This window comes from Triticum aestivum, chromosome 6A, assembly GCF_018294505.1.
Source record: "Triticum aestivum cultivar Chinese Spring chromosome 6A, IWGSC CS RefSeq v2.1, whole genome shotgun sequence".
NCBI classification, from domain to species: Eukaryota; Viridiplantae; Streptophyta; class Magnoliopsida; order Poales; family Poaceae; genus Triticum; species Triticum aestivum.
This window is the reverse complement of record NC_057809.1, coordinates 400,174,888-400,319,066: the sequence shown is the minus strand read 5'-3', so window position 1 is coordinate 400,319,066 and position 144,179 is coordinate 400,174,888.

Below are 144,179 nucleotides of genomic sequence, written 5' to 3'. Positions count from 1 at the left end.
ACTATGGGTGTTAATCACATGGTGATGTGAACTATTGGTGTTAAATCACATGGCGATGTGAACTATATTATTGACTCTAGTGCAAGTGGGAGACAGAAGGAAATATGCCCTAGAGGCAATAATAAAGTTATTATTTGTTTCCTTATATCATGATAAATGTTTATTATTCATGCTAGAATTGTATTAACCGGAAACATAATACATGTGTGAGTACATAGACAAACATAGTGTCACTAGTATGCCTCTACTTGACTAGCTTGTTGATCAAAGATGGTTATGTTTCCTAGCCATAGACATGAGTTGTCATTTGATTAACGGGATCACATCATTAGGATAATGATGTGATTGACTTGACCCATTCCGTTAGCTTAGCACTTGATCGTTTAGTATGTTGCTATTGCTTTCTTCATGACTTATACATGTTCCTATGACTATGAGATTATGCAACTCCCGTTTACCGGAGGAACACTTTGTGTGCTACCAAATGTCACAACGTAACTGGGTGATTATAAAGGTGCTCTATAGGTGTCTCCGAAGGTACTTGTTGAGTTGGCGTATTTCGAGATTAGGATTTGTCAGTCCGATTGTCGGAGAGGTATCTCTGGGCCCACTTGGTAATGCACATCACTATAAGCCTTGCAAGCATTGTAACTAATAAGTTAGTTGCGGTATGATGTATTATGGAATGAGTAAAGAGACTTGCCGGTAACGAGATTGAACTAGGTATTGAGATACCGACGATCGAATCTCGGGCAAGTAACATACCAATGACAAAGGGAACAACGTATGTTGTTATGCGGTTTGACCGATAAAGATCTTCGTAGAATATATGGGAGCCAATATGAGCATCTAGGTTCCGCTATTGGTTATTGACCGGAGACGTGTCTCGGTCATGTCTACATAGTTCTCGAACCCGTAGGGTCCGCACGCTTAAAGTTCGGTGACGATCGGTATTATGAGTTTTTGTGTTTTGTTGTACTGAAGGTAGTACAGAGTCCTGGATATGATCACGGACATGACGAGGAGTCTCGAAATGGTTGAGACGTAAAGATTGATATATTGGACGACTATGTTCGGACACCGGAAATGTTCCGGAAGGTTTCAGGCATATACCGGAGTACCGGGGGGTTACCGGAACCCCCCAGGGGGCTTAATGGGCCTACATGGGCCTTAGTGGAAATAGAGGGAAGCAAGGGGAGTGTGGGGCGCGCCCCCCAAGTCCCAAACTGAATTGGTTTAGGGCAAGGGGGCCGGCCCCCTCTTTCCTTCTCCTCCTCTCCCTTTCCTTCCCCCTCTCCTACTCCTACTAGGAAAAGGAGGAGTCCTACTCCTATTGGGAGTAGGACTCCCCCTCTTGGCACGCCTCTCCCTGGCCGGCCACCTCCTCCCCTTGCTCCTTTATATACGGGGGCATGGGGGCACCCCATAGACACAACAATTGATCAGTGATCTCTTAGCCGTGTGCGGTGCCCCCCTCCACCATAATCCACCTCGATCATATCATAGCGGTGCTTAGGGGAAGCCTATGTCAGTAGCATCATCATCACCGTCACCATGCCGTCGTGCATACGAAACTCTCATGTGAAGCTTTTCTAGATCGGAGCTCGCGGGACGTCATCGAGTTGAACGTGTGCAGAACTCGGAGGTGTCGTGCGTTCGGTACTTGGATCGGCCAGATCGTGAAGACGTACGACTACATCAACCGCGTTGTGCTAACGCTTCCGCATTTGGTCTACGAGGGTATGTAGACACTCTCTCCCCTCTCGTTGCTATACATCACCATGATCCTATGTGTGTGTAGGATTTTTTTTGAAATTACTACGTTCCCCAGCAAGGGCCACACCGAGGAACGCGTCCTCGTTATCTTAAGATTAACATATTATCCCAGCAACAGGCCTTGCCGTCCTCCTACTCTATGGCCCAACTACACTCACGCTCTTGGCGGAGGTAGGGGCCGAGCAGGATTAGGCCTTTCGCTAGCCCTCTTTCCATCGCACTACAACCAAGTTCCGGTCCAAAGTAGAGTTTTTGGACACGGGACAGAGGGGGCAAGATGGTATGAGGGCGAGCGGAGCCTTATACGTTCAAGGTTCATATGGGCGCACGGAGTGGGGGAGAAAAACTTATCTCAGGTTGCAGCCCCCGGCAACCTTGGCTTGCCGCGGTTAGATCCTTGTGTCTGCAGCCCCCGGCAACCTTGGTTTGTCGGGGCCGAAGCGCCGGCTTGTTCTTTTTCTTCCCTATAGCTCAGCAGAAATGTCCATGTACCCTGCGAACCAAAGAGGACGGAAAGGAACAGAGTGACGCACACTCAACCTCTATGCTAGGGGTTAGCTGCCACTAAGCACTATCAACCCTAACTGAGGGAGAGACTCAACCTAGCATGCATGCTAAAACTAAGGGTGCCAGTGCTTCATTTATTTATGCTCAGGGTCTGCGCCTGGCTTTGTACAAAGGGTTACATGCCTTGCCGGCAAGGCTTGTACAAAAGGTGGTTTGCCGGGGGGCCCGACAACCGCGCCTTATGGATAAAACTTGTGAAGATGTTCGATGTTCCAGGAGTTACTCACTAGAATGCCATCTTCGGGCTCCAGGCGGACTGCGCCAGGCCTGGTGACTCGTATTACCCGATAAGGGTCTTCCCACTTCGGCGTCAACTTGTTGGAATTCTTGGCCGACTGAACGTGCCGAAGAACAAGGTCGCCTTCCTCAAAGCTTCGGGCATGAACCTTGCAGCTATGGTAGCGACGCAAGGCTTGCTAGTAGCGTGCTGCTCGTACAACCGCCCGAAGACGATCTTCCTCAAGGAGCGTTGCATCATCTTGCCGCAACTGCTCTTGCTCAAACTCATCATAAGCGAGCACTCGAGGTGACCCGTAGGTGAGTTCTGTGGGGAGAACTGCTTCTACCCCGTAAACGGGGGAGAAGGGTGTCTGACCGGTGGCTCGATTTGGCGTCGTTCTGATTACCAAAGAACCGTCAGCAATTCATCAATCCAGCATCGTCCGCACCTGCGTAGCCTGTCAAAAGTCCTTGTCTGGAGGCCTCGCAACACTTCGGCATTTTCCCTCTCAGCCTGGCCGTTGCTTCGTGGATGTGCAACAGAAGCAAAACAGACCTTGCTGCCGAGGTCCTCGATGTACTGCATGAAGACGTGGCTCGTGAACTGTGTGCCGTTGTCGGTGATGACTCTATTTGGCACATCAAAACGGCAGACTAGCCCCTTGAAGAATTTGACGGTTGATTGTGCTGTCACCTTTCTCACTGCCTCCACCTCCGGCCACTTTGTGAACTTGTCGATAGCAACGTACAAGTACTCAAAGCCCCCGACAGCACGGGGAAAGGGGCCCAGTATGTCGAGCCCCCAGACCGGGAATGGCCAGGAAAGAGGGATTGTCTGCAGCGCTTGAGCTAGTTGATGAAGCTTCTTCGAATGGAATTGACACGCTTCACACTTGGTCACTAGTGGCGTTGCATCCTGGAGGGCGGTGGGCTAGAAGAAACCTTGCCATAATGCCTTGCCGGCAAGGGCCCTCGACCCTATGTGGGAGCCACATATGCCCCCGTGTATCTCTGCCAACAGCTCCAGCCCTTCCTCCCGGGGAATGCACTTCAATTTCACACCGTTTGTTCTTTTTCTGTACAGGACGTCGTTGACGAACTGATACATGGCAGACCGACGGGCTACTTTCTCCGCTTCTTCCTGCTCCACAGGGAGTTCTCTTGTTTGGAGGAATCAGACAGTATGTTGTGCCCATGCCAGAGCCTGGGGATTGACGACAAGGACTAAAGGCACTTCCTCCGCCACGGGAGCAGCTGTCTCTACAGCCAGGACTTGTCGCCCCGCCGGAGTCGGTTGCCCCATGGCTGGCTCAGTGTCGACGGCAACATCCTTGCCGGCGGCTCCTGGGAAAGTACTTGCCGGGGCCTGATTTCCTTCACTTGTTCTGCTCTGTTGATGGTTCAATGGATGGTTGAGTTAGCCGAAGCACAAAAGTACCTGGTTCCACAGGTAGTTTGAAGGCGCCGCGTTTCGACAGGTAGTCGGCGAAGTTGTTCTCCACTCGAGGAACATGCTCTGCCTATATACCATCAAAGCGCTCCTCCAGCTTCCTCACCTCATCTACGTAGGCCTCCATCAATGAGCTTTGATAATCTTTGTTGACTTGCCTGACAACAAGCTGTGAATCACCCCGGACGATGAGCTTCTTGATCCCGAGGTCTGCCGTGATCTTGAGACCGGCAAGCAACCGCTCATATTTAGTAGTGTTGTTCGTGGACATCTCACTGGTAAAGTGCATCTGGATTACATACTTGAGGTGCTCTCTAGTGGGTGCAACGAGCAGCACACCAGCACCGGTGCCTTGCAGTGAGAAAGCCCCGTCAAAGTACATTATCCAATTGTGGCTTGCCTCTTTGCCGGGGAGGGTGGTCTCCTGGATCTCTTCGTCGGGCGTTGAGGTCCACTCGGCAATGAACTCTGCCAAGACTCTGCTCTGGATTGTCGAAGTACTTTCAAACTTCAAACCAAAGCTCGACAGTTACACAGCCCACTCCACAATCCTCCCTGTTGCGTCTGGGTTTTGCAATATCCATTGCAACGGGAGGCGAGTGACGACGGTGATTTCGTGTGCTTGGAAGTAATGACACAGCTTCTTCGAGGCCATAAGGAGGCCGAAGAGCAATTTCTGCACACCGGAGTACCTTGACCTAGCCCCCTGCAAGAGGGATGACAAAGTAAACCGGGTGCTGCATCATTTTCTTCTTCTGCAGCACCTAGTTTGGTTGTGGAGGCCCCGTCCCGCCAGTGTTAGACTCTGCCGGGGGCCATGCCTTGTCGGCATCAGGCCCTGTCGAGGGGAGCTCTGGCTTGCCATCCGCCAGTCCTGCCGTTGCCACTGCCTCTTCATCGACCTCCTTCTGCGCCACTAGTGCGGCATTGACCACTTAATTTGTTGCCGCCAGATACAGCAGCAACGGCTCATGTGGTTTGGGTGCAACCAATATCGGTGTAGAGGAGAGGTATTTCTTCAAATCCTGTAGTGCTGCTTCGGCCTTTGGGGTCCATTCCATTGGGCCCGTCTTTTTCAAGATTTTGAAAAAGGGAAGGGCATGCTCAGCAGATCTGGAGATGAATCTGCTCATGGTGGCAACACAGCCAGTGAGCCGACGCACATCCTTGATCCGCTTATGCGCCTCAATCTGCTCAATAGCCTCGATCTTGTCTGGATTCACCTCGATCCCACGTTGTGACACAAAGAACCCGAGAAGTTTATCGGATGGAATGCCGAAGACACACTTCTCAGGGTTCAACTTGAGGTTGATCTTGCGCAGATTCGTAAACGTCTCCTCCAAATCTTGTACAAGCGTTGCTCTGTCCTTGGATTTGACCACTATGTCATCCATATAAGCTTCCATATATCTATGTAGCTGGGGCCCAAAACCAATTTGGACTGCCCTTGCAAACATTGAGCCAGCACTCTTCAACCTGAAAGGCATCCGTAAAAAGCAATACTTACCACATGGGGTGATGAACGCTGTCTTTTCTTCGTCTTCTCTCGTCATGAAGATCTGGTGGTATCCTGAGTAGGCGTCAAGGAATGATAACAGATCACACCCGGCCATGGAGTCAACAATCTGATCAATGCGCAGCAACAGGAAAGGGTCCTTAGGACAAGCCTTATTTATATCTGTGTAGTCAATACACTGCCTCCAGTTCCCATTTGCCTTGCGCACCACCACCGGATTGGCCAACCACGTCGGATGGAGTACTCCTCTCACCAAGCCTGTAACGCCCCGAGACCGATGTGCCAGGTGTCGTGCAGTTATTCGCTGTTGTTGCCTTGTCATTGCTTGCGTGTCATGCATTGCATATCATGTCATCATGTGCATTTCATTTTCATTCGTGTTCGTTTCATGCATCCGAGCATTTTTCCCGTTGTCCGTTTTGCAATCCGGCGCTCCGTTCTCCTCCGGTGGTCATTTATACCTTTCTTTCATGTGTGGGGATTAAACATTTCCGGATTGGGCCGAGATTTTCCAAGCGGCCTTGGTTTACTACCGGTAGATCGCCTGTCAAGTTTCATACCATTTGAACTTCGTTTGATGCTCCAACGGTTAACCGAGGGACCGAAAAGGCCTCGTGCGTGTTGCAGCCCAACACCCTTCCAATTTGGCCCAAAACCCACCTAAACCTCTTCCATCATCTTGGTCGTTCGATCACGATCGCGTGGCCGAAAACCGCACCTCATTTGGACTCTCCTAGCTCCCTCTACCTATAAATATGTGTCCCTTCCGGAATTTTCGCGCAGATGAACCCTAACCTCCTCCTCCGCGCGCCGCCGGACAATTTCCCACCGCGCCCGGACATGTCCGCTTCCCCTCCACCTCACCCCGCCCAATGGGCAGCCGCCACATCAGCCGTGCCACCGCTCCGGGCCAACCGCGGCGCGCCACCTCAGCTCAGCCTCTCCCTCTCTCTCCTCAGCCCCGCCGCCGGCCGCGCGGCCCGGATCGGGCCCGCGGGGCCCATCTCCTTGCGCCGCCGCCCGATCGGATCCGCCACCGCATGTCGGTCGCCGCCGCCGCCCGGGGCTCGCCTCCCCGCTCCTGCTTGCCCGAGCCGCCGCCCGTGCCGTGCGCCGCCTTCACCGCGGGCCACCATCGCCGGCGCCGCCTTGCGCCGTCCCGACAGCCGCCAGACCCGAGCTCCCTCGCCGCCGTTGCTCCGGCACCCCGCCGCCCGTTGACCTCCTCACGATCCGGCGACCCGAGCGCCCATCTCCGTCAAGCCGCCGCCCTGCCTCTACCGAAGCCACGTCCCGGCGACCGCACGCCGACTCCGGCCACCCTCTGGCCATCTCCGTCGTCTCCGGCGAGGTCCGGTGGATCGGGACGAGATCCACCGGCCCTTCATCCAAACGCGCCCGCGCCTGACCCGGATCTGCTCGTCCCGCACGTCTTCGTCCCGGTTTGACTTTTTACGGAGGCATATTTTCACTAAGTCCCCGAAATTCCAGATCCAAGTGCTCCTGTTTATAGCTTCGTAACTTTGCATCCGTAGCTCCGATTCATGCATATAGCATATCAAAATGTTCATCTCAGAGAGTACATCATTTCATTCCAGTGCATCATTTTCATTTGAGTTCATCTTCATGCCCAAAATGCTGTTAGAAGAGGGCTACTTGAGATAATTGTCAGATCTACTAATCTGTTTAGCTTTTTGTCATTTTTGCCATGATTATTGTGTGCATGATGTGCCCTGATGCTCTACATATATTTTGTTAAGGGTTTTGCCATCCTTCCAGAGGTGCAACCCATGTATTTTTGTGATGTGTGTGGTGACTAGCACAAGCTTGCAAAGTGGTGCACTTGGTAATTCTGATTTCAGGGACTTAACAATTCCACTAAGTCCTTGATTTGTTTATCTCATGATGCCATATGTTCATGTTGTTTCCTAGTGATCCGTGCCTCTTTTGAGGATGATCAGTAAGGATGTTTTGTTATTATTGTAGTGCTATATCCATCCATGTCTTTGTTTGCAATTATGGAGCACCCTAGATTGAGTCAATCGAGCTCTACTTTTGCTACTTTGTGAATCTGAGTAGATTGTTAACTTGTTTGCAATTTTGCCGATGATGTTATAGTTGCTCCGTGCATGCTATGCTATTGTTCTTTCCATGTATAGCTTGCATTTTGTGCCTTCTTGTTGGGTGTATGCTTGTCTTGCCATGACTTGCTCCGTAGAGAGTGCATTGAGCTCGTAAACATGCCTACATGAGTTATATTTCAGCATGCTCCAGTTTTCACAAAGTCTGTGATCTGATTATGTTTTTGCTATGTTCACATGCTTGCAATTGTATTTTCTGATCCCTTTTGGCTCAAGGTCACTAAGGGACTTTTGTTAAGCTCTTTGAGTAGCTCCATGCCATGTTTTACTTTACCATGTTCAGGTCCTGTAGCATATAGTTTTGTTGCTCCGAAGAGGGCTACCTGATCTGAAATCCCACACAAGTTTAATTTCACTAAGTCTGAGATCTGGTTGCCATATGCATTTTTGCCATGCTTGTTTGAACCTGTTAATGGATGTTTTGGCCGTAGCTCAGTGCTAGACTTTTGTTAAGCATCATGAATGCATCCCTGCCATGTATTTTGTTATCATGTTTGGGTGCTGTAGCATGTTCATCTCATTGCATTTAGATGGCTACTTGCTGTAAATCGCAGACCGGTGTCATATTTGAATCGCTTGCCATTTCCAAACCGTAACTCCGATTCCGGCGTTCTTTATATCGTTTTCAAGCGATTTCATCTCACCTTTCCAGTGGAACACTTGGTTTTCTAAGTTGAGGCCAGGTTCATGCATTTCCAGTCATATCTTGCATATGCATCGCATACCGCATCCCGCATATCATACCATGTTCATGTGTTGGTTGTTTACTATGTTGTGTGCTTCTTTCCGGTGTTTGCTTCTTCGGGTTGGCTCCGTTAACGATGTGTTGTGAGGATCTGTTCGACTTCGTCCGTTTGTCTTCTTCATGGACTCGTTCTTCTTCCTTGCGGGATTTCAGGCAAGATGATCATACCCTCGAAATCACTACTATCTTTGCTTTGCTTAGTTGCTCGCTCTTTTGCTATGCCTATGCTGCGATACCTACCACTTGCTTATCATGCCTACTATATGTGGAACCAAGCCTCTAACCTACGTTGTCCTAGCAAACCGTTGATTGGCTATGTTACCACTTTGCTCAGGCCCTCTTATAGCGTTGTTAGTTGCAGGTGAAGATTGAAGTTTGTTACTTGTTGGAACATGGAGATGTTGTTCCTTGTTGGAACATGCCTACTTGTTGGGATATCACAATATATCTTATCAAATTAATGCATCTATATACTTGGTAAAGGGTGGAAGGCTCGGCCTTATGCCTGGTGTTTTGTTCCACTCTTACCACCCTAGTTTCCGTCATATCGGTGTTATGTTCCCGGATTTTGCGTTCCTTACGCGGTTGGGCTGATAATGGGAACCCCTTGACAGTTCGCCTTAAGTAAAGCTTTTCCAGCAATGCCCAACATTGGTTTTACCATTCGCCACCTAGCCTCTTTTTTCCCTTGGGTTCGGCAGCCCGAGGGTCATCTTATTTTAACCCCCCCAGGCCAGTGCTCCTCTGAGTGTTGGTCCGACCGAGTAGACTACGGGGCCACCTCGGGGCAACTTGAGGGTTGGTTTTACTCGTAGGATGTCTCATCTGAGTGTGCCCTGAGAACGAGATATGTGCAGCTCCTATCGGGATTGTCGGCACATTCGGGCGGTGTTGCTGGTCTTAGTTTTACCTTGTCGAAATGTCTTGATTACCGAGATACCGAGTCTGATCGGAACGTCTCGGGAGGAGGTCTATTCCTTCGTTGACCGTGAGAGCTTGTGATGGGCTAAGTTGGGACACCCCTGCAGGGATTTGAACTTTCGAAAGTCGTTCCCGCAGTTATGGGCAGATGGGAATTTGTTAACGTCCGGTTGTAGAAAACCTAAAGTCGACCTTAATTAAAATGAGTCAACCGCGTGTGTAACCGTGATGGTCTCTTTCCGGTGGAGTCCGGGAAGTGAACACGGTTGTTGGAGTTATGCTTGACGTATGTTGTTTTAGGATCACTTCTTGATCATACTTTTAACAACCGTGCTTTGCCTTCTCTTCTCGCTCTCTTTTGCGTATGTTAGCCACCATATATGCCAGTCGCTTGCTGCAGCTCCACCTCACACCTTTTACCTTACCCAAAAGCTTAAATAGTCTTGATCGCGAGGGTGTGAGATTGCTGAGTCCCCGTGGCTCACAGATACTTCCAAAACCAGTTTGCAGGAGCCGATGAGTCTGTGTAGATGACGCAACCAATCTCAGGAGGAGCTCGTTGAAGATCTTGTCCTTTATGTGGTTCCGTTCTAGTTGATCAGTAGTGGAGCCCAGTTGGGGTCGATCGGGGACCTTTGTCGCTTTTGGGGTTCTTCTTTTATTTTGGCTCCGTAGTCGGGCCTTGATTGTATTTGGATGATGTAATGCTTTATTCATGTAATTGTGTGAAGTGGCGATTGTAAGCCAGATATGTATCTCTTTCCCTTATTATATTACATGGGTTGTGTGAAGATTGCCTCACTTGCGACATATGCCTTCAATGCGATTATGCCTCTTAGTCGTGCCTCGACACGTGGGAGATATAGTCGCATCGAGGGTGTTACAAGTTGGTATCAGAGCCTTCCCCGACCTTAGGAGCCCCTTTGCTTGATCGTTTTTAGCGGCCGAGTTGTGTCTAGAAAAATGTTTTGAGTCATTTAGGAATTATATATTGGAGAGTAGGACTTCTTTTTACTCCTCAGTCCCTTCATCGCTCTGGTAAGGCATCCTGACGTAGAGTTTTGACTCTTCTCTTCTCAAATTTCACTAAAAAAAAATTTCGGATCACGCGGGTATCCTGGAATCGTTCCGATGGTTTTATGACGAGAACATTGTCTTGGTGCCTCCTGTCAGGGGTTTTGTGGAAGTGTCCCGGGGAGTTGAGCTCCGAGGTGTTGTCGTCATAATTTTATCGTTGCAGTTCTGGAATACCTGAGTTTAGTACGCCGACATCGAAAATCTCTTTTATGAAGTTCGTTGGTGAGATAACCTCGACGCCACCCAATATTGGGGCGGGAATTCAGGAGTATCGCCATAACTTGTATAACGGATGCTTTTCGAAGGTTGAGGTAGATGATTTCCGAAGGTTTCTTGGTTATGTGTTGAAGGATGGATACAGATGGATGTAGGATTTGCTAGTTTGGGTGAGATATTATGCTTCCCCTGTATCCCCAACACCTGATTGCATAACCAGGAAAGTTTCGGAAGTTTCATAGGTGGGAATTCAAGTAGCTCTTAGGATATCTTTTCGACATATGTATGTTATGAAATTGGGGTTCGATGTCTAGTGGTCCGTCTATTCACGGTCGGTTTTACAGTGGTCTCGTTGTGTCTTAAAGAGTCCTTGGCTATGCCGACTCGGGGACGCTTCGTATGTCATGTGCACTGCCTTGTACATGATGGTGCTGTACGATCGAGCCCGTGTAGGCCCCACCACAAAAACTTCGGACGAAATCTCTATCATATGTTTGTTCTGGCTTATTCCGCAAGCCAATCCTTTGTTTTTGTTTTGAGTTGTGGTATACGAGTTGCTTCGAAGTCAAATGTTGATTCCATACTTTTCCCAAATGGTGTTCCCATACTCCGATGTGAATACCAATCCTTCATGATAATCGAGATTGTCATGTCAATCCTCTTCTCAACCGGTGTGCTTCTCCTCAAGTGGATCCGTTCATTTCAACATTCGCAAGATCTATTATCACTTCTTCTCAACGGTGTTTGTTTCATCCGTCTCCAAGTTGCCTTTGTTTTTCCCGCCCACCCATCCTTTTTTCTCTAGGACTAAGATTTCTTTATCAAGTATCCTTTTTATTCTTGCGAAGTCTCTCCATTATTTTCCGTCAATGTTCTTATCCGGTGATTCTCATGAAGATTTTAACGGAGCTTCTAGTTCATCATTCTTCGTTTCTATTATCTTCTCCGGTGGTTTCAAGTCAAGCTTTGTTGATCTTACCCTTGCCTCATTTCAATACCTTTCTCATACCGGTGCACCTCATAACCATTCATTTCACGCCATTCATTTGTTCCGGAGTGCTCAAGATATCCCGAAGATTCGTTTTTCCACTCTGCTTTCGTTCAAGCTCTTTCGAGGATGTTATCTCATTCAATCCATTTAATTCAACCGGTGCAACCTCTCTTTTAAATTGTTCAACGGTGCTTCTTTTGAGTGGGCCCTAACCCACAGGTCTTTTCCCAGGATCTTACCTGACTCTTCTTATTTTCCCGGAGCTATCCTAAATTCATTTCAAGTTTGACGTAAGAATGTTTTATCATCAGTCAAATGTCATTCTCCAAGATCTTCCAAATTCTTTTCACCGTTGTCTCAACCTTTCTATTCGTCATCCTGGAGTATCTCAACAAGTCTTGGTGGTGTTTCTCGTCGTCATTCTCGGATTTTGAGGACTGAAGAAGATTTTCCTCTCAATCTTGCTCCATTCTCTTCAAGATTCGTGATTCTAGCTTGTTGCCATTCTCTCATAATTGTTCGATTGTGAAAATTCTTTCCAACTATCCGGAGTAATTCAGAGCATTTTCAGTTTGTTTCTCCGGAGCCCATCATCTAAGATTTATTCATTCCAGCTTTTAGCTCTCGCACTCTAAATCATACCGGTGTCTAAATCAAGGATTCTCTAATCAGCTCGTAATCTCTTCGTTCTCTTGGATTTAATTCTCTCAAGCATCTTCGTTTAATTGCTAATCCTTCCTGGTGTTTATTCATGTTTTAATCGTTCTTTTTCAATTCTGACGGTGGTTCGCTTAAGATTCTTCTTCCTTCATTTATCTTATCAATTTATTGGTTGTTTCAATTCTACCGGTGGTTCGTTGAAAACCTTCTCAAGTTTGACGCTATATCTATCTTAATCCTTTCTACGAGAATAAGTAATATGTCGAATCCATTGATTATCATCAATTTAATTGGTGAAGGATAAGCATAACGTAATTCTTATTCTTGTTCATCCAAGTAATTAATTACTTATTCCGGAGGTGCATCAACTTCCTGATTCCAATTGTGTTCAGCTTTTTTCTTTTCCCGGAGTTTTAAGATCTCTCTTTTATCTCGTCACAAGCTTTATCTAATCATTGCAAGGTTTCAACCTTATTCTTCTCATCCTTCACTTCTTTGTGATCATTCTTTTAACCGGAGTTCTTCATGGAGATTCTACATGGTGGTTCATCAACATCCTTTTCTTAGGAGCTCAAGTTTCTAAGTTTCTTCATCTTGATATCCGGAGTGCATTTCTTTCTACCGTATCATTGGAGGTGGTTTTACATCATTCTTGATAATTTGAGTTCATGCTTCATGATTCACACATTGTTAAAAATGAGGTATTTTAAATCCATCATTTTCTTCATGGGAATTATCTTGGGTTATTTTCACCTAAAGCTTTCCCTAAGGATGGTTGCTATCTATGGTGCTTATAATTGACCCAAGTTCTTCATTTATCCTCCCGGTGAAATAAGTTTCTCGTATCCTCGTTCATATCGATCCAATTTTTTCCCGTGAGTGGCAGGTTGTCATCTCATAAATTGAGATGTACTCTATAAGACCATATCAAGCGTATTCTTTCATTATTGGATTTTCCAACAACTCCGTTCTAGCTTTGGCTGTAAGCGTGCTCCCTCGAGTTTTGTTTCCCTTCGTTCATCCCATTACATTGTTACTTTTGTTCCGGAGGCTTTGTGATGTTGCTTTTTTCAGCCCATCTTTTCGTTTTGCCAGGATCGTGTTCTTTTCTTGCTTTACCCATTTAACCAGAGTGATGTGCCCCTTTTGCTCAAGTTGATTCCGCCTTATCAAGCCTTTCATCTCTTTCCAACCGAAGTGCTACCCGAATCGGCTCTTTCTTTTCCTCTTTCTTAACGGAGTACTTTCAACTTGGTTCACCTTCGTTGTATTCTTTTCTCAAATTTGTTCAACCTCGCAAGGTTCTTTGGTTTCACTCGTTTGTCAAAGAAGCAACTTAGTTTTACCTCTCCTCTTTTCTCTTCCGTTTGTCCCTCCGGTGCCATTCTAGATCTCGGGACGAGATCCTCTCATAGTGGTGGAGTGTTGTAACGCCCCGAGACCGATGTGCCAGGTGTCGTGCAGTTATTCGCTGTTGTTGTCTTGTCATTGCTTGCATGTCATGCATTGCATATCATGTCATCATGTGCATTTCATTTGCATTCGTGTTCGTCTTATGCATCCGAGCATTTTTCCCGTTGTCCATTTTGCAATCCGGCGCTCCGTTCTCCTCCGGTGGTCATTTCTACCTTTCTTTCATGTGTGGGGATTAAACATTTCCGGATTGGGCCGAGATTTGCCAAGCGTCCTTGTTTTACTACCGGTAGACCGCCTGTCAAGTTTCGTACCATTTAGACTTCGTTTGATGCTCCAACGGTTAACCGAGGGACCGAAAAAGCCTCGTGCGTGTTGCAGCCCAACACCCTTCCAATTTGGCCCAAAACCCACCTAAACCTCTTCCATCATACTGGTCGTTCGATCACGATCACGTGGCCGAAAACCGCACCTCATTTGGACTCTCCTAGCTCCCTCTACCTATAAATATGTGTCCATCCCAGAATTTTCGCGCAGATGAACCCTAACCTCCTCCTCCGCGCGCCGCCGGACAATTTCCCACCACGCCCGGACATGTCCGCTCGCCCTCCACCTCACCCCGTCGAATGGGCAGCCGCCACATCAGCCGCGCCACCGCTCCGGGCCAACCGCGGCGCGCCACCTCAGCCCAGCCGCTCCCTCTCTCTCCTCAGCTCTGCCGCCGGCCCGCGCGGCCCGAATTGGGCCCGCGGGGCCCATCTCCTCGCGCCGCCGCCCGATCGGATCCGCCGCCGCCTGTCGGTCGCTGCCGCCGCCCGGGGCTCGCCTCCCCGCGCCTGCTTGCCCGAGCCGCCGCCCGTGCCGTGCTCCACCTTCGCCGCGGGCCACTATCGTTGGCGCCGCCTTGCGCCGTCCCGACAGCCACCGGAGCCGAGCTCCCTCGCCGCCGTTGCTCAGGCACCTGCCGCCCGTTGACCTCCTCACGATCCGGCGACCCGAGCACCCATCTCCGTCAAGCCGCCGCCCTGCCTCTACCGGAGCCACGTCCCGGCGACCGCACGCTGACTCCGGCCACCCTCCAGCCATCTCCGTCGTCTCCGACGAGGTCCGGTGGATCGGGACGAGATCCACCGGTCCCTTCATCCAAACGCGACCACGCCTGACCCGGATCTGCTCGTCCCGCACGTCTTCGTCCCGGTTTGACTTTTTACGGAGGCATATTTTCACTAAGTCCCCGAAATTCCAGATCCAAGTGCTCCTGTTCATAGCTTCGAAACTTTGCATCCATAGCTTCGATTCATGCATATAGCATATCAAAATGTTCATCTCAGAGAGTACATCATTTCATTACATTGCATCATTTTCATTTGAGTTCATCTTGATGCCCAAAATGCTGTTAGAAGAGGGCTACTTGAGATAATTGTCAGATCTACTAATCCGTTTAGCTTTTTGTCATTTTTGCCATGATTATTGTGTGCATGATGTGCCCTGATGCTCTACATATGTTTTGTTAAGGGTTTTGCCATCTTTCCAGAGGTGCAACACATGTATTTTTGTGATGTGTGTGGTGACTAGCACAAGCTTGCAAAGTGGTGCACTTGGTAATTCTGATTTCAGGGACTTAGCAATTCCACAAAGTCCTTGATCTGTTTATCTCATGATGCCATATGTTCATGTTGTTTCCTAGTGATCCGTGCCTCTGTTGAGGATGATTAGTAAGGATGTTTTGTTAATATTGTAGTGCTCTATCCATCCGTGTCTTTGTTTGCAATTATGGAGCACCCTAGCTTGAGTCAATCGAGCTCTACTTTTGCTACTTTGTGAATTTGGGAAGATTGTCAACTTGTTTGCAATTTTGCCGATGATGTTATAGTTGATCCGTGCATGCTATGCTATTGGTCTTGCCATGTCTAGCTTGCATTTTGTGCCTTCTTGTTGGGTGTATGCTTGTCTTGCCATGACTTGCTCCGTAGAGAGTGCATTGAGCTCGTAAACATGCCTACTTGAGTTATATTTCAGCATGCTCCAATTTTCACAAAGTCTGTGATCTGATTATGTTTTTGCTATGTTCACATGCTTGCAATTGTATTTTCTGATCCCTTTTGGCTCAAGGTCACTAAGGGACTTTTGTTAAGCTCTTTGAGTAGATCCATGCCATGCTTTACTTTACCATGTTCAGGTCCTGTAGCATGTAGTTTTGTTGCTCCGAAGAGGGCTACCTGATTTGAAATCCCAGACAAGTGTTATTTTCACTAAGTCTGAGATCTGGTTGCCATATGCATTTTTGCCATGCTTGTTTGAACCTGTTAATGGATGTTTTGGCCGTAGCTCAGTGCTAGACTTTTGGTAAGCATCATGAATGCATCCCTGCCATGTATTTTGTTGTCATGTTTGGGTGCTGTAGCATGTTCATCTCATTGCATTTAGATGGCTACTTGCTGTAAATCGCAGACCGGTGCCATATTTGAATCGCTTGCCATTTCCAAACTGTAACTCCGATTCCGGCGTTCTTTATATCGTTTTCAAGCGATTTCATCTCACCTTTCCAGTGGCACACTTGGTTTTCTAAGTTGAGGCCAGGTTCATGCATTTCCAGTCATATCTTGCATATACATCGCATCCCGCATCCCGCATATCATACCATGTTCATGTGTTGGTTGTTTACTATGTTGTGTGCTTCTTTCCGGTGTTTGCTTCTTCGGGTTGGCTCCGTTAACTACATGTTGTGAGGATCTGTTCGACTTCATCCGTTTGTCTTCTTCATGGACTCGTTCTTCTTCCTTGCGGGATTTCAGGCAAGATGATCATACCCTCGAAATCACTACTATCTTTGCTTTGCTTAGTTGCTCGCTCTTTTGCTATGCCTATGCTGTGATACCTACCACTTGCTTATCATGCCTCCTATATTATGGAACCAAGCCTCTAACCCACCTTGTCCTAGCAAACCATTGATTGGCTATGTTACCGCTTTGCTCAGCCCCTCTTATAGCGTTGTTAGTTGCAGGTGAAGATTGAAGTTTGTTCCTTGTTGGAACATGGAGATGTTGTTCCTTGTTGGAACATGATTACTTGTTGGGATATCACAATATATCTTATCAAATTAATGCATATATATACTTGGTAAAGGGTGGAAGGCTCGGCCTTATGCCTGGTGTTTTGTTCCACTCTTGCCTCCCTAGTTTCCATCATATCGGTGTTAGGTTCCGGGATTTTGCGTCCCTTACGCGGTTGGGCTATAATGGGAACCCCTTGACAGTTCGCCTTAAGTAAAGCTCTTCCAGCAATGCCTAACATTGGTTTTACCATTCGCCACCTAGCCTCTTTTTTTCCCTTGGGTTAGGCCAGCCCAAGGGTCATCTTATTTTAACCCCCCCCCCCCGGGCCAGTGCTTGTCTAAGAGTACACTGCGGGGCCACCTCGGGGAAATTTGAGGGCTGGTTTTACTCATAGGATGTCTCATCCGGTGTTGCCCTGAGAACGAGATATGTGCAGCTCCCATCAGGATGTCGGCGCATCGGGCAGTGCTGCTGGTTTAGTTTTACCCTGTCGAAATGTCTTGTTGTACTGGGATACCGAGTTTGATCGGAATGTCTCGGGAGGAGGTCTATTCCTTCGTTGATCGTGAGAGCTTGTGATGGGCTAAGTTGGGACACCCATACAGGGATTTGAACTTTCGAAAGCCGTGCCCGCGGTTATGGGCAGATGGGAATTTGTTAACGTCCGGTTGTAGAAAACCTAAAGTCGACCTTAATTAAAATGAATCAACCGCGTGTGTAACCGTGATGGTCTCTTTCCGGCGGAGTCCGGGAAGTGAACACGGTTGTTGGAGTTATGCTTGACGTAGGTTGTTTTAGGATCACTTCTTGATCATACTTTTAACGACCGTGCTTTGCCTTCTCTTCTCACTCTCTTTTGCGTATGTTAGCCACCATATATGCCAGTCGCTTGCTGCAGCTCCACCTCACACCTTTTACCTTACCCAAAATCTTAAATAGTCTTGATCGCGAGGGTGCGAGATTGCTGAGTCCCCGTGGCTCACAGATACTTCCAAAACCAGTTTGCAGGAGCCGATGAGTCCGTGCAGATGACACAACCAATCTCAGGAGGAGCTCGTTGAAGATCTTGTCTTTTGTGTGGTTCCGTTCTAGTTGATCAGTAGTGGAGCCCAGTTGAGGTCGATCGGGGACCTTTGTCGCTTTTGGGGTTCTTCTTTTATTTTGGCTCCATAGTCGGGCCTTGATTGTATTTGGATGATGTAATGCTTTATTCATGTAATTGTGTGAAGTGGTGATTGTAAGCCAGATATGTATCTCTTTCCCTTATTATATTACATGGGTTGTGTGAAGATTACCTCACTTGCGACATATGCCTTCAATGCGATTATGCCTCTAAGTCGTGCCTCGACACGTGGGAGATATAGTCGCATCGAGGGTGTTACAAAGCCTGCCCCTTCCAACTTCCTGATCTCCTCTATAATGAACTCATGTCGTTCCAAAGCTTGCTTCCTGACCTTCTGCTTGACGGGTCGCGCATGAGGGTAGACAGCAAGATGGTGCTCAATCACCTCCATGGGAACGCCGGGGATGTCGGATGCTTGCCATGCAAACATGTCGACATTCGCCCATAGGAAGGTGACGAGCGCGCCTTCCTATTTGCTGTCTAGGGTGGAGCTTATGGTGAAAGCCCCCCCCCCCCCCCCCCGTGCCATCCTCCTTGACAGGCACCTTCTTGGTCTCTGGCGGCACAGCTCTGGATTTCTTGTTCTTGCCGGTGGAGCTCTCTGGCACGTCCTCGACGGGAGGGCAACACTCTGAAGAGGTGCGCTTGCCAGAGTGGGTGCGAGTGGTCTCGCCAGTCTTCTTCCCTGCCGGGGCTGTAGTAGCAGGAGCAAATGCCTTGGCGGCTGTCGCTGCAACTGCTTCTCGGTAGACTTGGTCGGTGCAGATCAGTGCATCCTTCTTGTCAGAGGGGACGGTGATTGACGGTGTCCTGGACTAGGGGGTACTCACCACGTCATCTCCCGATCAGTTAGATTGGGCCGAGGACCCCCATGGCCGTATACTCATGGGCCAGTTCGGACAGCTGCCGCATACATGGAAGATTCCACAAGACTTGGTGATCAAGACAAGGACTCCTCCCCACCAGCGTATTCGGCTAGGACTCTTGTTATCCTAGGCCTCTCGTGCCTTATATAAACCGAGGCCAGGCTAGTCGATAGAACAATAACATACAATCATACCATAGGCTAGCTTCTAGGGTTTAGCCTCTCTGATCTCGTGGTAGATCTATTCTTGTATTACCTATATCATCAATATCAATCAAGCAGGACGTAGGGTTTTACCTCCATCGAGAGGGCCCGAACCTGTGTAAAACATCGTGTCCCCTGCCTCCTGTTACCATCCGGCCTAGACACACAGTTCGGGACCCCCTACCCGAGATCCACCGGTTTTGACACCGACATTGGTGCTTTCATTGAGAGTTCCGCTGTGTGATCGATAAAAGGATCGATGGCTCGCCCGCAGGTCAACTATGACTTCGGCATCTTCGTCACCAGCTTGACTGGTCACCTTGGTTCGACCAAGGACTGCGCCCTACCTTCGATCGTCATGTTCGGATGAGGGCCTTTACAAACATCAACTCCGATCTCTATCAAGATCATGGAGGAATCATCCAGGGAGCTCGGGGGCTGAACGTCAACATTGCCCTCGGTCGACCGTGCTATTATTCTGGACAGCAAACTTGTGTCCGCCACCACCGCCTCCTCAAGTGTATCTTTAACGATTGCTTCAGTGGAATTGAGAGGAATTGATTCTACAACAACCCTGGAAAATTTCGTCGAGTTACGATGGAGGAATCTCTGGCAATCCACGATATACCGGAGCCCTGTCAAAACTGGACGGGAATCTGGACGAGTTTGGGGCGTGTTGTCCAGCTTCTAGTTCGGACGTCCTTTTGAAAATCCAACCGTTGATCGGCTGTGGAATTCCTATATCTACAACCTCTCAAAATTTCAGCTCGATCTGACCGTCCAAACTCCGGGAACCTTCCGATTAGTGCATCACTTTTCGGATCTGTTTTCTGCGCGAAAACGAATCCGACCCGAGTTCGTCTTTTTTATGAACGGGATTTCGGACATCCCTTTTGAAGGAAGTTTTTGTATGGGGTATTGTGTTTTGTTCCCGAACACATCCCACCAACTTTAAGATCTTTTGAGCATGATCTTCAACATCATGCTGGTGTCAAACCAGTCCGCAATATTGCTCCACGGCTGCCGAGCTCAACTTCTTCGGATCATCATCTCGGCAAGCCGAACAAGAGTCTGGGATCGCGAAGGATAAATCATCACCAACATCGCTGCCCCACGGATTACACGGAGCGGGCATACCGGCATCGCCGCTTGGTCGCTTCATCAAGCCGGCATCGACCACGTCACGACCTGCATCGGCAGGGCTGCACTATTGCTTCTTCAAGCTAGTGTCCATCACGCCGACCTGCTTCGACTCATCAGCTGACATCGAGGCTTCGACATCTCGGCTGGACCGGGGGCTTCGCCATCTCTTCATCAACCTACTTCGGACACTTCGACGTCACTAGCCGACCAGCTCGTCAAGTTAGCTAGACCGAGGGCTTTGCCTCGGCGAGCCAACCTTTGCCAGCATTGCCATGTCGTTGTTTTATCGCCCATCAGGCAATGGGTGTGCGAATCGAGTCCCAATTTTGGGAATCACCTTCCTTCGGATTGCTACAACAAATAAACCAGGTGCTACTAATCCCAGTATTTTTTGCTTGTTTGGGTTCATTTTTCCCAAAGAATTATTACTCTCGCTTGTCCATCATATATACACAGGTCTATCAAATGGTGTCCGCATTAACGACGGTCGCATGGTGGTTCGGTCAGTCTCCGTACATAGTCCCACGAATGCCGCATCCGGAACTCGGGCCGACCCGTGAATTCAGGCTTTGCCACGCCTTTACCGCATCACGCCGACGCCCTGCATCGACATTGACTTTGGCGCCAGGCCATATTTCTTTTATTACTCACTTTGCATAAATTATTTATTATGCAACATTTTTTATTATCATTATTATTATTATCTCTGGTTTGCACTATTTTTTGTGCACAGGAAAATGATCCGGGTTGGGCAGTATCGTCAACTCGGCGTAATGACATACCACGCCACCTCGGCTAGACGGGGGGCTTCCTCAACACTTCATTACCCCATGCCGGGGACTTCGGCATCACTCTGCCGGCCTGCATTGACCGTGCTATGTCACCACTTCGGCGTGTCGAGCTCTCCGCTCTGCCACCTCGGGACCGGCTTGGGGGATGGAACCTTGTCCCGCATCAAGCTTGGACCGCGTCATCAATGTCGAACACATTAACCAGCTAAGTCGCTTTCATGCTCAAAGTTTTAATTTTTAACTTGTGTTCGGTTCGACCAAGCATTATAATTTTTTTTGGAAAAAAAGTTGCTTGTAAAAAATTTTCCTTGTCCAAACTTTGTTTGTGACACACATATTCAAATACCCCATTTATTTGGGGGCTTCCTTTATGAAGATTTTTCTCTTGCATATGATTATACTTGTACGGCTTCGTTCCTTATTCTTGTATTATGCCACAATATGCACCATATTGACTTAAGCGATTTGCAAGCTGGGTTTCCTGGCTCCTGTGCTTACCCCTACGTTCCCGATTGTTCGGCTAGGGAGTAAAGGGAGCACCTCTGCGATTTTCACGACCGGGTCCTCCGAGCTCTGACCTCAGACTGGGTGAAGCCGAAAGCTAGCACTCTTATTGTTTTTAATCATGGTTGGCACACAACGGAACTCATTAGTACAAAAAATCTATTACACAAGTCTCATAGTAATAATGAGCACCGAAGAAAGGTATCGGTGGGGGTACTATTTTCTTCGAAGATGCTTCTTACACTTCGTCTGTAATATAGCATAAGTTCCCTGAGCGCGCTTTGTCTGTTACAGCCTTATGGCCCGGTTGCCTTGTTATCGGAAACACTGTCGATATTCTCGACAGGTGGAGTACATAACACTTTTCGGTCCTTGACCGAAGAGGGAGAAGTCGACGGCCGGTTAAGACGCGTTTAAAGTTCGGTTGAACAGAGATATGATATAAGTACTTCGGTACATACAATCATTATACATAAAATTCTTTTACCCAAGTCACTTGGGGGCTCTTAAAATTTATATGAGCTATTTTATAGTAAATGTGTTTTCTTCTTGGTCATTGCAAAGTCTTTTTCTATCGCTCCTTTTTCGACTTGAGTGTGTGGTCAATAGCCAGATAACCCATTTTCTCTCTAGTGACCGCTCGAGTTTAGTTCGCTAAACTGGTCTAATGAGAAGCACTCCGCCTTCGGGATAGGAGGCTGCAGCTGTAGGGTGACCCACTTGAAGTCTTGAGATAGGATGTGTCATGTTAAAGCACGACAGAAGCACTTTTTTTTTCTAAAACTAATTTTTGGATTGGCACCAAACACTTGATCTTGTTCGGACGTCAAGTTTTTACTGACATTTTTTTGGTTTTCCAAGCATTATGGCACTTTCAAACTATTTGTGTGTTTTTAGCACAAGTCTCGCAGTGCAACGCCGGACACCTTTAGAGATTCGGCAAAAATGTTCTCGGATATTGCTATATATGCATCGGTTTCGAATTGTGTCTTCGGTCAATAGTTGGGTTGCCCGGCTCCTGCACTTGCTTCCTATGTTCCGCTTTGTTGGGCTAGGCATGCAAAGGGAGAACCACTGCGACTGTGCTTCCAGCTCACATGGTTAAGCACCTCAGTGGAGAAAGCCGAAAACTGACTGTCACAATAAGCGTAAACTGGTCAGCGATCCGATGACTGTGTTAAATTACGGGCCATTCATAACAATGGCCGAAGTGTTTACGGCTTGACCTCGACTGTCACCGAACACTACCGGGAGCTATTAACTGGCCTCCCAAACTAAATCCTCGATATTTTGCTCTTACATTAGAGCTGAGGTTTAATGATCATGCTTAGCATGACAACCCAAAGAAAGGAACCGATAGCGGGACTATTTCCTTTGGAAGACATTTCCTATGTTAAACAGTAATATAACATATCTCTCTGCATACCTTTGTTTATAAAACCGTATGGCCAGATTGCCTTGTTTGTCTTGCCCTCATAAAGGCTTTATAAAGTAGGACAAACACTCCTTGGCTACTGGCCGAGGAGGTGGAAGTCGATGGTCGGTCAACAAAGTTTTGTACAATGCAGATCCGAGCATTAATGACGTAAAGTACTTGGATACATAGAGTCATTACACATAATTTATTATTTTACTATGGATATCGATCCTTAATTCGGCCACCCATGCCTGCATTAAGGCTCGGGGGCTACTGGGCTTCGGGCTTATTATTTACAAATATTAAAGGGGCACATTGATCCCTTGATCTGGTGTTGCCACCCGACCAGTGTCTCGGGGGATACTGCATTGCCTGTTCAATGCATAAAATTTTAAGTGCAATGCAGTTTCCGATGAGATTTTGATCCTCAGGTTGGTCAGCCGCACCCAACCTGAGTCTCGAGGACTGAGCACGCCACTTTTTGTGTCCCAAAGTATTCTGTCGAGCTAGGACTTGATCCTTAGGCCGATTTTAGAAATCAACCTGAGTCTCAGCGGCTACTGGGATCAGCGGTCTTACGTCATCCTTCAGGTGCATCTCGGGTTTTAAACCGATACACACCTTGAGGACTACTGGCTATATATCTCGGTAGAGAATAAATTGCACCAATAAAAAATATTGACAAAAAATCAGCCCACAATCGGGGTGGTGCACCACCTCGGAAGTAGTCCAGCATAAAGCTCGGGCGCTAGTGGCTGGCTCCATTGAGGGCATTTCCAGCATTAAGCTCGGCTAAAACTCCTTCAACTTTTTTGGACCAAGATGATCTATGACATCTTGGACCTAGTCCGGCGTTGGAGCTTGGACACAGTCCGACATTGGAGCTTGGACATAGTCCGACGTTGGAGCTTGGACACAGTATGGCGTTGGAGCTTGGATACATTTCGGCGTTAGAGCTCAGAAGCAGTCCGGCATTGGTGCTCGGCTGCAAAAGATACCTTGAATACAGTCCGGCGTTAGAGCTCGGACGCAAGAGGGCACTGCCTCCCGAGAACAACTTCAAACCCGAGGTGTGGCATAAAAATAACAAGGCATTGATAAAGGCCAGAAACTTAAAGGGGCTCCTCAGATACTCGATGTGTAAACTCGTTGAATGCATTTCAGCGATCCTCAAGATCGAAGATGATAAGATTTGTTGAACCAGTTTTCAAGACCGACAACCGAAGATGAAGAACAGTTCGGATGAATCGAGGAGCGTCCCTAACTTGAAGACCGGTTCAGGGGGCTACTGACGGTGTCCTGGACTAGGGGTACTCACCACGTCGTCTCCCGATCAGTTAGATTGGGCTGAGGACCCCCATGGCTGTATACTCATGGGCCAGTTCGGACAGCTGCCGCATACATGGAAGATTCCACAAGACTTGGTGATCAAGACAAGGACTCCTCCCCACCGGCGTATTCGGCTAGGACTCTTGTTATCCTAGTCCTCTGGTGCATTATATAAACCGAGGCCAGGCTAGTCAATAGAACAATAACATACAATCATACCATAGGCTAGCTTCTAGGGTTTAGCCTCTCTGATCTCATGGTAGATCTACTCTTGTATTACCTATATCATCAATATCAATCAAGCAGGACATAGGGTTTTACCTCCATTGAGAGGGCCCGAACCTGGGTAAAACATCATGTCCCCTGCCTCCTGTTACCATCCGGCCTAGACGCATAGTTCGGGACCCCCTACCCTAGATCCGCCGGTTTTGACACCGACAGTGATGATGGTCATCGACCCAGGCATCTTCAGCGTGTTGTAGGCGTAATGTGACGCCGCCATGAACTTGGCTAGTGCCGGGCGGCCGAGGAATCCGTTGTAGGGCAAGGGGATCTCGGCTACATCAAAAACAATCCTCTCCTTCCTGTAGTTTAACTTGCCTCCAAACATCACGGGCAGCGTGACCTTACCCTTCAGCTGACTCCTCCCCGGGCCGACCCCTTGAAACGTGCCCGTCTCTTCGAGGTCTCCATCGGGAATCTCCAGCCTTTTCATCACAACGGGCGAGATCAAGTTCAGACCGGCCCCGCCGTCAACTAGCATCTTCGTCACCTTGAGGTTGCGTATTGTTGGCGAAACCAACAACGGCAAACACCGACCGCAATCGTGCGATCAGGGTGGTCCTCGGCGTCGAAAATGATAGGCATGCTGGACCACTTCGGTGGCCTCTGAGCGTCGAGTGATGGTTCCGCTACTGTGATCTCACGCGCCCACTGCTTGAGCTGGCGGTGAGAGGTGTGCAGCGAGGCGCTGCCGTCGACACACATGGCCTCCATAGCCCTCTGGAACTCATGCTCGCCGGACTCGTCGTCCTCGTCATGATCATCATCTCCTTGCTTCTTGTTGCGGCCCCGAGCAGGCCTCTATTGCTGGTTATCCTTTCCGCGGCGACCTCCTTGGCCGCCACGCTTCTTGCCATATCGCTCGGCACCATCTTGGCCCTTCTCCTTGTCCCGCCTCTCATACTCAGCTTTTTGCTTCTCATCAAGCACCTCGACTTATCTTCAGTTCTAGAGGTCGTGGCCCTTGGTATGGTGGATCTTGCAATATTGCTTGTCGGAGCCTCCTGGCTTGTTGGCAGCCGCCAAGGCCCGGCAAGCGGCGCACCCAGAAATTTCCTTGTCGGGGTCATCTACCTTGGCCTTCTTGGCAGCCCCGGCGTCCTCAGATCCCTCGACGACAAGCACGGTCTTGCCCTTGCGCTTCCTGTTGCGGCGCCGGCTCTTCTTTGTCGGGGTGACTGTGCCTTCGTCTGTGGAGTCGGTTTCCGCGCTGACGTCCTCACTGGGGTACTTCCTCCCCTCTTTAGCTCGAGCGCACCTATCAGCCAGAACATAAAGTTCGGCCACATCCTTGACCTTGTTCATCGCCAGCTCTTCATGCATCTTGCGGTTGCACACATTTTGATGAAATGCGCTGATCACGACGGCGGGATGAACATTTGGGATGTTATACTGCACCCGACTGAACCTGTGTATGTACTTGCATAGGGTTTCACCTTCCATCTAGGGGATGATATGCAAATCGCTTGCCTGGCCATGAACTTGGTGGCCTCCGGTGAAGGCGCCAATGAACTCATGGCACAAGTCCGACCAAGAAGAAATGGAATCCACCGGCAAGTGCATCAACCATGACATACCATTGGGTTTAAGTGCCAACGGGAAGTAATTGGCAAGCACCTTGTCGTCGAGGGCTCCAGCAGCTTGCATCGCGATGGTGTAGATGCCGAGGAACTCTGACGGGTGGGTCTTGTCGTTGTACTTCTTGCCAACGTCAGGCTTGAACGTGCGGTGGGAGGGCCACTGGAACTGCCGCAGCTCACGGGAAAAGGCTGGGCAACCAACCTCATAGGGTAGGTCGCTAGAGCTCCCCGGTGCTGGGTGGTCCATAGTGGGCCCCTCCCGCCTATCCGACTGGTGGCGCGCATCTCGCATGCGCTCGATGGTGGTTCGAGCGTCTTCACAGGCTCACTCCCGAAGAACTTGGCGCTGATCGTGGTGGGTCTGTGGGTCGGACAATGCTATGGAACTGTTATCACAAGCGTCGTCACGACGGATCGACACCTGCGGTGGCTGGCGTGGAGGAGGAGAGTGCACTGTGGCCGCAGCACCCCTGATCCTTCCACCACTGGCATGCGGCGGCTCGATGGAGCACCGGCCTGAGGGCCCCGCCGGTCGTGGCTCATTTTTGTTGGCAACACCGACGAGGCTCCGGATGGTGGCTCTCCACTCGTCGAGCTTTTCCGCACCAGCAGGAAAGTCGAGGAGCAACTACGCGCGTGCCAAAGCTTCTGCTAGCGTGGGTGGCGGCAAAAGCTGCGTGGACCATGACGCGCTCCGACTTCTAACCACGTTAGAAGGAGCTCTATCACGGCCTGGCGACTGTATGCCATTTTCGCCAGCGCCTCAGCGCGCGTGCTAGCCTTTTACGTCCCACGAATGATGCACATGACTCTTCCCATGGTGGTGCCCAGGGTCACCAACGCAGTGACGCTGCTCGTTGCGCACAACCTGGGAAGAGCGCGGCGTGGGCGCCTCATAAGTCGTCGCGCCGCCCGTGGGTAGTACGACACCGCCCCTCGAGGGCTCCGCTCCGCCTGCGGGGGGGGGGGGGCTTCGTCTTTGGATTTGGTGGCATGTGGCCCATCGTCTCGCGCACGAACGACGCCGCTCACCAGGCTTTGGCTGCCAGAGCGATGCGGGTGTTCGTGGGCCACGCCTTGGCTTCCGTCCGTGACCGCCCCACCACTCGCCCGCACTGGTACGGGCCGTTCGGCCCCCGACGAACCGATCGTTGTGATCATCTTCTTCTTGGGAGCCATGGCGATGAAGAACTGCTAGGCCGGATTTTCACAACTGCGCCGCCCCTACCTGGCGCGTCACAGATGTAAGTGGGAATGACACCTATGGAATCACTGGGATCCCTTCTACGGTTGGCGGGTGCGGGGTTGTGCAAAGAGCGGGTCTGGCGGTCAGCATGCCAATCGTTTACCTAGGTTCGGGCCACGAAGACGTGTAAAACCCTAGTCCTGCTTTGGTGTAAATTTGAGTGTTCTTGCATTCTTGAACTAGCTATGGTGTCTCTCTAGTCCAAAAGATCTGAATCCCCCCAGTACGCCTCGGGCCTCCTTTTATAGACAAAAGTGGCCGCCATAGTGGCACACACGAGGTGGAAAGGTATAAAGTGGTTGAGTCTATCCTCGGCATCGCCGAACAAACGCATTTAATGCGCTGCCGACGTGCCCCTCTTGCTTTATTGGGGACAGCAAAGAAGCTCATCCCAGTTGTCATCGCCTCGCCTGGCTCCGATGCGCGTCCAAGCTGACGAGGCACTGTAGCGCCATGTTGGCTGGCTACTGGGTGATACGTCTCCGTAGTATCTACTTTTCCAAACACTTTTGCTCTTGTTTTGGACTCTAACTTGCATGATTTGAATGGAACTAACCCGGACTATCAATGTTTTCAGCAGAATTGCCATGGTGTTATTTTTGTGTAGAAATAGAAGTTCTCGGAATGACCTGAAAATCAACGGAGAATTATTTTGGCATATATGAAAAATACTAGAAGAATAATCCACGTCAGGGGGGGCCCCACCTGTCCACGAGGATGGGGGGCGCGCCCCCAGCCTCGTGGGCCCCCTGGTGCTCCACCGACCTCAACTCCAACTCCATATATTCACTTTCGGCAAGAAAAAAATCAGGGAGAAAGATTCATCGCGTTTTATGATACGGAGCCGCCGCGAAGCCCTAAACTCTCTCGGTAGGCCTGATCTGGACTCCGTTCGGGGCTCCGGAGAGGGGAATCCGTCGCCATCATCATCATCAACCATCTTCCATCACCAATTTCATGATGCTCACCGCTGCGCGTGAGTAATTCCATCGTAGGCTTGCTGGACGGTGATGGGTTGGATGAGATTTATCATGTAATCGAGTTAGTTTTGTTAGGGTTTGATCCCTAGTATCCACTATGTCCTGAGATTGATGTTGCTATGACTTTGCTATGCTTAATGCTTGTCACTAGGGCCCGAGTGCCATGATTTCAGATCTGAACCTATTATGTTTTCATCAATATATGAGAGTTCTTGATCCTATCTTGCAAGTCTATAGTCACCTACTATGTGTTATGATCCGTTAACCCCGAAGTGACAATAGTCGGGACCACTCCCGGTGATGACCATAGTTTGAGGAGTTCATGTATTCACTATGTGTTAATGCTTTGGTCCGGTACTCTATTAAAAGGAGGCCTTAATATCCCTTAGTTTCCAATAGGACCCCGCTGCCACGAGAGGGTAGGACAAAAGATGTCATGCAAGTTCTTTTCCATAAGCACGTATGACTATATTCGGAATACATGCCTACATTACATTGATGAATTGGAGCTAGTTCCGTGTCACCCTAGGTTATGACTGTTACATGATGAACCACATCCGGCATAATTCTCTATCACCAATCCATTGCCTACGAGCTTTCCATATATTGTTATCCGCTTATTTACTTTTCTGTTGCTATTGTTACAATCACTACAAAACACCAAAAATATTACTTTTGCTATCGTTACCTTTTGCTACCGTTACCACTACTATCATATTACTTTGCTACTAAATACCTTGCTGTAGATATTAAGTTATCCTGGTGTGGTTGAATTGACAACTCAGCTGCTAATACTTGAGAATATTCTTTGGCTCCCCTTGTGTCGAATCAATAAATTTGGGTTGAATACTCTACCCTTGAAAACTGTTGCGATCCCCTATACTTGTGGGTTATCAGTATTGTAAAAGTCACACAACTTGGTATTTTCTTGAGACATCGCAACAAAGCAAGCAATCGAGCACATGAGCAAACGAAAAGACGAACGAAAGAAGGACGAATAAAATGGCAAATCTTTTTGTGCTTGTCTGAAATCGTTTTAGAAGTGGGGAAGAGGAAAATGAGAGGCAAATGGCAAATAATGTAATGCAAGAGATGAGAGTTTATGATGGGTACTTGGTAGGCTTGATGTAGAACCTCCCCGACAATGGCGCTAGAAATTCTTCCTGCTAGTTCTTGAGCTTGCGTTGGTTTTTTCCTTGAAGAGGAAATGGTGATGCAGCAAAGTAGAGATAAGTATTTCTCTCAATTTGAGAACCAAGGTATCAATCCAGTAGGAGCTACATGCAAGTCTCCAATCTATGCACCTGCACAAACAATCAAACACTTGCACCCAACGCGATAAATGGGTTGTCAATCCCTTCATGGTCACTTGCAAGGATGAGATCGATAGAGATAGATATAAAAGATAACTAAAATGTAAAACAAAGTAAAAACAAATAAATTGTAGCAAGGTATTTTTGGATTTTTTGGTTTATAGATCTGAAAATATATGATGAAAAATAGACCCGGGGGCCATAGGTTTCACTAGAGGCTTCTCTCTTGAAAGAACATAATATAGTGGGTGAACAAATTATTGTCGTGCAATTGATAAAAAACGTAAAGTTATGACGATATCCAAGGCAATGATTATGAATATAGGCATCATATCCGTGTCATGTAGACCGAAACGATTCTGCATCTACTACTATTACTCCACACATCGACCGCTATCCAACATGCATCTAGAGTATTAAGTTCGTAAGAGCGGAGTAACGCCTTAAGTAAGATGACATGATGTAGAGGGATAAACTTACGAAATATGATGAAAACCCCATCTTTTTACCCTTGATGGCTACAATACGTGCCTTGCTACCCCTACTTTGTCACTGGGTGAGGACACCACAAGATTGAACCCAAAACTAAGCACCTCTCCCAATGCAAGAAGAACCAATCTAGTTGGCCAAACCAAATCGATAATTCGAAAAGAAATACAAAGATATCAAATCATGCATATAAGAATTCAGAGAAGATTCAAATAATATTCATAGATAAATTGATCATAAATCCACAATTCATCGGATCTCGACAAACACACTGCAAAACAATATTACATCGGATAGATCTCCAAGAACATCGAGGAGAACATTGTATTGAGGATTAAAGAGAGAGAAGAAGCCATCTAGCTACTAGCTATGGACTCTTAGGTTCGTGGTAAACTACTCACGCTTCATTGGAAGGGCAATAAAGTTGATGTAGATGCCCTTCATGGTCGAATCCCTCTCCGTCAGGGTGTCGGAACAGCCCCCAGGATGGGATCTCATAGGAACATAAAGTTGCAAAGGCGGAAAAGTATTTTCGTGGATGCTTCTGATGTTGAGGAATATTTGGGAATTTATAGTGCGAAGATTAGGGTTGACGGAGTCCCGTGGGGCCCACAAGGCAGGGAGGCGCGCCCCCCAGGGCGTGGCCTCAGGGCTTCTGAAGTCCTTGGGACTCTTCTGGCCCCCTCTCCATGCTCCATGGATGTCTTCTGGTTCAAGAAAAATCATCGCGAAAGTTTTATTCCATTTGGACTCCGCTTGGTATTCCTTTTCTATAAAACTCAAAAATAAGGGAAAAAAACAAAAACTGACACTGGGTTCTAGGTTAATAAATTAGTTCTAAAAATAATATAAAATAGCATATTAATGCATATAAAACATTCAAAACTGATAATATAATAGCATGAAACAATAAAAAATTATAGATAGACGTATCACTAACCCATAAATAGATCAAATTCCAGCGCAAACTAGCAAATCTCAACGCACACTAAAAAAGCAAGATCTTAACGTTGAGAGCAACCAAGGGGCCCGCACATCGATGGAGCTGATGTTGGAAGGAGGTTTAGGACCTCACTGTCATGTGTCCCGTCATTGCCACACATCCTTTGATCCCATTGACGGGAGAGCAAGGGACGTTTGGACATAAGTTAATCTTCAAATATGGCGGTCGTTGCGGCCACCTCGAGGGTCCGTCGACCACGTCCCAGGGGTCGTTACCCCGGCATCCTCCACTATTAGGTATCCAAATATCAACTTAGTTTCTACCATCCGTAGCTCGCCTCTACTTTTTTTGCCCGGATAGCCTAATCTCAATTGACTGAAATTTAAACAAGTCTTAGTCAATGCAATATTCTTGAGATCTTATGATACATTTTTTTATTTTTATACGTCTCAGCCATTTGACTGAGATTTAATCAAGTCTTAGTCATTTGACTGAGATTTGATTAAGTCTCAGTTGACTAAGATTTAACCACACCTTTTCTTGTCGGAAGAAGCGGAAGACAGACGGTTGGACGGCCGGTGCGGGGTCGTCTGTAGCCGGCAGAGGCAGAGCTGCCTGGTCGGCAGGCCGACAACCCTTCATCATCATCCATGCACGCGTGGCGCAGCTTGTTGAGGAAGCAGGCGCGCGCCCCCTCCGTTGTACGCAGCAACAAAGGCCCGAACTATGCATTAGAGCATCTCCAACAACCGCGTCAAAAGGCGCGTGCACGCGATAAACCGAGATTTTAGCGCGGGCGGGACGTTTCGGCGCGCTCCAGCGGTGGCGGGAAAGTCACGCGCGGGGGAAAAGGCGGCAGGTCGCGCGTTATTTTTGGCGCACCGCTTTTGGCGCGCCTATAAAATGCGGCGCTCGCCGCACGCCTATCCCACACACTTCTCTTTCTCTTTCGCTGCCACGCGCGCCTCCACCACTTCATCGGTTGCTTCCGTTGCCATGCGCGCCACCGCTCCAGTGCCTCGCCACCGACGCGTCACCATGCTGCCGCGCCGCCGAGAAGCTTCGGGCTACCGCGGCGTCCGCCAGCGCCCCAACGGCGGGTTCTACTCCGAGATACGGTCCGGCCAACTCCGGCTCGGCCTCGGCACCTTTGAGACAGCGCACGAGGCCGCCCGCGCGTACGACGTGGCGGCGTGGCGCCTAGACAGGCCCCGCCAGTAGATGAACTTCCACGATGTCCACACGCTCCAGCAGGCGTTGGACGTCGCCCCGCCACCTCGTCTTCACACGGCACAAGACCATGTGGAGCATGCTGAGCGGCAGCGCCGCCTCCTCGTCGCCCATGAGGACGAGCGGGGTCATGGCGGAGTGGCTCCAGCGCCACCCGGAGGACATCACCTACGAGCAAGCCTACTAGGCAAGGCGCCGCGAGGAGGAGACGCAAAGGCGCCGCGATGAGCAGTTGGACAGGCATCGGCGAAAGGCCCTGGCACTATCATAGTGCGAAATCGTTGAGAATGGTGGTCAGACGATCTTTACGTCGGATGATGATCGTTGGGACGACATGTGGCTCAATACCTCGGACCAGACCAGCGAGGATGGCGACGATGACGAGGACGACGACGACTGGGAGTACGCTGTAGTTGCGTATGTAGTTGCACTATCTAGTAGTTTTTATCTATGTCCTTGCACTATCTAGTAGTTTTTATCTATCTATGCTATGGAACTATGTAAAATATCTATGTATCGTTTTTTCTATCTATGAATTTTATTTATCGTTTTATTAAAAAATGTACGCAATGTTTAGCGCGCGCTGCATTTTAGCGCGGCCACTGGAGCTACGCGCGTGCTCAATTTTGACGCGTCTGCTTGAGCTAGCGCTGCCGGCCGCGCCAAACCAGGCGAACGACGCACTGCAAATGTGTTTTTTGCGCGCGGTGTTGGGGATATGACTATTCGTGTAAGCCATCCAGGAGAGGCCGGGTTACACAAAAAGAGGTTCATCAGAAGCCCAAGACCAAGGCATGAAGATGGCGGTTCACTAAAAGGCTTAAAGGCCCACAGGCGACTCTGAGGCCCGTAAAGATAAACCGCCATGATGGTATAACTTGTACTGTAAGGTAGAAGTAACTAGTCGCCAAGCCGGACACTGTTTATGAGCCGGCCGGGACTCTGTAGGCCGCAGGGCATCAACCCGTGTATACAAGGGGACGAGCCGCCAGCGGCTTAGGAAGAAAAAACAACTGATCGAGAGCCAGGCATAGCGTATCTCGCTCCCTGGTTATCGAAACCTCAAGCAATTCCAACCCAACTAGACGTAGGCCTTCCTTCACCGTAAGGGGCTGAACTAGTATAAACCTCGCGTGTCCTTATCCCGACTAACCCCTTTAAGCTTCCTAGTTGCGATGGCTCCACGACTAAGTCCTTGCAAAAGGACATCTTCCGTGACAATTCCACGATAGTTGGCGCCCACCGTGGGGCCAGTGCACGGTGGATTTGAGTTCTTGAAGGGCAGCTTCGAAGGGCTCAAGGGATACGCAGTTAGCCGGATGACCAAGAGTCGTCGCGGCAAGATCTACATCGACGACGAAGGCTGGGGCCCCAACGCCGGCTCAATTGAGTACGGGTACCGGGTCCCCTTTGGCGGAATTCACGTCTTCATCGGCCGGATTGGTGAGCCGGGCCCTGAGCCAGACAGCTGCACCGACCTCGTCGAGACGGCTCAGCGTGCGAAACCCGACCGAGCTCAACCCGTCGTGAAGCGTGCCTTTGTGGGTTGCATCCATGGAGGTGAACTTTCTGAAGGATCTGAAGGTGATGGTGAGCCGGCCGTCCTCTCTGACGGTGATTCGTCCATCGGCTCAACAGATTCGCTGTATCAAGTTCAAGATGGTGTGCTTGGGGGTTGTTCCGATGGCAGCACTATTCCGGACCCCTCAGAGTCGCCAAACTGGGCAGGAGTCTTCATGGCTGGTACTCAACCTAGCCAAAATTCTACGGCCTCAGCGGCGATAACGTCCGGGTTAGGAGCAGCCGGGGCAGGAGGCCCTGTGCACTCACCGGCTCAGGTGCTGATGGATCTCATGGATAAACTTACGGCCTTGTTAACTGCTACGGTCGTCCCTGCGAACCAACCTGAGCATGAGGCAGAGGTGGCACAGGTTCGCGATGAGATCGCCCGGGCCAAGGAAACCTTAGCAGCTGAAGATACTAGATTAGCCACAGAGCGGGCGGCTTTGGACGTACGGGCGCAGCAACTTCAGGCAGATGCCTTTCAGCTCAAGTTGAGCTTGAACGCATCTAATGAGGTAATGAGGAGGAGACATCAGAAAACTCAGTCCCGTTTACCTTAGATTTATGATCCTCGGAATCTCTTTGCTACACCCGGGGCCGGCCCAAGTAACCCGCCAGGTACAAATCAGTTTATGACATCCGGAGCGGGAGGCCCAGTCCAGCCTCCGGTGACGGCGCCTCTTCACGGCAATATGGCACCGCCCCATTACGTACCAATACCACAGGGTCACTTCTCCAACCCCATGGAGAACTTAATCGCAGCATCAGCATGTTTGGCGGCTCTCCTAGTAGATGGTGATGATCCGACAGCGGTGGAAACCCAGAGGATCAGGGAACTTGTCCAAACAGCCCTGGCTCAGCAAGAGACCTACTCCTACAGCCGGAACAGGATTCACTCAACTCCTTCGCCCTGGTTAGCTCCGCCTCATCAAAACCGGAGCCCAAGTTACAGTAGACACATGGAGTCAGAGGCCTTGTCAAGTAGCGCTCAGCGCCGGAACCAGCCCAGCGGGTATAACCCGGTTCAGGATCGGATATGTCAGGAGGACGAGCGGGCGGCTCAGCTAGCAGCCCAGCAGGACTCACCGCCTTACCCGACGACTTCCGTTGAGGCAGGTGTTGCTACAAGAACCGGAGGAGTTCCTTGTCTGGTACCGGCTCTATGTAATGTACGTCTGCCCAAGGATTTCAAGGGACCTCGAAAGGTGCCGAATTATACGGCCGATTTACAGCCTGGGGCGTGGATTGAAAGTTACGAGATGGCCATGGAGCTGCTAGAGGTTAGTGATGAAGCGATGGCTAAATACTTCACCATGATGTTGGACGGAACGGCCTGTTCTTGGTTAAAGGGTTTGCCACCCAATTCCATTAGTTCATGGGCGGAGCTAAAGGCCCGTTTCATCCAGAACTTCAAGGATACTTGCAAGCAGTCTATGTCGATTGTGGACCTGACAAATTTTAAGTAGGAAGAAGGTGAATCTATGACTCATTGGGTGCGCCGGGTCAAAGATATAATACATTCGTCTGACAAGATGGATGCCGGCTCAGCAGTTCTCATGCTGGAGAAGAATTGCCGCTTTGAGCCTCTGAGACAGAAACTGGGGCGCCTTAAGTGTGATTGCAATGATATGGGGACGCTGATGGCGGCTTTAGTCAAGTATGCCAATTCTGATAGTACCAAGGATCCCGCGTCTGATGAGGAAAAGACACGGAAGGGAAAGAAGAACGGTAATGGAAAGGGTCAGCAGCATAACCCGGCGAGTCAAGGAGGCAATAAGCGTAAGGCGGACGGTAACCCGGAATTTGTGGCCAATGCACAGGGTAACAATCAGAAGCGCAAAGGAAAGCCACCCCCTCGGTTTGGCGGGTCAGGTCCGTCTCTTGAGCAACTACTCAATGAGCCTTGCACAAAACACGGCACCCGGGAACGACCAAGGACTCATTTATGGAAGGATTGTGCAATCATGAAGGCTTTCAAGAATTCTAATACGTTTGATGGCAATCAAGGCCCAGGCGGCGGCTCAGGAGCTGGCGGCTTTCATGGCCCGGGCGGCGGTTCAGGATCCGGTTTTCAGGGTAGCCAGGGTGGTTATAATCAACAGCAGTCTGGTCAAGGAGGTCAGCAGCAGCAGCGGTCGGGTTATCAGAGCCATCCAAAACAGCTAAACAGTGGGCAGTATCACATGTTCACCACAAGTTTATGTAAACGTGATCGGAAAGTTCATAGGAGGGCGGTGAATTCTGTTGAGCCGGCAGTCCCTCGTTACTTGAGGTGGTCGGAACAGCCTATTGTCTGGAGCAGGGAGGATCACCCTCCCCGGGTTGATAATCCGGGTCAACTGGCCCTGGTAGTGGCACCGCAGGTTGGTGGTTATAAATTTACTAAGGTGCTCATGGATGGAGGTAGCAGCATCAACATCCTCTATTACGAGACCTTTCGGCACATGGGCTTAACTGACAAGAATTTAAAGACTTCCAACACCGTCTTCCATGGAGTGGTGCCTGGTAAGTCGGCGTATCCTGTGGGTAAGATTGAGCTAGAGGTGGCCTTTGGAGACGAGCATGATTCTAGGGAGGAAAAGTTAACTTTTGAAGTGGTAAAAATCAAGAGTCCATATCATGCTTTGTTCGGGCGGCCGGCTTATGCCAAGTTCATGGAGCGGCCGTGTTATGTTTATTTACAACTCAAGATGGCCGGGTTACAAGGGTACCATCACTGTGCATGGAAGCCGAAAGGTGGCCCTGGAATGCGAAGAAGGCGGTGCAGCTTATGCCGAGTCTGTCTGTGCAGCAGAGGAGCTCAAATTTTATCAAGATAACGTTGACCCGGCGGATATGACCTCCCTCAAGAAGCCGACTACAGAGCATGACCTGGCCATGAAGTTTAAATCGGCTGCAGAGACTAAGCTTGTTGATTTTACTCCGGGCGATTCATCTAAGCAATTCAGCATCAGTGCCAACTTGGATCCTAAATAGGAAAGCGCGCTCATCGAGTTCATCCGTGAGAACCGGGACATCTTTGCATGGAAGCCTTCTCACATGCCGGGTGTACCGAGAGGACTCGCTGAGCACACTCTTAATATTGATCCGAAGTATAAGCCGGTCAGGCAGTTTCTGTGGCGATTCAATGAGGAACGACGAAAAGCTATAGGAGAAGAGGTCGCCCGGCTCTTGGCGGCTGGGTTCATTGTCGAAGTGTTTCACCCAGAGTGGTTGGCTAACCCGGTGCTCGTGCTCAAGAAAAACGGCACCTGGCGAATGTGTGTGGATTACACGGAATTAAATAAGGCTTGTCCGGCTGATCCTTTCACTCTCCCCCGTATTGATTAAATCATTGATGCTACGGCGGGTTGTGCGCGTTTGAGCTTTTTGGATGCTTACTCTGGTTATCATCAGATCAAGATGGCAGTTAAGGACCAGGAGAAGACGGCTTTCATCACCCCGTTTGGAGCCTTCTGCTATGTGTCTATGCCTTTTGGGCTCAAGAGTGCCCAGGCGACTTATCAACGGTGTGTACAGAATTGTCTCCACAGTCAGATTGAGCGCAATGTTCATGCTTATGTGGATGACATAGTGGTGAAATCCAGAGAGGCGGAAACCTTGATATCTGATCTCAGAGACAATCTCCGGGTTTACAAAATGATGCTTAACCCGGAGAAGTGTGTATTTGGTGTGCCTGCGGGCAAGCTTTTGGGATTCTTGGTCTCAAACAGGGGCATCGAGGCTAATCCGGAGAAGATTAAGGCAATCACTTCTTTGGCTAAACCGGCATGTATCAATGATGTTCAGTGACTGGCGGGTCGTGTCACCGCTTTAAGCCGGTTCATAAGCTGGTTAGGTGAGAAGGCCCTACCGCTGTACCAACTGATGAAGAAGGAAGACACCTTTGTCTGGAGTAATGCTGCTAATGCAGCTTTTGAGGATTTGAAGAGGCAGTTATTTGAGCCGCCAGTTCTTCCAGCTCCCATTGACAAAGAGCCTTTGCTGTTATATGTGGCTGCTAATTCATGAGTTGTCAGTGTGGCAATTGTGGTAGAGCGCAAGGAGGCTGGTAAGGAACATCCGGTTCAACGGCCGGTTTATTATGTCAGTGAGGTACTCATCGAGTCAAAACAAAGATATCCTCATTGGCAGAAACTTGTTTACGGGGTGTTCATGGCAAGCCGGAAGCTGAAGCAATACTTCCAAGGTCACCCTATCACTGTGGTAAGTTCTGCCCCCTTGGGAGGCATTATTCAGAACAGAGAGGCTACAGGACGAGTCGCCAAGTGGGCCATCGAGCTCGGGCCTCATGGTCTGAAGTACGTACCATGCACTGCCATTAAGTCTCAAGCTTTGGTGGATTTCATCAACGACTCGACAGAGCTACAGGCACCTGAGGAGAAGCCCGATAACACTTATTGGACTATTCACTTTGATGGGTCCAGACAGTTGGAAGGCTCGGGGGCTGGAGTCGTGTTAACTTCCCCTCGAGGTGACAAATTTTGTTATGTGCTCCGGCTTATGTTTCCTTGTACTAACAATGCAGCTGAGTACGAGGCCCTACTCCATGGTCTCCGGATGGCTAAAGAGATGAACTTGAGCTGGGTAAGATGCTTGGGAGACTCAGACCTTGTGGCTCAATAGGTGTCAGGCAAGTGGGACTCTAAAGATCCCCTTATGGCAGCTTACCGTCGTGAAGTCGATGCTGTGGCCGGACATTTCAAGGGTTATGTGGTGGAACACATTGATCGAAGGAAGAATGAGGCGGATGATGCCTTAAGCCGGCTGGGATCTCAGCGTAAGCCGGTGCCGCCTAACACCTTTCTTGATGTTTTGAATAATCCTTCTGTTAAGTTACCTACAGAGGAAGATCTGGCAATACCAGACCCGGAGGCACGGCTGGTGGCCGCTCTCCATGTTATCCCGGATTGGACAGTGCCTTATTTGGCTTACATGACCCGGGGAGAGTTGCCTGAAGATGAGACCTTGGCAAGACAAATCGCCCGGCGGTCCAAGTCCATGACAATTGTCAATGGCGAGTTACATCATTGCAGCGTCACTGGAGCATTTCAATGTTGCGTGTCACCTACAGAGGGTCAGGAGATCCTTCGTGAGATTCATGAAGGCGATTGTGGTCATCACGCCGGCTCAAAATCTCTTGTGGCCAAAGCTTTCCGTCATGGGTTTTATTGGCTGACGGCTCATGCTGATGCAGAAGACCTGGTCAGTAAATGTGACGGATGTCAGAAATTCTCACGACGAGCCCATGTGCCGGCTCAAGAATTGAGGATGATTCCAATTACTTGGCCGTTTGCAGTCTGGGGGCTTGATATGGTCGGGCCTTTCAAAAGGTCTAAGGATAAAAAGACGCACCTCTTCGTGGCGGTTGACAAGTTCACAAAGTGGGTGGAGGCGGAGCCATTCAGTAAGTGTGATGCAGCCACGCCGGTCCAGTTTATGAAAAAGGTGATTTTTTGCTTTGGTTTTCCACACAGCATCATAACTGATAATGGCACTAACCTCTCCAAAGGAGCTATGGAAGAGTTCTGTCAACGAGAGCATATCCGGCTTGACATTTCAGCTGTGGCTCACCCTCAATCCAATGGTCAAGCAGAACGAGCTAATCAAGAAATCTTGAGGGGTATCAAGCCCCGGCTCTTGGTCCCCTTGCAGCGGACGCCGGGTTGTTGGGTGGAGGAGTTACCTTCTGTACTTTGGAGGATCAATACTACACCTAACAGATCTACGAGTTACACGCCTTTCTTTATGGTGTATGGAGCAGAGGCGGTCCTGCCAAGTGACATCCGTCATGACTCACCCCGTGTGGCAGCTTATGTTGAGGAAGACAACGAAAAAGCTCGGCAAGACGCACTTGACCTGTTGGATGAAGAGCGAGACTTGGCAATAGCCCGCTCGGCGATTTACCAGCAAGACCTGCACCGCTACCACAGCCACCGGGTTAGGTCCAGAACCTTTCAGGAAGGCGACTTAGTGCTCCGACGACTCATCCAGGATCAATCTGACATGCACAAGCTATCCCCTCCTTGGGAAGGACCCTTTGTGGTCAGCAAGAATCTGAACAACGGATCATACTACCTTATCGACGTTCGGGAGCACAAAGACTCATGTAAGTCGGAGGAGGAGACCCGTCGGCCGTGGAATATCACTCATCTTCGGCCTATTATACTTGAGCCATCGGCTCTAATGTGTATATATTTATACTATGTATATTACATAAAGCAATAAAGCAGGACCTCTGTCCTTTTTTCCACTCCCAAAAAAGGTTTATGTGTTTTCTTTGTCAGGTGGTGGAGATAACTAAGGAGAAGCGGATCATATCTGAATCCGGCTTTCCTTTGGTCCGGCTTATGATCATATCTGAATCTAGCCGTGATCACTTGGGGGCTTCTTGTTCAAACATAGGTCGTATTCGAACCAAAGAGAACATAGCTGTCGATGCCCACTTGATCGGCATACTGCCAAACCCACTTGGGGGCTTCTTGATCATATTTGAATCATAGCTTAACCCCTTTGGGTCTGACGTGGATCGTATTTGAATCAGCATCATTAAACAACTCTTATGGTCACTTGGGGGCTTCCTGTTCAAACATAGGTCGTATTCGAACCAAAGAGAACATAGCTGTCGATACCCACTTGATCGGCATCGCCACAGCCACTGGGGGCTAACAGATCGTATCCGAATCTTAGCTCAACCCCTTTGGAACGGTTCACTGATCGTATTCGAATCAGAAACCCTTTTGTTCATCATATTTTACAAGTATCAACATTGGATATCTTGCAGCCCTCTTGAAAATACAATGGAGTACATTGCAATCCCGCAGGATTAAAATTGGTTACATCAGGTTGTTAAGTACCAGGTGAACTTTTATGTGCCAATTTTCAGGAGTTAAACTTACCCTCAGGGGTTGGCTTATATAAGCCGGAAAAGCAGCCGTAAGCATCACAGGGCAGTGCAAGACATTTCTGCAAAGGACATAACAGATTCATATAAACTACAAAGTGCATAGTGACGGCAGCTTATGCAAGTATTAAGGGCCATAAGCATGTGCAAAGGCATAGCAAGAAAAAATATTTTCTACTCTGTTACAAGACTCCCCGAGTCTGAATGATGCGGCATTGTTTTTCTACAACGACATAAGCAGGTGGCGCCTGGCAATCTACTCTTGGGGTTGACTTGAGGCCTCCGGGTTATCCTTCTCCGCCTCTCCGCCGGCTGCTTTGTCCTAGAAGGATGATGAGGCCCAGTCAATGCCACTCAAGGCCTCAAACTCAGCTTCATCATCTATTAAACCGGTTGGGTCGACTTCAGGGGCAAATGTGTGCTTACGGATTGGAGGGATCAAGCTGACATCGTCATAATGCGGCGTGGGGATTCTCCAATTCTCCTTGTCATAACCCAGCTGATACTTGGTGAGGTCAGTGTCGTTTCCAATTTGAGTGGCCACAGGGCGTATATCCCTCACGCAGGTGGTGAAATCCTTTTCATCAAATGGAGTGCCATCCTCCTTTAAACTTGGATACCCAAGAGCGATGTCGGCCGGGTCTAGCTCTGGTAACCAGGCTTTGGCCCGACTCAAAGCGGCTATTGCTCCGGCTCTTGCTTGGGCCCGTCTCAACTCTTGAATCCGCTGAGGAAGTACAGCAAGCCGTTGTAACACATCTTGCAAGAGGTGGGGCACATCATTTGATAAGGCTACAACGGCCAAGGCACGTTGTGACCCGATGTACAGTTGCTCTACTAGAGTATACACCGCCTTCAATTTGATCAGCATATTCTGCTTGAGGTTTGTGCTCCTGGGGCCTGTATTGGTAAGTATAAGGTAAACCTCGGGTAACAATTGAAGGAATATTTACAATATTTAATGCTTTCTTAAGATAACTTACCAAAGATCGCTGAGACCATCCGAGATATCTAGCGTTGTAAGCCGGTCAGTTCGGCTGTTGCATTTGCCAGCGACGCCTCTGCTGTCTCGGCCCGGGTCACCAGTCCGGCCTTTTCGTCAGTCCAAATTTTCTTCTCCAACTCAAATTTTTTCTTCAGCTTCTCTTGTTTAGAGACGCTGGATTCAAATTTGGGGTCAGCCTTTTGAATTTCAATCTCCTGGGCTGCCAAGCGGTTCTTCAGGTCAGTAATCTCCGATTCAAATTGACTTATGGTGGCCTGCATTGCACCGGATAGTAGTCAAGATTACGGTAAATAATATTAAGTCCCAAGCACTTTGCAAGCAAAGATACTTGACACTTGGGGGCTAATGTATACCGAAGCTTTCTAAATTATTAAGCCGGTCCTGGATATTAAGTCCCAAATACTTTGCAAGCAAAGATACTTGGCACTTGGGGGCTAATGTGTATCGCAAGTTAAAGGTATTGTGTTACATCCGGTTTAAATATTTTTCTTTAAGCCGGGCAAGCAGCTTTAACAATTTTTCTAAGTCTACATCATATTTATTCATAAGCAATAGACTTGGGGGCTGGTACAGTAAGTATGATTGAAAGTAAGGAAGCATAAGTCATACCTCAGATTTTTGCTGTATTTGCTTCACCATGTCAATTTCCAGGTCACGGCTGCTTTGCACCTGGTTGATATAGCCCGAGACGATTTCTCCAATACTCAAATGAGTATAGTCTGTGATATCCATCTTGGCCTTACGGCGTTCTAGCAACTCCTCTTTAGCCGAGCATTTGGCAAGGACGGTGGGCCTGGCCGGCTCAATGAATTGAGCCTTGAGAAATTCCACTTCTGGGTCAGCCGTTTTGACTGGGCTAGGTGCCTCCGGGTTAACAGAACCATCAAGAATATCTTCAGCAGGCGGGTCAGAAGTTGGTGCTGCAATGTCTTGAGCCGGCTCAGGCGGCGGTTGATGTGTGGAAGAGTCGGGAGCAGCTATACCCTGTTCCGGTTCAGTCACCACAGGGGTTTGGGCCGGTTTATCCTTCTTGGTTTTCTTCCTGGGCTTAACCTGCACGTTGTGGGCAAAGCAGAGAAATAAGTAAAGAAACATGAAGAAAGAAAAAACATAAGGTGAATAAATTGATATTACCTAGGGGCAGTCTTAAAAGCCGGCACGTTTGATTGCATGGACTCGCCGGATGAAGGAGAGGTATCCTGGTAATTGGAGTCAGAGGAATTGAGAGGTTGACGGATTAAACCTGCCAAAGGTAAAAAAGGGTATAAGTTGGAGATAACCTCAGTCCGACGCTTCCGGGTTGTGTCAGGCAAGCCGGAGGATAGCTCTGCATCCTTGCTGGTCCGGGTCTGCCTCCGGTTTTCAAATTGCTGTTGCTTCAAAAGAAAGTCAGGATCTTGGTAAGCCAAAGGGTGTGAAAATCTTACTTTCTGAGTTACTCTTCGAATTTTCTGACGCAGCCGAAGCTCAGAGTCGGAGGAGATTATAGTTACCTCTTCCTCGATGGGTTGGCTGTTACCCGTGTCTTCCTGAAAGAAGGTTAATATCAGTAAGGTAGTGATAAAGGAGAAAGGGAAATTAAAAAGTTACCTCTTCCTCATTATCATCAGAATCATCAAGCTGAAACAGCTCAGAAGTGCTTGGCTTCCTTTTCCTTGAAGTGGTGGGCTTGGCGGTTTTCCTTTCGGCTCTCTTGGCCGCCTTGGCTTTCTTGGCCGCCTCATGATCATATTGGATTTTCCAGAAGTTATCATTTGCCTGAAAGGTTATAAAGGGTTATGCGTAAGAATACAGTATAACATGATAAAAAATAACCCGGCGGCTGGAAACTTACTGCAGGGGCCAGGTTCTTCTTGCAAAAAGGTAGTAAGCCGAAAGCGTTACTATTCACTATGCCCTCTTTCAACAAAGACTGAGTTGTAGCTTCCACTACGTCATCTGGTAAGTCGTCAGGACTGTGACGCTGAGGGTCATCTTTCTCGCCTGAATAATTACACATTAAGCCGAGGCGGCGGCTTAACAGAATTATTCTCCAAGCAACCCAGACTCGGACCAGGTCAATGCCATCTAAGCCGCTCCCTAAAAGAGCTTTAATCTTCTTGATCTTGGGGGTGAGTGGCAGACGTTCAATAGCAGTTAACTTATCCGGCAGCGGGTGAGTAGGTTCAAGGCGCAATGCACGGAAGCCGGGCAGTGGGTTTTCACCAGCCGGAGAAGTATCTTGGCAGTAGAACCATGTCTGGTTCCAGTCCTTTGGATGACTCGGCAATTCAACATAAGGGAACAGGCAGTCTCTCCGCCTTTGAATCGATATGCCACCAAGCTCCAGACTGGGCCCGTTGGCCCGCTCATTCTGCCGGTTCAAATAGAACAATTCCCTGAACAAAAGTAGGCTGGGTTCTTCTCCAAGGTAGACCTCACAGAAAACTTGGAAGTTGCAGATATTTGACACGGAATTGGGCCCGCTGTCTTGAAGTCTTAAGTCAAAGAAGTGCAAAACGTCTCTAAAGAATTTTGAACCGGGAGGAGCAAATCCCCGGCTCATGTGATCGGTAAAAATGATCACCTCCCCTTCCTTGGGTTGAGGTTTCTCTTTAGACGGGTCAGGAGCACGATAAGACATGACATCCTTCTTGGGCAGATGGCCAGACTTTACAAACTCGGACAGTTTGCTCTCTGTAACAATGGATGGGACCCAGTTGTAGGTAACCGGAGGTTTAACAGCTTTGGGTGCCATTGGGTAAATTGAAGCCTACAACAAGATAAAGAAAATTTTACGGTTTAGTATAACCCATAGAATAAACATTATTGGGTTATTTAAGATGGCGGCTTAAGAAGGGTCCTAATGACATACAGGTAACTATGTGATAATGTTTAACAACTGCAGGTATTAAAGATAATTAAGGTTTTCTTAAGTCGCCAGAGGCAAGCGGTGCTGACAGCCGGTATTATCTTAAACCGGTTACACGGACTACTATGGCTGAAATAGAGTCAACATACACAGTTTTGGCTAAGTGTGGAGCAAACAGGTTTCACAAATTGCAATTATTATTTTGGATCAAATGATGCTCTGGAAAGGAAAATTTTCTAGACCTAAAACAGTACAGGGAAGTTCATATACTCAAGGAGGGCTTCCAAAACAAGGAAATGAGATCTGTTTTCATACAGAATAAGCACACAACATCCTCCACATCAGTTCTATGTGGTTTTTACGATCTGAACAAGGTATTAGAGGTAAGAACTAATGGAGGTTGCGTCGGGCGACGATGAACGTCGACGAACTCAAGACAGTACTAATGCAGATCTGAGAAAGGGGGGAAAGAGAACTCACCAATGTGGAAGAACTGCGGAGGGTTGCCGTTGTTCTCTGGTCAAAAAACAGGGTGATGCAGCGCCCTGAGTCGGTGAAGACGAGGTTTCCGACGGTGGCGGCGGCGGAGCTCGAGCGGCAGAAGAGGGAGTGCGAGGAAGAAGATGACCGAAGGAAATGAAAAAGACCTAGGTCGCGTCTATTTATAAGAAGGACCGACTGAGACGGCGCGAGAAACGAGGAGACCAAGACATCATTATCCAGCGGCCCCGACGCCTCGATTTTTGGGAGGGTCAGTAAAGGCAAAGATCCGTTGAAGATATGATGAATTAAAATATAAGTTTTATTGAAGATGACGTCACAATGATTTAACCCGGAGCCAGAGGATGACGTCACGGCGGGTTACAATTTTCACGCAAGACAGAAGACTAAAGGCCAGTTCATAAGGTTTTCAAAGATTGACATGAACCGGTTCAAATTAATCTGGGGCCTAATGTTGGGGATATGACTATTTGTGTAAGCCATTCAGGAGAGGCCGGGTTACGCAAATAGAGGTTCATCAGAAGGCCAAGACCAAGGCATGAAGATGGCGGTTCACTAAAAGGCTTAAAGGCCCACAGGCGACTCTGAGGCCCGTAAAGATAAACCGTCATGATGGTATAACTTGTACTGTAAAGTAGAAATAACTAGTCGCTGAGCCGGACACTGTTTATGAGCTGGCCGGGACTCTGTAGGCCGCAGGGCGTCAACCCATGTATATAAGGGGACGACCCGCCAGCGGCTTAGGGAGAAAAAACAAATGATCGAGAGCCAGGCATAGCGTATCTCGCTCCCTGGTCATCGAAACCTCAAGCAATTCCAACCCAACTAGACGTAGGCATTCCTTCACCGTAAGGGGCTGAACTAGTATAAACCTCGCGTGTCCTTGTCCCGACTAACCCCTTTAAGCTTCCTAGTTGCGATGGCTCCACGACTAAGTTCTTACAAAAGGACATCTGCCGTGACAATTTCACGACATGCGGCGCGTTGCGCGGCTGTTGGAGATGCTTTTAGCAACGGTTTTGTTATAGCAACGAGTTGCTGACCACCTGAATAGGTACTAACAAACTATACAACACTGGGCAACGAATACAACCTTGACCCGGCAGATTAGTTATCGTGATCATACTTGTCCATACTATCCGCAAAACATAGATCAAGCTACCAAAATACCAAAACATAGATCAAGAGGGAAGACTACCGAAACATAGATCAAGAGGGAAGACTACCAAAATACCAAAGCGACTAGAGGAGAAAAAAAAGAGACCGAACTTCTTCCAAATGCACGGATCAAGGAAAAACAACCGCCGCGCAAAGGGAGCTCTTGGCCTTGGTTTATCAGGGCAGGGCAGGGCAGCCTCGATGCTACTACTGATCTGCTGCCATATATCTAGCTAAGCTAGGTAGGTCGCTCTAGTGACCAGGGCCCCTGGGGCTTGGCCCCGCCGGTAGCTGCGCCGTCCACGCCATGACCGTTGACGCCGTCTTGGACCTCGTCCCTTCGTGCAGCGTCGTGTAGGCGGCGGCGGTGTCGTGGCTGTTCAGAAGGCCGCCGCCATCCGGGATCGGGACCTGTCTCGCGGCGTCGATGGCCACAGGGGCAGCGCAAAGGAGTGCCGCTATGATGAGCAGGGAGATGCACGCCGGAGTGGCTAACCGCCTGGACCTCATAGGTGAGTTGTTGGGATCAATGGTGAAAGTGGGACGTAGCCTAGCAGCATGCACAAGTAGCTCAGCGAGTGCGCTCGAGTGGTAGTTACAGGCTCAGCGGATTGCCGTTGCCGGCCGCGCGTGCCATATATATAAACCCAAGGCGCTGGACCGGGTTTCGCTGTTCCTGGACTAGAGAAAACCTCTAGCTAGCAGGCCGGACATGTTTGTCTCTAGTGTGTACAACGGTTCCTTGCGCGATCCATGCGAGCTTGCATGCATGCCTTTAATTGCAGTGAGAAAAACCAGGAGGCCAGTAGGCCACTAACTTGTACACGGTCCACGCTTGTCTTCTGCATGCATCTTGGACTTGATCGAGTAGTAGGGTCATATATATGGCACATGGTGACATGACATATTCAACATACTGTCATGTTACCGAGAAAACTGTCAGGCAGCACTCTGACTTCCAGCAAGCCAAGTCCGGTCTCTCCAGTTCAGCATCAACAGAGCTAATTAGGGCATGTACAATGGTGCTATCTTAGGAGTGCCACATAAGATAAATGATGAGGTGGAGGAGAGAGAACTCATAAGAAAAGACTTGTCTTCTCTTATTTAAGAGAAGGCAAGAGATGATCTCTTAGCACAATTTGTCTCACCATGTTTTTAGGAATAGCTAGTTTTTAAGATAAGACTAAGAGATGACCCATTGTAGACATTCTTTTTTTGTCATCTCTAAATTACATGCAAAATTTAAAATAAGACTATCTTATCAACCACTGTACATGCCCTTAAGCACCCTAAGCTACTGCGTAGACTGTAGAGTAACCGGGATTTCAACACCTACTTAGTACTATTACGTACAGATTAATCAGTCACATGCATGCATGCATGCATGTGAGCTACGGCACGGGGATCCAAGGTATGCCATGGAGGAGATGCGCTTGGATTTTGTCGCCAGTTTGCAACTGCTCTGTTCGTACCGCATCGCCGATCGAACATCGGAGCTTTGTGAGGGAGTCCATTTTCTGCCGGCGCAAATCACGCAGGTTGTGGCGCGACATGGTAATGCCGGAATTAATTAACTAACCTTGCTTTATTCATGTGTGGCTCTGCAGTCTGCACCAAGGGACAGTTCGCGGTTGACCCTGCACGCACCCGTGCACATGCTGGCCATAGAGCAGGAGGATGCCCAGCCCAGCCAAACCGCCCTACACCCCCACTGTAGCTTGCGCGAAGCCCAAAGTCGGTAGGCACGGGTCATGACCGGGTTAAATCCAACCAGAGTCCCCTGTGAATTGCTTTAGTAGATTCCCCGCTCTGTTTTAACGCGCGCTCTGTTTTAACCCAAAGTCGGTACGCACGGGTCATGACGCGCGGATTGTTAAACCTTCCCAATGTATTTTCGTGCTGTCGCCAACGGTGACGAAGGTGGAGGTATAGGCCTTCAAAAAAAAAGGTGGAGGTATAGAAAAAAAAATCGTGGTTCTAAATGTGTCACACGGATTGCTAAAGCCCATCCAAAGATTGGTTGGCTTCTTCCACTATGTCCTCTTTGTCATACGGATTGTTAAACCCACCCAAAGGTTGGTAGGCTTCTTCCACTCGTATCAAGGTCATCTCAATCTATGTCCTAGGGCGAACTTGATAGTGTTGGATACATCAAGGCCCATATACTCCAAGGCTGGCAAACAGCGTCTCAGTTAACCTTCCGTTTTTCCTTGATAGTCTTATCCAAACCATGCCAAAGGAAAACACAGTCAAGCTTGTTGGCATTTTGGGGAGTGCTCGGGGGCACGATGAAGGTGTGTGGGGGGGGGGGGGGGGGGGGGGGGGTGATGAAACACACTACTTGGTAGATGAGCACCGACTTGATGAGGGCGATGCGGCCAATGGCGGTGATGTTGCATCCCTCCGGCGGAACAAGCTTTGACATGATCTTATCTTCGAAGAATCTGAAGTGCGCCTTTTTGAGAGACCACGTCGAAAGCGAAAGCCCCAAGTACCTTATTGGGAAGAAATCACGACCCGCCAGTAAACTTCGGAGGATGGTTACCAAGTTGATATGATTGCAACAGGTTGGGAGCACCGAGCTCTTATGAAAGTTGGAAACAAGGCCCATGACCTCTCCAAAGCAATGAAGACTGCTAGAGAGGTTCTCTATGTCACTCTTGATTGGGGCCATAAACACGACGCATCATCCACATAAAGGTAAGTGTGCACTGAGGTGCCATGCCTTCTAACCTTGTGAAGGAGTTTAGTCCTCGTGGCCAAGTGAAGAATCCTTTGAAGGGGATCGATCGCAATGACGATTAGGAGTAGAGAGAGTGAGTCCCCTTACCTAAAGCCGCGACCATGCAAGATTGGGGGGGGGTGATGACCCACAAGTATAGGGGATCTATCATTGTCCTTTCGATAAGTAAGAGTGTCGAACCCAACGAGGAGCAGAAGGAAATGACAAGCGGTTTTCAGCAAGGTATTCTCTGCAAGCACGAAAATTATCGGTAACAGATAGTTGTGTGATAAGATAATTTGTAACGGCTAACAAGTAACAAAAGTAAATAAGGTGCGGCAAGGTGGCTCAATCCTTTTTGTAGCAAAGGACAAGCCTGGACAAACTCTTATATAAAGCAAAGCGCTCCCGAGGATACATGGGAATTATTGTCAAGTTAGTTTTCATCATGCTCATATGATTCGCGTTCGTTATTTTGATAATTTGATATGTGGGTAGACCGGTGCTTGGGTGCTGCCCTTCCTTGGAAAAGTTTCCCACTTATGATTAACCCCTCTCGCAAGCATCTGCAACTACGAAAGAAGAATAAAGGTAAACCTAACCATAGCATAAAACATATGGATCCAAATCAGCCACTTACGAAGCAACACATAAACTAGGGTTTAACCTTCTGTCACTCTAGCAACCCATCATCTACTTATTACTTCCCAATGCCTTCCCCTAGGCCCAAATAATGGTGAAGTGTCATGTAGTCGACGTTCACATAACACCACTAGAGAAAAGGCAATATACATCTCATCAAAATATCGAACGAATACCAAATTCACATGATTACTTATAACAAGACTTCTCTCATGTCCTCAGGAACAAACATAACTACTCACAAAACATATTCATAATCAAGATCAAAGGAGTATTAATTATCATTAAGGATATGAGAATATAATCCTCCACCAAATAAACCAACTAGCATCAACTACAAGGAGTAATTAACACTACTAGCAACCCACATGTACCAATCTGAGGTTTTGAGACAGAGATCGGATACAAGAAATGAACTAAGGTTTGAGAGGAGATGGTGCTGGTGAAGATGTTGATGGAGATTGACCCCCTCTCGATGAGAGGATCGTTGGTGATGACTATGGCTTCGATTTCCGCCTCCGGGAGGGATGTTTCCCCGGCAGAACAGCTCCGCTGGAGCCCTGGATTGGTTCTGCCCAGGTTCCGCCTCGAGACGGCGGCGCTTCGTCCCGAAAGGTTCCTTCTGATTTTTTTCCAGGTCAAAACACACCATATAGTAGAAGATGGGCGTCGGAGGCCTGCCAGGGGGCCCACAAGGACACTAGTAGGGAAAAGCCTAGCAGTAGCGCGGGTTTTTGGCCTACCAGACCGCGCTACTGGTACGACGTTACAGCTAAAGGTTAGCAATAGTGTGGGTTTACCCGCGCTACTGCTATATCCACTTAGTAGTAGCGCTTCCAGCAAAAGGCGCTACTGGTAATTAGTAGTAGCGCATCTCTCTACCCGCGCTACTACTATTATTCCATATTTTTATTTTTTATTTCGTATCATATTCATACACCTTTATACAAGTTTTCACAGTAGCAATTTAGAGATTGTTTTTACATCATAATGAGTTATTACATCACTGGGTGAAAGAATCGTGGACTAGTTTCAAGTGGATGGATCCTAAGTAACCAAGTCATGGATTATCAGGATAATCCATGACTTGATCCCTTAGGATCCATCCACTTGAAACTAAGTTGTAGTTCTTTCACCCAATGATATAATAACTCATCATCATCATCATCATATTAATATAATAACTCCTGCATCATATCATCACCAACAACACTAGCTAATAATCATCATAGTCATTACCACCAACACTATTTAATCATCATAGTCATAGTGTAGCTATCTAATCACCACCAACACTAGCTAATAATAATCATCATAGTCATTTTTTGAGGGAATCATCATAGTCATAGTGTAGCTATCTAATCATCATAGTTATTACCACCAACACTAGCTATTTAATCATCATAGTCATAACGTAGCACAACACCATCATCTTCAAACTCATTCTAGTTAGGTAATCACTCATGCTGCTCTCTCTCTCAGGTAAAATAGCATGGAACATATGTAGCACTCCCGATTCATCATATTGGAGCATGCAGATGAACCTGTCTCCTAATTGTGGGATGCGCTTCTGATTGCTGCTCCCTAGTACTTCTCTGCGATCCTTCATAATTTGCTCTAGTCTTTGACTATTAAGACTAGCTCGCTTTTAGAAATCCTGAATGCACTTATGTGCAATGTAGGATGTCTTGGCCGTAAGCTAACCATTTTCATGCAACCTTTAGCCTCGATCCAATGAGGCACAACTATCATCGGGAGTCCCTGTTGAAGAACATCGTAGTAACATAGTTAGCAATGAAGTTTAGCTTTAAAAATAATGTATGCAAAAGATGCACTGAGGATAAATAGTAAAAATCTTACCATCTTTCCTAAATAGATGTGACCGTAGTTCAATACGCATGCTAGTGGTCGCATGTTTTGAGTACTAAGATTTTGAAGTCCAGGGAAATAATTTGTCTTGAAAGTATCAAGATCCTCAAGCCATGAAACATAATGACTTATCTCCTCGTTGTTTAGTTCATCCCCGGGACAATAGTAGGTCATGTCTACCAAGCGCCGGACATGTTTGCTTGAATTAAATAAGCTGTCAATAGAAATTAGTTGTCAACTATTTTTGAGTAAACAATATCCAAGACATAAATATGGTTCAGAAACTCACATAATGGTAGAACTAGAGGCGTCTGCACATCGACCCAGATGTCGATATTACCTTCAATATCATCTTCCGGACGAACATCAAAGGTGATAAGCATATCAGGCTCAAATGCATAAGCCTTGCATAGTGATCTCCAATTTTTGCATTCAAGATAGGTGTATGTGTCTGCATTGTATAATTTTGCGGCAAAAGCATAACCATGCTCGGTCCTCAAGTGAACTCTCTTTACCTTCATAGTTTCCATAGGACTGAAACCAATCTTATCCAAGACATAAATTTTTGCATGGCAGGGGATACGCTGGTAGAATAGTAAAAAATTAAAAATATAAGTTGAAGCAAAAGAAGCAGAAGTCATGCTTAATTCTGAAAAAAGACTTGTTGTTGTGACTTACTGTATCCACTTCAAAGGTCTCATCCAGCTTGATGCTGAAGCGCCTACCACCAACTAAGAAATTTCTGTCGCACAGACCACACTCGTCTTCGTAGTATTCGCACATACCGAAATCCTTTTCATCGTCAGCCATTTCCTATGTTCATAGTTGAAACATTAATTGAAAATCAATCGAAGGCAACTACCAGGAAACTGAACACACAGATCACTATTACTCAATATGCAACGGGTTGACTTTAGGTTTGTCGAGTCTTCCTTCCTAAACTCTCATCTCACGTATATGGTGGGCACTCCCTCTCTGATATTGCGACCGTCGGTGATGGTCGCTACTCTTCCTTTCCCTAGTGCATTACAAATATCTAGCACAAGGAAAAGAAAGAGAAGCGACCCCCACGACAATAGTTGGCATTATTCTTCTCTCATATATGGTGGACACTCCCTCACCGATTTTTCGACCGTCGATGATGGTCGCTACTCCTTCTTCCCCTAGTGCATAACAAAGGTCTAGCACAAATAGAAGAAGGAGAAGCGACCCCCACGACAACAGTCGACATTCTTCTTCTCTCCTGTATGGTGGAGACTCTCCCTCACCGATATTTTGACTGTCATGTATGGAGCCCCGACAAACTTAAAGTCAACTCGAAATGTCATTTAATTCTCTTTCTAGCAAATCCAGGGCACTCGGTATTTCCTACATATTCTAGCACAAGTCATGCTTAAATTCATGGAAAAATCCAGCATGACCTTTGCTAAAATAGGACATATCGAGCGCCTGAAATTTGCCGGAACGGAAATGAATCAACACTCCGGCAAAACATAGGCCACTCGGATTTTCCCTTCTCTCATATATTCGAATCAATTATCATAAGCATTTGCACCAGAACATTTCAATATATCTTATAACCCAAACATTTCATTTGGTTAAGAAGCATAACTAAATACCCTAGTTCTACTCTATTCAACACCGAGGAGTAGAGAAGGAGGAGGTGGACTTTTAGCTCGCCGACTAGGGTGTAGAGGAGGTAGAGGTAGCTCGGATGACGATCACTTCAAGGAGACACGACTCTACAAAGCCTGCATATTCCACCGAGTAAAATTTTAATTAGATCATCAAATCTCATATAGCATTCTTTGATGACAAAGTGATAATGACATAAATTCAACTAGTTCTATTAATTCAACTAGTTTAACTAAGCACTTACTAAAAATAAACTAGTTCTATAGTAAAATTTTAATTAGATCATCAAATGCCTATTCACTAGTTTTCTATTACTAAAGTTTTAGTAAGATTCTGTGTACTAAAATTTTCTATTACCAAAACTTTTTTCTATTACTAAAATTACAAACTATTTATATACCTAATTATATTACTAAAATTCTCTATTACTAAAACTATCTATCACTAAAACTATTTCTATACCTAATTACAAACTTTTAGAGGAAGGGAGGAGGGAGGAAGGGAGGGAGGGAGGCACGAGGGAGGGAGGGAGGGAGGGGAGAGGGAGGAGGCCGAGATGGCGGCAGATGGAGGGGGAGGAAAGGAGGGAGGAGGGTGGCATATGGAGGTGGGGCAGTGACTGGAGGGGGAGGAGGAGGGAGGAGGAGGAGTGAGGAGGAGGGAGGGAGAAGGAGGTGGTGGGAGGAGGGAGGAGAGAGGGAGGAGGAGGAGGTGGTGGGAGGAGGGTCAACGGAGGGAGACCGGAGGGAGGAGGAGAGAGAGAGAGGATACCTTGGGGGTGACGACAATGCGGCGGCAAGGAAGGGCCGAGCATCCGCGGCGGCAAAACGCACATGAGAGAGACTGAGTGGAGAGGGGAGAGTGAGGGGCAGTCGGTTGGAGAAGATAGGATGGGCTTAGCAGCAACACGCTTTGGGATAAAGCGCTACCGCTAAACGCCATAGCAGTAGCACCTTTTACCAGAGAAGCGCTACTACTATCCCAGTAGCAACAGTGCCTTGTGGGAAAACGTGCTACTGATAAGGCTAAGCATACAAAAAAAATCAAAAATACATTGGTCATCAGTGATCTTTTCGTGTAGAATCTAAATTGTCAATAGGAATCTTCCCCGGTTTATTAAGGTGGTAAACACCCTGTCCGCGAAGCAAGGTGGGACTAAATTAGTTGCAAACGAGTGGACTAAACTTACCAGTAGCGAGGGTAGGCGAAAAGCGCTGCTACTAAGTTCAATAGTAGTAGCGCTGCGAGAGAACCGGTGCTACTACTAAACCTACTCCGGCGACAACTCGTGGCATTTGTAGTAGTAGCGCTGTTTTTGCTAACGCGCTACTGCTATGTGGGTAGTAGTAGCGCAGTTTTTTTACGCGCGCTACTGCTAAGTAGCAGCAGCGCCTTATTTTAAACCGCGCTGCTGGTAAGATTCTGTGTATAAGGTTTTCCCTAGTAGTGGGACGGGGGCGCGCCCAGGGGGTAGGGCATGCCCTCCACCCTTGTGGCTGGCTGGTGGCCCCCCTCTCGTTCTTTCTTCGCCCAGTAGTTTTTATATATTCCAAAAATATTCTTCGTGAAGTTTCAGGACTTTTGGAGTTGTGCATAATAGGTCTCTAATATTTGCTCTTTTTCCAGTCCAGAATTCCAGCTGCCGACATTCTCCCTCTTCATGTAAACCTTATAAAATAAGATAGAAAAACATAGGTATTATGATATAATGTGTTATAACAGCCCATAATGCAATAAATATTGATATAAAAGCATGATGCAAAATGGACGTATCAACTCTCCCAAGCTTAGACCTCGCTTGTCCTCAAGCGAAAGCCAAAATCGAAAAATATGTCCACATGTTTAGAGATAGAGGTGTCAATAAAATAAAATACAGACATGAGGGCATCATGATCATCTTTAGAACAACAACATATATTGTCATATAATTTCTTATAGTAAAGTAACAATTCATTCACAAGGTAAAGTATGAATCAGAAACTTTATTGAAAACTAACAAACTATGATCTCAGTCGTCGAAGCAATTGCAATTTATCATAACATTGGAAAGAGTCAATATAAGAGCTTTTCAGCAAGTCCACATACTCAACTATCATTTAATCTTTTACAATTGCTAACACTCACGCGATACTTATGGGTACAAAGTTTCAATCGGACATAGAGAAAGATAGGGGCTTATAGTTTCGCCTCCCAACCTTTCACCTCAAGGGTAATGTCAACAATAACACTTTATGATAACCTACATCCGAGTGGGTATATATATCCGGATCTCTCCAACACATAGTTCTTGCCAAAGGAAAAAGTGTAAAAAGGAAAGGTGAAGATCGCCATGTGAGGGAGTCCTGGATTAGGGGGTCTCCGGACAGCCGGACTATATCCTTTGGCCGGACTGTTGGACTATGAAGATACAAGATTGAAGACTTCGTCCCGTGTCCGGATGGGACTCTCCTTGGCGTGGAAGGCAAGCTAGGCAATACGGATATGTAAATCTCCTCCCTTGTAACCGACCTTGTGTAACCCTAGCCCTCTCCGGTGTCTATATAAATCGAAGGGTTTTAGTACGTAGGATAACAGACAATCATACCATAGGCTAGCTTCTAGGGTTAGCCTCTACGATCTTGTGGTAGATCAACTCTTGTAATACTCATATCATCAAGAACAATCAAGCAGGACGTAGGGTCTTACCTCCATCAAGAGGGCCCGAACCTGGGTAAACATCGTGTCCCCTGCCTCCTATTACCATCCGCCTTAGACGCACAGTTCGGGACCCCCTACCCGAGATCCGCCGGTTTTGACACCGACATTGGTGCTTTCGTTGAGAGTTACACTGTGTCGTCGCCATAAGGTTTGATGGCTCCTTCGATCATCGGTAATGATGCGGTCTAGGGTGAGGTTTTTCCATCCCGGACAGATCTTTGTATTCGGTGGCTTCGCACTGCGGGCCAATTCGCTTGGCCATCTGGAGCAGATCGAGAGCTATGCCCCTGGCTATCAGGTCAGATTCGGAAACTTGAACTACACGGCTGATATCCGCTGAGACTAGATCTTCGACGGATTCGAGCCCATGGCAGGCGTGCCACACAGTCACGACGAGCATGACATAACTCTGCCATCGGACAATATTCGGGAGATTGCATCTGCAACTACTCCGGCTGTCAATCCGGAGCTAATCACGCCATCCGAGAGCGGAGGAATAGACCCCGCCACGGAGGCCGCGCTCTCAGTGGCGATAGAGCCAGACGCTGACTTCACCTCTTACGAGAGTCGTGCTACCGAACCACTGGATTCACCCCCAGCCACGGACTCCGAGCCGCTTATATGCGTGCCCGTCGAACTCGACTGGGCGCCGGTCATGGAGTTCACCTCTGCGGATATCTTTCAGCACTCGCCTTTCGGCGATGTGCTAAATTCATTAAGGTCTCTCTCCCTGCCAGGAGAACCTTGGCCGAACTATGTTTGGCTAGAATGGTATGCGGACGACGAAGAAATTCGCTGCCCACCCACCACCCACTTGGTAGCCACTGTCGATGACTTAACCGACATGCTTAACTTTGACTCCAAAGACATCGACGACATGAACAAAGATGCAGGAGACAAACTGGAACCAGCGTCCACAGGGCGCCATACAACCTCTTCATCACATGACATATACATGGTGGATACACCCAAAGAGGGCAATGGCGAAGAGACATCAGAGGAGGCCCCCTCCAAGCAACCCAAGCGCCGACGTCAGCGGCGCCGCTCTAAGTCCCACCACATCAAAAACAGCGATAACAGCGCAAGAGGAAATAATAGTCCAGTCGACTCTAGAAGAAATGACGACTGCACCGCCCCGGTGGCAGAGCACGATCAAGATGCAAACGGCGAACATAGCGCGGATCCGGCATCCAGAAATGGCGACGCCAAGGATAAACCTCATCAAACCCCGTCCGGGGAGGAAAACAGTCCGGGCGAAGATGCACACATCATCCCGGATACGCACTTGCAGCAAGAGAACCTCCGCAGAAGGCTTATTGCCACAGCGAGGAGCCTGAAGAAGCAGAAGCAAAGGCTTAAGGCCGCACAAGATAAGCTCAACAGCAGGTGGAACAAATTGCTCGACAACGAAACAAAGTATGGTGGAAGTTACCACATAAATAGCTATCCAAAGCGCAAGCTATTACCTGAATTCGATGATGAGGCCTTAGAGCCCACACAACCGAAAAAGGATACGGCCAACCGGCCGGATCCACCACCTTGTGACCGTGATAGAGCGGCTAACAAAGTCGCACATAAGTCAACACACGATCTACATGAGAACTTGCGCCAAAAATCCGGCGCGACCGGATCCATCTATGGATCCAGGAAGTGCGCTTCGGCCCAAAATCAAAACCGAATACTACAACCATCCGAACACCATGGCATATCCCAATACAGGGGTGCCGCACACCCCCTATGTTTCACCGATGAGGCGCTGGATCATGAATTCCTAGAAGGATTCAAACCAGTGAACATAGAGGCGTACGACGGGAGCACAGACCCTGGAGTCTGGATCGAGGACTTTATCCTCCATATTCATATGGCTCGCGGAGACGATCTCCATGCCATTAAATACTTGCCCCTCAAGCTTAAAGGGCCAGCTCGGCACTGGCTGAAAAGCCTCCCCGAAAACTCAATTGGAAGTTGGGAGGAGCTCTGTAACGCCCTCTATGCGGCTATATCTCCCATGTGTCGAAGCACGACTTAGAGGCATAACCGCATTGAAAGCAATGTCGCAAGTGAGGTTATCTTCACACAACCCATGTAATAAAATAGGGGAAGAAGTTACATAGTTAGCTTACAATCGCCACTTCACAAAATTACATGAATAAAGCATTACATCATCCAAATACAATCGAGGTCCGACTATGGAACCAAAATAAAAGAAGAACCCCAAATGCGACAAGGTCCCCGATCGACCCCAACTAGGCTCCACTACGGATCAACTAGAACGAAACACCACAAAGGACAAGATCTTCAACGAGCTCCTCCTGAGCTTGGTTGCGTCAACTGCACAGTCTCATCGGCACCTGCAAGCTGGTTTTTGAAAGTATCTGTGAGCCACGGGGACTCAGCAATCTTGCACCCTCGCAATCAAGACTATTTAAGCTTATGGGTAAGGTAAAGGTATAAGGTGGAGCTGCAGCAAGTGACTAGCATATATGGTGGCTAACCTGTTCGCAAAAGAGAGCGAGAAGAGAAGGCAAAGCACGGTCGATAAAAGTATGATCAAGAAGTGATCCTAGAACAACCTACGTCAAGCATAACTCCAACACCGTGTTCACTTCCCAGACTCCACCGGAAAGAGACCATCACGGTTACACACGCGGTTGACTCATTTTAATTAAGTTAAGGTTCAAGTTATCTACAACCGGACGTTAACAAATTCCCATCTGCCCATAACCGCGGGCATGGCTTTCGAAAGTTCAAATCCCTGCAGGGGTGTCCCAACTTAGCCCATCACAAGCTCTCACGGTCAACGAAGGAATAGACCTCCTCCGGAGACATTCCGATCAGACTCGGTATCCCGGTACTCCAAGACATCCTCGACAATGGTAAAACAAGTCCAGCAAGACCACCCGATGCGCCGACATCCTGATAGGAGCTGCACATATCTCGTTCTCAGGGCAACACCGGATAAGCAATCCGTACAACTAAAACCAGCCCTCGAGTTTCCCCGAGGTGGCGCTGCAAGGGGCTCTACTTTGGACCAACACTTAGACAAGCACTGGCCCGGGGGGGTTAAAATAAAGATGACCCTTGGGCTGGCCTAACCCAAGGGAAAAAAGGCTTGGTGGCAAATGGTAAAACCAATGTTGGGCCTTGCTGGAGGAGTTTTATTCAAAGCGAACTGTCAAGGGGTTCCCATTATAACCCAACCGCGTAAGGAACGCAAAATCCGGGAACATAACACCGATATGACGGAAACTAGGGCGGCAAGAGTGGAACAAAACACTAGGCATAAGGCCGAGCCTTCCACCCTTTACCAAGTATATAGATGCATTAATTAAATAAGAGATATTGTGATATCCCAACAAGTAAACATGTTCCAACAAGGAACACCATCTCCATGTTCCAACAAGGAACAAGCTTCAATCTTTACCTGCAACTAACAACGCTATAAGAGGGGCTGAGCAAAGCGGTAACATAGCCCAACAACGGTTTGCTAGGACAAGGTGGGTTAGAGGCTTGGTTTAATAATATGGGAGTCATGATAAGCAAGTGGTCGGTATCGCAGCATAGGCATAGCAAAAGAGCGAGCAACTAGCAAGCAAAGATAGAAGTGATTTCGAGGGTACGGTCATCTTGCCTGAAATCCCGCAAGGAAGAAGAACGAGTCCATGAACAAGACAAATGGAACGTAGAAGAACGGGTCCTCACAACGCGACGTTAACGGAACCAACCCGAAGAAGCAAACACCGGAAAGAAGCACACAACATAGTAAACAACCCTCACATAATCATGGCATGATGCACAAACAAGTATGATGCATGTCCGGATTAAAGAGGCATGGCATGGCAAAGTGCACAAGCAATCCTACAAATTAAGTGGAGCTCAATATGCAACTCCGTTGCATATTGACAGAACACCACATCAATTATTTAGTTCACTCTCGGTTAGGTACTCCACAATATTAAATGTTGGTTAACATGGCAAGAGGTGTAGCATAACAAACTATACCATCTAAACAATTTAAATGGGGCCGGATATAATAAACAACAAAACCGGTATACCCCATATGCATTAGCAATTTAATGCAACAACAAATTTAACCAATCTTGAAGTTGTTAACATGATGCGGATGACATGATCAAATTTATGCATTTTTTAATAAAAGTTGACAAGAGAATTATGAAGCATTTGTCACCGTGGTGAAAAGAAAAGGGGTGCCACGGTGACGAATATGAAAATGATGCCACGGCAACATATCGGTTATCAGGTAGTCCACGGGGATACCGGTGCAAAAGGAAAAGTGACTGGAGCGTGCAAGAGATGGTGGGATGATCCCGGATTCCGGGTGTCCCACGGGTTAGTGGCATGGAAAACGAGTGATAATACGGACACGGTGCAGACAAAGGGTGCATCTCATCCAACATGCATTCATGCGTTCACGGGCGTCGACTCGGGGTTATACCTTTGAAGCGTGCGTTTTCGAAGTGTATCAAGTCGGCGTAGAGGAAGTAGTGGAAGTAGACGTTCTCAGACGTCGAGGGAAGTAGTGGTTCACGCGACGGTAGTAGAAGTAGTCGTCCTATCGTTCATCGGCGATCATCGGAGCGGTAGTGGAAGTAGAGGTACATGATGACGGTAGAGATACTCGCGACGGTAGTGGTACAAGGTCGTCGGGGTACTTGCCGGTCCGGTCTTGGTGTATTATGTACATGGCTAACATAGTGGTACTCGGTGTCTTGTCGAACCCAAGCGATGGTAGTCGTACACGGCGCGATGTGGAAGTAGTTGTACTCGCGGTCTTCGGCGATGGTAGTCGTACACGTATCGACGAGGTACTTCACGTTTCGGTCTGTAGCCGTTTGAGCGTCCGTGTGGTCTTGCCGGTGGGGTACTTGACGCTTGCAGTCCAACTCCGAGGTCATAGCCGTGTAGTCGAACTTGACGGAAAACGGGTCTCGCTGGGGACTTGGCGCATCCATCCAGAACTTGTGGTACTTGGAGAAAACGACTGGAGGCGGGCAGTGAACAACGACACGAAGTTCAGGTGTCGCGGTGGTCTTGGCGTCCAGCGACAGCAGCAGGCATCGCAGACACCGGGCGCGGTCGCCTGCAGACGGACGGAGACGCAACAGCAAAAGAAAAACAGAAGCAGCTCCCGAAACTTGACAGCGCGTGGCAGGAGGAGGTCGAGGACGCAGGCGGGGCAGCGGTGCTGGCGACGGTCGAGGACGACGCCTCCGGTCAGCGAAGCACGGGTGCAGGGGAGGCGGAGTTCCTGCTCGGGGAGGCGCAGGTGAGGGTCGCCGTGGTGCTCTGCTATAGGGTGCCATGGCGGGGAGGCGACGAAGAGGATGGAGCTCTGGGCGCAGGAGGATGGCCAGGGTGCACGGAGCGGCAACGGTCGCCGGAGCTTGAGGGCGCGGGGCCGCGACGTTCGCGATGGCGGCGGCAGGCCTGGTCGAGGGAGAGATGGGGGTCGAGGACGAGGGGGACTTGGGGCGCCGCCGGCGGCCTCGGGAAGGAGGAGGGACTTGGGCGCCAGCGGCGGCCTCGGGAAGGAGGAGGGACTTGGCGCGGCGGAGAGCAGGGAAAAGAGACGAGGGAGAGGACGAGGGTATCGAGCGAGGCAGCACGCTCGCTGTCTCCTGGCGGCGTGAGGGAGACCGAGAGGAGGGGGTGCACGAGGGGCTCGGGCTAGGTTTAGGTTAGGTTAGGTGGGCTGGGGGGAAAGGATGGGCCGTCCTGCGGGATGGGATGGCCTTAGGTGGGCCGGAGCGGAAGTTGGCCTAGGGAGGCCCAGGAAAGCCTTTTTCTTTTATCATTTACTTCCTGTTTATTTAGATAAATAGTAACAATAAAAGAAAAAGGACAGGGGGCTAGAAGAGGAGTTTTTCAGATATAAAAATATCCTCAATCTCCTGGATTACTCTATTTGATAAAATTGTCTTGGATATTTTTAGAGGTAGAAAAAATAAAACAAGTTTAAATATGATTCAAACTTGAGGCGTTTTTGAACCTAACCAAAACAACTCCAAAGGATCTGAAATTTGACTGAGAGGTTGCAGGCATGGTTGAGAATTTATCGGAAAAGAATGAACATTAATAGAGAAGGGGAAAATGGCACTTGTAAAAGAAAGGAAATAGAAGGAAAAGAGAAGGAGATGATGCATGGGACAAAGGCATGGGGAATTAATTTGCAAGTGTGTTTTGATGATTCCAAATTAATGGGATATTTAATATAGCTCCCTAAAATATTGGGAGGATATGTTATAAAGAGAATTCACCATGTGAATTCCCTCGGTTTAAATGGATCAAAGATCCATGCAATTTATTTAGTTGAGTTAAGAAAAATAAATGGCATGATGGCACGATGACAATGCACATGATGCAATGATGAATGCAAAGAACCAAACAAATCACACGACGAAACCTAGAAACCCTGGAAGGCAACTGAAGCTCGGGTTTTGGGGCGTTACAACACTCCACCACTACGAGAGGATCTCGTCCCGAGATCTAGGATGGCACCGGAGGGAAAAGGAAGAGGAAGAGAAGAGGTAAAACTAAGTTGCTTCTTTGACAAACGAGTGAAACCAAAGAACCTTGAAAAGGTTAAGACATTTCAAGAAAAGAATACAACAGAGATGAACGGAGTTGAAAACACTCCGTTAGAAAAAGAGACAAGGAAGAACAACTTTGGGCAGCACTCCGATTGAAAAGAAAAGGAATTGTAAGAACTTGATAAGATGAGAAGACACTTGATGAAATCACAATATACAGCCTCCGGAACTATTGAATGAAAGGAACAAGGGGTAAGAAAGATCTCAGACAGCACTCCGGTTGAAAAGAGATGCAAGGCTTGATAAGGCGAAAAGAACTTGAGCAAAAGGGCACAACTCTCCGGTTAAATGGATAGGCATGAAAAGAACATGATCTTTGACAAAACAAAAAGATGGGTGAAAAGAACAACATCGCAATGCCTCCGGAACGACTGTAAGAATGGATTCAAAAGAACAGAGAGGAAAGCAACGTCTTTAGGAGAAGGGTCGAACAGAGTTGTGGGAAAACCAACAACCAAAGGAATAAGCTTGATATGGTCTTATGGAATACATCTCAAATTATGAGGTGACAACCTGCCACTCACGGGAAGCAGAATTGGATTGATATGAACAAGGAGACGAGAAACTTATATCACCGGGAGGATAATGAAGAACTTGGGTCCTTTATAAGCACCATAATAGCAACAATCCTTAGGGAAAACTTTAGGTGAACTATAACCCAAGGTAACTCAATTGACAAGATTGATGGATGTAAAATATCTCATCCTTGACAACATGTGAATCATGAAACATGAACTCAAATTATCAAGAATGACATAATACCACCTCTATTGATACGGAAGGAAGAATTGCACTCCGGTTAGCAAGATGAAGAAAACTTGAGCTCTTCGGAAAAGAATCTTGATGAACCCTTCGAGAAGGAGTTAAATCCTTGAAGAACCATCATGTAGAACCTCCATGAAGAACTCCGGTAACAAAAGGATGCTCAAACGAAAAGAAAGAGAAGTTGAAAGCACAAGGTGAAACCTTGTAAAGATTTAGATAGATCTCCGCGATGAAATAATTGAAATAACTTTGAGCTCCGGAAAGAAAGATGGACAACTTGAATCGAGAATATGATGAACCTCCGGAATAGGGAATTAATCACTTGAATAAACAAGAATAAGGATTACGTTATGCGTATCCTTCACCAATTTAAATTGATGACAAGCAATGGATTATGCATACTACTTATACTCGTAGAAAGGATTAAGATAGATATAGCACAAACTTAATGGACCACCGGTAGGATTGAAACAAGGAATGAATTGATATGATGAAGAAGGAAGAGAACACTTGAGCAACCACCGTAAGAATTGAAAAGAACGATGAGAAGATAAAGAAACACCGGGTAAGAATTAGCAAATGAATGAAGAAGCTTGAGAGAATTTAGATACAAGAGAACAAAGAGATCACGAGCTGATTGAAGATCACTAGAACGAAGGACCGGTAAGATAGGAGAATGATAACTGACAGCTAAGAATGAATAAACCTGAATTGATGGACTCCGGATAACAAACTGAGAAGACTCTTGAATTGCTCCGGATGGATAAAAAAGAATTCTCACAATCAAACAATTATGAGAGGATGGCCTCGAATTAGAACCACGAATCTCTGAGAGAACGGATAAGATATGGAGGTAAAACTCTTCTTCGGTCTTCAAATGATGACGAGAAACACCACCAAGAATTTATTTAGACACTCCGGAAGAATCAAAACAAAGACGTTGAGCCAACAATGAAAAGAATTGTGAAAGATCTAGGAGATGGCATTTGACTGATGATAACTCATTCTTACGTCAAACTTCGAAAAGAATTTAGGATAGCTCCGGGAAAATAAGAAGAGTCAGGTAAGATCCTGGAAAAAGTCCTGTGGGTTAGGGCCCACTCTAAAGAAACACCGTTGAATGATTGCTTGAAAAGAGAGATTCCACCGGTTGAATTTAAATGGCTTGAATGAGGTAACATCCTCAAAAGATCTTGAACGAATGTAGAGTGGAAACACGAATCTTCTGAGATATCTTCGGCACTCCGAAACAAATGAATAGCGAGGAGTAGATGATTAAGAGGTGCACCGGTATGAGAAGGTATTGAAATGAGGAAAAGATATGATCAACAAAGCTTGTATTGGATCCGCCGGAGATGGAAAAAAATGAAGAATGATGAACTAGTAGAACATCTTCTTGAGAACCACCGGGTAAGAATATTGACGGAAAAGAATGGAGAGACTTCACATGAATAAAAGGATACTTGATTAAGAAATCCGAGTCCTTGAGGAAAAAGGGTGGGTGGGCGGGAAAAACAAAGGCAACTTGGAGACGGATGAAACAAACACCATTGAGAAAGCTGAGATTGGATCTTGCGGATGTTGAAATGTTCGGATCCACTAGAAGAGAAGCACACCAGTTGAAAAGGATTGACATGACAGTCTGGATTATCATGAAGGTTTAGTATTCACATAGGAGTATGAGAACACCGCTTAGGAAAAATATGGAATCAACATTTGACTTTGGAGCAACTCGAATACCACAACTCAAAACAAAAAACAAAGGATTGGCTTGCAGAATAAGCCAGAACAAACATATGATAGAGATTTCGTCCAAAGTTTTCGTGGTGGGGCCTACACGGGCTCGATCGTACAGCACCATCATGTACAAGGCAGTGCACATGACATACGAAGCGTCCCCGAGTCGGCATAGCCAAGGACTCTTTAAGACACAACGAGACCACTGTAAAACCAACCGTGAATAGGCGGACCACTAGATGTCGAACCCCAATTTCATATCATACATCTGTCGGAAAGATATCCTAAGAGCTACTTGAATTCCCACTTATAAACTCCCGAAACTTTCCGGTTATGCAATCAGGTGTTAGGGATACAGGGGAAGCATAATATCTCACCCAAACTAACAAATCCTACATCCAGCTGTATCCATCCTTCAACACATAACCAAGAAACCTTCGGAAATCGTCTACCTCAACCTTCGAAAAGCATACGTTATACGAGTTATGGCAATACTCCCGAACTCCCGCCCCAGTACTGGGTGGCGTCGAGGTTATCTCACCAACGAACTGCATAAAAGAGATTTTCGATGTCGGCGTACTAAACTCAGGTATTCCAGAACTGCAACGATAAAATTGTGACGACAACACCTCGGAGCTCAACTCCCCGGGACACTTCCACAAAACCCCTGACAGGAGGCACCAAGACAATGTTCTCGTCATAAAACCATCGGAACGATTCCAAGATACCTGCGTGATCCTAAGTTTTTTTTGTGAAATTTGAGAAGAGAAGAGTCAAAACTCTACGTCAGGATGCCTTATCAGAGCGATGAGGAGACTGGGAAGTAAAAAGAATTCCTAAACTCTCTGATATATAATTCCTAAATGACTCAAAACATTTTTCTAGACAAAACTCGGCCGCTAAAAACGATCAAGCAATCGGGGCTCCTAAGGTCGGGGAAGGCTCTGATAGTAACTTGTAACGCCCTTGATGCGGCTATATCTCCCATGTGTCGAAGCATGACTTAGAGGCATAACCGCATTGAAAGCAATGTCACAAGTGAGGTAATCTTCACACAACCCATGTAATAAAATAGGGGAAGAAGTTACATAGTTGGCTTACAATCGCCACTTCACACAATTACATGAATAAAGCATTACATCATCCAAATACAATCAAGGTCCGACTACGGAACCAAAATAAAAGAAGAACCCCAAATGCGACAAGGTCCACGATCGACCCCAACTGGGCTCCACTACTGATCAACTAGAACGAAACACCACAAAGGACAAGATCTTCAACGAGCTCCTCCTGAGCTTGGTTGCGTCAACTGCATGGTCTCATCGGCACCTGCAAGCTGGTTTTTGGAAGTATCTGTGAGCCACGGGGACTCAGCAATCTCGCACCCTCGCGATCAAGACTATTTAAGCTTATGGGTAAGGTAAAGGTATAATGTGGAGCTGCAACAAGCGACTAGCATATATGGTGGCTAACCTATTCGCAAAAGAGAGCGAGAAGAGAAGGCAAAGCACGGTGGATAAAAGTATGATCAAGAAGTGATCCTAGAACAACCTACGTCAAGCATAACTCCAACACCGTGTTCACTTCCCAGACTCCACCGGAAAGAGACCATCACGGTTACACACATGGTTGACTCATTTTAATTAAGTTAAGGTTCAAGTTATCTACAACCGACCGTTAACAAATTCCCATCTGTCCATAACCGCGGGCACGACTTTCGATAGTTCAAATCCCTGCAGGGGTGTCCCAACTTAGCCCATCACAAGCTCTCACAGTCAACGAAGGAATAGACCTCCTCCCGAGACATTCCGATCAGACTCGGTATCCCGGTACTCCAAGACATCCTCGACAATGGTAAAACAAGTCCAGCAAGACCACCCGATGCACCGACATCCCGATAGGAGATGCACATATCTCGTTCTCAGGGCAACACCGGATAAGCAATCCGTACAACTAAAACCAGCCCTCGAGTTTCCCCGAGGTGGCGCTGCAAGGGGCTCTAGTTTGGACCAACACTTAGACAAGCACTGGCCCGGGGGGGGGGTTAAAATAAAGATGACCCTTGGGCTGGCCTAACCCAAGGGAAAAAAACGCTAGGTGGCAAATGGTAAAACCAATGTTGGGCCTTGCTGGAGGAGTTTTATTCAAAGCGAACTGTCAAGGGGTTCCCATTATAACCCAACCGCGTAAGGAACGCAAAATCCAGGAACATAACACCGATATGACGGAAACTAGGGCGGCAAGAGTGGAACAAAACACTAGGCATAAGGCCGAGCCTTCCACCCTTTACCAAGTATATAGATGCATTAATTAAATAAGAGATATTGTGATATCCCAACAAGTAAACATGTTCCAACAAGGAACAACATCTCCATGTTCCAACAAGGAACAAGCTTCAATCTTTACCTGCAACTAACAACGCTATAAGAGGGGCTGAGCAAAGCGATAACATAGCCAAACAACGGTTTGCTAGGACAAGGTGGGTTAGAGGCTTGGTTTAACAATATGGGTGGCATGATAAGCAAGTGGTTGGTATCGCAGCATAGGCATAGCAAAAGAGCGAGCAACTAGCAAGCAAAGATAGAAGTGATTTCGAGGGTACGGTCATCTTGCCTGAAATCCCGCAAGGAAGAAGAACGAGTCCATGAAGAAGACAAATGGAACGTAGAAGAACGGGTCCTCACAACGCGACGTTAACGGAACCAACCCGAAGAAGCAAACACCGGAAAGAAGCACACAACATAGTAAACAACCCTCACATAATCATGGCATGATGCACAAACAAGTACGATGCATGTCCGGATTAAAGAGGCATGGCATGGCAAAGTGCACAAGCAATCCTACAAATTAAGTGGAGCTCAATATGCAACTCCGTTGCATATTGACCGAACACTACATCAATTATTTAGTTCACTCTCGGTTAGGTACTCCACAATATTAAATGTTGGTTAACAGGGCAAGAGGTGTAGCATAACAAACTATACCATCTAAACAATTTAAATGGGGCCGGATATAATAAACAACAAAACCGGTATACCCCATATGCATTAGCAATTTAATGCAACAACAAATTTAACCAATCTTGAAGTTGTTAACATGATGCGGATGACATGATCAAGTTTATGCAATTTTTAATAAAAGTTGACAAGAGAATTATGAAGCATTTGTCACCGTGGTGAAAAGAAAAGGGGTGCCACGACGACGAATACGAAAATGATGCCATGGCAACATATCGGTTATCAGGTAGTCCACGGGGATACCGGTGCAAAAGGAAAAGTGACTAGAGCGTGCAAGAGATGGTGGGATGATCCCGGATTCCAGGTGTCCCACGGGTTAGTGGCATGGAAAACGAGTGACAATACGGACACGGTGCAGACAAAGGGTGCATCTCATCCAACATGCATTCATGCGTTCACGGGTGTCGACTCGGGGTTATACCTTTGAAGCGTGCGTTTTCGAAGTGTATCGAGTCGGCGTAGAGGAAGTAGTGGAAGTAGACGTTCTCGGACGTCGAGGGAAGTAGTGGTTCACGCGACGGTAGTAGAAGTAGTCGTCCTATCGTTCATCAGCGATCATCGGAGCGGTAGTGGAAGTAGAGGTACATGCCAACGGTAGAGATACTCGCGATGGTAGTGGTACAAGGTCGTCGGGGTACTTGCCGGTCCGGTCTTGGTGTATTATGTACATGGCTGACGTAGTGGTACTCAGTGTCTTGTCAAACCCAAGCGACGGTAGTCGTACACGGCGCGATGTGGAAGTAGTTGTACTCGCGGTCTTCGGCGATGGTAGTCGTACACGTATCGACGAGGTACTTAACGTTTCGGTCTGTAGCCGATTGAGCGTCCGTGTGGTCTTGCCGGTGGGGTACTTGGCGCTTGCGGTCCAACTCCGAGGTCATAGCCGTGTAGTCGAACTTGACGGAAAACGGGTCTCGCTGGGGACTTGGCGCATCCATCCAGAACTTGTGGTACTTGGCGAAAACGATGGGAGGCGGGCAGTGAACAACGACACGAAGTTCAGGTGTCGCGGTGGTCTTGGCGTACAGCGACAGCAACAGGCATCGCAGACACCGGGCGCGGTCGCCTGCAGACTGACGGAGATGCAGCAACAAAAGAAAAACAGCAGCAGCTCCCGAAACTGATAGCGCGTGGAAGGAGGAGGTCGAGGACGCAGGCGGGGTAGCAGTGCTGGCGACGGTCGAGGATGACGCCTCCGGTCAGTGAAGCACGGGTGCAGGGGAGGCGGAGTTCGTGCTCGGGGAGGCGCAGGTGAGGGTCGCCGTGGTGCTCTGCTGCAGGGTGCCATGGCGGGGAGGCGACGAAGAGGATGGAGCTCTGGGCGCAGGAGGATGGCCAGGGTGCATGGAGCGGCAACGGTCGCCGGAGCTTGAGGGCGCGGGGCCGCGACATTCGCGATGGCGGCGGCAGGCCTGGTCGAGGGAGAGATGGGGGTCGAGGACGAGGGGGACTTGGCGCGCCGGCGGCGGCCTCGGGAAGGAGGAGGGACTTGGGTGCCGGCGGCAGCCTCGGGAAGGAGGAGGGACTTGGTGCGCCGGAGAGCAGGGAAAAGAGACGAGGGAGAGGACGAGGGGATCGAGCGAGGCAGCACACTCGCTGTCTCCTGACGGCGTGAGGGAGACCGAGAGGAGGGGGGTGCACGAGGGGCTCGAGCTAGGTTTAGGTTAGGTTAGGTGGGCTGGGGGGAAAGGATGGGCCGGCCTGTGGGATGGGATGGCCTTAGGTGGGCCAGAGCGGAAGTTGGCCTAGGGAGGCCCAGGAAAGCCTTTTTCTTTTATCATTTACTTCCTGTTTATTTAGATAAACAGTAACAATAAAAGAAAAAGGACAGGGGGCTAGAAGAGGAGTTTTTCAGATATAAAAATATCCTCAATCTCCTGGAACTATACTCTATTTGATAAAATTGTCTTGGATATTTTTAGAGGTAGAGAAAATAAAACAAGTTTAAATATGATTCAAACTTGAGGCATTTTTGAACCTAACCAAAACAACTCCAAAGGATCTTAAATTTGACTGAGAGGTTGCAGGCATGGTTGAGAATTTATCGGAAAAGAATGAACATTAATAGAGAAGGGGAAAATGGCACTTGTAAAATAAAGGAAATAGAAGGAAAAGAGAAGGAGATGATGCATGGGACAAAGGCATGGGGAATTAATTTGCAAGTGTGTTTTGATGATTCCAAATTAATGGGATATTTAATATAGCTCCCTAAAATATTGGGAGGATATGTTATAAAGAGAATTCACCGTGTGAATTCCCTCGGTTTAAATGGATCAAAGATCCATGCCATTTATTTAGTTGAGTTAAGAAAAATAAATGGCATGATGGCACGATGACAATGCACATGATGCAATGATGAATGCAAAGAACCAAACAAATCACACGACGAAACCTGGAAACCCGGGAAGGCAACTGAAGCTCCGGTCTTGGGGCGTTACAAGCTCGAGGACACTTTTCGGGCTAATTTTCAAGGGACTTATGTCCGACCTCCGGATGCAGACGATTTAAGTCATATAATCCAACAGTTCAGAGAGTCCGCCCGAAAGCTTTGGAACAGGTTCCTCACCAAGAAGAACCAAATCGTCAGCCGTCCGAACGCCGGAGCCTTAGCAGCTTTTAAACACAGCGTCCGAGATGAATGGCTCGCCAGACACCTCGGCCAAGAAAAACCGAGAACAATGGCAACCCTAACAAGCCTCATGACCCGCTTTTGCGCGTGCGAAGACATTTGGTTGGCCCGTAGCAGCACCAGCAACCCAAGCACATCCGAAGTCAGGGATGGCAATGGAAAACCACGACGCAACAAAAACAAGCGTTGAAATACAGAAGGTAGCCCAGATAATACGGCGGTAAACGCCGGATTCAGGGGATCTTGACCTGGTCAGCGGAAAAAGCCTTTCAAAGGCAGCAGAGAAGGACCATCTGGCCTAAACAAGATTCTTGACAAGCTCTGTCAGATTCACGGCACCCCCGACAAACCTGCAAATCACACCCACAGAGAATGTTGGGTCTTCAAGCAGGCCGGTAAGCTAAACGCCGAACACAAAGGGGAAGAGACACCAAGCGAAGACGAGGATGAACCTCGCCAGCAAAGCACCGGAGGACAGAAAAAGTTCTCACCAGAGGTTAAAATGGTAAACGTGATCCATGTGACGAAGAGGAGAAGCAAGCATGCACTCTGAGATACACGCGCCATATAGCCCGTCACCCCTAGGTTCAACCCATGGTTGGCCTGCCCGATCACTTTTGATCATAGGGATCACGCGACAAGTATCCGGCATGAAGGACTGGCGGCCTTGGTGTTAGACCCAATAATAAACGGGTACCATTTCACACGAGTCCTCATGGATGGCGGCGGTGATCTAAATCTGATATATTAGGACACAGTCCACAAAATGGGGATAGACCTGACACAAATAAGCCACAGTAATACTACCTTCAAGGGAATAATACCAGGCCAAGAGGCCCATTGTACGGGCTCTCTACTGCTAGAGGTCGTATTTGGTTCTCCCGATAACTCCCGAAGCGAAAGGTTAACTTTCCACGTCGCTCCATTCCGAAGTGGTTATCAAGCACTACTCGGAAGAACAGCTTTTTCTCGTTTTAATGCAATACCGTATTATGCTTTTCTCAAGCTTAATATGCCTAGTCCACGTGGCATCATCACAGTTAGCGGAAATACCTAACGTTTTTACGTGCGGAAGAGGATGCGGCGGCTTTAACAACCGCGAACTAGATGGCCTCACCAACTAGGAAAAATGACAGGTCCTCAAGACCATGGACACGGTTAGACGAGTCCGGCACTTCACCACATATACATGAGATTGGTTTACTGATCAAACCCTCATAGACGATACCAGGGGCTTCCCGCGTGTAATCAGGGCCAGCCCGGCTCAACTTGACTTCTCTTGAATTTTGATAGTTCATTGATAATAACCAATTCTTCTTTTTTTTGGCACGACAACTTTCACCTAAGTTATTTCCTTTTACAGATGACAATCGTGCTACACCCGTCCAGGACACGGCACAACGGAGACACAGGCGCAAACGTGCAGCAGGGACCCGCCCAAAGGTTTCTTTTTAGATTAAGATCCCGCGTAAACCTTTTTTACTGTCTCTTGTTGCTCACATCCTCCGGATACTCCACACAACCGAGAAGGATGCTGACGTTATTGGCATGTGGCCATGTCAGGATATTGCACGTACCTGGACACATGGGATCTATTATTAAGGGCGTTGTTTAGCCCGGTATATGTTATAAAGACCGAACACCTTAGGGAGTGTTCGGCATCGCGAGTTTGGCCCTATATGCATCAGCTCCGAATCATGTCTTTGGTCAAATGTTGGGTTTTCCTGGCTCCCATGTTTTGGTACCTTACGTTCCATTATATCGGCTAAGGTAGCACTGGGAGAACTACTGCGATTGTGCCCTGGTTCACCCGGATGAGCACCTCAGTAGAGAAAGCCGAAAACTGACTGTCATGATATAGCGAGAGACTGGTCAACCACTCGATGACTCAATGGAATCTTCAGGATTCCTCCGCATTAACGAAGGGCCGTTTCCCGGTCATGTACGTACGCGCCCCGTATTCGGACGAGCGCAGAAGTACCAGGGGCTATATAGTAGCCCCACCGTCAAACTCCTATGGCTAAGTGAAAGTGTTAAAGCAATATAGTCTGATTGCCTCATTCGCTGCGCTACCACCTCCTTAATGGACCAAGACATTGGATCAAGTGTGGATTCACGTTTTCTGCGAACACCCCCGCATTATATGCGTGGCGGCGGAAGCCGACGACTACAAACTTTCAGGTTATATACATATATACATAAACAGCCGCACAGGAGACATCATAGTACTTTCGGGCAAAAGTATAAATACAACCTTGATAACTCAATAAAACATTGTTTTTACAATGGAAGTACATGTCACTAGAACATAATACTCTTCGAACACTTAGCCTCTATCGAACGAGCACCTTCAAGAACTTCTTCAAAGTAGTGCTCGGCAGCCACTCAGCCCACGGCCGAACCCTGTGTCGCAATAGTGGTGGCATCCATCTCCGGCCAGTATGTCTTGACACGGGCAAAGGCCATCCGCGCACCCTCTATGCACGCCGATCTCTTCATAGCATCGATGCGTGGCACATCACCAAGGAATTGTTGCACTAAACTAAAATAGCTATTCGGCCTTGGCCCTCCCGGCCACAGATGATCCACAACGGACCTCATGGCAAGTCCGGACAACCTATGGAGCTCGGCCCACTTGGCCATTCGCTCATTCAACAGCAGCGGACGGACTGGAGCATGAAACTATGACCAGAACAGCTTTTCCACTTTGCGATCTTTCTGATCCTCGAAGTACCCGGCCGCATCAGCAGCACTTGCAGCCAAATCCATGTAGGCGTCCGCAGAACTCCATAGTCGGTCAAGAGGAGCATACTTCGGATCTCCGAATTTAGTCCGCAACAAGAAGGGCTTCCCTGACATGATATCTGCAGCTTGATCACTACAAAAAAAAATACACTTCCGTGATGATATGTGTTTGTCACAGTAGGTCGCATTTTTGTCATGCATGTACATCCATGACAAATTTATGACAGAATCAAGATAGTCATACCTGTGCTGTCGTAGAAGTGTTCCATGACATTACCAAAATTATCATCACGGAAGTGTCCACTTCCATGACGATAAATCACGCGTCATAGAAGTGCTTTCGTCAAGGGTGACCAACACGTGGAATCCACCGTAACGGAACACCGTTAAGCTATCGGGTCGGGTTTTGGATCCGATAACCCGTTAACAGCCCCGACCAATGGGGATTTTCCACGTGTAAAATCATCATTGGCTGGAGGAAACACGTGTCGGCTCATCGTTGGGACAGATGTCAACCACTCATTGGACGGAAGGCGCCTATGATACGTCGACACGTGGCACGGCCCAACAGAGGCCCATTCCTATGAAAAGGCCGGCCCGTTTGACTTGGTCAAAAGGTGGCGGGCCGGCCCATGGAAAGCCTGTTAACGGCCTGTTCGCATATAGCCCATTTACAGCCCGCTAACCCAAGGCCCGTTACGCCCTATCCGAATTAGGCCCAGTAGCGTCATCTGGGCCATCCAATATGATTCCAGCCCGTTTTCACTTCTGGCCCATGTATGGCCCATGACGTCTTTCGGCCCATATGAGGCCCTATGTAACTCTTGGCCTATTAACGGCCCGTGGTGAAACTGGCCCGTAATGAACAGTGTATCACTTTACACCCATTAACGGCCCGTGGTGAAACTGGCCCGTAATGAACAGTGTATCACTTTATACCCATTAACGGCCCGTTATTCCGTTGGGCCGTTTCCAGCCCATGTTATCTTTCGGCCTTCTCAGAGCCCATTTATTCTTGGGCTCATTTCCAGCATTCGTTTACTTACGGCCCATTGCTGTCATTTTCTGCTTGTGGGCCAAATTTAGCCCGTGGTTACAGTCGGCCTGTTTGTGCTCCGTTAATACATTGGGCCGTTTTCATAGCATCATCAAATATGGCCTACTAACAATGGCCCGTTACGGTCGGCCCATGAACGGATGATTCCAACTCTAGCCCATTTACGGCCATAATGCGGCCTGTTATTGGCCCATGTTTGTCCAATCGATCATACAGCCTGTATAAGGCCCATTGATGATACGGCCCGTAGAAGGCCCATTGTTTCTATGGCCCGTAGAAGGCCTACTGTTTCTACGGCCCGTAGAAAGCCCACTGTTTCCACGGCCCGTAGGAGGCCTAGTGTCACTACAGTAAATATTAGCCCATGGTTATTGTGGCCTAGTTTTAAAAAATAGGTTATTGTAGCCACTAGTTAACCGCGGAAAAAGAACTGCAATGACTACAAGCAAACAAATAAACAAGACGACAAGGAAATAAATAAGCAAGCAACTAGGCTAGGCTATCACGACTATTACACATATTACATCCACTAGGCATCAAAGTTCGCCACCGGTGCAAATATAGGGAACAAGGCAGCATATCATATACACTGGCCGTCAAAATTGGCCACCCGTGCAAATAAACGCGGCAGCAAAACAAGAGCATAAATGAAACAACTTCAGAAGAGCTCAAGAAACGTTATCCTGGGTATCCACCATGCTGGCAATAAGCTTAGCAAGCTGATTAGCTTTGTCCTATTTGGCGCTAAAATCCTCCAACGCTTGCTGTTGCACCAGAAAGTATGCATCTGAATGCTCCAGGGACTTCTGCAGTCCTTCTGCTTCTTGTCGCAGCACAGCTGATCGATGTCTTTCAGCTTGTAGTTGAGACTCAAGAAACCGAACTAATTCAGACAGTGAGTTTGAATAGCTTGTGCAAGCGGTAGTGGCTAGTAACTCCAACACTAAACCAAGACAGGATGTGTCACTATCCTGAACCTTATCTGCATTACTTCCTTTACCGTTGCTTAATAAGGCACTCTTCCCCAATATTCTGTCAGCATTCTAAAAGAAGAAATAAGAAGACACATAACAAGTTTAGCATGTACTAGTATATGAAACTCATTTCGGTGAACCAATTCATTAGTAAGGTGGACATGATTAAACTACCAAGTCTTCTATTGCCAAGTACTAGTACATAATAAAAGCATCAAACAAACATATATCTATGTCCTATGGTAGCAATGGAATCTTAAATTAGAACAGTTGTTCTTCAGGTTTAGGCACTTGTTCTACATGAACAGAGTACAGTAAGACGCAAGAATATAATACTTAAAAATAGAAAATGAGCTCATAGACCTTACCACATTCTTGGTTCGGGACCAGTACAGAACAAGGCGTTCTCAGTCATCATCCAGTAAATGTGTCTCAGGAGAACGTAAGGGAATTTGATGAGTTTCTTTGTCGGTGAAGTACGTTTTCTTCAGGTAATTCCGGTACTGCCACCAAGCATTCTTGAAGATAGCAGAGGTATTAGCACAGGTTACCTCATCCCGAGTTTCCAAATCGGTCCTTCTCTATAGAGAAAAATGGGAAAATTTGCTGTATTATAACCATCATGGAGGTAGGATGTATGGGACGAAGCAAAGTAATTGCCATGAATAACATTACTTACACATAACTCCTAGACAAACACCTGCAACTGGCATTTTTCCTTCATCTTTAGTATAATATTTCTAAGATGGGAAGATACGCACATACAATTTAACAACATCAAATGCGATAGATGCTAAACTACGACTAGCTGGTTGTGCTTCCTCCACAGGAATAGGCGTACTAACTGGTGGAGTTGGTGTTCGCCGTGATAGTACTGGCCCTTTGGGCACTGGAGCTGCCTTACTAACTGCTCTTGTTTGGGAGCTCTGTGGTGGAGATGGTGCTGTGTCAACAGGAACTGGGTTACTATCGGCTGGGGTTGGGGTTAGATTGGGTGAAGCTGGTTCTCTGTCCATCGTAGTAGGGGTACAATCTGCGAGAGTTTGGGTTATGTGTGGTAGGGCTGGTTCTTGTGCATGTACAACCGGGGTGCTATCTCCACCAAGAGGTAGCACTATTTTTTTCGAAGACCGTGTTTTTAGTTCGCTAGATACTGGCATCACCCGCTCCAATTCAAATGGCTGATAAACAGGAAACATAGTTGAATGTACATACATTGTATGAGAGACAGATGCAATAGATAGTGTGGAAAAAAGAGGGCATGAAATAGTTGACATGTATATTGTTTAACTAAAACAGATAGCATGACATAATTTCACATATATGATGTCTATCTAAACTGGATAACATAGCATAACATAATTCAAAGATATGATGAATAACTAAACATGATCGCATGACATAATTCACCTACATGTTATCTAAGTAATCAGGATCACATCATTTAATTCACATATGTAATTTATATGCTAAACAGAGGGCATTCGATATGATGTCTGAACTAAGAACATGGTGTTGAATATTGTGTATATGATGTCTAAACTATGCAATGCAAGACACCGTATGCATGATATGAGCAGTATAACCATGCCAAGTTAGAGCATACACCTCAGTGGGAGAATAGGACTGGTCATCTGTCTCTGAATCCATCTCTGAGGAGCTATCGGGACCCAACAAGAGATCTGCTTCGACAGGTAGCACTGTCTGCTCTGAAGGCCTTGTTTTCACTCCAGATTTTTCCATCTCCCACCCAAATGGCTGATTTACAGGAAGAGTAGTTTAATGTACAAACATTGTCGACAAATGGAAATGTAATGAAGAAAAGGATGGGCAAGATATCATTCAAATATATGATGCCTGGTTAAATAGGATGGCATTGCACATTTCACATATATTATGGCTGGCTAAAAGACACGAGACTGCATAATTCCCATATATGATATAGAAACTAAACAGGTGGCATTACAGAACATGTCTAAACTAAGGAAATGACATATATGATGTCAAAAGTAGGCACTATAAGGCAACATATGCATGATATGACTAACATCATCATGCCAAGGTAGAGCAAACACCTTGGGGGGTAAATAGGAGTGGTCAGCGGCGTCCGAATCCGCCTCAGAACAGATATCTTCCTCTGGATTACAATCTGTAGAGGAATGGGGAGGGTTTGCCATTGAACCCACCATGGAGCAATGTCTGCATGACATTGTATTGCCGCGCAAAACTCTTCTCTTTTTCTCTACATGTTCAGCATGACTGTGTACAATATCTGACATGCATATGAAAAAAATATGGTGAGATTATGTAAGGAGATCATGCAAAAATTTAGAGTGATGGTAACAACCAGTGGATCGATGTTTTTCCGTTGAACCAAAATAGCCCTAATGGATCGACGTGAATGTATAGTAATAAGTGATGCAACAAGTGTACAACCTCTTTGCCGTAGCCGTGTCGACCTCAGCATCATTGGGTTCGTCGCTGAAGCAGTTGAGGCAGAGGTGGCTGTCGGAGGTGTGGAGGAAGATCTGAGGAATCTGTAGACGGCGTCCAGGGCACTGCTCTATTGTGATGGATCGTTCTGTCATTGGAGCAGCTCCGGTGAGACGTAAGGCGTCAAGGCTGAAGCAGCACAAGACATACATCGTCAATCTCAAGTGGGATTCTAATAGCATCTCCAATAGATGATGTAAAATGGATGTAAAATTAACATCACCAAAAACCACCTGACTACAACAGATGAGGTAAAAACTATTGACTCTGAACTTAACTGTCGAAACTGAAATTTACTGTGGAATCTGAATGCTACTATCGAAACTGAACACAATGGTAGCAGAGAGGCACTTGACATGTAGTTTAGGGAGGGCCTGCAGTTCATCTTCAACCTGCACCCCCCTGAGCTGCCAGCCACCACCGGCCGAACCGCCGGCCCCAGCGTCGCCTCCCCGCCCCGAAACAACCCTGAACCCTAAGATAGATAGTGGGGTACCTCTCCGGCGAGCCCCCGTCCCCGCTGCGGGTGGTTCTTAACTCAGGCGAGCCCCCCCAACCCCTGGAAATCGACTAACCCAAAAGTCGATTCAGTCGACTGAAGTGTGGCTTAATTGGAGCAGAGCAGCAGCATGAGTGAGGGGGAGAGCAGCAGTATCAGCTGGGCAAGCGAGCGATCGAGCGAGAGCCAGAGCAGCAGTAGCAGATCCGGCTGGTATGGACGCCGCCGCCAAAGGGGCCTCGCACTGGGGGAGAGCCGCCATGGAGATGTCGCCCGCGGCGCCGGCTTCAAAGTAGCCGCTCCATGGGGATGCGGGATGGAGCACCGTCGGCGCCGGGAGGTCGAGTTAAGGAGAAGGTGTGATGCGATGAGTGTACAACCTCTTTGGTGGCGCCGAGTAGGCCTCAGCTTCGTCCGAGGAGTCGGTGAGGATGCTGCAGTTCCGGTGGAGCAGGTTAAGGCGGCGCTGTGGGGATGGAGCAGCCGCGATAGACGAGGCGATCACCGGAGCAACTCCTTGGAGGTGGAGGACGGGGCGGCTGAACCGGCGGGACGGCGAGATGGACGACGGATCCTCATCCGGGGAGGTGGACGAGGGACGTCGAGCTATTGCGGTGGACGATGTCGTCGGGGAAGAGGCTACTGCTAGGTAGCGATGACGTGGCGGATGGAGGAGGGTGGGGTTTCGCGGCTGGAGCGGAGAGGTTATGGCGGCCTGGGATTTCGAATGGCGAAAAGGGGGTGATGGGAGGGGGTGAAGCATGACTTAGGAACGCGCTTGTCCAAAATGTACGGTGTATTACAAAAGTACCACCCACCGATTTGAACTAGCGGCCCTTTCGGCTCAGGTTTAGAAGGGGGATTTCGCGTGTCGGGATTTGGCAGCTGGAGGGAGTTTTTGCGCGCGTTGTAATTTCGGGGTAGCAAGGCGCGGGTTGTGAAGGCGCCAGTTTTGGGAACACGATATCTGAATTTTTGGAATATAACTAGACGTGGGTTGAATTTTAGGGACAAGCCTAACGTGTCGTAATATTGTACTTGTACGTACCAAATCAATTCGCACTTCCCTCAACCAAAAAGAAAACGAAAAAATAAAACTATCCACACCACACAAAGAGAGAGTCTTGCCCCGTTTTACTATACAAATGCTATTCAAAGCTACTCCCTCCTTCCAACTATATAGGGCCTAATGCGTTTTTCGATGCTAACTTTGACGAAATATTAGAGCAATGATATATGACATGCAACTTACACAAAGCACACCGTTAAATTCGTCTGTGAAAGGTTCTTTCAATGATATAATTTTCACATTGTGCATGTCATGTACTATTAATCTTGTCAATAGTCAAAGGCGGTCTTAAAAATCTCATTACGCCCTATATAGATGGAAGGAGGGAGTATGAATCCATGTTATGTTCGATTAATTTTTTTCGCTTGCTGTATAATGCATGTAACCTACTCATACCAACATTTTAGTGCATTCCAAATGTCTATACTACCGCTGCAATTCGAACTAAATTTGAATTCGTTTCTCTATTTCAATAAGAATCTACAATCATGACTGTTGCCAACTGCAACCATCATAGTTTCCTTGCTATCCGCGAGATATAAATCAGACGGCCTATAATGCAGGATGGCAGGCACACCATCATCAACAACTCCGTTTTTTATAAGAGTAGAGATAAAATATATTAAATGTAGTATACCATGTTCATAACCACACCATGTGTATCACCGTTATATATATTCACACATCCGTCGGTTTGAAACACTAATAAATTCTTCAAATATCCGAATTCGCTTTTTATAATGAAGTATATATGATCTCTCTTCGTCTTTTACACCCACACAACCCTCTTATCTTTGTAGCTAGCGCTAACTTTCTCTTGTGCATGCACACGCCCGCATCCCTCTCACCCTCCCTCAGCATTCTCTAGCTCCATCTCGCAAATTCATCTTTTCACTTTAGGTCGTTCACCCATGGTGTGTGTAGGCCCCCCGGCTCCTTATTTACGGCACACATCGATCGATATGCCTCTCTAGCCAGGTGTGCCTAGCACAAACACAAGCTTCCCCTCTTATCTTGTCACCGTCCATGCCTCACTCCCACCACTCTTTTCATCGTTCTCGTACTCGCACACTGCTCCCCCTCGATATAGTATGCCTCTCGCACCACCTCCTACATGCATCCCTCTCTCTCTATCCTTCTCCTCGTGCCGCATTTGCTTGTAACACACACATGCATGTGCAGTTTGTCTAGCAAGCCTATCCCACCATTTGTTAGAAGTAAGTCCACTACCACCCCCTCCAACACTCTAGCTCTGTCTCTCTCCCAACCTTATTCATCTCCTGCACATATGCATGGATGCCGATCGATCTCCCTTAATACATGAGGCAGATCGATCTCCTTAATACATGAGGTAGGCCTCTCTCCTCCTCCACACATATACCAGCCATTGTACCTCTATAGTTAATTGGGCCTCCCTCTTCCCCCACCACACACCGATAGTCGAGCGCTGCAGGTAGGTATCCATGCCACAGAGACAAACTGCACATGTCCCATCTCACGTTCCAGTAGGCCAACCACTCTATATCTTTGACGTGGGCACACACAAATTCGATGGCACTCTTTATCGATCGCGCGCGCACACACACACATCATCCCTCTCTTCGATTCTATGGACACCTCAAGCCGATGATAACTCCACTCTCTTCTCGTGGATCACCCCCTCTATATATATGTTATATCCAGGACTCTATTTCACACACATTGCATATGTTAAATTTTTTGATTGACCCCCCCCCCCCCGACAAAAAAAACTCTCAAGAACCCACACACTATATCTCTCTATGTTTGTATCTCTCTCACACAACCCAACGTAGGTAGTGTACGTATACAAGAAGAGAATAGGTGCACCGTGCACGTACTCACGCTTCGTGCCCAGCCACACCTGCGCGGGTACACGATGGAGCTCATTTCTTTACGAAATGTCAGCCCACGTGCTAATTTGAATGCCTATAGCGGTTGTTTACCTAGGGAGGTCGTGTACCACGTGTGCACAAAACAAAGTTCGACTTGCCGCGTTGCCGCGTTATTTTTAAATAAAGTTATAGCGCTCAATGGCACGTACACAGAATATAAAACGATTTTTATGGAGGAAAAGGTAGTCCGCTCTTCAGAGTATCTCACACAAGGCTCCGGTGGCCTCTCTCTCTCTCTCTCACCGTTGGTCACTGATCTAGCCGCATCCCGTCCGCCGGGGGAAAGGGAGTGCAGTTGTCCCTCTCTCTCACCGTTGGTCACTGATTCGGCCGGATCCCGTCCGCCGGGGGAAAGGGAGTGCGGTGGCCTCTCTCTCTCTCTCTCTCACCGTTGGTCACTGTTCCGGCCGCATCCTGTCCGCCGGGGGAAAGGGAGGAAGTGCATCGTTTCTCCGTTCAACGACGCCGAGGCAGCACGTCCCGATCTGCGGTACACGCCGTTCTCTCTGACCAAGCTCCGGCGCGGCAGGGCCTACGCCACCTGCTCGCAGATTCCGCCCGCCGCCGCTCACCTAGTTACATCCCGGCGACCTCAAGGTATCCCCTCCGGCCTTGCTCCACTGCCCGTTTTCTCACGTCGCTGCATGTGGATCTTCCATAGTTCTTTGCCCAAAACGTAGCTCGTCCGACGTACTTTCCATATTGCATTCTCGTCCTCACACCGTTTTAGACAAACACAACCGTGTTGTTATCTTCCCTTAGGACAAGGAATATGCTTCTTTTTTGTCGTCGCATGTGTCATCAACTGTTATTGGACAGTAATTGTTTCCTTTCTACCTCTTTTTGCAAACAAGGCTATCCATTTCACGTCGTTGCTATTGCGACCTTTTGGTGAACTGCACAAATTACTTTTTTCTTAAGAGTGTTTGTGCAGTTGTACTAAAATGTCACATGGGCAACGTCTCTACATTTCAGTGTGACTGGACAAAGGGAGATTGGTTTTGCTCTATTCTCCTCATCCAACTCCGAGCCTAATCTTCTCCAACTAGTTAGTCTTAAGAGAGACTGCCAAGGTGACCGGCTTCTATTTGTGTGTTTATTGTTTCATCAGCAGTCCTCTATTATCGTAATCACACTTGATATCTTTGGAACAGGGACGTTCAACTCTATTTTAGTGGAACTGCACAAAATGATCGGAATGTTGCATGCTCCAGACAGCTACTTTTTTTTCCCAACATGCCTTGTTGATTTAGATAGAGCTGGGGGGACGTTGCTGCCAATGAAAGCATGGATCAATTTTAATTTAACACCTTCTCACAAATTTTTCTTCAGTTGTGATGTAATTATTAGCTCTGATCTGCTAATAATTTACATGCATTAGCAAGGAAGTTAGTTTTTTATTGTTTCCGAAAGAGCATCGATGGCAAGACACGCGAAACAAAAGCTGAAAGCTCCCACCATTGTACAATCTCATGTCGCTGGAAAATTATTTGTATAGTACGTCAATTATGTAAACAAATGATGGAAGCTTGATAGCATTGCCAGAAGCCTCTTCATCATCCGGGTCCATGTGCCATGCACAAAATTATACTCCTTCGTTCCTAAATATTTGTCTTTTTACAAATTTCAAATGGGCATATTTTAGAGTGTAGATTCACTCATTTTGCTTCGTATGTGTACTCCCTCCGTTCCTAAATATTCTATTCGTCTTAACAGGGATTTCAATAAGTGACTACATACAGAGCAAAATGAGTGAATCTACACTCTAAAATATGTCTATATACATCCGTATGTGCCAGTCCATTTGAAATCTCTAAAAAGACAAATATTTGAGTAGTCACTCGTTGAAATATCTAGAAAGACAAATACTCCGGAGTATAGTTAAGAACCGAGGGGGTAGTGCACAACCGCATGGGAGACTCAGCCCGGTCGTTGCGCCGCATTAATAGTGAGTAATGAGCAGTCAAATCATAAGCCCCACCTTTCCCACTATAAGTTGCTCTAAAGAAGCAACCATCAATACACTGTTCTTTGAATCCGCTCATACTACTCCATCCGTCACTGTTTATACAGCGCGCTTAAAAAAAAGAAAAAAATCTGTGGGACCAAGGCGACTAGCGATCGGCCTGAAAAATAGCATTGGTAGTTATAGCACGACATTTATTACTAGAGGAAATAATGCGTACACACATGCATGCAGTGCTTCCACCCCGGGTACACACATGCATGCACTCCGTAGTAGTACAATACATGGAGAGAAAATTGTGGACTTGATTGCGGTTACCACGCCCTAATTAATTGAGCATTAAACCAAACGCATCTAAAGTCTCTCTAGTGGTGGAAATGCATTGAGAGAAATGCATTATAACGAAGCGCACCCTGTAAACTGTGACGGAGGGTGGAGTAGTATGAAGGTGCAAAACCAAGTACGCGTACTACTGCGCTTGGCTCTTCGCCCCTTCGTGAAGTCGAACAATGATGGTACTCCGCATATTGGGTACTACAGTGTATGCCTCTGACAATCTAACACCGAATGGACTGATGCATGTCCACCGAGGGTAGGTTGCATTAGTCAAAAGGCGTAAGCGAGCTTCACCTTGTCCTGCAAGCTTTTCCTCATTCTGCGAGTTGACGGGACACACCAAAAAGTAGTGCTAGTCCATATTCCCTCCTTTCCGGTTAATATGGCTTAATCTTTTTTGCGGGTAAATGAGAGAGCTTTATTCATATATAAGCATTCTTAGGACGATCAGCCAAGACACTGGTCACTAGGAAGCGAGGTACCCCGCGAAAAAAGAAGTAGGAAGCGAGGTGTTTCATCAAGCCAGCTCTCGGCCACATTCAAAGTGCAGCAAGCACGGTTCGCACGAAGATGCGCCGCAAGGTTTGCTGACCTGTTTACATGCTGAATAACAAAAAAAGAGGAAATATTACTGAGCGCTACTATTTGTAATAGGATATGAGCCAGAATTAAGTGAGAATTGTGGTGAGTGTTCCATGCAATCAACTTCCATTATCACATGCGAGAACCCTCGAAGAGAACCAAATGCGTTGAAGATTGCTTTATCACATTTTAAAATTATAATAAGAGTGCAGACGCTCCTCCATCCGGTTCCTAGTACTAGTATAGTACGTACCTTTATGGACTATAGTAGTAGTACTAGTAAACTTTGCGCTTGGCTGTTCGGGAAGTTGAACAATAATAGCACTAGTAGTATAGTGTATGAAGGAAGTATGCCCTAGAGGCAATAATAAAGTTATTATTTATTTCCTTATATCATGATAAATGTTTATTATTCATGCTAGAATTGTATTAACCGGAAACATAATACTTGTGTGAATACATAGACAAACAAAGTGTCACTAGTATGCCTCTACTTGACTAGCTCGTTAATCGAAGATGGTTATGTTTCCTAACCATAAACAAAAGAGTTGTTATTTGATTAACGGGATCACATCATTAGGAGAATGATGTGATTGACATGACCCATTCCATTAGCTTAGCACCCGATCGTTTAGTATGTTGCTATTGCTTTCTTCATGACTTATACATGTTCCTATGACTATGAGATTATGCAACTCCTGTTTGCTGAAGGAACACTTTGTGTGCTACCAAACGTCACAACGTAACTGGGTGATTATAAAGGAGCTCTACAGGTGTCTCCAAAGGTACATGTTGGGTTGGCGTATTTCGAGATTAGGATTTGCCACTCCGATTGTCGGAGAGGTATCTCTGGGCCCTCTCGGTAATGCACATCACATAAGCCTTGCAAGCATTGCAACTAATGAGTTAGTTGTGAGATGATGTATTACGGAACGAGTAAAGAGACTTGCCGATAACGAGATTGAACTAGGTATTGAGATACCGACGATCGAATCTCGGGCAAGTAACATACCGATGACAAAGGGAACAACGTATGTTGTTATGCGGTCTGACCGATAAAGATCTTCGTAGAATATGTGGGAGCCAATATGAGCATCCAGGTTCCGCTATTGGTTATTGACCTGAGACATGTCTCGGTCATGTCTACATTGTTCTCAAACCCGTAGGGTCCGCACACTTAAGGTTTCGATGACAGTTATATTATGAGTTTATGAGTTTTGATGTACCGAAGGAGTTCGGAGTCCCGGATGAGACCGGGGACATGACGAGGAGTCTCGAAATGGTCGAGATGTAAAGAGAGGCCAAAAGGAAGGAGGCCTGCGCCCCCCCCTCTGGTCCGAATTGGACAAGGGGCGCAGCCCTCTTTTCCTTCTTCCTCTCCCCCTCTTTCCACTTCTCCTACTCCAACAAGGAAAGGGAGGGGAGTCCTACTCCCGGTAGGAGTAGGACTCCTCCTGCGCGCCTCCTACTAGGGCCGGCCTCCTCCTCCCCTTGATCCTTTATATACGGGGGCAGGGGGCACCCCTTGACACACAAGTTGATCCACGTGATCATATTCTTAGCCGTGTGCGGTGCCCCCTTCCACCATAGTCCTCGATAATATTGTAGCAGTGCTTAGGCGAAGCCCTGCGACGGTAGTACATCAAGATCGTCATCACGCCGTCGTGCTGACGGAACTCTTCCCCGACACTTTGCTGGATCGGAGTCCGGGGATCGTCATCGAGCTGAACGTGTGCTAGAACTCGGAGGTGCCGTAGTTTCGGTGCTTGATCGGTCGGGCCGTGGAGACGTAAGACTACATCAACCAAGTTAACGCTTCTGTTGTCGATCTACAAGGGTACGCAGATCACACTCTCCCGCTCTCATTGCTATGCATCACCATGATCTTGTGTGTGCGTAGGAATTTTTTTGAAATTACTACATTACCCAACAGTGGCATCCGAGCCTAGGTTTTATATGTTGATGTTATTTGCACGAGTAGAACACAAGTGAGTTGTTGGTGATATAAGTCATACTGCTTACTAGCATGTCATACTTTGGTTTGGCGGTATTGTTGGACGAAGCGGCCCGGACCGACATTACGCGTACGCTTACGCGAGACCGGTTCTCCCGACGTGCTTTGCACATAGGTGGCTTGCGGGTGACAGTTTCTCCAACTTTAGTTGAACCGAGTGTGGCTACGCCCGGTCCTTGCGAAGGTTAAAACAGCACCAACTTGACAAACTATCATTGTGGTTTTGATGCGTAGGTAAGATTGATTCTTGCTTAAGCCCGTAGCAGCCACGTAAAACTTGCAACAACAAAGTAGAGGACGTCTAACTTGTTTTTGCAGGGCATGTTGTGATGTGATATGGTCAAGACATGATGCTAAATTTTATTGTATGAGATGATCATGTTTTGTAACCGAGTTATCGGCAACTGGCAGGAGCCATATGGTTGTCGCTTTATTGTATGCAATGCAATCACGCTGTAATGCTTTACTTTATCACTAAGCGGTAGCGATAGTCATGGAAGCATAAGATTGGCGAGACGACAATGATGCTACGATGGAGATCAAGGTGTCGCACCGGTGACGATGGTGATCATGACGGTGCTTCGAAGATGGAGATCACAAGCACAAGATGATGGTGGCCATATCATATCACTTATATTGATTGCATGTGATGTTTATCTTTTATGCATCTTATCTTGCTTTGATTGACGGTAGCATTATAAGATGATCTCTCACTAATTATCAAGAAGTGTTCTCCCTGAGTATGCACCGTTGCAAAAGTTCTTCGTGCTGAGACACCACGTGATGATCGGGTGTGATAGGCTCTACGTTCAAATACAACGGGTGCAAAACAGTTGCACACGCGGAATACTCAGGTTATACTTGACGAGCCAAGCATATACAGATATGGCCTCGAAACACGGAGACCGAAAGGTCGAGCGTGAATCATATAGTAGATATGATCAACATAGTGATGTTCACCAATGAAACTACTCCATCTCACGTGATGATCGGACATGGTTTAGTTGATTTGGATCACGTAATCACTTAGAGGATTAGAGGGATGTCTATCTAAGTGTGAGTTCTTAAGTAATATGATTAATTGAACTTAAATTTATCATGAACTTAGTCCTGGTAGTATTTTGCAAATTATGTTGTAGATCAATAGCTCGCGTTGTTGTTTCCCTGTGTTTATTTTGATATGTTCCTAGAGAAAATTGTCTTGAAAGATGTTAGTAGCAATGATGCGGATTGGATCCGTGATCTGAGGTTTATCCTCATTGCTGCACAGAAGAATTATGTCCTTGATGCACCGCTAGGTGACGGACCTATTGCAGGAGCAGATGCAGACGTTATGAACGTTTGGCTAGCTCAATATGATGACTACTTGGTAGTTTAGTGCACCATGCTTAATGGCTTAGAATCGGGACTTCAAAGACGTTTTGAACGTCATGGAGCATATGAGATGTTCCAGGAGTTGAAGTTAATATTTCAAGAAAATACCCGAGTTGAGAGATATGAAGTCTCCAACAAGTTCTATAGCTAAAAGATGGAGGAGAATCGCTCAACTAGTGAGCATGTGCTCAGATTGTCTGAGTACTACAATCGCTTGAATCAAGTGGGAGTTAATCTTCCAGATAAGATAGTGATTGACAGAATTCTCTAGTCACCATCACCAAGTTAGTAGAACTTCGTGATGAACTATGATATGCAAGGGATAACGGAAATGATTCCTAAGCTCTTCATAATGCGGAAATTGACGAAGGTAGAAATCGAGAAAAACATCAAGTGTTGATGGTAGACAAGACCACTAGTTTCAAGAAAAGGGCAGAGGGAAGATGGGGAACTTCAAGAAGAACAACAAGCAAGTTGCTGCTCAAGTGAAGAAGCCCAAGTCTGGTCCTAAGCCTGAGACTAAGTGGTTCTACTGCAAAGGGACTGGTCACTGGAAGCGGAACTACCCCAAGTGATTGGCAGATAAGAAGGATGGCAAAGTGAACATAAGTATATTTGATATACATGTTATTGATGTATACTTTACTAGTGTTTATAGCAACCCCTCAGTATTTGATACTAGTTCAGTTGCTAAGATTAGTAACTCGAAACGGGAGTTGCAGAATAAACAGAGACTAGTTAAGGGTGAAGTGACGATGTGTGTTGGAAGTGGTTCCAAGATTAATATGATCATCATCGCACACTCCCTATACTTTCGGGATTAGTGTTGAACCTGAATAAGTGTTATTTGGTGTTTGCGTTGAGCATGAATATGATTTGATCATGTTTATTGTAATACGGTCATTCATTTAAGTAAGAGAATAAATTGTTGTTCTGTTTACATGAATAAAACCTTATATGGTTACACACCCAATGAAAATAGTTCATTGGATCTCGATCGTAGTGATACACATAATCATAATATTGAAACCAAAAGATGCAAAGTTAATAATGATAGTGCAACTTATTTGTAGCACTGCCGTTTAGGTCATATTGGTGTAAAAGCGCATGAAGAAACTCCATGCTGATGGGATTTTGGAATCACTTGATTATGAATCACTTGATGCTTGCGAACCATGCCTCATGGGCAAGATGACTAAGACTCCATTCTCCGGAGCGAGAAACTGACTTATTGGAAATAATACATACTGATGTATGCAGTCCGATGAGTGTTGAGGCTCACGGCAAGTATCGTTATTTTCTGAACTTCACAGATGATTTGAGCAGATATGGGTATATCTACTTGATGAAACATAAGTCTGAAACATTTCAAAAGTTCAAAGAATTTCAGAGTGAAGTGGAAAATCATTGTCACAAGAAAATAAAGTTTCTACGATCTGATCGCAGAGACAAATATTTGAGTTACGAGTTTGATCTTCAATTAAAACAATGTGGAATAGTTTCACAAACTCATGCCACATGGAACACCACAGCATAATGGTGTGTCCGAACGTCATAACTGTACTTTATTGGATATAGTGCAATCTATGATGTCTCTTACCGATCTACCACTATCGTTTTGGGGTTATGCATTAGAGACAGCTGCATTCACGTTAAAAGGGCACCATCTAAATCTGTTGAGACGACACCGTATGAAATGTGGTTTGGCAAGAAACCAAAGTTGTCGTTTCTTAAAGTTTGGGGCTGCAATGCTTATGTGAAAAAGTTTCATCCTGATAAGCTCAAACCCAAATCGGAGAAGTGTGTCTTCATAGAATACCCAAAAAGTTACTATTGGGTACACCTTCTATCACAGATCCAAAGGCAAGACATTCGTTGCTAAGAATGGATCCTTTCTAAGAGAAGGAGGTTCTCTCGAAAGAAGTGAGTGGGAGGAAAGTAGAACTTGATAAGGTAATTGTACCTTCTCCCTTAATGGAAAGTAGTTCATCACGGAAATCTGTTCCTGTGATTACTACACCAATTAGTGAGGAAGCTAATGATGATGATCATGTAACTTCAGATCAAGTTACTACCGAATCTCGTAGGTAAACCAGAGTGAGATCCGCACCAGAGTGGTACGGTGATCCTGTTCTAGAAGTCATGTTACTAGACCATGACGAAGTTGCGAACTATGAGGAAGCGATGATGAGCCCAGATTCCGCGAAATGGTTTGAGGCCATGAAATCTGAGATACCATCCATGTATGAGAACAAAGTATGGACTTTGATGGATTTTCCCAATGATCGGCAGGCCATAGAAAATAAATGGATCTTCAAGAGGAAGATGGACGCTGATAGTAGTGTTACTATCTACAAAGCTAGAATTGTCGCAAAAAGGTTTTTCGACAAGTTCAAGTTGTTGACTATGATGAGAGTTTCTCACTCGTATCTATGCTTAAGTCTGTCCGAATCATGTTAGCAAATGCCGCATTTTATGAAATCCAGCAAATGGATGTCAAAACTGCATTCCTGAATGGATTTTTGGAAGAAGAGTTGTATATGATGCAGCCGGAAGGTTTTGTCGATCCAAAAGGAGCTAGCAAAGTGTGCAAGCTCCAGCGATCCATTTATGGACTGGTGTAAGCATCTCGGAGTTGGAATATACGCTTTGATAAGTTGATCAAAACATATAGTTTTATATAGACTTGCGGTGAAGCCTGTATTTACAAGAAAGTGAGTGGGAGCACTACAACATTTCTGATAAGTATATGTGAATGACATATTATTGATCAGAAATAATGTAGAATTATTCTGCAAAGCATAAAGGAGTGTTTGAAAGGAGTTTTTCAAAGAAAGACCTCGGTGAAGTTGCTTACATATTGAGCATCAAGATCTATAGATATAGATCAAGACGCTTGATAAGGTTTTTCAATACATAAATACCTTGACAAGATTTTGAAGTAGTTCAAAATGGAACAGTCAAAGAAAGAGTTTCTTGCCTATGTTACAAGGTGTGAAATTGAGTAAGACTCAAAGCCCGACCACGGCAGAAGATAGAAAGAGAATGAATGTCATTCCCCATGCCTTGGTCATAGGTTCTATAAAGTATGCCATGCTGTGTACCAGATCTATTGTATACCCTACCACTGAGTTTGGCAAGGGAGTACAATAGTGATCTAGGAGTAGATCACTGGACAACGGTCAAAATTATCCTTAGTGGAATAAGGATATGTTTCTCGATTCTGGAAGTGAAAAAAAGGTTCGTCGTAAAGGGTTACGCCGATGCAAGTTTTGACACTAATCTAGATGAATCTAAGTCTCAATCTAGATACATATTGAAAGTGGGAGCAATTAGCTAGAGTAGCTCCGTGCAGAGCATTGTTGACATAAATATTTGCAAAATACTTACAGATCTGTATGTGACAGACCCGTTGACTAAAATTATCTCACAAGCAAAACATGATCACACCTTAGTACTCTTTGGGTGTTAATCACATAGCGATGTGAACTAGATTACTGACTCTAGTAAACCCTTTGGGTGTTGATCACATATTGATATGAACTATGGGTGTTAATCACATGGTGATGTGAACTATTGCTGTTAAATCACATGGCGATGTGAACTAGATTATTGAATCTAGTGCAAGTGGGAGACAGAAGGAAATATGCCCTAGAGGCAATAATAAAGTTATTATTTATTTCCTTATATCATGATAAATGTTTATTATTCATGCTAGAATTGTATTAACCGGAAACATAATACTTGTGTGAATACATAGACAAACAAAGTGTCACTAGTATGCCTCTACTTGACTAGCTCGTTAATCGAAGATGGTTATGTTTCCTAACCATAAACAAAAGAGTTGTTATTTGATTAACGGGATCACATCATTAGGAGAATGATGTGATTGACATGACCCATTCCATTAGCTTAGCACCCGATCGTTTAGTATGTTGCTATTGCTTTCTTCATGACTTATACATGTTCCTATGACTATGAGATTATGCAACTCCCGTTTGCCGAAGGAACACTTTGTGTGCTACCAAACATCACAACGTAACTGGGTGATTATAAAGAAGCTCTACAGGTGTCTCCAAAGGTACATGTTGGGTTGGCGTATTTCGAGATTAGGATTTGTCACTCCGATTGTCGGAGAGGTATCTCTGGGCCCTCTCGGTAATGCACATCACATAAGCCTTGCAAGCATTGCAACTAATGAGTTAGTTGTGAGATGATGTATTACGGAACGAGTAAAGAGACTTGCCGGTAACGAGATTGAACTAGGTATTGAGATACCGACGATCGAATCTCGGGCAAGTAACATACTGATGACAAAGGGAACAACGTCTGTTGTTATGCGGTCTGACCGATAAAGATCTTCGTAGAATATGTGGGAGCCAATATGAGCATCCAGGTTCCGCTATTGGTTATTGACCTGAGACATGTCTCGGTCATGTCTACATTGTTCTCGAACCCGTAGGGTCCGCACGCTTAAGGTTTCGATGATAGTTATATTATGAGTTTATGAGTTTTGATGTACCGAAGGAGTTCGGAGTCCCGGATGAGATCGAGGACATGATGAGGAGTCTCAAAATGGTCGAGACGTAAAGATCGATATATTGGACGACTATATTCGGACATCGGAAAGGTTCCGAGTGATTCGGGTATTTTTCGGAGTACCGGAGAGTTACGGGAATTCGCCGGGGAGTATATGGTCCTTATTGGGCCATACGGGAATAGAGGAGAGAGGCCAAAAGGAAGGAGGCCTGCGCCCCCCCTCTGGTCCGAATTGGACAAGGGGCGCAGCTCTCTTTTCTTTCTTCCTCTCCCCCTCTTTCCACTTCTCCTACTCCAACAAGGAAAGGGAGGGGAGTCCTACTCCCGGTAGGAGTAGGACTCCTCCTGCGCGCCTCCTACTAGGGCTGGCCTCCTCCTCCCCTTGATCCTTTATATACGGGGGCAGGGGGCACCCCTTGACACACAAGTTGATCCACATGATCATATTCTTAGCCGTGTGCGGTGCCCCCTTCCACCATAGTCGTCGATAATATTGTAGCAGTGCTTACGCGAAGCCCTGCGACAGTAGTACATCAAGATCGTCATCACGCCGTCGTGCTGACGGAACTCTTCCCCGACACTTTGCTGGATCGGAGTCCGGGGATCGTCATCGAGCTGAACGTGTGCTAGAACTCGGAGGTGCCGTAGTTTCGGTGCTTGATCGGTCGGGCCGTGGAGACGTACGACTACATCAACCAAGTTAACGCTTCCATTGTCGATCTACAAGGGTACGTAGATCACACTCTCCCCCTCTCGTTGCTATGCATCACCATGATCTTGTGTGTGCGTAGGAAATTTTTTGAAATTACTACGTTACCCAACAGTGTATGCTTCTGGCAATCTGACACCGAATTAACTGTTGCACGTCCACCGCCTGAGCGAGGGAGAGCTTGCATTAGTCAAAAGTTTCTCCTTGTCCTACGAGCCACCGCGCGCAAGCTTCTCCCGTCCTGCAGCCTTCTACTCGTTCGGCAAGTTGACGGGACACATCAAAGTAATGCTACTCCATGCCGCCTCCTCTCCTGTTAATATGGCTTAATTACAAACGAGATAAATACACTATCTGTCACTGTATATTTGTAAAAATATGGTCAGTGGACTTCATAATACGCTCATTGCGCTCAATATATATATATATATATATATATATTCCGGTGTTCATACGGTCACTAGCTCACCCTGACTGAGTATGTGTGTGCATGCACGTGTAGGTTGAGCACTTGAGCGTGACCGTGTGTGTTTCGTCGTGTGCTCGGACATGCATGCATTAGGGCGTCACGCGCGTTTTTGCGTCCATGTGTACGTGTGACTGTTGCATACACGTAGGGGGAGTACGTGTAGGGGCCACTAAGGAGCAGTCAAATCACACAGTAAGTTAGTCGGAAGAAGCAACCATCATTTCACTCTTGAATGACACGTACGCAATATAAAATGGTTGATATGGAGAGAAAAAGAAAACCACTATATGTACACTAGCAGGAGCCTAAGCTACAAGCCTGCTTGCTTAGGTTGCCCTCTTCACAAGCATAGAACGACGGGCCTGATCCTGCAGCTGGGGGAAGGGAACAATGTTCTACGTAGACGTGGTCGACATCAGCGAGGGAGAAAACCCACCGTCGGTGCGTCCCAATCGGGGTCACCGTGTTATGGGCCGATGCCGCGTCCCAACCGCCCTTCTAGCTATAGCCCGACGTCCCAGGTAGTCCATCTTCCTTTTGGAGCCGGCTTGCTCCACTGCCGTAACTCCATCTCCATGTCGATCTTTCTCTACTTCTACCGGCTTCTATTTGTGATGAGTTTATGTCTCATGAACTAGTGCCAGTACTATTATTCTAATCACACTTCTTCAATATCTTTGCCATCAGGGATGCTCAGGCCGATTTTAGTGGAACTGCACAAAAGCATCGTATGATCCGAGGGTGCCAGCCGTCTTTCCTTCCCGACATGGAAAGTGCTATGGAACAAGAGGTACCAGAAGGTGGAGAACCAAAGAGTGGTGCTTCTATTGTTGCTGACATTCTCACTAAAGAATCTCCCTCTAGCACATTCCTTCGACAAGTTCTACCTGGCCAGGAAATTAAATCATGTTTAGGGTTTAGGGTTTAAGTCATAGCGACCCCATCAGTAGTTTTTCTATCGTACACGCTCTCACAACTTTTTTCTTTAGTTGTGAAGTAAATATTGGCTATGATCTGTGAATCATTCAGATGCATCAGCATGCATGTTAGTTTTCCTTTGTATTTGATGGAATGTTGTAACGAGGCAACCTTGGAATAGGAATGAAAATGGAGTGGAAAAGTTTCCGTTTTTCCTGAGAAAAAATGGAAACGGAGAGAAACCAACGTTTCGTTTCGTTGGATCGCGCCATTGAGCAAAACAAACGTTTGAATCACGTCTGTCGTGTTCGTGTCTCACCCTCCTCCACGGCTCGACCCCACACGGTCGCTCGGCATGCCACTCACCGCAAACCGAGTAGTATACCATAACTTTCCCGCCTGCTTGTCGATGGATCGCACCATGGAGTACTAGCACTACTGGAAGAGATTGACGAGTTGGGGGAGGACAGCTAGCTATAGCACAGACTCCCAAGAACTTACTACTGGAAGAGATCGCGCATGTTGTAGCCGGCTATTGCGACCTTTGAATGCGGAGCAGCCGTGTGCACCCGGAAGCGGCGCGGGCGACACTCTCTCGGCCGGCGTGCCGCAATCAATGTCGGCACCAGTGAGAGGTCGCATCCGCTCTAGCCGGGCATGAATGCGGCACTGACCGTTTCGGGCGGGAAGCACGCGCGGGTGATGAAGAGGGTTCGGGTTGGTCAGGACCGGCCGTGGCAGCAGTGCGGACGTGCGCAAACAAGAGATGTTGTACATTAATATTGCTCCATATATAATTAACAACGTAAATAATGTGCCATTTGGACAAATATGATTGGAGATGGAGATGGAAATGGAATTTTACGTAAACACGGATATGCATGTTTATGTCTATGTGTGTGTGCGCGACGACTCTCGTGACCTGGAAGCGGGGGCGTGTTTTTGATCGAGTTTTCTTTCTTGGTACGCTAGAAAATCAGTTTGTCTAATTCACATCTAGATGTTATTTAAGGATATCACATCTAAGCTCCCACAAGTATATAATGTAGCAACAAGAAAGAAACCCTAGGAAAAGACCACAAACAGAGTGGACATCAACTTATATGTGACATAACTATGTCACATCTAGATGTGTCCTAGACAGACCATTAAAAAATTTTCCGCCAGTTTTCGTTTCTTTTTTCCGAGAACCCGCGTATTCTATTTAAAACCACTGTTATGGAGAGATTTTTTAATCCATTATAGCCTCTTGTTTGATAGAGTTTCTCGCGTCTCGCTCTCTCACCCTCTCCATATCAAAACAAGATGACAGTGTCCAGTCTATCTCTCTCCTCACCGGTGGTCACAGATCCGGCCGAATCCCATCCGCTGCGGGAGGTGAGGATGTGCAGCATTGACGTTGTCATAGTCGGCGACGGAGGAAGCCGATGCGCACCGCCCTCTCAGAGCCGGCGCTGGCGCGGACGAAGATCCTCCGCGCCCTTGTTCGCTGCCGTCGTGTGGGCAGATCCCGCCCGCCCGCCTAAACGACATCTCGCCCACCTGAGGTATAACTTCTTGTACTGGTCCAGCTCCCCAGGTCGCTGTGTGCGGGTTTTCTTCTATGCGACTACTCCCCAACTCGCCATGCATAGTAGCTAGGGTTCGTCGGCTGGTCCAACATCACCTACTAGTACTATTATAGAGGAAATGCCACTCAAAAAGTTGTCCTGATTTATGCCTCGGTGGAGGTATACATGTTGTTTCGACAAAAAGTACATGGTGGTTGTGCGGTCATTGTCCATATGGTGGTAGTACTATCACTAGTTAAATGAAGAAATGCTTTTTTTCTCGGGTTTCCTGTTTTAGTTCCCATCAAGATAATTATGATGCTTCTGTTTGTTGGTGTACTTTTCATTAATTCTTATTGACAATTGAAGTGTCGTTGCTAACCCTTTTTTATATTTTTGGAAACAGCGATGCGTGTCTCCATACCCGGGCATGTCTTCCTCAATTTTAGTGGAACTGCACAAAATTGGATGTCCATTGTTGTTCCGCCTCACTGTCCTCTGCCACGTGGTTCTTCCTTCCTCGAGCTTGATTACTGAGAAGAAACAGACCACAGTGAGGATTTGTTGAACTTCTTAGGTGCGTCACCCAAACTTGATGCCAAATGTCTGATGCATCACCACGATGACCTATCGATGCTCATGGTTGCGTCAGCTGGTGAAGCTGATCGATTTTCAACGAAAAACAAGCTGTCTTCCATCAGTGTTCTTTGCTTGTTACACACAAAGATGATATCCTTCGTCAGTTCACCTTGGTTGCGTTGGAGACGTAGTCATCTTTCACGTTGGTGCAATTTTCGGTAGGGTTTTACGACAAGTGGGCCCAAAATGTGGCTGGCTCACCTGTCATACAGCCAAAAGCAGGTGCAGTGAAGGCACCGGAGCTCAGTCCATACTACAGTAGTATATATTTAAGCGGGAGCCTCAGTGCTTGTTCACTAGGGTTTGCACTCTCCACACGCTCGCCGCACTACATATATGTTACACGCTGGAGGCTCAGCGTTCATTTGCTAGGGTTTGCTATATTCACAGTCTCTCATCCTCTCTTCACCAGATCTAAACAAGACTGCATTGGCCTCTTGTCTCTCTCTCCCCCTCACAGCTGGTGAAGGAGGCGTCTGTATCCCGTCGCACCGGGAAGGGGAGGAGGTGCAACGTTCACTCTATCGCCTTCGGCGAGGGAGGCAATCCACTGCCGGCTGCGCTGTTCTCTTTCACCCAGCGCCTGTGTGGGAGGGCCACCGACCCCTTCTTCCTCGCTGTCGTACGTAGTGTGGGCAGATCCGGCCTCCCGCCGCACGCCTTGCCACATCCCGACGACCCTAAGGTATAAGTTTCTTTGAAACCGTCGTTGCTCTAGCTGCATGTGGATCTTTTTTGATCTGTAGTCGAATCTAGGTCTTGGTTCAAAGAGGAAAGAAGGGTGCGGTGGGCTGGAGCAAGAATCTAGGACGTGGTTCAATGAGGAAAGGAGGGGCGGAAAGTAGTATAGACTGGCTATCCAGCCGCTTTGTAGGTCGAAAAGGGAAAAATGGGGTAACCTAGTACACACATCTATAAGGAACTGATCTCTTTATTGAAAAGGGAAAGAAACTGGGGGGTTGGGTAGTTTGTGCACGACTAGATTTGCTGCCCTCACATAGGAAGAAGGTTCAAAGAGAACAAATATGGGACCAGCGCATATATGCTGCTTGGCTACATACTCTGCATCACCCATTTATACGTGTGGATGCACATGGTGCTGGCATGTCCCATGCAGCTATTTTACTGTTGTTAATCTTAGAATTAACAACTGATCCGTTTTAAAAGAATTTCTCTGTTAATATGAATCAATGCAACCGTTTTAGAAATGCTACTGTCCTATACTTTGTTTTCCATCAACATAAGGTAGATGCTTCTTTTTGTGGCCGCATGTTTCATCCTCCTTTATTGGCCAGTAATTGTTTTTTTTTGCCTCTTAAAACAGGGATATCTATTCAACTTGTTGCTATAGAAAACTTAAATGTCACACCGGCAACTTTGCTTGATTTCAGTGCAACTGCACAAAACTTGATTGGATTTCCTATTCATGTTGGTAGATTCGTATTTTATGTTGGTCGTCTCATGAAAGGTCAGTACAGGCCTTCATCCACATGATTGTGCAGTGTGCTTTGAGATGCCGTGCTACTTGTATTGGTACTGTTTTAAATAAATGATGAATTGAAGCTATTGTATTGTTGTCTTTTCCCATTAACTAGTGAACAAAAATGGGACCAACCCAGACATGATGCTTGTTGCTTTGTTACAACAAATTCAGCCCCCTTTATAAGCCAGTAATTGATGCCACTCTCAGAATTAACTACTGAATCTTATTTCAAAACTGCAACACTTGTTAGGGATTGGCGGGATTGCCATTTTTGTGGCCTCATGTTTCATCCTCCTTTATTAGCCAGTAATCGATTCCTTTTTTGCCTCTGTTTATACAGGGATATCTATTCAACTTGTTGCTATTGTGACATTTTGCTTCGCTACGCGAAACACTTTGCTTGATTTCAGTGCAACTGCACAAAACGAGATTGGATTTCCTATTCATGTTGGCAGATTTGTAAGTGATCTTGTGTGCGTCATGACAGGTTGGTACTTGCCTTCATCCACATGATCGTGCAGTGTGTTTTAAGATGTTGTGCTACTTGTATTGGTACTATTTTAAATAAATGATGAATTGAAGCTATTGTATTGCTGTCTTTTCCCATTAAGTAGAGAACAAAAATGGGACCAACCCAGACATGATGCTTGTTGCTTTGTTACAACAAATTCAGCATCACCCCCTTTATAAGATTTGTCGTTCTTTATACATGTTGAAACAAGGCATTGTTAAGATAATGTCTCAGTCAATATGAATGAATCACACTGATGTAGAATTGCTACTCTCCTGCTTTGTTTCCCATTAAGATAAAGTAGATCAGTAGATGCTTTTCTTCTGGGAGTACAAGTCATCAACCATTATTTCTTAGTAATTGTTTCTCTTATACCTATTGTTTCTTATAGGGATATCAAAATTAAAGCTCGGTTTTATTCCGACTTCGATTTTAGTTGAACTGCACAAAAGGAGCCAATGTGTAAGGCAAACTGCTGCATTACTGGGTCTAGTTGGTCGTTCCACTTTGCAGAAAGAAGCAGTCGCTGTTTGCGCTACGTTACAGAAGGAATGACCGAGAAGCTTTACAGAGTATTATTAGACACTGGTGACATAACTAGTCTACAGAGACCACTGGCAATTTAACAACACGTGGAGTGCCCTGGGCAAAAAGTGCCCAAACAAGTACAAAAGCTACGACAGGACTCCACGATCATAGGCATTACATATTTTGAATGGAAAAAGCTTGTCAAAGTTTAATCATTGATGTTAGCAACAAGACGTTAGTTTAATATATTGGAATTCGAAAACCTTGTCAAAATTTGCTCATTGATGTTAGCCAGAAGACATGCATTTGATATTTTTGAGTGGGACGCCCTTGCTGTGAGCAGCGTCGAGTGTTTTTTCCTATTCCTGTGTTCAGTTTAGAAGTCAATAGTTACTCTACTGAGATATTCCTGTGTTAAGAGTTTGTTCTGAATATTGTCTATGTAATGCCAGGCCTTGTGTTTGATTGCAAAGTTGAGCTTGGAATGTTGTGGCATGCGGCATCATGAGCTGTTCATCGTGCCTCCTGAGAGTAATGCTTCGTATTGTTTTGCATGTCGATCTAATGCCAGTGATTTTCTTGTTAAGAAGATCATCCTCTTCTGTTGTTTCCGTGCTTAAGAAGTTCATCGTCTGATGTTTCATTCATAGCCTATACGACAAGTCGGGTAGGTTAGACGTGAAACCATATGATCTTCCGACCAACTCATGATATTAGGCTGTGATTGGATCGTCGATTTCCAACCAAAACCGCTTGTAAAACTGACGCTTGTAAATTAAATCAGATGGTCTCGGGCGAAGGCGCTTGGTTGGTCGATTTCGACTAGTAAAATATCGGAAGTACTTGACACACGATAAAAACGCCGAACAACACTTGAACGATTGCTAATCCAGTTGTTAGCTGATGTTTCAGCCTTTCCCATGGATCGCATGATACGCACGTCGTGCATGTATCGTCTGGTAATGTCGTCCATATAGCAGTGCTCGTAAAATATACAATGGTCTCTCAAATTACACGCGTAACCCGCCGGTTTTACTTACAGACCTCGGGCCCTCGGTTTCATTACGCCTGTATTTTACGCATTGTTTTCGATGACGAGTAAATTACACTTGTATGTAATACAGGTTTGAAATAAACCAGAGCCCCAAGCGCGGCCTTACCGTTTCATGCCGTCTTAGTTTCTCGAAGGTGCCCATAGGTGTCCGATGATCCTGGCTTGCTGAATGAGTAGCGGGCGCTGTATCAGACAATCCGTAGGGCCCGCGAGGCCCTCTCCATTGTCCTTCGAGTTGTTGCGCTCGCCGTGGCGCTGAGCATTGTTAACATCGTCAACGAACATGAGGATTCAGGAGATGACTTTATTTTGAATGGATTACACTAGGGACCCACTAGGTCCATAGTCGTACGTACGCAAGTGCCTCCTTATTATGTACAACTATTTTTTTTGCTTTCTCCTAGTTTCCTGACATCACGGTCCCACACCATTGTCAACCTATGTAGTCAATATAAACGAGAGAATTGCACAAGGTGCGGCCGACAGCTGGGACCAAGCAGCTCAAGCAGTATTTGTGTTTTTGAGGCATGAGCACTGCAGAGTTTTTCTTAGCGATGATTTCATTGCTGTTCAGAGGAGAGCAGGGTATTAACTGGGTGGGCTATGGCCCGTCTAACCCAGGCTAGATATCCAGCCCAGATACTAATTTTTTCAAGATGAAAATGGCTAGCCCAGCTATACATCTGAGGAATACCCAGGCAAGGTCAACTTGTTATTCTCCGCCCCGCTGGGCTGCAAATCTTTCCTAGGAGGGATGCATTAGGCTTAATAGGAAAATGGGCTTTAAAAAATAATAAATGGGATGTAATTATAAAAACTGGGCAGTAACTATAAAAAATGCACCAAACACGAAATTAGTTTATAAAATATTATTTATGGATTTTGAAAATCTTAAATTTTCATTGTTGTGTGTGCAATGTTTCGTTGGATTATTACGTAATGCAAATTTATATTTAATCTGACTAGAAATTTCGGGATAAAAATATTTCGGAGCCCATCAAAATGTGGGAAATTTTATTGAATTCTGTCTTCAACGGTTGGTTGAAATTATTAATCATTGTCCTAGCTAGAAAATGGGCTGTACTTTTAACAAACTGTAAATGGGCTGTTGTAAATTCCATTAGAATTCCAAAATGGGCTGTACATTCTTACAAAACGCAAATGTGCTATAAGTTCTCTGCCACACACTTGTGGGCCTACTAAGTGACACGTCCCCTAAAAAAATAAGTTGACGCGTATGCAAGGCTTTACGAACTTATTATAGTCAACACATGGTTCTAGCAGCAGTGGCCATTGGATGTCTATCCAACGGATGTCGTACTTCTTCTTCAATCTCGGATATTCTTAGCTTCGGCCACCCAAAAAATGATTCCTCCCCCTGACATCTGGGGTGCACCGTTTCGGAGGCTGATATGTGGGCCTACTAATTTGGAGCGTACCAAGGGCTTTGTCAACTTAGTCAATAATAAACGTTTCTAGCTTCAGTGACAGTACGATGTCCATCCAACGGCCGTAGTGCTTCTTCAACCTCCGGTCTTCTTGGTCCAGCCGCCCAAAGCAGCGCCGGTCGTGCCGCCTGCTCCTGCCTCCTATGGCTGGCTGTGCTGCCGCGGAGGCGACACCGCCCCCATACTACTCCCACCGCTAGCCAGGCCATCTCTCCACTCACCCACACACCCTGTTATTTTGTGGCGACGACAGCCTCACACCGCAGTCGAACCAGTGAACCCTCGTACTCCTCTCCGCGCGGGCTTCCACTACTGCGTCTTCCTAGGCCTCGCCGTCGTCCAGACCACCGCCCTGGTGCTCTCGGCGCGGCATGGTCAATGTGGTCAACGACCGACTTCCATCGGAAGAGTATTGTACGTGGAGAGGCTGACAGCTGGGTCCAGGCGGCCGCAAGGAAGTGCCTCCTTATTACGCGCAAAATAATTATTCCTCCACCTTACAGCAAGGACCCACCGGACAGGCCACCTTATTTCGCGAAAAAAACGTTTCCCCCTGACTGCTCGGACCCACCGGACAGGCCAGCGTATTTCACGAAAAAACGTTCCCCCCGCTGTCAGCTCGGACCCACCGGAAGTGACTCCTTATTACGCACAAAAAAAGAATACTCCCCCTGCTAGCTGGGACCCACCATGGTGGGAGGCTGACTTGTGGGCCTACTAAGTTGACTGGGACGAGGGCCTTTGTCAACTTTAGTCAATATGAACGATTCTAGCTCCAGTGACCGTACGATGTCCATCCAACAGCCGCAGTGCTTCTTCAACCTCTGGTCTTCTTGCTCCAGCCGCCCAAAGCAGCGCCGGTCGTGCCGCATGCTCCTGCCTCCTGTGGCCGGCTGTGCTGCCGTGGAGGCCTCACCGCCCCCAACTATTCCCACCGCTGGCCAGGCCCTGCGGCAACGGTAGCCTCACACCGCAGCCGAACCAGTGAACCCTCGTACTCCTCTCCGCGCGGGCTTCCACTGTCGCGTCTTCCCCGGCTCCCCATCGTCCCCTTCCTAGGCCTCGCCGTCGTCCATCGCCCTGGTGCTCTCGGCGCGGCGTGGTCAACGTGGTCAAGGAACGACTTCCATCGGACGTGGACTGTACGTGGAGAGGCTGACAGCTGGGTCCACGGCCGCAGCAAGAAAGTGCCTGCTTATTACGTGCAAAATAATTATTCCTCCACCTGACAGCGGGGACCCACCGGCCGGGCCACCATATTTCGCGAAAAAAACGTTTCCCCCCTGACTGCTGGGACCCACCAGCTACACCTTCGCACGCAAGGAAGTGCGACCGGGCAAAAAAAACAACACGATTCGCCCCCCTGACTACTGGGACCCACCAACTACATCTTTGCGCGCATGGAAGTGCCTGACAGTCGGGACCCACCTGGTTGAAGCGTACGTAGCGTTGTCATTCTGGTCACGAACGTGTACGTACATATATACTGGTTGATGTAGAGGCGCGCACGTAGCATGTACACGTACATACAACGGTCTGGGTGCAAGAAAGAAAATACGGCCACGTATGTGTACATACGGGCGGGGTCTCGAACGCCTACTTGCGCATATGTACGGCGAGGGCTCATGTACATGGCTGGGTCGGAACGGAGAAACAACGTCGTCATCGTGTTCATGGGGAGGCAACGGAATGCGCCGTGTTCATGGGGAGGCAACGGAATGCGTCGTGTTCATGGGGAGGCAACGGAATGCGTCGTGTTCATCGGGAGGGTTTGGACGGAACAGGCGATGGAAATGAGGCCTGACATACTGCAGAACAGAGGAAACATCCTTGTGTTCGACCGGCCACATTTGAAACAGGATCCTGTTCATCGGGAGGGGTGTGGCGTACCGCAAAACGGAGGAAATGGACCTCCTACGGTCGAAACGGGGGTCCTGTTGATCAGGAGGGGTGTGGCGTACCGCAAAACGGAGGAAACAGACTTGTGTTGGAGCGCTACGGTCGAAATGGGGGTCCTGTTTATCAGGAGGGGTGTGGCGTACCACAAAACGGGACTCCACGGGATACTGTTCATCTCCACCGTCGACCTCCTCCAGCCTCCACGGGCTCCTGTTCATCCAGCCTCCACCGCACGCTACTCCACTGGCTACTGTTCAACCACCCATCCACCGTCTACTGTTCATCCAGCCCTCCACACCACGAGGTCCTGTTCAACCACCCCTCCACGGGCACCCCTCCACCGTCTACTATTCATCCAGCCCTCCACACCACGGGGTCCTGTTCAACCACCCCTCCACCGTCTACTGTTCATCCAGCCCTCCACACCACGTGTAGGATCGAAAGTATGTCTAGAGGGGGGGTGATTAGACTACTTGACCAAATAAAAAGTTAACCTTTTCCCAATTTTAGTTCTTGGCAGATTTTAGCTAATTTAGGACAAGTCAAGCAATCATCACATGATTCAAGCAAGCATGCAAAGAGTATATTGGCAGCGGAAAGTAAAGCATGCAACTTGCAAGAATGTAAAGGGAACGGTTTGGAGAATTCAAACGCTATTGGAGACACGGATGTTTTTCCCGTGGTTCGGATAGGTGGTGCTATCCTACATCCACATTGATGGAGACTTCAACCCACGAAGGTAACGGTTGCGCGAGTCCACACAGGGCTCCACCCAAGGGTAACGGTTGCGCGAGTCCACACAGGGCTCCACCCACGAAGGGTCCATGAAGAAGCAACCACCCACAAAGGGTCCACGAAGAAGCAACCTTGTCTATCCCACCATGGCCATCGCCCACACAGGACTTGCCTCACTAGCGGTAGATCTTCATGAAGTAGGTGATCTCCTTGCCCTTACAAACTCCTTGGTTCAACTCCACAATCTTGTCGGAGGCTCCCAAGTGACACCTAGCCAATCTAGGAGACACCACTCTCCAAGAAGTAACAAATGGTGTGTAGGTAATGAACTCCTTGCTCTTGTGCTTCAAATGATAGTCTCCCCAACACTCAACTCTCTCTCATAGGATTTGGATTTGGTGGAAAGAAGATTTGAGTGGAAAGCAACTTGGGAAGGCTAGAGATCAAGATTCATATGGTAGGAATGGAATGTCTTGGTCTCAACACATGAGTAGGTGGTTCTCTCTCAGAACATATGAGTTGGAATGGTGTGTGTGTTCTGATGGCTCTCTCACTGAATGAGAAGAAGGTGGAGGGGTATATATAGCCTCCACACAAAATCCAACCGTTACACAGTTTTCCAATCTCGGTGGGACCGAATCAATAAACTCGGTCGGACCGAAAATGTAAACCTAGTGACCGTTAGTGATTTTCGGTGGGACTGACATGCAACTCGGTAGGACCGATATGGTTAGGGTTTGGGCATAACGTAATCTCGGTGAGACCGATTACACAAACTCGGTGAGACCGAATTTGGTAATTAGCTAACCAGAGAGTTGGTCAGGCAAACTCGGTGGGACCGATTTGCTCTTTCGGTGAGACCGAGTGGAACTCGGTGAGACCGAAAAGTTACAAAGGGGAAACACTGAGTTTACATTGCAATCTCGGTGGGACCGATTCGCTCTTTCGGTGGGACCGAAAAGTTACGAAAGGGAAACAGAGAGTTTGCAACCCCATCTCGGTGAGACCGAGATCCCTATCGGTAGGACCGAATTGCTAGGGTTTGGCAGTGGCTAATGACAAGTGAAACTCGGTGGCGCCGGATAGGAAGAATCGGTAGGACCGAGTTTGGCTTAGGGTTTAGGTCATATGTGGATATGGGAAAGTAGTTGAGGGTTTTGGAGCATATCACTAAGCACATGAAGCAAGAGGCTCATTAAGCAACACCTCATCCCTCCTTGATAGTATTGGCTTTTCCTAAAGACTCAATGTGATCTTGGATCACTAAAATATAAAATGAAGAGTCTTGAGCTTTTGAGCTTGAGCCAATCCTTTGTCCTTAGCATTTTGAGGGTTCCACTTTCACATCCATGCCATGCCAATCATTGAGCTTTCCTGAAATAATCATCTTGGAATAGCATTAGCTCAATGAGCTATATGTTGTTATGAATTACCAAAACCACCTAGGGATAGTTGCACTTTCAATCTCCCCCTTTTTGGTAATTGATGACAACATATAGATCAAAGCTTCGACAAATGATAATAAGCAAGAAATATATCGTCGCTTTGAGAAGTATGTGATAAGTAAGAGCTCCCCCTAAATTTGTGCATATTTAAAATTTGCTTTGGACTGCAAATGCACAAAGAGTTAGAGTCTTGGGTTACTCTTCCATGTCACATACATCTTGGTGGAGCGCTCAAAATGATAAGAATGAAATACATGCACTCATCACCAAGAAAAGTGAATGATCACACAAGATAGATAGAATAATAGTATTAAGCAAGCATTAAGTGTAGCTTATGATCAAATACATGATCATCAATGTCTCACAAATAATGATGTAGTATCTCAGGCACTCAAAAGCAAACAAGTTCGAAAAACCACAAATAAAGCATGAGAGAAAAGAAACACTCTCTCTCTCTCGAAGCCTATGATCTATACATCTTCTCCCCCTTTGGCAACAAGTTACCAAAAAGTTCCTAGAAAATGCATAGCACTAGATCGACGCTCAGGCTTGATCTTCAGGTGGTGGTGGAGTCCGGATCACTCCAAGGACGAAGGCTTCGGTAGATGCTGAAGTAGTCGCTGGAGTTGGAGTTGAAGTAGATGCTGGAGCTGGTGGAACTGAGGCTGTGGCTAGTGCTGAGGTGGTGGCTCTTGTGTCAGCAACTGGCACGGCAGATGACCTCGGGCCTCGTGGCACTCTGGCAAAGGCATGAGTGGTAGTCCTGCCTCTCCTCTCCTGCATGTCCTCCTGGAGCTGCTCCACTCCAGACTGAACTTCCGTTACCTTTACATCCAAGTCATAGAACTTCTGTTCCATGATTCTCTCTAGGCTCTGCTGATTCTGAGTGAGGGTGGCCAGACTTTGCTCAATCCTCAGCGTGGATGCAATCAAGTAACCAAGCTGGTCTTGGTTAGTCTTCAAGAAATACTCAGATGCCTCTTCTTGAGTAGGCATCTTGGCAGCTTTCTCCTTCCTCGCCTTCTCCTTCTTCACGTATGCTTGGGCAGATGATGGCTCGTCCTCAGTCATGACAACTTGATTGTCCTCGAAATCTGGACGGATGGGCAGGTGTTCCTTGTCCAATAGATATATGCCCGTGCCCATCTTGGAGTTGATGAGCTCCTGAATTTGAGGGGCATATCCGCAGCTCCTCTTCTGATCTGCTGCAGTCCTCTTGATTGTTTCCACTATGAGGCTCATCACCTTGAACTTCTGAGGCACATCAAACACATGTAGCAAGTTGATAGCATGGCCTCTGATCATCTTGTGATCTCCAGACTTGGGCAGTAAGGTGTGCCTTAGTATCCAATTGATCGTAGGCAGTCCTGACAGAAGGTAATGCACAGACCCAAATTTGAAGGTGTCAAGAGCTTCATTGGGAATTTCCTTGTACATATTGGACATGGAGTTATGGTCCATCTTCTTCTTGGCATAGATATCCAAGTCATCATCTTGCTCCTCTGGGGCATTAATGATCTGTGCCCACTCAGCCACTGTGGATTGGTACCTTGTACCCTCAGACATCCATGTGATCCTCCCATCTGGATAAAAGTGTGTCGTGGAGTAGAATTGCATGATCAGTTCCTCGTTCCACTTTGTGAGCTTCTGCCCAACAAAGTCAGCTACTCCACAAGCATGAAAGCTGTCATATACTCCTGGGTAGTGTTCCTCCTTCTCCCTCACGTAGGTCCAGTCAACCCATCTCATGTCACAGACAATTGGCTTCTTATCTAGCAAACCAATCTCATAGAAATCCTGCTGCTCCTTGGTGTGAAACCTTTACTCCACTGCTGTCCTTCTCCTTGAAGCATATGGGTCTGCTTCTCTCCACTTCCTCAGCCCTGAATCTCTCCTGAGCTTCATATCCTCAGCCACAGGATGAGCATCATTGTGGTCTGGGATCTTGGGCTTTAGCTTTCTCAGGACATTCTCCTCCTCTTCTTCAGCAACAGTCTCAGGCACCGGGGCCTTGTTCTTCTCAGCTGCAGGAATGCTCCTTGTATTCCTCTTTGGTTTTGGCTTGGAGGCAGCTTTGGGCTTAGATGCAGTAGCCCCTGACCTTATGGCATCACCCATCAGCTTGGGTGCCTTGGGTGCTGGTGCAGCTACCTCTTCTTCCTCTTCTTCTTCCATGATGGAAGCTTTTCCAAGCACTCTAGCCACAGTCTTCTTCACCCTTTCCTTTCTTTTCTTGCCCTCTGCAGCAACAGGCTCTTGGGGAGTGGGCTTCTCAGTTGAGGCTCTTGCCTTTGACATGGGCTACCTGCCTGCTAGCCTTTTGATTTTCAGCCCTGGCTTAGTGCCTTGAGCTGGTTCAACTCTCTTGGAAGTGGCCTCTTCCTCTGCCACATAGTCCTCATCTTCGGAATCTGAAGTCCTCTTCTTCCTTTGTCTCGTGGCAGCCTTTGGCAAATTGCTAGGAGTGCTCTTGCTGCCTTCATCAGATGAACTGGAGGGACTAGTGCCCTCACTCATCACCACTTGCTCCTCTGACATATTTTGGCTATCACTTTGATCAGACATGCTGCAAATTGACTGCTGACCCTGTGAATAGATTATAGATGAGATAGAAAAGATGAGCATCACAAAATGCAGAGATTTTTGCAAAAGAATGATCCAAAAACTTAGTTTTAGTTTCCCACTGAAATCATCTCGGATCTACCGATTTTCAAACTCGGTGATACCGAAGCAGTTTTGGAACCTAAACTAGTGAACTCGGTAGGACCGAGTCACAGTTCGATGGCACCGAGACTGCTAGGGTTTCACTGAGTTCAAAAATCGGTCACACCGATAAGTGATTCTCGGTCAAACCGAGTCTCACTTGTGCAATGGCATAAGCCAAATCGGTGGGACCGAGTTTTTCAACTCGGTGGGTCCGAGATGGTTTCGGCGGAAACCTAAACCTAGAATTTTCGAATCAAACCTAATCTACGGGCGTTTTGACTGGATAGAAGTTTATCAAACGTGGCAAGAATCAATATGATCACAATGTGCTAGGAATCAGATTAAGGAATAGCACAAAGATCAAGTCCATACCCTAGTTCGGCGGGGACTTGCTACGGCGGCAACGGCGGGGCAGAATTCCCGTTGACGGCGACGGAGACCAGCGACTAGAGGCTGTTGGCGGCGAGAAGACGATCCGGAGACCACGAGGGCAGAGCAAGCTATCGCGCGGGCGAAGGGGTTCGGAGAAATTTCCAAAATTTTGCCCGTGACTATATATAGCCCGACCCTGTCGGTGTGACCGAGTGGAACAACTCGATGGCACCGAGATTCATAACTGCGTGCAGTTACTAAAACTCGGTGTGACCGAAAGGTTCAAATCGGTTGCACCGAGATCGAAAACCTAGATCAACTTAATGATCTCGGTAGGACCGAAGGTGGAGTATCGGTCAGACCGAGAATCATAAAGAGGTTTTGGAAGTTTAAGTCTATGACGAATCGGGGACTCCGAGCGCTCCTCACACAGAGTGGTTCGAATCTGACTTGATCAAATTTTGTGATGCAGCATGAATAGAGTTTGAGACGAGAAAAGCATAGATAGCTAGAGGGGGTTCTTAGGCATTCTTGTCCATCCACTTGGCAAAAGAAGATAAAACCAAACAATCAAAACAACAAGTGGATGTCCTCGAATGAGTAAAGTATGCAACCAGCATGCTCACACAATAAGATGGCAAATGAAATATGTGACAAGGCATGCACAACCAATTCTAGCATCTATCAAGCAATTTGCGATGACTAGGTCATCTATATATGAGTATATTGACTTAGGAGCCAAGTGAGAACACTTGATCATAGGTCATACTCATCGTTTAAGCTCAAGTGGGGTTACCACTTTTACATAAAGCATTGTTTTGTTCACATCTTTAGAGTTGCTTTAGCTCAAGTCTTAGAGTAAAGATCCCCCTAGATGTGATATCCCCCCTAAGAGGGATGAACTAACCTTGGGTTTTGTCGATGATGACTTCATGTAGATATTGAAGATGTGGATGCTCAATGTTGATGTAGATCACTTGGAGCTATCCATTTGAGTGAATTGCACTTTCAACACCTACATGGGTTAGTCCCACAAGGAACAAACAAGGATATCCATAGACATAGAGTGATGCACACAAAAGATGATGTCCATGAAAACTTTTAGGTTACCTTGTCCCTTGTCTTACCAACAAGAGGGTTTGTGACTCCTTGAACTAGTGCAAGATGTGGAAGTTGATTGCACTTGTTCTTGCCAAAATGATAAGAGTGAAGTATGTTGGTGGAGTCACCCTCAAGAACTCTCTAGTTCTTCTTCTTTTGGATCCACATCATCTTGATGGGAATCCTTGGAGTTGTAGTCATACTTGATGAAGTGGAACTTGAAGTAGTCTTGGGAATCCACTTGACTAAGGTCTTAGGAGCTTCTTCAAATGCATCAATTTCCTCTTGAAGCTTGTCCTTCCCTTTTTGCTCGTAGTCTTGTGGTGGAAGATCATCTTGAGCTTGTGTCCCATTGAAAGAAGCATACTTCTTTTGTTGAGGGACAAACTCTGTCTTGGGGTATTGATCTTCTTCCCACTCAACTCCATTGGCATTGAACTTTCGTTCAAAACCAACACCTTGATTCTTCCAGTGCATTCCTTGCTTGCGCACAATTTCCTCAAATTGCTTACTCCCGGCAAGGCTTTTGTACACTCCTTTCTCTATAATTCCCTTCAATAAGCTATTTTCTTGCTCAAGTGTAACTTGGCTAAGAGAATCATTAGTGGAATCAAGAGAATTACTAGAAGCAACAATATTGGATTTAACATGATCATTGTTACTGCTAGAGGAAGAATCTTTCTTGTTACTAGACTTGACTTGAGGCATGTAAGTAGATAAGAGTAAACGCTTGGCAATGTAAGAAGAACTTTTCTTGCGGAGATCATCATTGATCGCTTTTAAGAACTCATGCTCTTGCTCAAGATTGAGCTTCTCAAAGCGTAATTTCTCATGAGCTCTTAAAAGTTCTCGATGATCTTCGAAGATGGTTTCATGAGCTAACTTAAGAGTGTTTAGTTCTTTAGTTAGGGCCTCAATCTTCTCCTTATCATTGTCATTCGTTTTATCTTGATTAGCATGTTTAATTGACATTTCATCATAGTATTCATCACTAGAGTTGTCACCAAGCAAATCATCACCTAACAAGTCATCTTCATCACTATTGAAATCAACATACTCGGGGTGTGTTACCTTAGGACCTTTGGCCATGAAGCATCTTCCAATTCCTTCATTTGGTGAGTCAAATATGTCGTAGGAGTTGGTTGATACAAGTGCTAGACCGGCAACACCTTCATCTTGAGTATCTTCGGAGCCGGAGTAATAACTTCTCTCGGAGTGGCTGTCGGAGTCGGAGCCGGATACCCATTCACCAACATGAGCTTGATGTCTTCGTCTTGTGTAGCTCCTTGATGATTTTTCCTTCCTTTCCGAATCCTTCCTTCTCCGTGAGTATCTTCATTCATAACGATCATCTCTACTCCTCTCTCTTGGTGGTGATCCTTTGCTTCCTCTTTTTGGAGAATCTTCTCTTCTTTTGTAGGGAGCCGTACACTCATTGGAATAGTGTCCGGGTCTTCCACAATTGTAGCAGTTTCGCTCTCGACTAGAAGATCTTTTGTCATTGTAGGACCTTTACTTGGAGCTTTTATCTTTGCTTCTACTCTTGTAGAACTTGTTGAAGTTCTTCACCATTAAGCTCAATTCTTCATTGAAGTCTTGTTTCTCACTTGATGATGTAGGGGCTTCACATGAGGCTTTATAGGCACCACTTGATTTGTTGTGAAGTTCCTCTTTATCCTTAAGTGACATCTCATGAGCAACAATTCTTCCAATCACCTCCGTTGGCTTGAGATCTTTGTAATTGGGCATCATTTGGATCAATGTGCACACGGTATCATATTTTCCATCCAAGGCTCTTAGAATCTTCTTGATGATGAATTTATCGGTCATCTCTTCACTTCCTAAGCCGGCAATCTCATTTGTGATGAGAGCAAGCCTAGAGTACTTTTCAGCGACACCTTCACCATCCTTCATCTTGAACTTGTCAAGTTGGCTTTGAAGCACATCCAACTTGGATTCCTTGACGGAGTCGGTACCTTCGTGCATATCAATCAAAGTGTCCCAAATTTCCTTCGCATTCTCAAGGCGGCTGATTTTGTTGAATTCTTCGGGGCACAATCCGTTGAAGAGAATATCACACGCTTGAGCATTGTATTGCAACATATTCAACTCATCCGCGGTAGCTTCACGGTTTGGTTCTCTCCCATCAAAGAAGTCACCTTGCAAACCAACACACACAATAGCCCAAACGGCGGGGTTATGTCCAAGAATATGCATTTTCATTTTATGCTTCCAACTAGCAAAATTAGTACCATCAAAGTAAGGACCTCTACGGTGATAATTTCCCTCGCTAGACGCCATACTCTCCTAGGTTGTGAAACCAAGGCTATGACCACCAAAAGCTATGGAGATCAAAGCAAATGGAGACCAAAGCTCTGATACCACTTCTAGGATCGAAAGTATGTCTAGAGGGGGGGGGGGTGATTAGACTACTTGACCAAATAAAAACTTAAGCTTTTCCCAATTTTAGTTCTTGGCAGATTTTAGCTAATTTAGGACAAGTCAAGCAATCATCACAGGATTCAAGCAAGCATGCAAAGAGTATATTGGCAGCGGAAAGTAAAGCATGCAACTTGCAAGAATGTAAAGGGAAGGGTTTGGAGAATTCAAACGCTATTGGAGACACGGATGTTTTCCCCGTGGTTCGGATAGGTGGTGCTATCCTACATCCACGTTGATGGAGACTTCAACCCACGAAGGGTAACGGTTGCGCGAGTCCACACAGGGCTCCACCCAAGGGTAACGGTTGCGCGAGTCCACACAAGGCTCCACCCACGAAGGGTCCACGAAGAAGCAACCACCCACAAAGGGTCCACGAAGAAGCAACCTTCTCTATCCCACCATGGCCATCGCCCACACAGGACTTGCCTCACTGGTGGTAGATCTTCACGAAGTAGGCGGTCTCCTTGCCCTTACAAACTCCTTGGTTCAACTCCACAATCTTGTCGGAGGCTCCCAAGTGACACCTAGCCAATCTAGGAGACACCACTCTCCAAGAAGTAACAAATGGTGTGTAGATAATGAACTCCTTGCTCTTGTGCTTTAAATGATAGTCTCCCCAACACTCAACTCTCTCTCATAGGATTTGGATTTGGTGGAAAGAAGATTTGAGTGGAAAGCAACTTGGGAAGGCTAGAGATCAAGATTCATATGGTAGGAATGGAATGTCTTGGTCTCAACACATGAGTAGGTGGTTCTCTCTCAGAACATATGAGTTGGAATGATGTGTGTGTTCTAATAGCTCTCACATCGAATGAGAAGAAGGTGGAGGGGTATATATAGCCTCCACACAAAATCCAACCGTTACACAGTTTTCCAATCTCGGTGGGACCGAATCAATAAGCTCGGTTGGACCGAAAAAGTAAACCTAGTGACCATTAGTGATTTTCGGTGGGACTGACATGCAACTCGATAGGACCGATATGGTTAGGGTTTGGGCATAACGTAATCTCGGTGAGACCGATTACACAAACTCGGTGAGACCGAATTTGGTAATTAGCTAACCAGAGAGTTGGTCAGGCAAACTCGGTGGGACCGATTTGCTCTTTCGGTGAGACCGAGTGAAACTCGGTGAGACCGAAAAGTTACAAAGGGGAAACACTGAGTTTACATTGCAATCTCGGTGGGACCGATTCGCTCTTTCGGTGGGACCGAAAAGTTACGAAAGGGAAACAGAGAGTTTGCAACCCCATTTCGATGAGACCGAGATCCCTATCGGTAGGACCGAATTGCTAGGGTTTGGCAGTGGCTAATGACAAGTGAAAACTCGGTGGCGCCGGATAGGAAGAATCGGTAGGACCGAGTTTGGCTTAGGGTTTAGGTCATATGCGGATATGGGAAAGTAGTTGAGGGTTTTGGAGCATATCACTAAGCACATGAAGCAAGAGGCTCATTAAGCAACACCTCATCCCTCCTTGATAGTATTGGCTTTTCCTAAAGACTCAATGTGATCTTGGATCACTAAAATATAAAATGAAGAGTCTTGAGCTTTTGAGCTTGAGCCAATCCTTTGTCCTTAGCATTTTGAGGGTTCCACTTTCACATCCATGCCATGCCAATCATTGAGCTTTCCTGAAATAATCATCTTGGAATAGCATTATCTCAATGAGCTATATGTTGTTATGAATTACCAAAACCACCTAGGGATAGTTGCACTTTCACCACGGGGTCCTGTTCATCCACCCCTCCACGGGCACCCCTCCACCGTCTACTGTTCATCCAGCCCTCCACCACACCACGGGGTCCTGTTCATCCAGAGGCAATGCCACCGCTCACTGTTCATTCAAACCCCCCGCAACGCTCATTGTTCATCCCATCAATCGGCTTCAGTTAGCAGCAGTAGCGAAGGAATCGCTCGATCGGGTTCAGTTAATAGCCATCGATCGATTGCTCGGTTTCAGTAACGCGTAGCCTGCAGTGAAATCGCTCGGGTTCAGTTAGAGCCCAACGCCTCGCTCGGGTTCAGTTAGATCCAACGCCTCGCACACACGCACGTATGTGTACGAGAGAAACGCGCATCGCTCGGCCCCCGACCTCCCACCGTAACCGGGAACTCCCCGAAATTTTCCTCCCCCTCGCTTCTACCATGGTTTTTCCTGTCATGGACGGCCCAAAGAATGTCATGCAGCCGCGTCTCCGGCCCGCCCAGGACGAAAAGCCCATTTTCTGTCATGATTTTTTGTCATAGAAGTAGGAGCCCACCACATCTATTATGATACCGGGTTTTGTCACAATTATCGTCATAGAAGTGTCATATGTATGACAGAATTTTTTTTCGTTCGGCCCAAAATGTCACGAATGTGTCTTTTTTTGTAGTGGATGCAGCTCCTCCTTCGTCGCTCTAATTTTGGAGCGGGCTTCCTTGGCAGCTACCAGAGCCTTCTCCAGGTCCGTCACCCTCGCTCGGCTTTCTTCTTCAAGAAGCTGGTAACGGTCAGCAGCATCTTTTAACTCCATAGCCATTTTGTCCATTCTTTCCTTGCTCTCGCAATGCACGGCCTGTTCGGCCCTCAACTCTTCGGCTGCCTTTAGAGCGGCCTCATTGCTACTCCTTGCTTGTTCCTTGGCTCGGGCAAGCTCCGCCTGAAGGGTCTCCATGGTGGCAGCTCCATCAGCAGTCACAACATATTAAAGATACTGGCATCATGCTCCTCTTATTATGTGAGGATCACCAGAGAAATCAATTACCCTATGCCTCATCAAGCCGCTGGTTGACAAGCACGATATCGACATCGATCGCATCAAGTTTCCGCTATAGCTCGGTAAACCCATCAGTTCGGCTAGCCACCGGAGCCTCAGCCGCCTGCACATAAAGGCAGTCGGGTTATTACATGGGAATATGATCCTTGGGTTGCCGCCGTTCTCGACGGCAACCAGAGTCTCAGGGGCTACTATCTGCATAGGGCACACCTAACGTGTGCAATACTATAAAAAACATACACTATTTCATGTACCTCAAAGCCTTTCAGCAGACTCATAAAGGCTTCGTGCAATCCGTTTTCAGTGGATGAAATCCTTTCAATTACCGTACCCATCAGCGTACGATGCACTTCCGAGACGGCCACTTGCCCCAGAAGATCCGTTAGTACGTCCCACCACACACTGTACGGTTCCGGACTCTTGCTGTCGCTCTCCTTAGGCGCCGGATACTGGGGATTCCGAGTAGCCAAAGGGTTATCCTCTGGCCTTGGCGGATCCGGAGATACCCTCCGCGACGACACTTCAGGGTCGCCCGCCTCATAAGGCGGACTGTCGGGGGGAGGCGTTTCGCTCTCCATCATCTCCGGAAGAAGATCCCCCAAAGACGAACTCTGTTGAGAAGGGCTACGATCGGGACTACAATATATAAGCATCGGTTATTGTCTTCGGAAGTAAGGTAGGATATTTTCACTATTAAGTACTTTTTGATTACTTACAGCTCAGTACAGGGCTGATCCCCGCGTGGACATTGTGCGGCAAGAATACCCTCTGAGGCAGGACCCTCTGGCGAAGATTTCTTCTCCCGTTTGGAAACCTTAGTTTCCGGATCTTCAGAGGTAGTCCTCTTCCTTCCCCGGGGAGAGAGAATGTCAGACTCTTCCCCTGGTTATCCTCCCTCACGGAGGCGCTCATCCCCTCAGTTGGGACGAGTAGCGAGTGAGGCCCGCTGTCGGCCTCTTTACTCGCCCCTTCATATTCCTTTGAGGGCACTTGATAAGACGCCGCCTCGAGCATTTTGTCCAGTACCGGATTGTCCAAGCCTTCAGGAAGGGGGGTCGGACACCTGATCATCTTCGCCTTTGTTATCCAGTCCTGGTCAAAGAGCGACTTTTTAGAATGATGTCATGATAAATAAAATGACAGTGTGTTCGGCCATGGGATTACTTACTTGGTAGCAGGGCGGTTGCAGCTCAAACCCACATCCTCGGTGTTATCCGGACACTCTATTTGGGGTCCAAAGAATGATTTGTACATCTCTTAGAGCATCATGCCGAGGAAATGCTGAATAGCTCGCGGTCCTTCCGGGTTGAATTCCCACATACGGAGGGGCCGACATTTGCAAGGCTAGACTCGACGAACTAGCATAACTTGCATTACCATAACCAGAATGAAATCTCTCTCGAAGAGATCTCGGATACGGCTCTGCAATATTGGCACGTCCTTTGCTGGACCCTAGCTCAGCCCCCTGCTAATCCATGACATCAGTTGTGATGGGGGGCCCGAGCGAAAGGTGGGGGCGGCTACCCACTTGGCACTTCGGGGAGCTGTGATGTAAAACCACTCCTGCTGCCACAACCTGGACACCTCTGGGAAGGAACCCTCTGGCCATGGAGCATCAGTGATTTTGCTTATTAAAGCACCTCCGCACTCTGCGTGCCGCCCTTCGATCATCTTCGGCTTCACATCGAAGGTCTTGAGCCACAGGCCGAAGTGAGGGGTAATGCGGAGGAAGGCCTCACATACAACAATAAATGACGAGATGTGAAGAAGGGAATCCGGGGCCAGATCACAGAAATCCATCCCATAATTGAACATAAGACCCCTAACAAAGGGATCCAAGGCGAGGCCTAGTCCTCGGAGGAAGTGGGAGATGAACACGACACTCTCGGTGGGTTCGGGAGTAGGGATGACCTGCCCTTGGGCAGGCAGCCTATGCAAAATTTCGGGGTCAGATATCTAGCCTCTCTCAGCTTCTTAATGTCCTCCTCTGTGACAGAGGAAGGCATCCACCAACCTTGAAGGTTGGATTCGGACATAGTTGAAGGTCCGAAGCACCTGACCTGAGCTTTGGGTGTTAGAACTCGAGGTGAGGGAAGGATTCGATTGAGCACGAGAGGGAAAAAAGAAAAAGGCCTCGTCCTCTTTATAAAGAGGGTGAATATCAAGCGTCCTCCTCGTTGCCGTTTTAGACTTTCTTAGGATCTAGGAGTCATACCAACAGGCACGGTTGGGTTAACCACGTCCGTATTGATGAGAATCCCATAATAAGGGGGACACGATCTCTGCTTTGACAAGACGTGACAGAAAAACCGCTTCGCAATATGCGCAACGCTGGTTGAGAAAAACGGTTCGAATAATGACCGAGCCATGACATAGCGTTGTGCTGTCAGAACGCGTCAGTAGATTAGATTTGTGTAAATATTATTCTCTCTGCGCTAGTATGTGGAACTTCTTTTGCAGAGTCGGACACTATTCCGGTGTTCAAAATCTTCTATGGAGTATTCGGAGGAGGAACCCGCCTTGCAATGCCGAAGACAATACTGCGCGCCGGACTCATCGTCATTGAAGCCTGGTTCAGGGGCTACTGAGGGAGTCCTGGATTAGGGGGTCTCCGGACAGCCGGACTATATCCTTTGGCCGGACTATTGGACTATGAAGATACAAGATTGAAGACTTCGTCCCGTGTCCGGATGGGACTCTCCTTGGAGTGGAAGGCAAGCTAGGCAATACGGATATGTAAATCTCTTCCCTTGTAACCGACCTTGTGTAATCTCCAGAGGGTTTTAGTCCGTGGGACAACAGACAATCATACCATAGGCTAGCTTCTAGGGTTAGCCTCTATGATCTCGTGGTAGATCAACTCTTGTAATACTCATATCATCAAGAACAATCAAGCAGGACGTAGGGTATTACCTCCATCAAGAGGGCCCGAACCTGGGTAAACATCATGTCCCCTACCTCCTGTTACCATCCGCCTTAGACGCACAGTTTGGGAGCCCCTACCCGAGATCCGCCGGTTTTGACACCGACACCATGACTCTTGCAGAAGGGTAGAAGATAAAATTAAAAGATAGGCCCTTCACAGAGGTAAGCAGAGGTTGTCATGCGCTTTTATGGTCAGATGCACAAAATCTTGGTGCAAAAGAATGCCACTTTATATTGCCGCTTGTGATAAGGACCTTTATTATGCAGTTCGTCGCTTTTATTTCTTCCATATCACAAGTTCGTATAAAGCTTATTTTCTTCACACTAATAGATCATGCATATTTAGAGAGCAATTTGTATTTCTTGCACCAATGACAACTTACTTGAAGGATCTTACTCAATCCATAGGTAGGTATGGTGGACTCTCATGGCAAAACTGGTTTAAGGGATGTTTGGAAGCATAGGTAGTATCTCTACTTGGTGCAAATAATTTGTCTAGCATGAGAGGGAAAAGCAAGCTCAACATGTTGGAGGATCCATGCCAATATAACTTCTATTCAGATATAAGCAAACATAACTCATTATGTTGTCTTGCTTGTCCAACATCAACTTCTTAGCATGTCATATTTTAATGAGTGCTCACAATTACAAAAGATGTCCAAGATAGTATATTTATATGTGAAGCATGTCCTTCTTTATTACTTCCTATTAATTGCAACAATGACCAAAACTATGTTTGTCAACTCTTAACAAATTTTATTCATCATACTCTTTATATCTGAAGTCATTACTCCCCATAAGATAAATATATGATCCTTTTATTTCTTTTTATTCTTTATTTTATTTAATTCCCCAAGATCATAACAAGAAAGCAAAGCCCTCAACACAAAACTATGTTTTATTATATATAACTCAAGGACTCGATTACATAGATAGAGATCGAAACAAAACTCAAGACTAGATCATACTAAAACTTTATTCTACTAGATCAAGATATAACCAAAAGCACCAAACTAAGAAAATGGTAAAGATAAAGATGTGATGGTGATACGATACCGAGGCACCTCCCCCAATCCTGGCAGTTGCCAAGGGGAGTGCCCATACCCATGTATTTATGTCTCTTTCTTCGGAGGTGACTATGATGGAGTTGTTGATGAAGTGGTGTCACACATCGAGCATAGGAGATGCTCCAATTTGCGAATAATGCCCTTGAGTGCGGCAATATGCTCTTGCAACAGAATATTTTCACGAGTGAGATATTTATTTTGCACACAAACTATTTCAATGATCTTGAAAGCTTCAATTTCAGTAGGGTAAGGCGATTGTAGTATGGTTGAAGGATGTCTTCTTCCTCTGCTGCCGAAACTTTATCTTTCAAGGCCTTCTTGATCCTATCACCCTCGTTTATCTCCCCAAGTTCTTCCCTCTCCATATCTATCTTCATTAGCCAAGCATCGTCGCCCACGTTGTTGGAGGAGGGGGCGACATGATGCCTGGCCTTGTAAAATCTGGCAGAAAACAACTCGAAACAAAAACAGGAGATATTGTCGTGGTACGGTGGTCAAAACCTAAGGGAGATTATATAATGAATTTTTACCGACCTAAAGAAGTATTGTGCAAGAAAACGGAGTCCGGGGGGCACACGAGGTGGCCAATAGGACGGAGGGCGCGCCCAGGGCTAGGGCGCACCCTCCACCCTTGTGGACGCCTCGTGTCTCTTTCAGACTACTTTTAATTTCCCTAATTTTTTAAATATTTCAAAATGGAGAAAAATTATCATTGGAAACGTTTTGGAGTCGGTTTGCTTACCATACCACATACCTATTCCTTTTTAGAGTCTGAAACATTCTGGAAAGTATCCCTTAAGTACTCCTCTGGTGTTATAGTATTAATTATATTGGTCTCAACATTTATGGGAGTACCTGAGATATAATGTTTGATTCTTTGACAGTTTACCACCTTCGGATTTGTGCCTTTAGCGTTTTTGATTTTTATAGCACCGGAACGATTGACCTCCTCAATAATGTAAGGACCTTCCCTGTCGGAGTAATTGACCACGGATACCCCGAGGACGGCAAGACGATATTTCAAGACATCGGGGCTAGCAAAGCCCCTCAGTCCGATTGACCGGCCGCTCCTGCCGGCTTCCCGGCCGCTCCTGCCGGCTTCCCGTCCGACTTCTCTGCCCGGCCGACTGCCGGCTGCCGACTGCCCCAACTAGCCGGCTGTCGACTACGCCAACCAGCCGGCTGCCAACTGCAGCCCGACCCGACACCGACGAGACGGATGTACCCGAGCACTATTCACGCGTCATCTCAGTCATCATGTATAGTGTCACTTGTCCCCTGGCACTATTTATGAAGTGACCCAGGGGACAAGGATGACACCCACCATGCCTTTGCCCATGCCACTAGTTAGCTAGCTACCATACCTACATAGCTTACATACTAAGCTATCTCACACTATAAAAGGAGGCCTCATCCATCCATCCAGGAAAATGGACACTCTCACGCCCACACCCACGGCCAAGTGCCATTCGGCCACTAGAGCTTGCATGCTCATCCGGCCACCCGCATATATACGAGGCCAGATGCCTATGGCACTGACCGCAGACACAGCTCTAGGAACAACTCTGTACCAGATATACCAGATACACTCAGACATGCAGCAGTACGAGTATTATCTCTCCGGAGAGCTCCGAAGCTGGGTAAACCACCGCGTGCTACTCGCATACCCGCTTCCGGGCCTATCAGCAGCAGTCTTACCCACACACTAAGCCCTTGTGGCATCTATCGACTCGCAAGCCCCCCGTGAAAAATACCACGACAGTTGGCGCCCACCGTGGGGCGGTACTACTACTATGCTACCACGCTGCTGCTGGTTTCGCTGTCTAGGCGGGACCCTTTTTTTCATCGCCTCCGCCGCGGCGTCGCGCCGTCTCTCCGGTAGTGCTCGGGGGCTCGACTTCGACCCGCCCCCGGAGCGGCCGTGCGGGACGGCGCGCCCTCGCCGTCGGCTTCGCCATCTTCGTCATCACCAACGCAGCGCCAGCCATCCGTCCACGTGCACGCCCCACGCGGTGCCTCGTTTCGGTCGGCCGTGTCCATCCACGCGTGGCTTGCGTCTGCTCCTCTCCGCGCTGCGCTGTGCTCCGGCCGAAACGCGCGTTGCTCCTCCATATACCATCTGCTTGCAAGCCGGCTAGATGCAAGTCAACCGTGGTCATACACTACCCATACACCATTCGTATATAGGCTGTACACTTCCCAAACGCAAGCAAGATATGCCTAGTACACTGCTCGTACTCATTCAGATAACTTGTTGGCTGAATGCTACCCATACTATGGCTCGACTTCAACCACGGCAACATCGCAGGCAGCCTCCCATCGGAGCTCGGCCTCTTCTGCGACCTCGCGCTGCTTCGCCTCAACCTCGAGCGCTCCCCCGAGCGCCTCCTGCACGCACCTCCGCCTGCTCCCCGGGGCCGCGTCCTCCCGCCCGCATCGCGCTGCTGACCCTGCGCTCAGCCGCGTCGCGGCGCGCTCCTTCCAGCGCCTGCCGGCTCCACCGCCGCACCTTCGGCTCGGCCGCCTGCTGGCCACGCGCGCTCGGCGGGTGGGCCGGCTCCGCCTCCCGCTGCTGTCCCATGCCGGGTCTGCGATGGCCTCGCGCCGCCTCCCCAGACCGGCTCCGTCTGCTCCGTCGGGCCGCCTCCCCGCGTTGCCCTCGCGCCGCCTCCCCGGACCGGCCCCGCCTGCTCCGCCAGGCCGCCTCCCTGCGTTGGCTCCGTGCCGCCTGCGCCGTATCCGCAACCGGCCGCCGGGTCTCCCCTGCGTCCGCCTCCTCACCCGCCTCGCCGCCTGGTCGCCTTCCTGTCACACCCTAGCTAGTCATGCATTAGAATGTTGCATCATGTTTACTCTTTCATCAGAAAACTTGAAATGGGGATCTGTGAAACCCTCAGAATCATTTTTGAAATGACCCAAATAAAAATTTCTCCAAAAAGGTCCAAGAAAATGCTCATGTTGCTCTCTGAAAATATTGGACAGAGATAAAAATCAAACCAATATTTTTAAGAGCTCATAGGTATTTATTTTGGGCATTTGGAATTAATGCATAATTATTTGCATTGGAAATATATTATTTATAATTAATATATGTCCAAATATTATGCCATTTATAAAGGAGCTCTGGAATAATATATCTAGCTCCTGCAAAAATTGGCATAAGTTAAATAAATGATTTAATATATTTTTTAAATCAAAACAAATGTCAGAAATTAGAAAAACAGAAATAAATAACAGGAGGAGCTTACCTGGGCTCCTCCACTGTGTGGCCCAGCCAGCTGGCCGGCCCAGCCAGCAGCCGGCCCAGCCCACCTCCCTCCTCTGTCGTCTTCGTCCCGACACAGGGAGGGGAGTGTGGCCGGCGCGCGCGCGCGCCACCGCGCCACGCCACCTCTCTCCCTGCCTGCCTGCCCTCCCCTCCTCGCCTCAATGCCCTGGACGACGCCACGCCTCCCCCCTGCTCTCTCCCACTCTCCCCCGGCTCTTCCCTCCTCTCCCTCGCTCTCTCTCTCACACGGCCGAACACCACCGTCGCCGCCGTTCACCACAGCAGCCGTCTCCGGCCACCCCTCGCTCCCCCGACTAGCTCAGAAGCTCCGCCACGACCCCCTCTTCCTCCCCACCGCTCCACAGCTCCCCGGAAGCACTGCATCGCCGCCACGTCGCCGTTCCCCTCTTCGGGCTCCGACCGTCGTCGCCGTCGAATTCGCCGTCTCCAGCGCGTCCCCGAGCCCGCTAACCATCCCTGCAGCTCCGCGGTGAGCCCCCGGATCGTTTCCCCCTTCTCCCCTGGTCTCTTTCGACCTCTAGGCCCTAGCCCCACCTTGGCCGAGAGCTCCACGCCGCCGGCGATGTCGCCGTCGTGGCCACGGTCACCGTAGCACCCAACCGAGCACACTATCGTGCTCCACACCTCACTAGGATCACGCAGCACGCACCAATGCCTCCCCAAAACCTCTGCAACACCGATCCCGACCGCACCCGAACTCCGGCGGCCGCAGCCGAGCTCGCCGCCGTCGACTCCGGCCACCCCAGGGCCAGCCACGGCCACCGTCCGACGCGCCGTCGAGCTAGCTATCCAACGCACCTAGCCGCACGCTGTTTGGAGCACCACAGAGGAAACCCGAGGCCCCTGCACACCGCGGACCTCGCCGGCGACTAACCGCCGGCGGGTTTGACCTGTCCGACCTGAGGTTTGACCCCCCCAGGGTCACTGACGCATGGGCCCTGTCGGACAGGTGGTTAGTTAGTACTAATTACCGTTAGTCAACCCCCCTGACACTGACAGTGGGCCCCAGCGCCACTAATCCCTAATTAGGATTAATTTAAACCTGTTAAACCCCCCTGTCACTGACGTGTGGCCCCCACACGTCAGGTTTGACCCCAGCCAGCCGTAGTTGACCACTGACGTCATGCTGACGACATGCTGGCGCAATAATTATAATTCTGGATTTAATTTAAGTCAGGAAATTCCAGAATATTATTTAAACTTCAAAAAATCATAACTTTTATTCTGTAACTCCAAATTGGACAAATTATATATGAAAAATGATCAGAAAAATCCAATCTATCCATCTGTACTATTTTCATGCATGATCAAACAAGTTAAATTGATGTTTTAAGCAGAACAAGGAAAAGCACTTAAAGAGGCCATGTTTGAGTTTGAAATTTGAATCTTTGATTCAAATTTGTTCAAACCCTTCTGGTTTTAGTTGCATTAGCCCAACACACTCATATTGCCATGTTTCATGCATGCATCATATTGTTGCACATTGTTTGGTGATGCTTGTGTATCGATGTCCTTTGCGACAGGTTCTGCCCCCGAGGAGTACCGTGATTACCCTAACGAAGAATCATATCCGTGCATCGAACCATCAGGCAAGCAACCAACCATTTGATCATATCGATACAATCCCATGTTCTCGCTCCTGCTCTCTTTTACTGCATTAAGACAACGCGTTTCAAACTGCTGTGTGCTACGGTAGTTGAACCCTTTTCCTCTGCATGACCTGTCATTGCCACAGTAACTAGATGAAACCCACTAGCATGTGTAGGAGTTGATTGAGCCATGTGTATGTGTTGTTCCTACCTTGCTATGCCTGCTATGCTTAGAGTCGTGTCAGGTCTGGTTCATCTGGGTGATGGGCTAGAGTGAAATGTTAATGTCGGTAATGAGAGTGGTGTGGTGAACACGATTTGGTAAAGGTATCGATGAGAGGCCATGTAGGAGTACATGGTGGGTTGTTTCATTGAAGCCGACCCTAAGCACCGAGATCTGTATATGTGATTTAAGATACAGCTACTACCATGCATTGGGCCCTGAAATATGACCCCGCTCGACTTCTTATTCACCCTAGCTCTCTGTCCAGGAGTTGCAAGTAGTTTCTGGTGTTTGTAGCCTACTGGAGGCCGTGGACAGCGCTGACCGTAGGGGTGGGCTGTGATGCGGTAGGTACGTGGCCGGGTGTACCGAATACCCGTTAGGTATCTCGGGAATCCTTGTTCACATCGTTCGGGGCCGTATGGGAAACCTCGGCCGGACTCCCTGCGGATGGAACCTGAATAGGCGATAAACCTGGACTAGAGGCTTAAGTGTTTAGGTAGGTCGTGGTCTACACCCACGTCGGCTTTCGCTTGAAGTCTGCCGAGCACATGTCGTGTGCAGACGCTAAGTGGTGGAAACATGTATGAAGAAGTACACCCCTGCAGGGTTAACATGATCTATTCGAATAGCCGCGTCCGCGGTAAAGGACTACTTGGTTGCCTATACAGTTCATAGACAAGTAAATGGAAACTACTAAAAGCCTCAAGATAAGTGTGAGTGCCGAGGATGGCTCTTCCGTAGGAAGACGGAGGTGGATCCTCGGTAGTGTATTGAAGTGGTGAGTAGTGGACTCGTGTGCGCAAAACCATTTCAAGTTGGAGTATCGTAGGATAGCCTAGCCAAGAGTCAAAGCTGGCTTGCTGCAATAACTCCACCAACCCTTCTTGATACTATGCATGTATGTAGGATCTGATGTAAGTCTTGCTGAGTACCTTTGTACTCATGTTGCTATAATCTACATTTTTACAGAAGACGCTGCAACCCCTTCTGATGGGTTCTATGTAGACGTTGACATCAACGAGTAGGCTAAAGACCCAGGTGGTGACCCTGAGCTTGTGATGGACCACGTAGCATAGCTAGGCTTTCCAAGCCTCTTTTATTTTACTAGTTGTCTGTACTCAGACAATGTACTTCCGCTGCTGGTTTGTATGACTGTATGACTTGTATGTTGGGTCGTGAGACCCGTACCTTTGTGTATGTTATGTATGGCTCCCTGAGCCTTAAATAAAGTACTTATGTCGTAGAGTCATGTTGTGATGCTTCGTTGTATTTGCACATATCAAGCATATTGTGTGTATGATTGAAATGCTTGGTATGTGTGGGATCTGGCTATCTCGTTGTTTATCTTTAGTAGCCTCTCTTACCGGGAAATGTCTCCTAGTGTTACCGCTGAGCCATGGTAGCTTGCTACTGCTCTGGAACACTTAGGCTGGCCGGCATGTGTCCTTCTTTGTTCCTGTGTCTGTCCCTTCAGGGAAATGTCACGCTTTGAGTACCGGAGTCCTGTTAGCCCGCTACAGCCCGGTTTACCGGAGTCCTGCTAGCCCAGTGCTACAGCCCGGACCCATTTGCTGATGACCGACACGTTCGGAGCTGGGTCATGGATGCCTGTCCCTGTAAGTCTGTGCCACTTTGGGTTTACGACTAGTCATGTCAGCCTGGGCTCTTTATCATATGGATGCTAGCGACACTATCATATACGTGAGCCAAAAGGCGCAAACGGTCCCGGGCAAAGGTAAGGCGACACCCGTGGGAATACCGTGCGTGAGGCCGCAAAGTGATATGAGGTGTTACCGGCTAGATCGATGTGACATCGAGTCGGGGTCCTGACAGCGTTGGCATCCAAGCCGGACTGCCTGTAGGTTCTCCAAGCCAAACTGGTCGATGTTGAGTCTAGAAATTCTTTAGTTATATGTAGGGGAATTGTTTGTGGGTTGGAACGTAAGGCTCTTTTTACTCCTTTATCTTATGACCTTCTGATCTGAGTCAGTCCATTCTTCCACCGGGGGTTAAGGAATTAGGATCTGTTCTCTCTATCAGGATCACGAGTTACTAATCAGTAGTACCTTATAAGTTTGTTGGTCACAAGCCTAGTTCAGTTTTACTACCACATTATGTTGCTAGAATGGTTTCAGAACTTTGATATGATGATGTTGAGTGTGTACGAAATCCTTTGTCAAATGTCTCAAAATCCTTTTTGAGCATTTACAGCTGTTATGTTGCCAAAATTTTGCTAGAAGTTCTAATGCCTTTGCATTATGATTATGCTTTCAGATGGCCACTCGCGACCTCAATCAAGTGGTTCGCCTGACTCGATGCCTAGATGTACCCGGCCATACTGCCAAGTTGGTCAGGGTAATGACTGAGGCTGGATACCGCTGGTATCCCGAGTACACGGTCGAAGAGCAATTCCGAGATTTTAATCAAAGCCAGTATCTCTGCACTGTCAGGATATTTCCATCTTATCCTGGATCCACCGAGCCTCTTCACTACTCCTATGGACTCGGGGTTACTATTGAGATGGCTGTGCAGGACGCCGCCTACTCTATGATGACCATTATGCGAGTCAGATCTGGTCTATTTCGGGACTCTGATTTCCGGTATATGCCAGGATCACTTCCGGGAGCACAAGGGTATCTCCAGGCTATATATGTTGATCCCACCCAGGAGGATTCACGGACTCGCACCACTGCTGAGATGCTCGAGGATAAGGACCGTGAAAATCGGGCCTTGAGGTTAGAGCTCTTCAATACCCGTGCTGACCAATGGGCCACATTGACTCGGTTCGCACCGGCGGTGCAAGCTGGATATTCAGATATGCGCGATCTCTATCCTGTGAGATCTGCTCTGCCAGACGTGATGGGTTGGCGTGATGTAGGAGGCATCACCCCACCTCGCGGTCCCCGCAGGCCACCGTCTGTTGGTCCAAGGCCTCATCCTAGCCCCTATGGCCCACAAGCTCCGCGAGACCGTCTGTTTACGGATGATCATCTTGCATTCCGAGTTATTCCTTACATTATGTATTCTATGTCGGAATTTTATCATCCTGACTAAATCATTGTCTTGTTTACCTAGGATGGTCAACACGCGCACTAACCCTGCTCCTCAAGAGCAGGCCGAAGGCAGTGAAGTCAGGGATACAAATCTGCCTCATCCTCCTTCACTAGCCGAGGTTATGATGGAGGCTGAGAGAAACAAGCGGGAGACCAACCGTTTGTTGGAGCGTATTGAACAGAACACAGCACACCATCAGAGGACTAACGTGGTGTCACTCAGTGATTTTATCAAATTACATCCACCCACGTTCCACCACTCCGTCGAGCCTCTCGACGCTGATGACTGGCTTCGCAGTATCGCTCACAAACTGCGTTCCGCGCTGGTAGCGGAGGCTGACAAGGTCACCTTTGCTGCATATCATCTTGAAGGCCCCACCAGTCTATGGTGGGAGAATTATGGAGCTATGCGCCCAGCGGGCCATGTCACTACTTGGGCTGAGTTCAGCGAGGCTTTCCGTGAACATCACATTCCGGAGGGTCTCATGGACCGTAAACGTGAGGAATTCTGCAATTTCACCCATGGCCGACTTTCTGTGGATGCTTATAGCAGGGAGTTTGGTAATCTCGCACGATATGCAACCGAGGAAGTTTCTACTGACGCCAAGAAGCAAGCAAGGTTCCGTAAGGGACTTAGTCCTGAGCTTCGCCGCGACCTCCGGCTGCATGAGTGCACATCTTTTCAGAAACTTGTCAACAAAGCCATCAGTGCTGAAACTGGTCAGACTGACTATGACGCAACACGCAAGCATGGCCGTGATATGGGTTCCTCATCCGGTGCTGGTCCCCAGAAGCGCCGCGTGTGGGTACCCAACACCGCCCTGCCACCCAGGTTCACACCGAGGCCATCTTTCCAGGCGCCTCGCCCTGTTCAACAGTCTGCACCGACCAAGCCCTATGGGGGTCCATCTAACAATGCTCCTCCACGTACCAGTTCCGTGACTTGTTTCAAGTGTGGGGAATCTGGTCACTATATGCGTGAGTGTCCCTAGACCAACCCCAATCAATCTGCTAAAGCTGTTGGCCGTGGCAAGCCGACAGGGAAAGTGTTTCATGCTAAACCAGTCACCGCTTCACGTGGCCATGTCAACTTTATCTCTACCGAAGAAGCTCAAGAGGACCCAACGTCGTTCTCGGTACGCTTATTGTTAATTGCCACCCGGCATCTGTTCTTTTCGATACAGGAGCCTCTCATTCTTTTATATCCGAAAATTATGCTCGTTTGCATAACGTTGCATTCTGTGACATGCCATCTACTATGGAAATTTCTACCCCTGGTTCTAGATGGCAGACCTCTAGGGTAAGTTATGGAAATGAAATCCAAGTCGACAGACTTGTTTTTCTCGCGTCTTTGATAGCCCTTAAATCTTCAGATATTAATATCATTTTGGGTATGGACTGGATGTCAGCTCATCAAGCCAAAATTGATTGCTTCTCTAGGACTGTTCAACTCACCCATCCTTCGGGGAAGATAGTCAATGTCTTGACCCGAATAGCCAAGTGACAATTATATTCTCTTAACGCCAGCCCTTTGCCAGACCTTGAGGACATTCCGGTAGTCCGTGACTTCCCGGATGGTTTTCCAGAGGAATTGCCAGGTGTTCCACCTGACAGGGATGTTGAGTTCGTAATAGACCTCATCCCCGGAACCGTTCCGATTGCTAGAAGACCTTATAAGATGGCACCACTAGAACTAGCCGAGCTTAAGAAACAACTCGATGAATCCTTGAAAAGGGGTTTCATCCGCCCTAGTTCATCTCCGTGGGCTTGCCCCGTCCTATTCGTCAAGAAGAAGGATGGTACGGACCGGATGGTTGTAGACTACCGACCTGTCAATTTGGTCACAATCAAGAACAAATATCCACTTCCCAGGATCAACGATCTGTATGATCAGCTCGCTGGATCCTCAGTCTTCTCCAAGACGGATTTGAGGTTGGGCTACCATCAAATCAAAATCAGAAACGGGGACATTCCTAAAACGGCTTTTGTTACTCGTTATGGCCAATACGAGTACACCGTCATGTCCTTCGGCTTAACCAACACTCCAGCCACCTTTTCTCGGTTAATGAACTCAATCTTCATGGAGTATTTGGATAAATTCGTCGTGGTTTACCTCGATGATATACTCATCTACTCCAAGAACGAGGAAGAACATGCCGAACATTTGAGGCTAGTGTTGAAGAAACTTCGAGAGCATCGCCTTTATGCCAAATTTTCTAAATGTGAATTCTGGTTGTTAGAAGTGACCTATCTGGGTCATGTAATATCTGGTAAAGGTATTGCTGTTAACCCTGAGCGAGTTCAAGCCGTCCTTAATTGGACTCCACCTGAATCGGTCAAGCAAGTTCGGAGTTTTCTAGGCTTAGCGAGCTATTGTCGTCGCTTTGTCGAGAACTTCTCCAAAGTTGCTAAACCCCTAACCGAACTCCTCAAGAAAGATAAGAAGTTCGAATGGACTCCACAATGTGAGCACAGCTTTCAGGAACTGAAAAGACGCCTGACCTCTGCTCCCGTACTGGTACCGCCAGACTTTTCCAAGGACTTTGTTATCTACTGCGACGCCTCGCGACAAGGACTAGGTTGCATTCTTATGCAAGATCGACACGTAATTGCTTACGCTTCACGGCAATTGCACCCACATGAGGAGAATTATCCTACTCATGATCTAGAGCTTGCAGCCGTAGTCTATGCACTTAAGACCTGGCGACATTACCTCCTCGGTAATCGTTGCGAAATATTCACTGATCACCAAAGTCTGAAGTATATTTTCACCCAACCGGATTTGAATCTCCGGCAGAGACGTTGGGTTGAATTGATCACAGACTTCGACTTAGGAATAACTTACACCCCAGGGAAAGCCAACGTCATGGCTGATGCGCTAAGTCGTAAATCTTATTGTAACAACCTGATGTTACAACAAAGTCAACCGCTCCTCCATGAGGAATTTCGGAAGCTTAACCTTCACATTGTACCTCAAGGTTTTCTTTCCACCTTGGTAGCAAAACCTACTCTTACGGATCAAATCATCGCTGCCCAAAGGCGAGATAAGGGAATATCTAAAATCAAAGAGAACATTGCTAGCGGAGGTGCTAGTCGTTTCTCCACAAATGATCATGGTGTTGTGTACTTTGAGAACCGTCTAGTGGTTCCCAAGAACCAGCATCTACGGCAGTTGATCCTTAAAGAAGCTCATGAATCTCCTCTCACCATTCATCCCGGTAGTACTAAGATGTATCAGGACCTATGCCAGAGGTTCTGGTGGACTAGGATGAAGAGAGAAATTGCTCAGTATATTGCAAATTGCGATGTCTGTCGTCGTGTAAAAGCAGAGCACCAACGGCCTGCTGGCACCCTTCAACCCTTAGCTATTCCTGAATGGAAATGGGATAAAATTGGTATGGATTTCATTACCGGTTTTCCCAGGACCAAAAGAGGGAATAATGCTATTTTCGTCGTGGTCGATCGTCTTTCCAAAGTAGCCCATTTCTTACCTGTTCGTGAGAGTATAACCGCTAGTCAGCTGGCAGATTTGTACATCTCCCGAATAGTGTCTCTCCATGGTGTTCCTTTGGAAATTAACTCGGATCGAGGAAGTCTTTTCACCTCTCAATTTTGGGAAAGTTTCCAAAATGCTATGGGGACTCGTCTCTCCTTTAGCACCGCCTTCCACCCTCAGTCGAGTGGTCAAGTGGAACGCGTCAACCAGATCCTAGAAGACATGCTTCGAGCCTCTGTTATCTCATTCGGAATGGACTGGGAGAAGTGCCTTCCATTTGCCGAATTCGCTTACAACAACAGCTATCAATCTAGCTTGGGTAAAGCCCCTTTTGAAGTTCTCTATGGACGACGGTGTCGAACACCCCTTAACTGGTCAGAGACCGGGGAAAGACAATTCTTTGGCCCGGACATGATTCAGGAAGCAGAAGAACAAGTTCGCATCGTTCGTGAAAAGTTGAAAACAGCCCAATCTCGTCAAAAGAGTCAATATGACCGAAAACATAAGGCTATGACTTTCGAGGTTGACGAGAAGGCTTATCTTCGGGTCACCCCTCTGAAGGGAACCCATCGTTTCGGTATCAAAGGCAAATTGGCTCCTCGTTACATTGGACCTTTTCGCATTCTCGCCAAACGAGGAGAAGTTGCCTACCAGTTGGAACTACCTCCGCACCTCTCCAGGGTCCACGATGTCTTCCACGTTTCTCAACTCAAGCGTTGCTTCTCGGATCCTATCCGGGGAGTGGACCACGAAACGCTTGATCTCCAAGATAATCTTACATATCGAGAGTACCCCATTCGTATACTCGATCAAGCCGAACGTACCACCCGACGTCATAATGTCAAGTTTCTCAAAGTTCAATGGTCGCACCATTCTGAGGATGAAGCAACTTGGGAAAGGGAGGATCGTCTTCGACTTGAATATCCCGCCTTCTTCCCGGAGGAACCCAAATCTCGGGACGAGATTCTTTTGAGTGGGGGTGAGTTGTCACACCCTAGCTAGTCATGCATTAGAATGTTGCATCATGTTTACTCTTTCATCAGAAAACTTGAAATGGGGATCTGTGAAACCCTCAGAATCATTTTTGAAATGACCCAAATAAAAATTTCTCCAAAAAGGTCCAAGAAAATGCTCATGTTGCTCTTTGAAAATATTGGACAGAGATAAAAATCAAACCAATATTTTTAAGAGCTCATAGGTATTTATTTTGGGCATTTGGAATTAATGCATAATTATTTGCATTGGAAATATATTATTTATATATATTAATATATGTCCAAATATTATGCCATTTATAAAGGAGCTCTGGAATAATATATCTAGCTCCTGCAAAAATTGGCATAAGTTAAATAAATGATTTAATATATTTTTTAAATCAAAACAAATGTCAGAAATTAGAAAAACAGAAATAAATAACAGGAGGAGCTTACCTGGGCTCCTCCACTGTGCGGCCCAGCCAGCAGCCGGCCCAGCCCACCTCCCTCCTCTGTCGTCTTCGTCCCGACAGAGGGAGGGGAGTGTGGCCGGCGCGCGCGCGCGCCACCGCGCCACGCCACCTCTCTCCCTGCCTGCCTGCCCTCCCCTCCTCGCCTCAATGCCCTGGACGACGCCATGCCTCCCCCCTGCTCTCTCCCACTCTCCCCCGGCTCTTCCCTCCTCTCACTCGCTCTCTCTCTCACACGGCCGAACACCACCGTCGCCGCCGTTCGCCACAGCAGCCGTCTCCGGCCACCCCTCGCTCCCCCGACTAGCTCAGAAGCTCCGCCACGACCCCCTCTTCCTCCCCACCGCTCCACAGCTCCCCGGAAGCACTGCATCGCCGCCACGTCGTCGTTCCCCTCTTCGGGCTCCGACCGTCGTCGCCGTCGAATTCGCCGTCTCCAGCGCGTCCCCGATCCCGCTAACCATCCCTGCAGCTCCGCGGTGAGCCCCCGGATCGTTTCCCCCTTCTCCCCTGGTCTCTTTCGACCTCTAGGCCCTAGCCCCACCTTGGCCGAGAGCTCCACGCCGCCGGCGATGTTGCCGTCGTGGCCACGGTCACCGTAGCACCCAACCGAGCACACTATCGTGCTCCACACCTCACTAGGATCACGCAGCACGCACCAACGCCTCCCCAAAACCTCTGCAACACCGATCCCGACCGCACCCGAACTCCGGCGGCCGCAGCCGAGCTCGCCGCCGTCGACTCCGGCCACCCCAGGGCCAGCCACGGCCACCGTCCGACGCGCCGTCGAGCTAGCTATCCAACGCACCTAGCCGCACGCCGTTTGGAGCACCACAGAGGAAACCCGAGGCCCCTGCACGCCGCAGACCTCACCGGCGACTAACCGCCGGCGGGTTTGACCTGTCCGACCTGAGGTTTGACCCCCCCAGGGTCACTGACGCGTGGGCCCTGTCGGACAGGTGGTTAGTTAGTACTAATTACCGTTAGTCAACCCCCCTGACACTGACAGTGGGCCCCAGCGCCACTAATCCCTAATTAGGATTAATTTAAACCTGTTAAACCCCCCCTGTCACTGACGTGTGGCCCCCACACGTCAGGTTTGACCCCAGCCAGCCGTAGTTGACCACTGACGTCATGCTGACGACATGCTGGCGCAATAATTATAATTCTGGATTTAATTTAAATCAGGAAATTCCAGAATATTATTTAAACTTCAAAAAATCATAACTTTTATTCTGTAACTCCAAATTGGACAAATTATATATGAAAAATGATCAGAAAAATCCAATCTATCCATCTGTACTATTTTCATGCATGATCAAACAAGTTAAATTGATGTTTTAAGCAGAACAAGGAAAAGCACTTAAAGAGGCCATGTTTGAGTTTGAAATTTGAATCTTTGATTCAAATTTGTTCAAACCCTTCTGGTTTTAGTTGCATTAGCCCAACACACTCATATTGCCATGTTTCATGCATGCATCATATTGTTGCACATTGTTTGGTGATGCTTGTGTATCGATGTCCTTTGCGACAGGTTCTGCCCCCGAGGAGTACCGTGATTACCCTAACGAAGAATCATATCCGTGCATCGAACCATCAGGCAAGCAACCAACCATTTGATCATATCGATACAATCCCATGTTCTCGCTCCTGCTCTCTTTTACTGCATTAAGACAACGCGTTTCAAACTGCTGTGTGCTACGGTAGTTGAACCCTTTTCCTCTGCATGACCTGTCATTGCCACAGTAACTAGATGAAACCCACTAGCATGTGTAGGAGTTGATTGAGCCATGTGTATGTGTTGTTCCTACCTTGCTATGCCTGCTATGCTTAGAGTCGTGTCAGGTCTGGTTCATCTGGGTGATGGGCTAGAGTGAAATGTTAATGTCGGTAATGAGAGTGGTGTGGTGAACACGATTTGGTAAAGGTATCGATGAGAGGCCATGTAGGAGTACATGGTGGGTTGTTTCATTGAAGCCGACCCTAAGCACCGAGATCTGTATATGTGATTTAAGATACAGCTACTACCATGCATTGGGCCCTGAAATATGACCCCGCTCGACTTCTTATTCACCCTAGCTCTCTGTCCAGGAGTTGCAAGTAGTTTCTGGTGTTTGTAGCCTACTGGAGGCCGTGGACAGCGCTGACCGTAGGGGTGGGCTGTGATGCGGTAGGTACGTGGCTGGGTGTACCGAATACCCGTTAGGTATCTCAGGAATCTTGTTCACATCGTTCGGGGCCGTATGGGAAACCTCGGCCGGACTCCCTGCGGATGGAACCTGAATAGGCGATAAACCTGGACTAGAGGCTTAAGTGTTTAGGTAGGTCGTGGTCTACACCCACGTCGGCTTTCGCTTGAAGTCTGCCGAGCACATGTCATGTGCAGACGCTAAGTGGTGGAAACATTTATGAAGAAGTACACCCCTGCAGGGTTAACATGATCTATTCGAATAGCCGCGTCCGCGGTAAAGGACTACTTGGTTGCCTATACAGTTCATAGACAAGTAAATGGAAACTACTAAAAGCCTCAAGATAAGTGTGAGTGCCGAGGATGGCTCTTCCGTAGGAAGACGGAGGTGGATCCTCGGTAGTGTATTGAAGTGGTGAGTAGTGGACTCGTGTGCGCAAAACCATTTCAAGTTGGAGTATCGTAGGATAGCCTAGCCAAGAGTCAAAGCTGGCTTGCTGCAATAACTCCACCAACCCTTCTTGATACTATGCATGTATGTAGGATCTGATGTAAGTCTTGCTGAGTACCTTTGTACTCATGTTGCTATAATCTACATTTTTACAGAAGACGCTGCAACCCCTTCTGATGGGTTCTATGTAGACGTTGACATCAACGAGTAGGCTAAAGACCCAGGTGGTGACCCTGAGCTTGTGATGGACCACGTAGCATAGCTAGGCTTTCCAAGCCTCTTTTATTTTACTAGTTGTCTGTACTCAGACAATGTACTTCCGCTGCTGGTTTGTATGACTGTATGACTTGTATGTTGGGTCGTGAGACCCGTACCTTTGTGTATGTTATGTATGGCTCCCTGAGCCTTAAATAAAGTACTTATGTCGTAGAGTCATGTTGTGATGCTTCGTTGTATTTGCACATATCAAGCATATTGTGTGTATGATTGAAATGCTTGGTATGTGTGGGATCTGGCTATCTAGTTGTTTATCTTTAGTAGCCTCTCTTACCGGGAAATGTCTCCTAGTGTTACCGCTGAGCCATGGTAGCTTGCTACTGCTCTGGAACACTTAGGCTGGCCGGCATGTGTCCTTCTTCGTTCCTGTGTCTGTCCCTTCGGGGAAATGTCACGCTTTGAGTACCGGAGTCCTGTTAGCCCGCTACAGCCCGGTTTACCGGAGTCCTGCTAGCCCAGTGCTACAGCCCGGACCCATTTGCTGATGACCGACACGTTCGGAGCTGGGTCATGGATGCCAGTCCCTGTAAGTCTGTGCCACTTTGGGTTTACGACTAGTCATGTCAGCCCGGGCTCTTTATCATATGGATGCTAGCGACACTATCATATACGTGAGCCAAAAGGCGCAAACGGTCCCGGGCAAAGGTAAGGCGACACCCGTGGGAATACCGTGCGTGAGGCCGCAAAGTGATATGAGGTGTTACCGGCTAGATCGATGTGACATCGAGTCGGGGTCCTGACACTTCCGCTGGCCCAGGCCGGCTTCACCGCGTTCGGCTCCCCTCTGAGCCGCCCTAGCGCTTCACGCGCTCCAGTCGAGCCTCCCACGCGCGCCGCTTGCGGCACCCCCACCCGCCGACTGCGCGCATCGCGCCGGCCCCGTGCTCGGCCTCCCCCGCTCCAGGCTGCGCCCCTCCCTCCGTGGAGGGCCGTCTGTGTTGCCCCGCTCGCCTGGCCGGCTTCACCCCATGCCGACTGGCTGGTTCCGCGCGGGACCCGCGCGTCGGGCTGGCTCTGCCCCATGCCATCTGGTCGCCTATGCCTGCATCCGGCTGCTCAGACAGAAAAAAGAGAGAAACACTGCCGGCTGCCCAGTCGGCTGGAGGAAAAGTCTACAGCCGGCTGCTCCACGCCGAGAGAAAAATAAAAGGGCCGGGTGTGAGAAAAGTCAAGGGCCAGCTGCCCAAGCCGGCTGAGAAAGGAAAAGCCGGCTGTCCAAGAAGAGAAAAAGGGCCGTCTGCCCGAAGGCTGGCTAGAAGAAAAGTAAAAGAGTGTGTGCAACCGACTGCCCAGAGCCGGGTGAAGAAAGGCCGGGTGCCCATGGCCGGCTGACTGAAAAGAGAGAGATAGAGATAGAGATAGAGAGAGAGAGAGAGAGAAAAGAAGTCGGCTGGAATAAAAGAAAATATGAGAGAAATGTGCGTCTGACGTACGTTCGACCGCTAGCTGCCTGGCCGGCTGCAAAAATCCCGACTGCTGTGTCGGAGTCCGCCTGCCCACCCGGCTGAAGAAGAAGAAAAGAAGGCAAAGTAGTTGCCGGGAGATCCGGATCCGACTGCTCAGCAGTCGGCCCGAATCTCGGGGGCTACACCCAGCGGGTGCGCTGACGCGCCCCCGCGAGGAAGAAGACAAAGTAGTTGCCGGGAGATCCGGCCGACTGCTCAGCAGTCGGCCCGAATCTCGGGGGCTACACCCAGCGGGTGCGCTGACGCGCCCTCGCGAGGAAGAAGACAAAGTAGTTACCGGGAGATCCGGCCCGACTGCTCAGCAGTCGGCCCGAATCTCGGGGGCTACACCCAGCGGGTGCGCTGACGCGCCCCCGCGAGGAAGAAGACAAAGTAGTTTCCGGGAGATCAGGCCCGACTGCTCAGCAGTCGGCCCGAATCTCGGGGGCTACACCCAGCGGGTGCGCTGGCGCGCCCCCGCGAAGATTGCAGACAAGAGAAGAGTTCTATTCGGCTCCCCCAGCCGGCAGAAAAAGAAGAAAAAGGACGTTGCAAGACGCCTTGCCGCCTGGCCGGTCGAGCCTGAATGGCCAGAACCCCCCTTCGAGCACCCGGGGGCTCGAAGGCTACACCCAGCGGGTGCGCCGACGCGCTCCGCGAGCGCCGAGTCGCGCTGGCTGTTTTCGACGACCGCCACTACACAAAAATCAATGTGAGCTCCTCGCCCGCATATTTTTGCATCACGCAAGCACGGATAACACCGAGCGATGCTCGGGTGCTATCTCCGCATTTTTTATTATAGTTGCATCACTGTTCGCCCCGGCGCCAGCCAGAGTTGGCCCCGGGGCTGGCCGCTTGGCCTGAGACGTTAGTTCCCGTAGACGGCTTAGTAGCGTGCGCAGTACCAAAGGCTCACTCTTAGTCACAGACCGCAGAGCGGATGTCCGGCAAGCAAGAGTGAACGCTGGAGGCCACCCACGCGAAAAATGTCCAGGAAGAAAAACGGTTTGGGCCACCCGGCCGTTTTCCTTTACAAGTATCTACTCGGTTGAATCTGCTCCTAGACTCTGAGTACTGGACACTCCACTTCGTGGCCCACTCTTAGTCACAGACCGCAGAGAGGCTGTCCGGCAAGCAAGAGCACAAGCCAAAAAGCGGAGGGAACACAAAAAAGATTAAGGGGGCTCAGACGAAACCGAGTCGGCACCCTCCGCATAAAACTTGCAATGCTAAACGCAAACATTTGATATATCTGCATGGACTAACTTTGTCTTTTTTCTTGATAATTTCCATGAACACTCGCCAAAAAACCTTCGCCCAACTTTGCCAAGTTGCCCAGAGGCTTGGGGGCTACTGTCAGAGTAATTGACCACGGGTACCCCGAGGACGGCAAGACGATATTTCAAGACATCGGGGCTAGCAAAGCCCCTTAGTCCGATTGACCGGCCGCTCCTGCCGGCTCCCCATCCGACTGCTTTGCCCGGCCGACTACCGGCTGCCGACTGCGCCAACTAGCCGGCTGTCGACTACGCCAACCAGCCGGCTGCCGACTGCAGCCCGACCCGACACCGACGAGACGGATGTACCCGTGCACTATTCACGCGTCATCTCAGTCATCATGTATAGTGTCACTTGTCCCCTGGCACTATTTATGAAGTGACCCAGGGGACAAGGATGACACCCACCATGCCTTTGCCCATGCCACTAGTTAGCTAGCTACCATACCTACATAGCTTACATACTAAGCTATCTCACACTATAAAAGGAGGCCTCATCCATCCATCCAGGAGAATGGACACTCTCATGCCCACACCCACGGCCAAGTGCCATTCGGCCACTAGAGCTTGCATGCTCATCCGGCCACCCGCATATATACGAGGCCAGATGCCTATGGCACTGACCTCAGACACAGCTCTAGGAGCAACTCTGTACTAGATATACCAGATACACTCAGACATGCAGCAGTACGAGTATTATCTCTCCGGAGAGCTCCGAAGCTGGGTAAACCACCGCGTGCTACTCGCATACCCGCTCCCGGGCCTATCAGCAGCAGTCTTACCCACACACTAAGCTCTTGTGGCATCTGTCGACTCGCAAGCCCCCCGTGAGAAATACCACGACAGTTGGCGCCCACCGTGGGGCGGTACTACTACTACGCTACCACGCTGCTGCTGGTTTCGCTGTCCGGGCGGGACCCTTTTTTTCATCGCCTCCACCGCGGCGTCGCGCCGTCTCTCCGGTAGCGCTCAGGGGCTCGACTTCGACCCGCCCCCGGAGCGGCCGTGCGGGATGGCGCGCCCTCGCCATCGGCTTCGCCATCTTCGTCATCACCAACGCAGCGCCAGCCATCCGTCCACGTGCACGCCCCACGCGGTGCCTCGTTTCGGTCGGCCGTGTCCATCCACGCGTGGCTTGCGTCTGCTCCTCTCCGCGCTGCGCTGTGCTCCGGCCGAAACGCGCGTTGCTCCTCCATATACCATCTGCTTGCAAGCCGGCTAGATGCAAGTCAACCGTGGTCATACACTACCCATACACCATTCGTATATAGGTTGTACACTTCCCAAACGCAAGCAAGATATGCCTAGTACACTGCTAGTACTCATTCAGATAACTTGCTGGCTGAATGCTACCCATACTATGGCTCGACTTCAACCACGGCAACATCGCGGGCAGCCTTCCATTGGAGCTCGGCCTCTTCTGCGACCTCGCGCTGCTTCGCCTCAACCCCGAGCGCTCCCCCGAGCGCCTCCTGCACGCACCTCCGCCTACTCCCCGGGGCCGCGTCCTCCCGCCCGCATCGCGCCGCTGACCCTGCGCTCAGCCGCGTCACGGTGCACTCCTTCCAGCGCCTGCCGGCTCCACCACTGCACCTTCAGCTCGGCCGCCTGCTGGCCACGCGCGCTCGGCGGGTGGGCCGGCTCCGCCTCCCGCTGCTGTCCCGTGCCGGGTCCGCGAAATACCACGACATTCCCATTTAGAGAGAAGCTTTCCTGCAAAAAAAATCTTAAACGAGAGTTGTATATCAAAACATGATCACCTACATTAAACTCATGCTTTCGTATCCATTTGTCACGCCATCTTTTTAACTTTTCTTTAAACAACTTGGCATTCTCATTGGCTTGGGTTTTCCATTCATCAAGCGAGCTAATATCAAATAACCTCTTCTCACCGGCAAGTTGAAATCATAATTGAGCTCTTTAATGCCTTATGTTCTAGTTCAAGAGGTAAGTGACAAGCCTTTCCATAAACCATTTTATACGGAGACATACCCATAGGATTCTTATAAGTAGTTCTATAAGCCCATAATGCATCATCAATTTTCTTAGACCAATTCTTTCTAGATCTATTAACAGTCTTTTGCAAAATCAATTTAATCTCTCTATTACTCAACTATACTTGACCACTAGACTGAGGATGATATGGAGATGCAATTCTATGGTTAACATCATACTTAGCAAGCATTTTACGGAAAGCACCATGAATAAAATTTGAACCACCATCAGTCATTAAATATCTAGGGACGCCAAACCTAGGAAAAATAACTTCTTTAAGCATCTTAATAGAAGTGTTATGATCAGCACTACTAGTTGGAATAGCTTCTACCCACTTAGTAACGTAATCAACAACAACTAAGATATGTGTATACCCATGAGGAAGGAAAAGGTCTCATATAATCAAAGCCCCAAACATCAAATGGTTCAATAACAAGTGAATAATTCATAGGCATTTCCTGATGTCTACTAATATTACCAATTCTCTGGCATTCATCACAAGACAAGACAAACTTACGAGCATCCTTGAAGAGAGTAGGCCAATAAAAATCAGATTGCAATACCTTGTGTGCAGTTCTATCTCCACCATGGTGTCCTCCGTAAGACTCAGAGTGGCACTTGCGTAGTGTCTGTCCCTGTTCATGCTCAGGTACACAACGTCTAATAACACCATCTACTCCTTCTTTGTAAATGTGTGGGTCATCCCAAAAGTAATATCTTAAATCATATAAAACCTTTTTCTTTTGCTGGTATGTGAATCTAGGTGTTATAAATTTAGCAACAATGTAATTAGCGTAATCAGCATACCATGGAGTATTATGAAAAGCGTTTATGACAGCTAATTGTTCCTCAGGAAAACTATCATCAATAGGAAGTGGGTCATCAAGAACATTTTCTAACCTAGACAAGTTGTCTGCAACGGGGTACTCATTTCCCTTTCTATCAATAGTATGCAAATCAAATTCTTGTAGCAAGATAACCCATCTAATAAGTCTAGGTTTAGAATCTTTCTTTTCCATAAGATATTTAATAGCAGCATGATCAGTGTGAACAGTTACTTTGGAATCAACAATATAAGATCTGAACTTATCACAAGCAAAAATAATAACTAAAAATTATTTTTCAGTAGTAGCATAATTTCTCTAGGCACTGTCTAGAGTTTTACTAGCATAATTAATAACATTCAATTTCTTATCAACTCTTTGTCCTAGAACAACACCACTAGCATAATCACTGGCATCACACATAATTTCAAAGGGTAAATTCCAATCAGGTGGCTGAACAATAGGATAAGAAATCAAGGCTTTATTTAGTTTTTCAAATGCTTCTACGCAATCATCATCAAAAATGAAAGGAAAATCTTTTTGTAAGAGATTAGTGAGAGGCCTAGAAATTTTAGAGAAGTCTTTAATAAACCTCGTATAGATACCAGCATGACCAAGGTAACTTCTTATACCTTTGATATCTTTAGGACACAACATCTTTTCAATAGCATCTACTTTAGCTTTATCAACTTCAATACCTCTTTTAGATATTTTATGCCCCAAGACAATACCTTCATTTACCATAAAGTGGCACTTCTCCCAATTCAAGACAAGATTAGTTTCTTCACATCTCTGCAAAACACGATCAAGGTTGCTTAAGCAATCATCAAAAGAAGTTCCGTAATGTAGCGACCCGATCCCAATGGACCGTAATCTCTGTGCTTAAGTGTCATCCCTGGATCGGTATTGCTGACACACACAGTACTCGAGGATTTATTGCAGAGTTCAATCACACACTTCTTACATCGAGTGTCTCAAATAGAGTACTTACTATAATAATATGGCTGAAGGCCATCTAAATAAGATAACTATGGAAGCGTCGAAGATAAATGAGTCCATCCAACTCCACAGCAAAACTGAGTGCATGACAACGACCTATCGCACCTTACTCTTCATTTGAAAACTCTGCAACATGATACGTTGCAGCCGTGTTAGTCAGCACATGGAATATGCTGGCAAGATAACACTATAGAGCAATGAACAAATAATAGCTATCACTACATGCATATTTGGCTGGTGGAGGCTCTATGGTTATCATTTGCATAAAGCTAATTTTTTCCTACAACAAAGGATTATATTTTATTTAACTACAAAGTTAATGTCATTATTGAGAAGGTACCCCCAACTCAATCCCAATAATGATAATAACCCAACAAAATCATTTAAGTAAAGTGATGAGATCAAACAATAATTCAAGTACCAGATACTCAAGATGTCCATAACCGGGGACACGGGCACACGGCTAACCATGATTAGTTTATACACTCTGCAGAGTTTGCGCACTTTTCCCCACAAGACTCGATCTTCTCTATTGTATCTCTCGCACTGCATGATGTTTGAGAAACGGATGATCGAGACACAGTCTTTCCGAAGAGGTCCCCTTAACCGATAGATAGGACGGTACACCTACAATCCCCTACATCCGCTAGCCCATCATGGAAAGGATTCCCACAACTTACACAACTATCCTAGAGCCCATAATGGCATGTGGCTGCACATGAAAGTTTCTAGCATGAATAATCTTATGATCCCTTTGAGCCTGGGTGGCATTCCATAGGATGATCACACGGGTACCCCGGGATCTCCTAGGACAACACTGGATTCCCCAGGTGCCCACAACCAATCCACATAGATGTGTATTAAAGTAGCCACCTTAAGTTTCCCTTAGTTAAATATAACTCTCACATCTTTCATGAATCTCACATACCAATCCACGTCTACGAGCATAGCAAAGTAGTATAAGCATAATGTATAATACACGGGGTTCGATATAAGACAATAGGTTCCTACCTCAACAACTACTTCCCACACCCTCATGTTACCAAAACCTACTCATGCAATGTTTGAGGGTTGAAACTAGTGCATAAAACTGGGTAATAAAGGGATATGATCAAAGTGTTACTTGCCTTGCTGATGATCGGAAAACCCTAGAGATTCATAGTAGCAAGCCTCACACTCCGTAAACTCTATCGTGAACAAACAATAGCATACATAAGCACTCAAGCATAAGATGCAAAGGTAAAAACCGAAATAAAAGATCTAAACAAAAATTTCAAGTGAAGGGCTTCGATTTACAAAAAGAACCAATCGAATCGGAGTTACCAAACACAAACTATGGTCAAAAGAAGTTCAAATTCAAATCTGCTTGAAACCAAATTTTAAATTTTCAAAATCATGTTCAAGTTGTTTATCTGGACAGAGGGGAACAAGACGAAGATTTTGGCGTTGGTTTCATTGGATTTGGATAAACGAGCAAAAAGTAGTGAGCGTTTAAAGATGAGGGGCTAATCTGTAAGAAAACTAATCGTGGATAGGTCCTTGACCAAAAATAAACTGAAAAAGAAAAATCTATTGGACGAACGTCTGCTAACAGAGACTAACGAACAAATTTGTTCATTAACAGAACCGAACGGGTGAACGCTTACTAAATAACTTAACCTAATAAATAAACTGATCTAAAAAATAAAACCGAACTAAATAAAAACTGGGACGAGTTTTAGCGGTTATACCGGTTTGGGAAAAAACTGGCGGCGGCAAACTCCGGTGGGGTTCTGGTGACGCGGGGCGGCGGCGGGGTGGTGCGGCGGCGATGACACGGACGGCGCGGACTAGCGCGGCGGCGGCGCGGTGCCGCGGTGACGGCAGCGCTGCAACGGCGAGCGGCAGCGGGCGATGGTGGCTCGGGGCGGCGGCGACTTCGGAGGAGGTGGGGGCAGCGGGGTCGGCTTATAAAGGGAGGGGGGTCGTTGGCCGACTTGGGGAGGGGGTCGGCGGAGGCTCCGACCCAGACTCCTAGGTGGAGTCCGGCGAGGACACGGGCAGCGCGAGCGGGGAAGGCGGTCGGCGGGGCTGGGCCGGCCCAGTCGGCACGCACAATTTTTTTAAATAATAATTTCACCACCAAAAAATCCAAAATAAAAGAAAAGAAAAATGCTAAAATCCCAAAAATAATTTTCATGGTCCTCGCCTAATATTTAGGACAAAGTGAACATTTTTCTGGGGTAAATGCAATTTTTAAAAATGCATATTTCCCCTAATTTAACCAAATAAAAACTCAAATAAAATTCAAATAAAATATATTTTTATTGAAAATTAAATTTCCATTATTTCCTCGCTGTTTTGAAGAAGTTATATTATCTTCTCTCATTATTTTATTTAATTTCAAATAATTGGAAATATAATTTCAAATAAAATTCACCTTGATCCAAATTACCAATTTTGAAAATTCAAAAATGAAATTTTATGAAAACCTCCAACTCTCTCAAATGGTCCTTGAGTTTCTTAAGGTCTCTAGGATCAAAATGTCCAAATAAACCAAATTCAATAATGATCAAATCATGGATGCATATGATGACCTAATTACTAACATTTAAATTGAAAATTGGTATGTTACGAACCTACCCCCTAAGATGAATCTCACCCTCGAGATTCAGGTTGGCTAGCAAAAAGGTGTGAGTGGTCTTTCCGTAGGTCTTCTTCTCGCTCCCAGGTGGCTTCTTCCTCGGTATGGTGACTCCACTAAACTTTGCAAAACTTGATGACCTTTCTACGTGTAACTCGGTTGGCAAACTCGAGGATCTTGACGGGTTTCTC